Raw genomic sequence first — 144,179 nt, 5'->3', positions numbered from 1 at the left:
ACCCCGCCTGCTACCGAGCGACACCGAAACGCACCTACGGACCCTTCACATGCCAAGCCTGCAAATTCACCTGCCTCCGGACCTGCACCACACCCGCCAGACCAGGCACCAGCAACAACCACCTCAAGTGCATCCTGCTCCACACCCGCTCCGTCCACAGGCAGGCCGGCGAACTCTGGAACCTCCTCGACACAACAGCGCCGGATGTCGCCTTCCTCACAGAAATCTGGATGAACGCCTCCTCAGCCCCCGACATCGCCATAGCCATGCCGGATGGCTACAAGATCACCCGGAAGGACAGCACCAAACCGGAGGAGGCATCGCCATCGTCCACAGAAACACAATCCGCATCACGACCAACTCCGACGACAGCCTCACCGCCGCTGAGCACCTTCACTTCCAGATACACACCGACCCCAAGACCACCCTCAGAGACACCCTCATCTACAGACCCCCGGGACCATGCACACAATTCAGCGAAGCCATCGCAGACTACATCAGCCCGCTCGCACTCACCTCATCAGACTACATTCTACTAGGGGACCTCAACTTCCACTTAGAAAACAACAATGACGGCAACACCACCACCCTGCTTGACAACCTCGCCAACCTCGGACTCAAGCAACTGGTGAACACCCCCTCCCACTATGCCGGCCAAACGCTTGACCCAGTCTCCTCCTCCAGCGACCACATCTCCTTCAGCCACTCCACCGAGCTACACTGGACAGATCACAGCTGCGTCCACTTCAACTTCAGGAAAACCACGACTCACCACCATGCGCAACAAAGTCAACGAAGATGCTGGAACAAGATCACCACCGACCAGCTCACCACCTCGCTGAGCCAGAACCCTCCCACTAACACTACGGACCCCAACGAAGCAGCCCGCAACCTCACACAGTGGCTCACCAACTGTGCAGATACCCTCGCACCACTGAAGAATCCTCCCAACAGACCCGGCAGCAAGCAAGCCTCGTGGTACACCAACGACCTCAAAAACTCCAAGATATCCTGCCGTACCCTCGAGAAAGCCTGGCGCCACGACCAGTCAACAGAAAACATGACAGCCCTCAAGAACGCTATCCGCAAACACCACCAGCTGATCTGCACCACCAAAAGGACAGCATTCAGAGAACGACTGGACAGCAACACCCACAACAGCAAGGAACTCTTCAGCATCGTCAAAGAGCTCTCCAACCCCAGCGCCAGCAACAACGACATCACGCCCTCGCAAGACCTCTGCGACTCACTCGCCTCGTTCTTCCACCACAAGATCGTCGACATACACAACAGCTTCGGCGCCCAGACCACGCACCCAACCACACACCCAACAACAGAATCAACGCCCCCCACCACCACCCTCTGCACCTGGACCTCCGTCAGCACCAAAGACACCACCATCGTGATGAACACAATCCACTCCAGCTCCCAAGCCGACCCCTGTTCAAACCACATTTTCAACAAAGCTGACTCCATCATCGCACCCCAACTCCGAAACATCATTAACAACTCCTTAGCATCTGCCACCTTTACAGAGACCTGGAAGCACGCGGAGATCAGCGCCCTCCTGAAGAAACCCACCGCGGACCCCACGGACCTCAAGAACTTCCGCCCCATCTCGCTCTTCCCTTTTCCCGCTAAAGTCATCGAGAAAACCGTCAACAAACAACTGACTGCCTTCCACGAGACAAACGGCTCCCTCCACCCATCTAAGTCCGGCTTCCGAGCAAACCACAGCACCGAGAATGCCCTCATCGCAGCCACCGACGACATCAGGTCCCTGCTCGACAACAGGGAAACTGCCGCCCTCATCCTCCTCGACCTATTGGCAGCATTCAACACAGTCTGCCACCGCACCCTGACAGCCCGCCTCCACCACGACGGGATCCAAGGAAAAGCTCTGGAATGGATCACCTCCTTCCTCTCAGACAGAACTCAGAGATCCCGCCTCCCTCCCTTCCGCTCTGCGGCCACCAAGATCATCTGCGGCGTTCCTCAAGGCTCCTCGCTCAGCCCCACCCTCTTCAACATCTACATGAGCCCCCTCGCAGCCATCGCATGCCAACACAACCTAAACATCATCTCCTATGCTGACGACACCCAGCTGATCATCTCCCTCACCAACGACCCCGCCACCGCCAGAGCCAGTCTCCCTGAAGGAATGAAAGACGTCGCGGAATGGATGAAGCACAGCCATCTGAAGCTGAACTCGGACAAGACAGAAGTCCTCATCCTCGGAACATCCCCCTCCGCCTGGGACGACTCCTGGTGGCCCCCTGCACTGGGCAACGCCCCCATTCCCAAGGACCACGCACGCAACCTAGGCTTCATCCTGGGCTCCTCCCTCACAATGACCAAGCAAGTCAATGCCGTCTCGCCATCATGCTTCAATATCCTACGCATGCTCCGAAAGATCTTCCGGTGGATCCCCATCGAAACCAGAAAGACGGTCAACCAGGCCCTTGTCACCAGCCGACTGGACTACAGGAACGCCTTCTACGCGGGAACCACAGCCAAACTACAGAAAAGACTTCAACGCATACAGAACGCTTCTGCACGACTCATCCTGGACATGCCCCGCCACAGCCATATCTCTGCCCACCTGAGAGACCTGCACTGCCTCCCCGTAAGCAAGAGAATCATGTTCAGGCTCCTCACCCAGGCACACAAGGCTCTCCACGACATGGGCCCCAAATACCTCAACAACCGCCTCACGTTCTACACACCCTCCTGCCAGCTCCGATCCGCCAGCCTCGCCCTCGCCACCGTCCCACGGATTCGCAGAACCACCACCGGGGGAAGATCTTTCTCCTATCTGGCAGCCAAGACATGGAACTACCTCCCCACCCACCTACGGCTCACCCAGGACCCTCTCTCCTTCAGGAAGCAACTCAAGACATGGCTCAGTAGCAGCCCCCATCCCCCATCCCCCCAGCGCCTTCAGACCCTTACAGGTGAGTAGCGCGCTTTACAAATGTGATTGATTGATTGATTGATTGATTGATTGCTGACTCCTTGGCCCCCTCAAACACAGCAGTACAAGAAGATCTAGACCCAGAACAGTTGGTACATGGAAGAATTCAGACTGATGAAACACCACTGCAAAGAACTGGAGAGCAATGGAAAATGAGCCAGGGCAATAAAGACAGGAGCACTTTCACATCCGTCCTGAGAAGCTACCACCAAAATATTCAAACACCAAACGTGGTGCCTGAGAGAACCACATCTATGCTAGTACCAACATAAGAAAATAAACCTTCACCATTGTGAAGAATTTCACTTCAATAGTGGGCACCTCCAACTTGATCACCCCTCGCAGGACCTCTGCAACAATTTCTTTCAAATATTCAGCAACAAAAACACTGACCTTTACAGCAATTTCAATAAGCAACCAGCCCTGACAGACAACACCAAACATCTACTGGTCTTATCTGAGTAACCAAGGTTAACCACATAGCTGGCCATCACCCCAGAGAAACTGCTGCCACCATTAAGTTCATCCACACCACGCCTGCTCCAGAGGACTACAACCTATCAGTGTCATGCTCACACCTGTTCTGAATGCCACCACTTCTTCAGCAACCTTCCCAGATGCTTGGAAACACACACCCCCACATTTGCTACAGAATCACTTGACAGACCCTTAACATTCACCAACTACAGGCTGATAACCCTGCTACCATTATCTGCCAAGGTTTTAGAGAAAATCATCAATAGATGCCTCACCAAATATCTCAATGAATCCCAACTTCTCAACACTAGTTTCAGACCTAACCAAAGTATGGAAACTGTCTTCATCACCACCATGAATGATATTGGCATGACTTGATAGAGGAGGCACGACAGCCCTCATCCTCCTGGACCTCTCCGTAGCATTTGACACAGTCTCCCACCCCATTGTCATAAAATGCCTAAATTACTTTGGAATCTAAGAACACACACTCTGATGGATCTGCTCCTTCCTGATTGGAAGTACCCAGTCAGTCAGCATGACACTATAAACCTTAGACGGCCATGACCTCATCTGAGGAATTCTGCAAGGATCCTTCCTATGCCCAAATCTCTTCAACGCATACATGATCCCTCTAGCCAGCATCATCTGCTCTCATAACACCAACATCCTTTTCTAAGGCAATGACATGCAACTCGTTCTCACCTAAAAGGACAACATTTCCAGTACCCGAATCAAGTTCAATTCCAGCATGATTGAAATCCCTCATTGGATGAAGACCAAGGGGCAGATTTACAAGCCCCTTACGCCACGTTTTCGCCACTTTTCCCATGTTAAAAGTGATACAAAAGTGGTGCAAGGGGCTTGTAAATCTGCTCCCAAATGTCTAAAGCCGAACACTGACAAGAGCGAAATCATTTCCTTTGGGAAGAGCACTTTATTGTGTGATTCCACCTGGTGACCAACAGAGCTCGGAACAACACCTACCCTCGCCAACCACGCCAAGGACTTTGGGATCACCATCAACAGTAAACTTGATATAACTGTCAAAGTCAACACCGTTACTGCCTCCTGCGTCGTTAATCTGAAGATACTGAGGAAGATTTTCAAATGGCTCTCAATTAGCACCCAGATATCCATAATGCACACCGGTATCTCATACAAGCAGGACTACAGGAACACCATCTACTGGGATCAACAAAAAACTCACCAAAAGGCTGCAGACCATTCAGAACTCGGCAGCCAGAATGCCTCTCAACCTCCTGCACTGCACTCACATCACAACACACCTGAAGGATCTCCACTCACTTCCCATACACAAATGAGTAGCATTCAAACTCCTCATCCACACTTTTAAGGCATTACATAACACTGGCCCAGCATACCGTAACAATTGCATATGCTTTCACAATTTTTCCAGACACCTTGACCAAGCTCCTACTTGCACATAAACCATGCACACAATAGACCAGATCTGGCTGTCAAGCATTCTCCTACATCGCTCCTAAAGTGTGGAATGACCTGCCACTACACATAAGAGACTCCTCCTTATTTCTTGAATTCCATAAGAAGTCCGTGCTTCTTACTAGGCCCTAAGTTTGGCTGGGCTCACACCTCCTCAGCGCCAGGAGACCCTCATGGGTAATATTGCACTCAACAAATCTGCATTGAGTAACATAACATAATGACGGAGACTAAACCTTAAAGAACCCACATCCTGGGAAGCAATTAGAAAAGAAATACAACATGATTTTTTTTTAATAGCGACACTGTCCTGGATGCTATAACTGAGTGGGAGTCATTTAAGGTGGTAATCCAAAGTCACTGCATTAAGAACTGTTTGAAGCCGGCGTTCCCACGCGCGCCCTTGATGTCAAGTGCGCGACCCGGACCACTCCGCTCCCACGTTAGGCCAAGAAAAGAGACTGTCCGAGATAGCCCTGCTCAACCCCTTAGTAGCTTGACACGAGCAGCCAGGCTTATCTCCAAGGTACAAATGTTCAGTATGTGCAACCACGCCCACAGCAATCCCAATGATGTCACCATAAATGGACTCCACACAAGTTTGTATAAAACGAGTATACTTTATATAGAAAGATATACGAAATGACCACAAAATAAAACTTCCACACATATACAATGGGTAATATTGCTTTCGGTGGGTTGAAAATTCAAGGAAACATTTTGAGAAAACGATCATTTTGAGGACAAATCCAAAATTACATAAAACGTGGGTTGAGTTCAGGGGTAGTGAAGGTTTTTTGAGTACAGGAACAGATGATGTTTATCTTATCTTCTTAAGTGTTTTTGTATAGTGCACGGCTACCCGTTCAGGCCTCCAATCACTGAAACAGGCACACCTGCTGGATACTAGTTAATTTACAGTGAGTGAACATGACACAGGTTAGAAGTGGTGAGTCTTTAAGGATTTTCTAAAGGTGGATTCTGGGAGTTCCATTTTAATGTTGGTAGGGAGATAATTCCATAACTTGGAGATCAGGTGTGAAAAGGACCTTCTACCACATCTCGTCTTTCTGACCTTGGGTACCTTCAACAGCTTTAAGTTCCCATATCATAATGGCCTCCTAGGTGTATAAGGGCTTAGAAGGTGCTGAAAGAGGGGAGGACAATTCCTGGGCATTCCACGATGGGCCAAGTGTAGCACTTTGAAATAGATCTTTTTGTGCACCAGAAGCCAGTGCAAGGCAGCCAAGGCTATGGCAGCCAAGTGACGGTTTAGTAGTCTATGTAGGTTTCATGTAGCCACGTTCTGGATATCCTCTATTGGTCTTATAACATACTTGGAACTTCCCAGGAAGAGAGATTTGCCATAGTCGAGATGAGGGTTAATCAATCCCTGTATGACCACTCTCCTCAATGTTGGAGGGAACCATTGAATGACTATCCGTACAGTTCTCAAGAGTTCGAAACATGTTGCTGACAACATTTTAACTTGGGTTTCCATTGATAATTTGTTGTCAAGCCAGAAACCTAAACTTTTCACTGCCTGAGAGGGTTCTGGATGCTCTCCAAGGCATTCAGGCCACACTAGTTCACTCCATCTTGAGAGTTTATCACCAACGCCTCAGTTTTCCCACTATTAAGCTTGAGGCTGCTGCCTGACACCCAGTTCGTATATCCAGCTTTAGGCATGAGTTTAATTGATTGGATGTGTGCTCTGTTTCTGGAGTAAGAGGTATAATAAGTTGTATTGCATCAACATAAGACACCAGGCGAGGCCGTGTACCTGCACGGTCTCAGTCAGGAGGAGCACATTAAAATTAAAAAGTGTGGATGGGCTTAGGAAAGATCCCTGTGAGATGCTGCAGCCAATGGAGTGAGTGGCAGAAAAGAAGACTTCTTCCAAGACCTGTTCTAGAAAGACTGCAAACCAATTATGGGCTCCACCTGTGATACCGGCTTGACTCATCTGCTGAATGAGAATAGAACGTGAGACAGTGATGCACTGGGATTTAGCATAAGCATGGCTGCTGAGCCACCCAGTTCAGAATTGGCCTAGAGTTCCTCTGTGGTAATTAGCATAGCAGTTTCAATGCTACTTTCTGGTCTGAATCCCATTTGGGTGGGATGTAGGAGTGAGTGCTTTTCCAAAAAGCTAGAAAAGTGCCTATTGACATATTTCTCCAAAACTTTAATAACTATATGGAGTGGAGAGATCGGTCTATAGTTTTCTGTCATAAGCGGATCAGCAGAGGGCTTCTTAAGTAATGGTTAGACTATGGCGAGTTTCCAAGGAGGCATAATATTGCCGCTAACCAGAGACATGTTGACGATGTCAATTAACATTGGTAAGATATTGTTTCCCACTTTTAACAGAATGTTTGGTGGAGCTGGGTTTAGAGGTAACCCTGACTTTAAAGAGGCTAAGATCTCTTCAATGTTTTCATTGTTTAGGGGTGGAAATGGGTCTAATTTGGCTCCGGGTCCTAAGTCTCTAGCAGCGGTGGACCTTGGTGCTGTGAGTTTTGTCAGGGAGTTTAGGCTATGGCTTACTTTATTATTAAAAGCAATTGCAAACGTATCACAAAGGTCTGTAGAATATCTAAGGCCTGTCGTACAGGTAGATATCTTCATAAGGCTAATTACTACCCTGTATAATTCCTTAGAGGAGTTGATGTCATTTTCGATTTTTGTACTAAAATGGGAGATTCCGGCCAGTCTTATAGCCTGTTGGTACCTTTTTGTAGCTTTTTTGTAGATTTATTTGTCCGGGTTGTCCCATAATTTTCTCCAGATTCTTTCCTGTTTTTTTAGCCTCTTGGGGTATCCCAGGGGGCCCGTCAGCTAGTCCGCTTAGTCTTTTGTGGTTTGTGTGAAGTTAGTGGATTCAAAGACTCCGTTAGCCAGCTTTCAATGTTTGGATACATTTCTGTGGTGTCACTTGCCATGACAGAAACAGATTCACTGAAGATGTGCGTCCATTTGCTCACATCAACTTTGGATCATGGCAGTCTGAATTTCGGGGGGGGGGGGGTCTGTTTATGACAAGGCCAAGGGATGTTTATCCATAAGGGAACTATGGAATGATCTGACCATAAAATGTGTGTTGCATCTTCAGTAGCTAGGCTTATAATATTAGTAAAAACCTGGTCAAGAAGATGACCTTGGCAGTATGTAAGACTTTTGATGATTTGCTTTAACTGAAGTGCTGCAAGATCTAGTAGATCTTACATTGCCTTTGATCCTCAAAGTGTAGGTTGAGGTCTCCTAGCAAAGGTTTAGAGGTGATGAGGGCTTTTTAGCGGTCAGGAATGAATGGAGTTCAAGTGTACAAAGGGGTTTTTAGAGTTCATGGATGGAAGGACTTTAGAGGTAGTGAAAGTTTGTTAGGATTCAGGAATGAGTGGAATTTAGGGGTGGTAAGGGGATTTTAGTGTTCATGGGTGACTGGAGTTTAGAGGTGGTGAGGGGGTTTTAGGGTTCAAGAATGGGTGGAATGCAGGGGTTTTGATGTTTTATTATGGTTTATGGATGGATGGAGTTTAGGGCTGGCGAGTATTTTTAAGGTTAAGTAATTGGTACAGTTTAGTGGTGGAGAAGGGTTTTAGGGTTCAGAAATGGGTGGAGTTTAGTGGTGGTCGTAGAGTTTTGGTGTCAGGGATGGTTGTGTGATGGAACCACATATGCGTTTACAATACATGCTGATTCCACTCATTCTCAACAATTCAAGTCTTATCCACGAATATGCCTTTACCACACATGCTTTGAAACAAATTATGAGTTGTTAAGGCATTTATGGTAAAGACATATCCATGGTTAAGACTTGACAGATAAGCCTTAATGCCCCGACCCATGCCCCCTTCCTGACTCCTAAGTGTACCCCCACCCTCCAGAAAACTAACCCCCTTCCCCTGAGCCCTAAAATGCACCTGCCCCAGTCCTAAAAACTGCCCCGCCCTCCACCTAAGCCCTGTAAATGTAAATGTAAAATGTATTTGAGCTTGTATAGCGCACAGCTACCCGCAGTGGGTTTCCCGGCACTTGCTTAGGGAACCCGTCCTGGTATTCCCCTGTGAGATAACCCCGGCAGGGTATCCACAAGGTGAAAGCCAGGCATCCCGCCGCGAGGGGCCGTTGTGGAGATTAAGCAAGCTATTGCCCAGAGTCGCAGAGTGTGAACCCGTGAGTCGAGTGGGCACCGGAGCGAGAATTATCGAGTCCGTGGAATTTCTTTAGCCCAAGACCCGCTGAGGCGGGGAATTGAACCCTGGTCCAGGGCCGATCTCAGGTTCCGGGTCTGCCGCCTCTAACCCCTGAGCCACACTTCTCCACCCTAAAACCTACCCAACCCCCCGAGCCCTAAAAACTACATCTCCATCCCCTAAGCCCTAAAAACTACCCTGACCCCCCCCCCCCCCAGCTCTAAAAACTACCCTGTCCCCTAAAGCCCTAAAAAGTATTATGATTCCTGCCCTGAAACGGCCTTCCAAGCCCCCACCCTGGCATCTAAAACTAACCCCTCCTAAAAAACAAATCCCTCCCAAGCCCTGTAAACTACCCCCCAACAACCCGAACCCACCCAGGCCTGAAAACTATGCAGATCCCCCCAGACCTGAAAACTACCCCAAACCCACCGGCCCTGAACTCTCCCGACCCTCCAGCTATGAAAACTACCCGACCCGATCCACCCCACCCCAAAACCATGCAAACTAACCCCCTACGAAACCTGGCCCCAGCCCAACTTACCTCACTGCGTCGCATCCTCTCCTGATCCTTCCTGCTTCCGCCAGCCAGCAACTAGACCGTGCACTGCCTTAACCGCGCATATGGTTAAGGAATATGCGTGGTTTTGTGCAGTTGGAACACGCATGGCTCTGTCGCCTTTCCGAATGTTTCCAGTCATGGATGGGTGGTGTTTATGGGCAGAAAGTATTTGAGGGTTCAGGAATGAGTGAAGTTTAGGGTCGTGAGGGGTTTTAAGGGTCCAGGGATGGTTGGAGTTTAGATGTAGAAATCATTTTTAGGATTCAGGGATGGGTGGTGTTTAGGGCTGTAGAAGGCTGTTAGGGATCAGGGATGAAGGGCGTATAGGGCTGGGGAGAGTTTTTAAGGGTTCAGGGATCAATGAGGTTTAGACATAGAAAGGGTTTTTGGGGGGTTCAGGAAATGGTGCATTTTAGGAGTAGTGACAAGTTTTAGGGTTCAGGGATGGATGAAGTTTAGGTGTGGAAAGGACATTTAAAGGATGGGTGGAGATAAGGAGTCAGGGATGGTAGAGTTTATATGTAGTGAGAGGTTTTAGGTTTCAGGGATGGTGGATGGTTTTTCGGGTTCAAGGACAGATGCAGGTTAGGGGTCAGGGATGGTTGTACTTTAGGCAAAGAGAGGGGTTTTTAGGGGGCAGGGATGAATGTTGTTTAGTGGTAGTGAGGGATGGAAGGTACTTAGTAAATGTAATTGATACTTGTATAGCGCACTACTCACCCGCAAGGGTCTCAAGGCGCTTGTACGAATACCGCTGTGGAACCCAGCCTGGCTTTCCCTTGTGAGGCGTCCACTCCTGGGCACCCCCAAGGTGGAGGCCAGGCATCCTTAGCGTTGTGGGGGCCGTTGTGGAGATTAAGCAAGCTATTGCCCAGAGTTGCAGAGTGGGACTCCATGATTGGAATAGGCACCGAGGCGAGAATTATCAGGTCCGAGGAATTTTAAGCCCAAGACCCGCTGAGGCGTGGAATTGAACCCTGGTCCCAGGCTAAACCTCTGCATCAGGGTCTGCCGCTCTAATCATTGAGCCACACTTCTCCCTACTTAGGGATGATGAGGGGTCAGAGAATTAGGAACATCCAAAGTAATTGTTTGACAATGTTAAATATATTAAGCTAAAATAATGTCCGCTGAAGGGAAGCACTGAAATAAATACCTCAGACAAACAGGTTTCGGAAAATAAGACCTGCAATCATTTTATAAAGTAGGCATGCTAAAGCCAATTACTGTAAAAAAAAAAAAACATTCTATGAATGATTTTCTTAGAAATTGTAAATGTCATTCATCCTGCAAATTTTCATTGGACAATTTAGGTGAAATGGTTTCTTCCAGTAATTGCCTCCATTAAATCATTCTTCTATGAAATCACATATCACCGCCTCGATCAGATATGCACAAATGTATTTTGTCTTTTATAAGGTTAACATCTTCTGCTGGCTTGGTATAACATGCTGGAGTGGCACCTGCAGGCAAGGAATCACTCCCATCTGTCACAGCCTGGGACTATATGTCAGTACTGCAAATGTGAAGTAGAGAACAATGGATTAAGGAGAGAGAACCTATGGGTCTTCAAGTGGGACTAACCTTTTGTGGAGGGGCTTATTTTGGGAGTGCAAAATATGATGATGCTATCTGGCCCAAAGTGAACCACCACAGCGGATGGAGGCTATGAAAATGAAAGGCACAATGAGGCAATGGTTTTAGTATGGTGCATATTAGCTATAAGCTAGCTGGTGGGAGTTGTGGATGTTTTGGCTATGGAGGTGTACTGGCCTCTGCTGCTTCAGTCTCCTGGTGATAGCTGGAAGACCATGCAGAGTGTGTTTTTCTGTGGCTGATGTCCCTGATGCAGGAAAGAGGTTTTTTTATAGGGGCAGACAGTAGACGTTGGTGTCTTGTGTATGGAAGTTGCAAAATGCTGCTAGGAACTTTCAATCTGAAAGTTTTATGAGATCTCCTTTGTATGACTGCTGAGCGAATGTGCACTGAAAAAACATCAGAGGCAGATTGATGAGATGCGAATAGACATAATAGAAGAATACACTCAGAGGAATAATAAGTGCAAGCGACTGTAAGCCATGTTATCCTAAAACGCAGGGGCTTTTTGTATGCTGTGGAAAATTGTTTTGAATGGAGTGAAGTGGTTTGTTCCTCTTTGATTTGTTGTCCAATTATGTTTACAGATGTTCTTCTAAAGTGGCAGTAAGTGTGTGCATAGAAATATATAATATCATGCTTGTTCAATTCCTTTAATAGTAAAGGAGGAGTAGTTAACAGTTTTCTCCCTGCCTCCATTTATCCAACCCCCCATCACCACGTTTTCCAGAACAAAACATGTGAATCATACAGAATAGTAGATGAAAGAACAGAATATTTTAAATCATTGCATATATTTTTTTAGCTGAAGACACCTCAGTTGCCATGCTGTTTGCCTTACTGAGGCTTGTCTTCCCAGGATTAAATTTCTGGAGAAGTGATATTTTAAGAAATGGATGTTTTGAGACCCTCAATGCCAATAATTTAGCTAATGATTACCGGTGTATGACCAGGGACAGTGGCATAACTAGAATATTATGCCCCCCCCCTACATATGGAAGACCCCCAAGTCTTCCATATTTCACAGATAATTATGGGCTTTGGACAATGGGAGCTCCTTGAAAGGGTTCAGGGTCCCCTAGAGGGTTGGGGCAACCCTACGCTGCAGTAGGTGCAGGTGCATGCATTTTGCCCCGGCAGAGAGAGTTAGAAATGGGAATAGGGGCTCAATGTGCATACCAATTTTGTGGTTGTAAACTCTGTGAGTTGCAAAATCACATGATTTGCCACTGCAAAAGTACCTTTTACATGTGGAACCCCCTTTTAAGAATCTTGAAAAACTTCGGGCTGATTACGATCTCGCCAGGAAGGCATCCAGATTGGTTGCGCAACAGGCAAATCCGATTCGGACCCTATGGTTCCAGCCGAATCTTCCCCCGTTCCGAACAACCAAATATGAGGCGAAGATCTCGCCGTGTCAACCGAATTATTTCCGAACCCGATCCTGTCAGTCTGACTCTTTCGCAACTGAATTGTGCTGCTCAATGGTGGTGGCTTCCTAACAAGCGAGTACGATGCACGATACGGACAGCCGTATCGACTTGGTCACAGCGAGACAAAACTGCTGTGGGAATCAGACTTTGGGGGGCTGTAGCAGGCCCCCCTTCACCCTTCAAATCTGATTCGGACCCTATGGTTCCGACCGAATCTTCCCCCGTTCCGAACAACCAAATATAAGGCGAAGATCTTGTCCGTGTCAACTGAATTATTTCCGAACCCGATCCTGTCAGTCTGACTCTTTCGCAGCTGAATTGTGCTGCTCAATGATGGTGGGTTCCGAACAAGCGAGTACGATGCACGATTCGGACAACCGTATCGACTTGGTCACAGCGAGACGAAACTGCTGTGGGAATAAGACTTTGGGGGGCTTTAGTAGCCCCTTCACCCGGGGCCCTCCGAATCGCTCCCGTGGGGGCAGTGGCGTAGGAAGGGAGGTGTGGTGAGTGCGTGCTGCCCCAGGTGTTATCACTGGCCGGAGTGACAAAATGTCAAAAATATGTTTTTTAAACATATTTTTGCCATTTTGTCAAGCCGGTGGTGACAAGTGTCATCACTGAGGGGGTGACAAAATGGCAAAAATATGTGTTTTAAACACATATTTTTGCCATTTTGTCAAGCCTGGGGCAACAACAAATTTTCCGCACTGGTTACCACCTGACCTTGCTACCCACGGCGTGGGGGTATCTATTGCTCCTCTCTTTCCATCCATGCACAGTGTGATGGGCACCATGTGAATGCATAAACCTATGTATGCATTTGGCATACAGGCTCCCATAGACTTCAATGGGAATCCGTGCGAAACAAGTCCGTCACCATATGGGTGCATCTGAGTCGGTCGCTCGCAGGGTGCAGTTCGCTAGGAAAGCCTTCCGGATCCGAGTCGTACGGATGGCTTTCCTAGCAAGATCGCCCCTTAGTCTAGGTCAAGGAAGTATCAAATGGGCCTCCTCAAATATAAATCTAGGAAATTCACTGTTTCCTAAGGTTTGCAAATTTGTATAGGAATTGCATAAATAATTTATCCGAATATATTTTTCGCACCACAAGATAACTACAGAAAAGAGTCACCTATCAATGGCATACAACAACCAATCAGTCTTTTGACCTTTTGAATAAAGCATTAATTTCTGCTGGAAATGTATACCATCATAATCATTACATCCATTCATAGTGGAGACAGTTGCATATGATGGTATTTAGGCAGTATATCGAACATATAATATCGTTGTACATAAATATTGTGTTTTAAATATTGTTTTTTTTTAAAATATTGCTGTATGTAATACTGAGGTCAAGGATATCGAATTTATGTGTTGTCTTAAATATCGATGTTAAAAATATCGATGTAGAAAATGTCTTTGTTAAAAATATCGTTTTTTAATTTTATATACTTTATTTAGTTTTACTTTTTTGTATAGTTATTTCTTTTTTCTTTTTTAAATATTTTTATATTTTTTCTTGTTCAAATTTTAGGAGCAGGATGTTGGGTTTGCAGGGGATAAGGGTGGGGAGTATTTTAATATATGTATGTAAACATGTGAAAAGTGTAAAAAATATTTTTTTAAAATTACATTCATTTTAGGAGTGGGATAATGGGTTTATAGGGAATAAGCATAGGGAGAGTTTTAAAATATGTATATAAAAATTTCAAACATTTTTGTTAATTTTTTATTAAGGGGTGCTGTGTTTATAGGGGATAAGGGTGGGATTTTTGTAGAAAATGTTAGGATAAAACTGAGAAAATATTATTTAATAAACAATATTTATTTTTACTTAATTGTGGTTTTTAGGGTATAATGTTTGTGATATTTAAATTATTAAAGTTATGGGGTGTGTGTGCTATTTATAAATAAATCATAAAATGTGAAATTAAAATGTATAAACATGTTTTTTGAAAAATGTATTTGTTTTTCATATTTTTTTACTTGAAATGTTTTTTAAAAAAAGCTTCATAATTCATTTTTTTAAATTAATTTGTTGTTAGGTTGTGTTCTTGATTTTGTTTTAATAAGATTTTGGGAATATTTAAAAACAACATTTTGTAGAAAATAGTCTTATATTTTTTATTTTAGAATACTTTGTAATTTTGGTTTTGTTAAATTTCTTTTTAATAAAAACATTAATTTGTTTTTTGATTAAATAAATATGTAAAAATGTATTTCTGTTTATATTTTAATTATACATATATATGGGTTAACAATTGTTTTATATGCTGTAATTTAAAATAGCTAATTATATATGTTTAATGTCCAGCGCCTTCCTGGAGTTAATGTGGTTTGGAATGGGAATATTAAATTATATATGTTTAGTGTACAGCACTATACCTGGGTTAATGTAGTTTGGAGCGGGAATGGTAAATTATATGGGGCAGATTTACAAGCCCCTAGGGCTGCCAGTATGTCATTTTTGTGACGCACTGGCAGTGCAATACACTGTGCCTTTTCTCTCCGTTGCCCTCAAACACGTTACACGCCCCAATGACACACCCCTAAGGTATTGAAAACCAATGAAATCGCCGGTCAACATGAAAAATATACCTGACAGGCTGTCCTCATGTATACACGCCCACTTAGCTGAGTATAAAACCAACCCCTTCCCTGACCATCATCCTTGGCACAACTACAGCAGTGAACGGCCATACACCACTGCTGAAAGGTAAGGCAAATCATCATACAACACACCATCACAACCACCCACACAACAACTTCCAACACACACTACACACATTACCACCACCTTTCTACCTGCACTTGTCACTTATTTTCACATCACACACCTGGTCACAGAAAAAATGCCTACGTTCACAGACAATGAGTTGTCAGCGATGGTAGATGAGATAATTAGAGTAGAACCACATTTGTTTGGAAGCATGTCCAACAGACCCCACTAGTCAGAAAAATCAAATGTGTGAAAGGATAGTCAACCAAGTCAATGCAGTAGGGAGCACCCTGCACACACTGCGTGACATGAAGAAGAGGTGGCATGACCTAAAGACCAGGGTGAAATACCGTGTCAACAGGAACCATGAGGTGGCTCAAAGGAATAGCTGGGGGAGTGGAGACTGGCAAGTACCAACAAATGTATCCCATCACACTGCCATGTACTGTCTTACACAACTATAAAGCTACACTTTCTATACCTAAATGCACTCATGTACAGCACACTCTTCCCAACTCATGTCTCATATATCTACCACTCACTTCCTCTGAATTACCTCAAAGGTATCTTCCAATATGTCCATAGGGGTGTGTGCACAGGTAGCCAGCACTACAACTCCCACCAGGCACCCTTGCCACACAGCTGAGCAAGAAGGAACACTCCCCCCACCCAAGAGCCATGTGTAACCTATTATCTTCCTCTGTTCCATTTCACAGGGAGGTAGCCTTATCAACAGGGAGGGGGTGTGGACAGGAAGCCATCACTACACTTTCCACTCGGCCCACTTGCCTCACAGCTGAGCAGGATGGAAAACTCCCCCTACCCAGAACCATGTAGCAGCCATTTCATTGCTATACTTCAGCGTACAGGTAGGTAGTCTTCTCAACAGGGAGCAGTGTGTGTATACAGGCAGCCAGTACTATAACTCCCACCAGGTCCCCTTGCCTCACAACTAAGCAGGATGGAATACTCACCAACCCAGAAACATGTAGCAGCCATTTCATTGCTATGCTTCAGCTTACAGGTAGGTAGCCTTCTCAACAGGGAGGGGTGTGTGTATACAGGCAGGCAGCACTGCAACTCCCACCAGGCACCCTTGCCCCACAGCTGAGCAGGAAGGCAAACACTGCCCCCACCCAGAACCATGTGGCAGCCATCTCTCTCCAGAGTGCCACCTAACAGGTAGGTGGTCAGTACATGCAACCTGTCATCCTTCTCAAAGTGCATGGAGCCATATGACCACGACATACCTTGCTTGTTAGCCAACTCTGTACAGTTCCATATGTCACATCCAGTGTGCACACAGCTAAGCCCATGTAAATGTCACATAAATCACACTTTTAATCATTAAGCCCCATGCAAATAAATTCAGGGCCCAGTCATATTCATATTTGAATACCCTTTATGTACAGCAGCTATTTCTATTTACATGATGACTTCAGGGGAGGACAGGGTCCATCATAATTGTGAGTTCTATGTTGATGTGTAAACACCAGTGTAGATGTGTAATCATCTTGGGTAGGTATGGCTTCATAGTCACATGGGTACATTAGAATGTGTGCACTTGATTACTCATACAGTGTGATTGTCTTGTTATTAGCTAAAGTACTGATGTGTATGTACGGTTGAGTATGACCCTTTCACACATGTATGATCCAGTTGATGAGTGCCTGTTTGTTTACATGATCAGACACCTGCTGGAGGTTTTGGGCACATGTAGGAGTTGTTTACAGAGAAATGTGCAGTACGTCGGTGAGACCCTGCAGTCCTAGGGTACACCTACTTGTTGTCCACATCATTTGTGAGTATGCAGAGTGTTTCACTGCAATGTCTGTGTTGTGAGTTTTGGGATCAACCATGCCTCTTGCTTAAATTTGTTCTCACTGTGCTGACTGGCTCTGGCAAACAAACATTATATGTGACTTTTCACATACATTGATGGCCCTTTACACTTTATTTACTCCACTACGGGTCAGATGTAGGTAACATCAAATTTGCCAATCCTTAATAGCAAATTTGACTGATTTGCTATTAAGGACTCCCAAAATTGAATGTAGGTAGGAATCGCTAAAATATTAGCGAATCCTTAACATTCCTTAATAGCAAATCACAAATTGAGATTCGCTAATAAGGAATACCTGCCCATTCATTCCTAATGCTAGGAGGCCCATAGGTATGAATGGGAAGATATTCACTATTTGCAATTCGCTATTAGAGAATCGCAAATAGCGGGTGCTATTTCAAGGGTGCCAGGGTGTCTAAAGGGCATCCTGTTGTACCCCTGAAATGTGCATGTGTGCACATGTGGCGCACATACATGCCCTAAGAGCATGAAAGTGTGCCACATGGCACTTTAAAAAAAGAAAAAAGAGTTTTTTTTAAGGAAATCGCTAATTACCACCAACTTGAAGTTGGTGGTAATTAGCGATTCCTTAAGGCTAAAGTGCACTTTCTTTTGTGCTACTTACATTGAAGTTAAGGAATCGCAATTTGTGATTCCTTAAATGCAAGAGCAAAATAAGGAATTGCAATATGTGATTCCTTAAATTCAAGAGCAAAATAAGGACTCACAATTTTGCTATTCCTTTTTTGCTAGTAGGTTTAAACTCACCTACATTGCTCGCAGCCAAATAGCTTTCACAAACGCTGAAATTCTGTGAATTTCAGCGTTTGCGCTCGCTTTTTCATCACCTACATCTGGCCCTATGTACTTTTCAGAATCATACCAGCCCTAAGAAGACTATTTGATGCCTGCACATTGTGAGTTACTCATTTATGTGTTTTTGCTCTGTACACTCCAGCCAGTGTTTGACCTTCCCCACCACTCCATAGTGTGACACTATACTGTGGGAGGATGATCTGTGTCCAGAACCATTGTGCCCCTCAGCACTGTTTCACAATTTGTTAGGTGCTATTTTATTGTACTTGATTGCAGTCATGGTTGCTCAGGTACAGTACAGATGGGTTTCCAGAACAGTCTTCTAGTCAGGTTCTGTTGGGATCTATGCTTATGTGTGGGATCTATGGCTTGTTGGAATTGTGGGGATGTTGCTAGGAGGTTAGAATGTTATGATGTGAATAGCAGACAGTACTGAGAAAGCTGTGGAAGGAGCTGGAGGTCTCTTTACTTCTGACCAATAAAGATTACTTCATCTACCAACCCTGGATTGAGGATATTTTCTTTACATTGGCGACGAGTGGACCCTTTTACTCTGGCAGGGGCAGAGACTACAATTGACCTCCACCCCTGGATGGTGCCATTAATGAACTTGACTGTGGCATACAACTTACTCCTCCAATTTTTGTTTCCTACTCTTCTTCTTCAGAAAGCAACGATTTCGTGGTATGTACATTTTACTTCTCCACTGCTCTCTATCCTTCCCTAATAGATAGATTGAGCCTTATCTAAATTGGCAAATTGCTTAACAAAATCTTCGTTAAAGCACTCCTCCTTCGTGTGAATGCAGGGGCATGTACTTTGATTATACATGGAGCGGTTATACATGGAGCGTTTTTCATTCTTCCTTTCCTAAACGCTGACTTCTTCGAAAGGTTTTGCTGTGTTGCCTTATATATCCTAAGGATTTCGTGTATTGCCTTTTACATCTTCGTGTATTGCCTTTTACATCTGCGCTTTCACTGCTCCCTGCCAAGTTTCGAAGGATTTACTGTATTGCCTTAAATATCCTAAGGATTGCCTTTTACATCTGCGCTTTGCAAAGACTGCATTTTTCAACGTGTTTACTACTCACCCTCGAGACCTTGAAACTGCCGCTCCGGCGCTGGAATCTTCATCCGTCGTTGTGTTGCTTACGTGACCTTGATGACGTCAGTGGCGTGATCCAGCGTAGCGGCCATTTTCGTTTGGGACCGAGGTTGATTCAGCGCAGAGAACGTGGCGGCCATTTTCCTTTGGGAACGTCAGCGTTTTGATTCAAAATCGTCGCGGCCATCTTTGTTTGGGACGTCGTCGATTCAACGCGGCGACCATTTTTAATTGTCTCCGAAGCTTCGCCTGGGCTGTCATATGTTCACAGCCACCGTCTAGCATCGGAAACTCCTATATTCTACTGTGACATCGTTTTCAAAACTACCACTTCGAAATTGTGATATTTGGAACCCCAAACTGGCAATTTAACTTCAAACTTCAGACTTCAGAACTGCTACTTTTGTTCTCATATTGCCGAATAAGTACTACTTTTACATTAAGTATTTTTATTTTTATTCTATCTTTACTGCACTGTTAATTACCTCTTCATAATGAGTGATCAAGCCTTCTCTACCCCCCCTTCTTTCCTCCCTACTCCTGGTGAACCCATAATACCTTGGAAAGATTGGAAGAAACTGTTCCTCACTTACATTTTAGCATCTGGTGCGGACAAGTATGGTCCTGTCCGCAAACAAGCTATTCTTCTTCATAATTTGGGAGTGGAAGGCAGAAGGTTGTATGAAGACTTGCCCGAAATATCTTTAGGTGTGGGGGATGGTCATGCTGCTAATGTATATGATATGAGTATGTTGATGTTAGAAAAAAGGTTTGTCACAAAAATTAATACTCTTTTGGAAAGGCATAAATTCTTTTGTAGAGTTCAAAAAGCAGATGAAGATGTTGCAAGTTATGTAGCAGCCTTGCGGGGGTTATCACTTAATTGCCAATTTAAGGATTTAACAGATTCTTTGATCCGTGACCAAATCGTCAGATGCACCAATAATAAGAGAGTGCGAGAAAAGTTGCTTAGTAGAGATTGTAATTTAGAAGAAGCAATCGAAATTGTTAAAGCCATAGAAAACACTAATTTATGGATAAAAGAAATGGATAATTGTTCTAGCTCTGTATCTAAAGATAGTGTGGCGAAGGAATCAGAATCTTCTGTGAAACCTCAAACACAAGCGTTTGTTGATGAAACTAAAGTTGTTAAGAATGTAGGGAAGTTAGATTTTAGAAACAATAAGTCATCTAACTATCATCCTCCAAACTATCGTCCCCCTAGTTATGCACAACTAGGAAATTCGCGTCCTGTGAAATGTTATAGATGCGGATCACCAGGACATATTGCATCTAGTCCTCGTTGCTCAGCTAGGAACGCTATTTGCAGAGGATGTGGAAAGAGGGGTCATGTGGTTAAAGCTTGCAATGCTAAAACTCAGCATGTTAATGAAATTGATGACTCTTGTGAAATTGTTGATAATTTAATGCTGTGTGTAGACGGACTGGTTTTAGAAAATTGTCCTCACATGCAAGAGCCTATTTGTGTCGTTGATGTACCTACTGAGAGTACTGACAAACTTGAAAAGCCACACTGTTTGATTAATTTTGATTCTAGAGATCCCATGTGTGCTCAAACCAGAAATGTTAATATGCTGGTAGATTCTGGAAGCCTTTATACGCTGTTGTCCAAAGATATGTATGTTGAAGTTTGGGATGATGATGTGAACTTAAACTCTTGGACCTCTCCGGATATAAGAGCTGTGGGATATAGTGGGAAGACCATTGATATCTTAGGTCTTAAATGGATGGTAATCACATTCCAAGACAAAAAAGTATTCGGGAGAGTGTACCTCACTAAGCAAGGGTCTAACCTGCTTGGTTGGCGTCACCAGAAAGATCTAGGAATTGTACTGAATCCCAATGCTCCTGAACCAGTTTCTTCATTCTCTGTTCTTAGTATAGATACCTTTGAAATAGATGTGATGAAGAAGTTTCCCAATGTTTTCACTGAGAGATTGGGAAAGTTGAAGGGATTTTCTCACAAAATTATTCTTAAGAAAAATGCAGTGGCTGTAGTTCATAAGGTAAGAAACTTGCCACACTTAATGAGAGAACCCCTCAAAATAGAATTGGACAAATTGTTAGACCTAAAAATCATAGAGCCTATTGAGGCATCAGAATGGCTCGCCCCCATTGTAGTCGCGCCCAAAGATGGTGGAACCAAGATTCGTCTCTGTGTAGACTTACGCGACTTAAATAAGAATATATGGGTTGATAGGCAACCACTGCCTAATATTTCTGAAATGTTAAGTGCCATGGGTGGTGGTGTGATATTCAGTGTGATTGACATGTCTGCAGCCTATCACCAGATTGACTTAGACGAAGAATCAAGGCACCTTACCTCCTTTGTAACACCACTGGGGGCATTTCGATATTGCAGGATGCCATTTGGGTTGGCTTCAGCATCAGCAGTGTTTCAAAGAATAATGGAGAGAGTTTTAAAGGGAGTTGAGAATGTGTTATGTTTCCAAGATGACGTGTTGGTAGTTGGAAAAGATTGTCAACACCATGATAAGATTTTAACAAAAGTTTTGGAGCGTATGGAAATTAATGGTCTGACCATAAAAAAGGAAAAGTGTCAACTTAAGAGGGATTGTGTAACGTATCTGGGTCATGAAATTTCAGGTTTAGGTATTAAACCAAAAAAAAGTATAATTTCTGCAATTAATGATGCTCCCACACCAACGACTAAAGATCAGCTAAGGTCCTTTTTGGGGCTAGCTGAGTATTGTTCAAAATTCATTAGAAATTTTTCAGATGTTGTGGAGCCTTTAAGACGCTTGATGAAAAATGGTGTGGTTTTTGAATGGGATCAAGTGTGTGAGGATGCTTTTAAGCGTGTGAAGGCAGGAATTATTCATGCACCTACCTTAGGGCATTTTGATGTTAAAGCCAAGACTTTCGTTACCACTGATGCTAGTGCTGTGGGTCTTGGGGCCGTGCTCTCTCAGATATCTGGGGGTGTGGAAAGGATTATAGGTTTCGCATCTAGAAGATTACAGGGTGCAGAAGTATCTTACTCAGTTATTGAGAGGGAAGCCCTCGCTTGCACGTGGGGGATTAAACACTTTAGATATTTTCTTTGGGGTTTGCCCTTCAGGATGCGCACTGACCATAAGCCTCTCGTGCATTTATTTAAAGGAGGTAGAGGTTTGGAGGGTAATGTCACCCCTAGAATATCGAAATGGATCTTGTCAGTGCTTGAGTACAATTTTCAGATGGAATATGTGAAAGGAGAGAAAAATGTCATTGCGGACTGCTTATCTAGAATGCCTATAGATTTAGTAGACCTGATTGATGTGGACGATTCTATAATTAGTTGTGATGAGATTCTTGCTTTTGATAAAAGTGATTGGGAATCTGGCATGGCTGATGATCAAATAATTCCTTTGGTTATGAAACATGTTTCTGAAGGATGGTCTAGGGAATCTCTCAATGACACTCGCTTGAAGAGCTTTTCCAATGTAGAAGCTGAATTGAGTATATCTGAGGGTAAGTTGTGGAGGAGAAACCGATTGGTGCCACCGTGCAATCTTAGATTAAAGATTATGAATATAGCACATGAAGGTCATTTGGGAAGGAACATGACCAAAAGGAGAATTCGGGAATCTTACTGGTGGCCAGGAATGGATGGAGAGATTGATGAGCTGGTGAGGCATTGTCATGCGTGTGCTGCTAGTGATAAAACAAAAGTTGTTAGGCAGCCTTCCCTTTCTTGTGTTGATTTTCCGGTACGGCCCTGGGAGAAATTAGCGATTGATTTCTTAGGACCCATTTCCAAGTTGGGCACTCGGAATAGGTTTATAATGGTTCTTGTGGACTATCATTCTAAGTGGTTCGTAATAGAATCCACTGAAAGCATTGACACAAAGAGAGTGATACATTTTTTGGAGAGAACGTTTTTAAATGAGGGTATTCCAAAAACATTGGTTTCAGATAATGGTGTACAACTTGTATCAAGACAAATGAAGGAATTTTTAGATGGCATGGGAGTGTGTCACGAGAAGGTTGCGTTGTTTAGGCCACAGGCCAATGGCCTTGTAGAAAGGATCAATAGACTGTTGATGGAGAACATACAGTTGTCATTGGCGAATGGTTTGATGTGGTCTGAGGAGCTTAAGAAAATGATCTGGTCCTACAGGATTACTCCTCATTCAGTCACCGGTATTTCTCCATTTGTCTCTCTAAAGGGACGTGAGCCTGGTTTGAAGGAGGTTCCGGGTTGGCTCAAAAACAAGGAATGTGTGTGGGTTGATCGATCAAGCGTGAAAGATTGTGTTGTCAACAGGCAGCGTGATTCTACACATTCATACAATCTCAGGATGAGGGTGAAAGATCCTTGTATATGTGTTGGTGATTGGGTTGTCACAAAGAAATGTGGCTTTGTAGCTAAAGGAGAGAGTAAATATTCTCAACCCAAACGAGTAAAGGTTGTGAAGAAAAATGTTCTAATTTTAGATGATGGTTCCGCTTGGAGCTGTGGGAATGTTGCAAAGTGTAATGCTCCTTAAATTTCTGTCAGGTTCCATGCGTATGTGTTTGCCGGAGTTGTGCAGCAGTAGGTGATAGTTAAAGTGTGTAGGTGTTTCCGGAGGTACAGCTACCCATCCTGAGTGTGAAGTGATCTGTGTGCTATGATGATTTGTGATGTTAAAGTTCATGGTGGTGAAATCAGATATGTGTGATCCTGGTTTTAGTGGTGTTCACACACTGCTTACTGTGCATGCACTGCTGTCAGTGGATGTTACATTATCCTTGCCAGGGGTGAGTCCCCCTGATATCCAGCTGAGATTGCTATGTCATGTGTTTGGATGGGCATATGGTATGAATTTGTTGTTGTGGGATGCAGTCTTAGTCCTGTGTTAGCTCTTTCTACTGACAGGTCCATGTGTGTGTAATGATTTTTAGCATGATGTTGTATATGAGTAGTTTATGTATTTGAATGCATTCAGATGTGTGTTGAATTTGTGCTGTGCATTTATTGTGTGCATGTCACATGCAGCAATGTAGAGTTTTGTTTATTAGCTTGTTGTGCGTGCACAATTGTGCTATGGCCCCTTATATTTGAACTGTCACTTGTCACGATTGTGCATGTGAATGCTTGTGCAACACACTGACCATGCTGAAATGTAACCGGTGCAGTTTCTATTGATATCTTGACAGATGTGTCTGGTTGTACACAGTGTGTGGTTATATTTGTCATTTGTTTATGTATTTTTTTATTAGTTTGGATTATGCTATCTGTGCAGTTGGTGAGAGGAGAAATGTTATCTGTTCCAGGGTGGTCTGGGAGCTAATTGTCTATCCACTCTTTTGCTGCACATGGCAATGCTTGTTGGACTTCTTTTGGTGTGGCTTGTGATACATGTATTTGGCAATTGTTTTGAGGTCAGCATTGGATCAGACATCTGTGGCTGGACCACAGACATTTTTAGATACACACTACGGTGTAGCATTGGGTAGCATGGAACCCATAGGACCTTATTTTCACCTTTATCAGAGCTTGTCCCAGGTGTAGGGCAGTGACGGTGGAAGATGGGTAGATGAGGGGTATGTGTGAAGGTCATAGTTAAGTTTGACAGTCAGGGAATGTCACAGTGAGCCATGAGTGTTGTGCTGGTGGCATAAACATGTCATATTAGTTGATACAGATGAGGGGCTGATCACTGTAGGGCTTATGACAGTTTATCTCATTCTAGTCCAGCGCATCACTAGCATTGCTGTATCACAGGTATACTGCTTAGATGTTACTTTTATACAATTTTAATCTCTGTGCCACCCACGTATTATTTGCTGTCCTAAGTGTAGTGTCATATGTGGTACCTCTTAAGTTCCATGTAAATATGGTACCAGTTATTTCTTCATGCATTTCCTGCACTGTGTCCTCCACTTCAGAATAGGTTACTTGTTATCTTACAGTGCTGCTGACTTATGGTTTGTGTATGAGTCAGGGTAAGAGTGTGTGAGCTGTATCAAGGACATAACATGCAGACTGACCATTTCCAATGTTGTTAATCTGCACAGTGACTCTTCATTTCTTCAATTACTCACATTTATTCATATGAGTGGAAGGCAGGTGTGAGGAAGTGGAGGGTTGTCATGAGTCTCAGGTCAAAGTTTACTGCTGTCGATGATGGACTCTTTCGGACAATTTGGCATTCATTCAATACTTTATAATTTATGCTACATTTGTTGAGGTGGAGGTGTTCTCTGAAGTGGTAGTGTAGGTGGTAGTGTAGTCAATGTAGTTGATGTACGGGACATACTCACATGGTGTAATTTAGTGCAGCAGTACACAATACAAGCAAATGCAGACTGGTGCTTACTTTAAGTTTTGTGTTTGAGTCAGAAAATGTGTACTGTGTTGCATGGTATGGGCTGCCATTATGTGGTTTGGTCTGCCATTGTATGTGATGAGCCTACCAAAGTCTGCTTGTGGTGTGTGCTGAACTGTGACTATGTGGCAGTGGTGTATCAAATCATATGTAATCTACCTTTACTCCCTGACTCATCCAACACCTTGTTGAACTACTGCGATATACACATGTACAACCTGGTTGCGCTGCCCTCCTCTGCTCCACATTGTATGTGGACGGAGCCTTATTTGGCTGCAATGATGACTATTGTCCTTTTGAAGGGATTCTTGCCTCATCCCTCATTACTGTTGCTATACAATTGCTGATGGTCCTAATGAGATGTCACTATAGACAGTGCGCCTGCACATGAATTCTTACAGCAGATACGTTGTGCTGAGTTGTGCCTCTTTTTGAAAATATGTGGGGAGGAGGTTATAATGAGGACCTTGCTTGCCTGGGACAATGTGTTGGACTCCTACAACATTGTGGGCAAGTGTTACGGTCGCTTCACCGCTGTGGTGACCTGTCCACCCCGACTAGGCTAGATGCCATAATTTCTATGGAGATGGGTGTCACGATGCAGAGGTGACAATTTACCTACATGCAAGACATGGTACATTAATTATGGTATATGTTCCTGTCTCCACCAGGGTGTCTGATGTAGACAGCACACATATTTCAGTGAAACATTTGTGTGTTGTTGTTGTACAGGGGTTGTATGCCGGGATATGTTGTGAACTTACCCGTGGTGTTGACCGTGAAGTCGTCTCATCTGCTGGTAGATGATCAGGTACAGCAGCGGCAGGGCTAGTAGAGCAGGATCCATGACAGTCAGGAACTTGTAGAGGTGTCTCAGACTCAAGTTTTTATCTCCGCAGTTGTGCGTCTGCCATCTCCGATGAGCTAGTTTTTCCGCCGTGTTCTGATGGAAGTTTTACGCATTGTGATCTGATCAATGGTCGGAACGTCATTCTGCACAGCAGGCTCTCTCTATTGGCTACCTCCAACACCGTTGCGGAACGATATTTCTGGTGGATCCCGAAACAACGTGACGGACTGAAAAAGAGCTATCTTTGCCCATTGTAATATGACGGTCTTGAGGACCGCCGCAGGAGTAATGCCTGCACCATGGAGGTTCCTATGATCGCCATCGTAATCAGCCCCTTAGATCACATTTTTCAATTTATCTTTATTGAAAAAAGAAGGAAATACATTTAGTACACTTTATTTTATGCGAAATATTTTGAATGCATTTTTTATAAAACAATACAATAATACACTTTTAATTTTTGTAATGTAACGTATTATGCCATTATTGTAACATAAATAATAACATTTTAAAACATATTTATCATTTGCCAATTTTATTGTATATAATGAAAAAGTTTGGAAACATACATTTTTATCAAATATGGCAATGTTAATTGTTTTTTTTGCATACATATAGTCATTTAACTATTATTTTGGAACAGTTATACATTTTTTCATATTTAAAAAATATATATATATATATAAATAAGTATATACAATGTATATTATTATTTAATATAATTTGTTAACATTTTTGTGTTATATTTTCTTTTTACTAATATGTTTGATATTAAATAATATAGGTGTTTCAATATTGTTTAATGTATGAGAAAAATAAACATTGTATAGTCAGGAAAACATTGTGTAAAAGTACATGTTTTCCAAGAAATTATACATTTTTATATGTTTGTAAACAGTAAATAAAAAATTGTTCTAACAAAAAAAACGTTAAATGGTTCCTAATGTATAGTGAAAATATTATGCATGTTTAATATTTATTACTATATATTGTACAATTTTAACATATAATAAAAAATATTTTCAAAATTTGGTACACTGTTATTCAATTTTTTTATTTTCCATTGAGCTCTATTGGGAATAGTCTTTTTTTATTTCAATTAGGCAGCCTTTTTTATTTTCAGTAACTCTTATTTTTTAGTCTATCGGTGTTTTTGGGTCATTTCTGAAGGGAAAAAGTCACGTTGGAAGCTGCGTAGCATCGGTTACGGTAAGTTTATTTTAATTACTTTTTAAGATCATTTAAGAGTGGGGTGAAGGTAGTTAGGTACTGTTTAGGGTTTGCACATTGTGTTTTTGTTGTTTTGTAGTGAACCAGATAGATTGTTTTATTTGAGGTACGGTTAGTGCACCAAATGTTTAGTGTTATGGTTTGTTTTAGAGTGTTCCTTATGTGCAGGGTAGCATGTGTTAGATAGTTGAAAGTATGTTTTTGTTTGTTTTATCTATTATTATTGTATGTTGAGCAGGAGGAATTTGTGTTATTTTTTTTTCCAGGCACTGTTTGTTTCAGATTTAGGGGTCCTTTCGGATGTCGAGCGGTGGCACCACCGCGGGCGGAAAACATTTTTTTTCAGCCCGCGAGCAGTGGAACTCGCGTCCGCCATATTAGTATGGCCAAACATGGGCCAATTCCCGTCCGCCGCGGAGCGACGCACACAGCCATCAAAGTGCGCCCACCACTGCGGCGGTGGGAACCAATGGAGATTCTGCGCCATGCGTAATGACGTCCGCCCTGCTCCACAAATTAGGATGCCCCAAACAAGCAGACGCACCGCAGCGGAGACACCGCCCAATCAGAGACGGTGGAAGCTCGTCAGCGGAGCGAGAAACCAAACTCCTGGTACACACCACCTGGTCATGACCGCCATGGACCCTGCCCTACATGTTTTTCCGGTGCTGTACCTGCTACATCACCAGCAACTCATGGACCGCCGTGGACGCCGCCGGAGGTATGCAACTACACAAATACAGCACGCAACACACAGGCTGACACAGGGTCCGAATCCATGTCAGACACCCTGCTGGGAACAGGAACACATCCACAAGGGCACCCACACATGACCCACCTGCTACCAAGTCACCCCTCTGCATCCTGGACACACATCTTCCGCGGTCATGCAACAATGTCCTGGTCAAATCACTGTAGCAGAGAACACAAGGGAATACATGCGCACAAGAAAGGAGGCAGGGCCAGTTCAAGTCATGGGCAGGGCACAAAGACAATAATGTTCAAAGATAGGAGGCGCACAGCTGGCTGTAAAAGCGTTTCAAATTCGTAGTGTTCACGAATGTTATAATCAGTTGGGTGCTCCCAACAGGTAACGTGTCCGTCCTAGGCACGTCTTTATAAACAATAAATCATGTGTCACCATGAAGCTATGATGTCATCCCTGAATGTCGGGCACTCCATTGGTTCTCATGGAAGTGAGACTCCAAATATTGTTCAAAAGAGAATTTTAATCATTCATCTTAGTTTTCATAGGTATTTTGTTTGAATCAGTTCAAATTTTCACAAAGTAAATACATCCAAGTAAATATATCCAAATGCTCCAATGCATTTCGGGCAGACAAAGCCCTTCATCGGGGAGCCTCTGCAATTTAAACGAGACATAGCAATAAGAATGGAGTTCCATAATATGACCTAAATAAACTAAACAAGATGTAATAAAAAACAGGTGACATGCTGGTGCACATGGTTCTTTAAAGTTTAGTGTTTGTGAATCGATCAAGGTGAAATGAGCAAGGAAATAGTGAAATTAATCCGAGTGAGGGGTTCATAAAACGGTCATGTGAAATTAGTGGCTGTGTGCGAGTTTGCTACAAACAAAGATCGCTCGATAACAAGAGGCGCGGGTAGAAACGCTCGGTGAGCCTGGAGTCAAAGTGAATGTGAATGGCATGTGGGTCCACGCAAGTGGCGTTTGACTATAGATTCGACGGTGGTATGAATAATAAGTTGCTCAAGTGCTCAGTTAACTGCAAGCATGCCGGAATATCGGATTTAATCTATAGGACGCTTACTTACTCGTGGTAGTGTGGTCGCTTGCTTCAAACGTCGATATCGGTGTAAACAGGAAGTGCTGTGTGTTTAGTAGGCATAGTGGAAACTAAGGACGGACTAACGGGGGAGTCCAAGGACGGTGGCCATCTTGGAAAGGTTACCCAAATGGTGAAAATAGAGAAAATAGTGACAAAAGCCAAAGAAAATTAAGATATTAAAACAAATGTAAAAGTAATCAATCGCATGTTAAGAAACAATGTCAGTCTGTTAAACAAAACATGAAAACTCTGTTAAACAAAACATGAAAATTCTAAACGATCGTTTAGAATTTTCATGTTTTGTTTAACAGACTGACATTGTTTCTTAACATGCGATTGATTACTTTTACATTTGTTTTAATATCTTAATTTTCTTTGGCTTTTGTCACTATTTTCTCTATTTTCACCATTTGGGTAACCTTTCCAAGATGGCCACCGTCCTTGGACTCCCCCGTTAGTCCGTCCTTAGTTTCCACTATCCCTACTAAACACACAGTACTTCCTGTTTACACCGATATCGACGTTTGAAGCAAGCGACCACACTACCACGAGTAAGTAAGCGTCCTATAGATTAAATCCGATATTCCGGCATGCTTGCAGTTAACTGAGCACTTGAGCAACTTAATATTCATACCACCGTCGAATCTATAGTCAAACGCCACTTGCGTGGACCCGCATGCCATTCACATTCACTTTGACTCCAGGCTCACCGAGCGTTTCTACCCGTGCCTCTTGTTATCGAGCGATCTTTGTTTGTAGCAAACTCGTACACAGCCACTAATTTCACTTGACCGTTTTATGAACCCCTCACTCGGCTCATTTCACCTTGATCGATTCACAAACACTAAACTTTAAAGAACCATGTGCACTAGCATGGCACCCGTTTTTTATTACATCTTGTTTAGTTTATTTAGGTCATATTATGGAACTCCATTTTTATTGCTATGTCTCGTTTAAATCGCAGAGGCTCCCCGATGAAGGGCTTTGTCTGCCCGAAATGCATTGGAGCATTTGGATATATTTACTTGGATGTATTTACTTTGTGAAAATTTGAACTGATTCAAACAAAATACCTATGAAAACTAAGATGAATGATTAAAATTCTCTTTTGAACTATATTTGGAGTCTCACTTCCATGAGAACCAATGGAGTGCCCGACATTCAGGGATGACATCATGGCTTCATGGTGACACAGGGCACAAAGACCCCAGAGCCACACCTCCCCCCACCACACATGAGCACACCCCATGTAGGAACATGCCATGTGCCCATCCTGTGCACACCCATGCACAACAACAAGCCTGGTCAAACCACACCCTGCACCATACAAAAAAAAAACAGGGAGACAGCCGCAGCAGGAGTGGCTGCAAAGGAACGCACAACACACAGCACAGTAGCACAGGGCCAGGGAAACACACACACCACAACACCACCACACACATGGAAACAAACATGAGTACAAGCACCAAATGAACACATACAAGGAACAAATGGACACACAGCCTGCATAGTCACACATATATACCACAGAATGACACACACACACAAACACCAAAAGCCAACAACAATGGAGCACAACAAATAGGAAAGCCAAAGTGGGATGTACAGAAATGGAAGGCCATGGAGACACACAACAAGGATGTGCAAATCACATGCAAGACATGGAACACAGAACACCCCCCCCCTCAGACCATCAAACCACACATGGCTGGTAGTCAGTGGAGTCAAACCACATGTACCACAGTGCAACTAGACAGGGAGACAGCAAGGCACACCAGGGAAAGGCGCAAGGAGCAAAGGAAGGCCTGGAAGTCAAACAGGGAACAGCCACACGTGCATACAACCACCTCACAGGGGTACAACAGCAGCACAACATACAGGGCCCATTGACATACTCCATGATTGCCAAACACCAGGAGGAATGTACACACATACCCCCCTAACACTAGCAGCACACAACACCAGTGACAAACACATTGAAGACTGCCAATACTTGCCAGTCCATACAGACACAAACACACACCCTGGGTGCAGCAACAATCTTCACTCACACACAGGGATGCCAGAACAGATGTCTGCATAAAAACAACACACAAACACAAAACACAACTGAAACACACAGAACCCCAACTGAAATAGTAATACCCTGACTGCCAAACTATGGAAAGGCAATGGAAGCACAGACGCAACAGGAGTGCACATCCTCATCACACATGAACAGAACACACACAATATACTACAAATCACACAAGAAGTGCACCACCACAGACCAACACAGCCACATCAAAGAAACTACAGATGCACAGGCAAAAAACAGAACGAACACTTCAGGACATCAGGGGATCCACATTAGGATATATCCCTTCCTATTGTTTCACCATGTATTTGGTCAGATCATTTTCTGATAAAATTTAGTATTCTTATTTCTGAACCCAAAACCAATGCGGTCACTGAACAGGAACTCATCAGAAAATGGGGTACTCTGGACACCCCAGCTTTTCTGGAAAGCTTAAACAACTCTCAACCGGTCCCTAACACTGATCTTAACTTAGCTGAGTCTGATGTCTTCGCCTGGCTCAATGCGGCCAGCGACATCCATGCCCCTTTGAAAAAATGTAAAACTATTCGTCATTCTAATGCCCACAAATGGTTTTCATCTGACTTGAGAGAAAAGAAGCTTACTGTCCGGCAGAAGGAACGAGCTTGGAGGAGAACCTATAACACTCTTGAGAGGACCAATTATCTGGCTGCACGTGCTGATTATATGAAAGCTATTTTGTCAGCCAAATCCAAGTTCTTTTGCAACCTAAATGAGCAGTCAAATAATAATCCCAAGGAGATCTTCTCTATTGTTAAAAAAACTTTTGAATCCCAGTAGAACTGAGTCCAAGCCTGCTGACAATCAAGATTTCTGTGACACCTTGAATCAATACTTTCTGGATAAAATTGCCACAATTAAATCCAGTATTCCTGTCACTACCCCTGCCCCCGTTCATATCGCCAACACCCTATCTCTGGCCTGTTTCCCCCCTCTGGACGTCCCAATTTTTACATCTTTTTTGAATAGAGTAAAATCAGGCCCTCCTCGTGACTGCTGCCCCCCTTACATACTAAAGACTGTATTTGCAGCTTTCCCTACTACGGTGTTAAGATTTCTTAACACCTGTCTGCTCCAAGGGATAGTGCTTAAATCCTTTAAGGATGTTGTCTTGCTGCCCCTTTTTAAAAAAACGGGAGCGGATCCCACTACCCTCTCGAATTACAGGCCTATATCCCTGCTCCCGTGCCGGGCCAAAATACTGAAAGCACATGTCACCTCCCACCTCTCTAATTTTGTTGAACAGTCTGATGTTTTACATCCTTCCCAGGCAGGTTTCCGTCCAGCCCATTCTACCGAGTCAGTTATTGTAGCGGTCCTTGACTCTCTGCGTCTTAATGCAGATCTGGGCATCCCTCAGGCGCTAGTCCTGCTTGACTTATCGGCCGCGTTTGACACGGTCGACCACAATATTCTTCTCGACCGTGTCAGATCTGCTGGCATCTGCGGCCTGGCCCATGATTGGATCAGATCCTTCTTATGTGACCGCACGTAGGCGGTCGATCTACCCCTTTTCTCCTCTCACAAACTTCAGACCACCTGCGGAGTCCCCCAGGGCTCATCACTGTCACCTTTGCTATTCACATTTACATGCTTCCGTTGCTTCAATCCCTCCAATCCTTTAAAGTCACCACTTTCAACAATGCAGATGACCTAAAACTCATCTTTACTATTGATAAATCCCCTGACTCGATCCATCAATTTCAAAACACCTTGTTCCATATCTGTCAGTGGATGGACGAGAACCAACTTAAGCTAAATCCGGGAAAGACGGAACTGGTTCTGTTTGGCAATAGTCAACTATTTTGGGGCCCTCACTACTGGCCATCTAAACTGGGCCCCTCACCTGTACCATCGAAATCAGTTAAAAGCTTAGGGGTACACATTGATGGTGAGCTCTCCTTAAAACCACAGGTCAACTCAGTTGTGTCCACCTGCTTTCTCCAATTGAGGAAAATAAAAAAGATCAGCCAGATGCTCACGCACTCAGCTCTGACCCAGGTTGTAAGAGCATTGTTGTTGTCTCATTTAGACTACGCCAATGCCATCTATCTAGGCCTTCCCGTCACACGTCTAGGCCTTCCCATCACACTCAGTAGATGTCTGCAGATGGCACAAAATCAGGCGGCTCGACTTATATACCGCCTTCCACGATGGCAGTCAGCGAGACCTCTCTTGAGGCAACTCCACTGGCTTCCGACTCAACACTGTGTCACCTTCAAATTGGCCTGTATAATTTTCAAATCCCTACACACTCGTACTCCCCAGTTTATTCAGAAACTCTTGCTCAGATACACCCCCTCTCACAACCTTCGGTCTGCTTCCCAATCTCTCCTGACTGTTCCTCGCTATAAGCTATCACGCAAGGGAGGCCGCAGGTTCGCCACCCTTGCTCCCATGCTGTGGAACTCACTTCCCTTGGAGATTCGCTTCTGCACTGATCTCCTTCCTTTCAGGAAGCTTATAAAGACATGGCTGTTTACCCAGACTACGGCCTAAGGCATGATGGTCTCCTTAGTAGAGTTAGTGTTCTGTTGGTTAGCGCCATGAAACCCTTGGGTGTGCGAGCGCTTTATAAAACTTTGATAACATAACATAACATAACATTAGGCAATGACAAGGCCACATACACACAGCACTGTACGCACAACACGCAGTGTTTGCACACCAAGCATAACAGTCACACACAGACATGAGTGACACAACATCAACTCACACAACACTAATCAGCACAGCACAAACACAACAGCCCACCCAGGAATTGAAGCAATACCACAGCCAACACAAATACATCCAACATAACAACAACAGATGCACAAATCTGGGATACAAAGGCAGAATGTTCTGGACCAGAGCACTGGGCACACACACAGCTGATGTGCACATGAGCAACCATGACTGATAAACAGCACAAGAACATCACATATAACCCATGTGCCTGAGTGGCACATTTCTCCTGGCCAAAGAACTGCACCACAAAGCACAGTGTTACAAATTAAGTGATGGGGAGGCACACACACATGTAAACCAAGGGGACAGGGACGGTGGCCATCTTGGAAAGGTTACCCAAATGGTGAAAATAGAGAAAATAGTGACAAAAGCCAAAGAAAATTAAGATATTAAAACAAATGTAAAAGTAATCAATCGCATGTTAAGAAACAATGTCAGTCTGTTAAACAAAACATGAAAACTCTGTTAAACAAAACATGAAAATTCTAAACGATCGTTTAGAATTTTCATGTTTTGTTTAACAGACTGACATTGTTTCTTAACATGCGATTGATTACTTTTACATTTGTTTTAATATCTTAATTTTCTTTGGCTTTTGTCACTATTTTCTCTATTTTCACCATTTGGGTAACCTTTCCAAGATGGCCACCGTCCTTGGACTCCCCCGTTAGTCCGTCCTTAGTTTCCACTATCCCTACTAAACACACAGTACTTCCTGTTTACACCGATATCGACGTTTGAAGCAAGCGACCACACTACCACGAGTAAGTAAGCGTCCTATAGATTAAATCCGATATTCCGGCATGCTTGCAGTTAACTGAGCACTTGAGCAACTTAATATTCATACCACCGTCGAATCTATAGTCAAACGCCACTTGCGTGGACCCGCATGCCATTCACATTCACTTTGACTCCAGGCTCACCGAGCGTTTCTACCCGTGCCTCTTGTTATCGAGCGATCTTTGTTTGTAGCAAACTCGTACACAGCCACTAATTTCACTTGACCGTTTTATGAACCCCTCACTCGGCTCATTTCACCTTGATCGATTCACAAACACTAAACTTTAAAGAACCATGTGCACTAGCATGGCACCCGTTTTTTATTACATCTTGTTTAGTTTATTTAGGTCATATTATGGAACTCCATTTTTATTGCTATGTCTCGTTTAAATCGCAGAGGCTCCCCGATGAAGGGCTTTGTCTGCCCGAAATGCATTGGAGCATTTGGATATATTTACTTGGATGTATTTACTTTGTGAAAATTTGAACTGATTCAAACAAAATACCTATGAAAACTAAGATGAATGATTAAAATTCTCTTTTGAACTATATTTGGAGTCTCACTTCCATGAGAACCAATGGAGTGCCCGACATTCAGGGATGACATCATGGCTTCATGGTGACACAGGGCACAAAGACCCCAGAGCCACACCTCCCCCCACCACACATGAGCACACCCCATGTAGGAACATGCCATGTGCCCATCCTGTGCACACCCATGCACAACAACAAGCCTGGTCAAACCACACCCTGCACCATACAAAAAAAAAACAGGGAGACAGCCGCAGCAGGAGTGGCTGCAAAGGAACGCACAACACACAGCACAGTAGCACAGGGCCAGGGAAACACACACACCACAACACCACCACACACATGGAAACAAACATGAGTACAAGCACCAAATGAACACATACAAGGAACAAATGGACACACAGCCTGCATAGTCACACATATATACCACAGAATGACACACACACACAAACACCAAAAGCCAACAACAATGGAGCACAACAAATAGGAAAGCCAAAGTGGGATGTACAGAAATGGAAGGCCATGGAGACACACAACAAGGATGTGCAAATCACATGCAAGACATGGAACACAGAACACCCCCCCCCCTCAGACCATCAAACCACACATGGCTGGTAGTCAGTGGAGTCAAACCACATGTACCACAGTGCAACTAGACAGGGAGACAGCAAGGCACACCAGGGAAAGGCGCAAGGAGCAAAGGAAGGCCTGGAAGTCAAACAGGGAACAGCCACACGTGCATACAACCACCTCACAGGGGTACAACAGCAGCACAACATACAGGGCCCATTGACATACTCCATGATTGCCAAACACCAGGAGGAATGTACACACATACCCCCCTAACACTAGCAGCACACAACACCAGTGACAAACACATTGAAGACTGCCAATACTTGCCAGTCCATACAGACACAAACACACACCCTGGGTGCAGCAACAATCTTCACTCACACACAGGGATGCCAGAACAGATGTCTGCATAAAAACAACACACAAACACAAAACACAACTGAAACACACAGAACCCCAACTGAAATAGTAATACCCTGACTGCCAAACTATGGAAAGGCAATGGAAGCACAGACGCAACAGGAGTGCACATCCTCATCACACATGAACAGAACACACACAATATACTACAAATCACACAAGAAGTGCACCACCACAGACCAACACAGCCACATCAAAGAAACTACAGATGCACAGGCAAAAAACAGAACGAACACTTCAGGACATCAGGGGATCCACATTAGGATATATCCCTTCCTATTGTTTCACCATGTATTTGGTCAGATCATTTTCTGATAAAATTTAGTATTCTTATTTCTGAACCCAAAACCAATGCGGTCACTGAACAGGAACTCATCAGAAAATGGGGTACTCTGGACACCCCAGCTTTTCTGGAAAGCTTAAACAACTCTCAACCGGTCCCTAACACTGATCTTAACTTAGCTGAGTCTGATGTCTTCGCCTGGCTCAATGCGGCCAGCGACATCCATGCCCCTTTGAAAAAATGTAAAACTATTCGTCATTCTAATGCCCACAAATGGTTTTCATCTGACTTGAGAGAAAAGAAGCTTACTGTCCGGCAGAAGGAACGTGCTTGGAGGAGAACCTATAACACTCTTGAGAGGACCAATTATCTGGCTGCACGTGCTGATTATATGAAAGCTATTTTGTCAGCCAAATCCAAGTTCTTTTGCAACCTAAATGAGCAGTCAAATAATAATCCCAAGGAGATCTTCTCTATTGTTAAAAAAACTTTTGAATCCCAGTAGAACTGAGTCCAAGCCTGCTGACAATCAAGATTTCTGTGACACCTTGAATCAATACTTTCTGGATAAAATTGCCACAATTAAATCCAGTATTCCTGTCACTACCCCTGCCCCCGTTCATATCGCCAACACCCTATCTCTGGCCTGTTTCCCCCCTCTGGACGTCCCAATTTTTACATCTTTTTTGAATAGAGTAAAATCAGGCCCTCCTCGTGACTGCTGCCCCCCTTACATACTAAAGACTGTATTTGCAGCTTTCCCTACTACGGTGTTAAGATTTCTTAACACCTGTCTGCTCCAAGGGATAGTGCTTAAATCCTTTAAGGATGTTGTCTTGCTGCCCCTTTTTAAAAAAACGGGAGCGGATCCCACTACCCTCTCGAATTACAGGCCTATATCCCTGCTCCCGTGCCGGGCCAAAATACTGAAAGCACATGTCACCTCCCACCTCTCTAATTTTGTTGAACAGTCTGATGTTTTACATCCTTCCCAGGCAGGTTTCCGTCCAGCCCATTCTACCGAGTCAGTTATTGTAGCGGTCCTTGACTCTCTGCGTCTTAATGCAGATCTGGGCATCCCTCAGGCGCTAGTCCTGCTTGACTTATCGGCCGCGTTTGACACGGTCGACCACAATATTCTTCTCGACCGTGTCAGATCTGCTGGCATCTGCGGCCTGGCCCATGATTGGATCAGATCCTTCTTATGTGACCGCACGTAGGCGGTCGATCTACCCCTTTTCTCCTCTCACAAACTTCAGACCACCTGCGGAGTCCCCCAGGGCTCATCACTGTCACCTTTGCTATTCACATTTACATGCTTCCGTTGCTTCAATCCCTCCAATCCTTTAAAGTCACCACTTTCAACAATGCAGATGACCTAAAACTCACCTTTACTATTGATAAATCCCCTGACTCGATCCATCAATTTCAAAACACCTTGTTCCATATCTGTCAGTGGATGGACGAGAACCAACTTAAGCTAAATCCGGGAAAGACGGAACTGGTTCTGTTTGGCAATAGTCAACTATTTTGGGGCCCTCACTACTGGCCATCTAAACTGGGCCCCTCACCTGTACCATCGAAATCAGTTAAAAGCTTAGGGGTACACATTGATGGTGAGCTCTCCTTAAAACCACAGGTCAACTCAGTTGTGTCCACCTGCTTTCTCCAATTGAGGAAAATAAAAAAGATCAGCCAGATGCTCACGCACTCAGCTCTGACCCAGGTTGTAAGAGCATTGTTGTTGTCTCATTTAGACTACGCCAATGCCATCTATCTAGGCCTTCCCGTCACACGTCTAGGCCTTCCCATCACACTCAGTAGATGTCTGCAGATGGCACAAAATCAGGCGGCTCGACTTATATACCGCCTTCCACGATGGCAGTCAGCGAGACCTCTCTTGAGGCAACTCCACTGGCTTCCGACTCAACACTGTGTCACCTTCAAATTGGCCTGTATAATTTTCAAATCCCTACACACTCGTACTCCCCAGTTTATTCAGAAACTCTTGCTCAGATACACCCCCTCTCACAACCTTCGGTCTGCTTCCCAATCTCTCCTGACTGTTCCTCGCTATAAGCTATCACGCAAGGGAGGCCGCAGGTTCGCCACCCTTGCTCCCATGCTGTGGAACTCACTTCCCTTGGAGATTCGCTTCTGCACTGATCTCCTTCCTTTCAGGAAGCTTATAAAGACATGGCTGTTTACCCAGACTACGGCCTAAGGCATGATGGTCTCCTTAGTAGAGTTAGTGTTCTGTTGGTTAGCGCCATGAAACCCTTGGGTGTGCGAGCGCTTTATAAAACTTTGATAACATAACATAACATAACATTAGGCAATGACAAAGCCACATACACACAGCACTGTACGCACAACACGCAGTGTTTGCACACCAAGCATAACAGTCACACACAGACATGAGTGACACAACATCAACTCACACAACACTAATCAGCACAGCACAAACACAACAGCCCACCCAGGAATTGAAGCAATACCACAGCCAACACAAATACATCCAACATAACAACAACAGATGCACAAATCTGGGATACAAAGGCAGAATGTTCTGGACCAGAGCACTGGGCACACACACAGCTGATGTGCACATGAGCAACCATGACTGATAAACAGCACAAGAACATCACATATAACCCATGTGCCTGAGTGGCACATTTCTCCTGGCCAAAGAACTGCACCACAAAGCACAGTGTTACAAATTAAGTGATGGGGAGGCACACACACATGTAAACCAAGGGGACAGTTGACATCAAAGTGAAGTGTCTTGCATGTGAGTAGTTGACATGTAAGGAGAAGTACGCATAGAGAATGGCATTACACCACACACACCATGCCACGCAGGAGGATAAAATGTACCATGGGTCTGCAAGGCATGAGAAACACAACCCCAATGGCAGTGTGGAGCAGCCTACACAAACAGACTCAAGGCACATGGATGATTAAACAAACACAACACTGATGTGCTAGTCACACACTCTGCATGCTCACAAGTGACTACAGCGACAAGTAGGAGTCAGACAGAACAGCATGGACACACCAACACACTGCACAGTGGACAGCAGACATCTCACACATGTGCATACAACCACATCCACAGGGCAGAACAATCAAAACAACAGGCACACAACACCTGGGTGACACATGTGTGTGTTTGATAATCCAGGGGCACACTCATCAACACCCCCTACAAAGTCACACCCTTCACATTGCACACCTCTTGACTACCCAACAGCACACATCGCATGTAGGCCATTGGACCAGGATTACGGGCCATCACAAGATGACCATACACATACACAGAGCTGGGAACACATAAAGGAATAATACACATACATGATGACATTGCCCAGCCTGCATGCAAAGCTGTACATAGAATCACACCCTGTGCTGGCAGTGTCCCCCAACCTGACATGTGAGCAATGTAGTCAACAATAGAAAACCATGAAAATTTGAACTGCTGTAGTGCTAGTCCCACTCCCACTGGTGTCTGGCTCCTGTCCCTCTATGACCACTGGTGAATCTGCATGAGAGATATATGCAGGGTCAGGTTAGTGGCAGCAACAGGACAAAGCAATGTAATCAATGCAGAACAAAAGAGGTCCAAATCTACCTGTTGTACACCACACTCTGCAATCACATTGCGGCAACTCACCACATAGACCCCAACAGTGCATGTAACCCTGTTTATCTGTCATGACTGAGCCATGTTAAGACCACACAGCACAACACCCTGCCCATGGCTGAAGTCTACCAGATGGGGTAATCAATGGAGAGAGCAAGGGTTTTGAGGGGCGAGTCCTGTCCCCAGCTATGTAATCAAGAAAACAATGTGGACTGGCCCACTAAGTGGAAGTAGTGGAATATTAGTTGATATTCCAGGTCACTTGTGAGTATAGCTTATCAGCTGGGCACAAATAGTTTTGTTTGTAAACCCCTCACACACCAACCTGGTTGGTGTCATGCTTCATCATCGGGGTCCAACCAGGCAGCCGAATGCCGCCTGGTTGTGCTTTAACGCCTGACTACAGCCTGACTACAGCGGAGCAGGTGTAGTGCAATGGTGTGGTGTAGATGAAGGTGAATAGTAAAATGCAGCTCATGGGGTCCTTGCCCAATATTTTATTCGTGGTGGCCCAGGGTGTAGGATAAAAGTATGTGATGCAACTATGAGTAGAAAAATTATGACTACTTAGTTGGCTAGGTGTTGGCAGTCTACATGTTTCAGTACCTGAAAAAAAGGTAGGCAGGACTTTCGTCAGGACCAGGTAGTGGTGAGTGGCAAAAAGTAGTGCCACGTGTCAAAAGGATGTCCGACACACGCGCTAAAGTGTGTGGAAAGGGTAAAAGGTGCAGATGTTTTACTTACATGCACCTCAACAGTGTCAATGAAAGAATCCAATTCACGAACCATTTAAACCGCTCCAACATAGCTTTCCTGGACGTTAACATTACCATCAAAGACAACAAACTTGAAACATCCATATACACCAAACCCACAGACCGGAACAATTACCTTCACTACTCCAGCTTTCACCAACCCAGTCTCAAGAAGCATCTACCTTATTCACAATTGCTAAGAGCCAAAAGAATAGCTTCCACTGAACATTCATTTACACAGGACAGTACCATCATCATAAACAAATTTTCCAAAAGGGGTTACCCGCAACAAATTATTTCATAAGCCTACACAAGAGCGAGCTCAATCGACCGGTCTTCATTACTGACATCCAAACTCAAAACAAGTTCCAACACACAACCCAATGTATTTGTCAGCAAATTTTCAACCAAAAGCAATTTAATCAAAAAAAGCATCAAAACCCACTGGCAAATACTGCAATTGGAACCTGATTTTAATATTTTGTTCAATGAAGTACCCATTTTTTCATTCCAACGCTCCAAGAACTTACGGTCACTAATAAAACCACGCACCATTGAACCTGCCGTGTATAAAGGACCTATTCCCTGTCACAATTGTCAAAACTGTCATAACATCATTCCAGGAAATAGCATAAACCATCCTAGTTCTGGCAAACAAATCTCACTCAAAACCAACGCGACTTGTGACAGCACGAATGTGGTGTATCTCTTGAAGTGTCCCTGCGGATTACCCTACGTAGGGAAAACGGAACTGAAAATTAAGACCAGACTCAATGAGCACAGGAGTAACATTAGAAACAAAAATCTAAAATCCTGCGTGTCTGCTCATTTCACCCAGCTAAACCACAATAACAGCCAAATCCATTTCCTCGTCCTTGAGGTTGTCCGGAAACCTGAGGGAATTGATCCCAAAAACACCTGCTCCAACGAGAACTATTCTGGATTTTCAAACTCGGTACCACCGTACCGAAAGGACTCAACGAACGTCTGGAATTTAGCAGCTTCCTTTGACTTGCTTTATACAATTCATATAATCGATTGACCAGTATTTGTTGGTTTTTCAGTATTTTGAGCATGCATACTTACTGTACCCCATTTTTGTATTGCATATTGTATTACACTTTTTCACACATCTTCTACTTCACCTATCTTTCTGGTCACTGTATTTTTCCATCTCTTCTATGTGCTGTTTCACTCACTATGAACCGCACTCTATTTTTTCATATTCCCACTTTCCTTTTCTTCGATATATTCTTTACCTTCCTTGGTACACTCGTCCCTATTTTCCCAACTATTCCACAGTCTCATTCGTTTTACAGGCACTTCCCTATGACCTTTCTATCAGCCGACCCGTTTTATGTTTCTTTTCTTTTCCCTATTACGCTCTCACGGAATTCAGTCCGTCTTCTTTTCAAACTCGCCTGCTACATTTAGACGCATGCGCAGTGTCACCTGCTACTTCCGCGTCCTTCGGATGGCGTCTTTCAACCGCGATTTGTCCAACTAACCCTTATACACTTGATAAGCGACCTCATTCTTTGGCCACTAAATCAATTTCACTGTTCGCAGCAACACACAGCCTAATTCATGAAGCTGAATTCGGCTCGCAAAGTGCCAGATTCTGAGAATCTGGCCCTTTGCGAGTAAGATTTTTGCATTTGGGATTCATCATCCCAAATGCAAAAATCGGTAATTGCGTTTTCGCAAATTTGCGATGGATTACATTTAAGGAATCTCTATTTGAGATTCGTTAAATGCAATTCATCATCCATTTTAAAATTGCGAAATCGCAATTTCGGGCAGCTATTTACCGCGAGGTCAAACCTCGTGGTAAATAGCGATAACTCAGAAAAATGCTTTTAAAAGCATTTTTCTGAGTTGCATTTTGCACACACACATGTCCTTTGGACATGTGTGTGCGCAACCCCTGTTCATATTAGCATTTAAGGGGTGCTACAGGGTGTCCTTTGGACACCCCTGGCACCCTTTCAATCACTATCTTATTTGCGATTAGCTAATTGCTAATCGCAAATAAGGAATACTCCCCATTCATTCCTATGGGCCTTTTGGCCCATAGGAATGAATGGGGAGTTATTCCTTATTTGCGATTAGCAATTTGCTAATCGCAAATAAGGAATTAGTAGGAATCGCATTTTTTTTGCATATTCCTACATGAATCCCGTTTTGCGAGTCCTTAATAACGATTCGCTATGAATCGCTATTAGGGGCTCGCAAAACGGGAGTATGATGAATCAGGCTGACAGTTTCTTTATGTGTTCGCTACCTATTTCTCGCGGTGATTTTATATTCTTTCGTATGACACCACACTACCTCCTCCACGCTTTCGGGTGTATTCCTTGACGTTCACTATCCACGTACTTCGACTCACGATTACTTTACACTTTCACCAGTCTTTTCACACCATTAAGTTTTATTATTTAACAACACACGGGTGATTAATTTGGTTCTACACCTCTGATGCCATTAACCACTTGCATACTTTGGACTTAATATCGCATTTCGACAGTCAGCATGGGTTCTAACTCCGGACATTTCTATCTCTTTTACTTATAAAAACACTCGGCTCCTGACTTACGTACCTCTTTTTTCCACTTGTTTACAGTACAAATCTAACCCCCTGACGAAGAGCATCCTGCTCGAAATGCATTGGGGACTTGAACCATGTACATGACGCAACTTTTGGAACTTTTGGATATTATCATCTTATGAAAACGTTTTTGTTTCCTCCACACGAAGATTACTTGAACTATAAATTTGCAATTACTAATCAAGATAAATGATCGATACAAAGTGAATAAAACTTTGAACTAGCTTACCACATTGGATACCGTTTTGCTTTACTAGCACACAGGAGTGCTCAGGCTATCCACCTTGTACCTACAAGGTTTCGCATTTGTTATTTATTTTCCGCCCTTCTTGGACAGTAGGGGCAGTACCCTGATCACCCTAAGAGACTTGACTTTCCTGGCACACCCAGTCAAACACCTTGTTTTACCTTCGGAGTGCAGCGGACTTCTACTCTTTCCTAATCATTACCTTGTGTCCATCCGCTTTCGCACCCACCTATCAAAAACCATGTCTTACACAGACATAGCCAACTTAACGTCTAACAAAGCTGATACTTTTGAATTTTCTACTGAGGACACCGAACGTTTCTACACCCTTATTCAGGAACCCGAGTGTGTCACTTCCAGTACAGGATCAGTACAGTCTAACATAAGACAACTTTTGTATGCAGCCAAAAGAGAGATCAACCAACGCCTACATGCGAGCACATTGATCCGCTATCACAAAGTGTCGAGAATTCCGAGAGGACTACGCCTACCATTAAAATCCACCTTATGCAAGAATAACATTAAATTCACTGAAAGATGGTACGGAATACTCAATAAGTGTTCACTTGACCTAATTTTACTCATTGTTGAGGAACTATCGAAAATGCTTGAAGATCTCACCACAGAAGTTGCCCAGCTCAAAGAGGAACTCAGCTCCAAACTCACCACAGACGAATTGTGTCAAACTTTAGAAGATGTAAACGTACAATTAGAAAAGTATACAAAAGAGATTAATGAGCGCAAACTGTGCAAGTTTAAAAGGGACACCGTAGACTACAAACTTGGGGAGGTATATAACTGGGCCGAAATCTACGCGGCCAGAAGACAACAGAGATCACAATACAACAAATCAACTGAAGGCGACACATCTTCCTCAGATGGTTCCACATGTACTCGCCAACCCAGACAAGATTCTAGACAACCCTCACGTTCAGCCCCACCACAACAAGGAGGAATCCCCTCCAGTCTACCTTCACAAAGTGAAGCATCGACCAGACAATCTACAATCCAAAGCACTGGACCGGTGCCTTTTTTAGGGGTAGGCACAGATGCAACCGGAGATCCCAGCGAACGCAATTCAACAGAGCAACAGTGTCCTATCGCACAATCGACGAGGAGCCACAGAACTTAATTATCAATATCTCAAGTACAAACATTTCCACCACACAAAACAAGGTCTTGCAAAAGGGGACCTCGTTCGTCCCCACCTACAATACCAATGATCTCCAATCCCAAGTAAGCGTCTACAAGTTCATGCGAACTCTACGATTGCGACACTTTTTTTCCAACGTTTGCACAACTCCAGCAATTACTGAAGAAAATACCATCATGGATCTACGCCCCAAAAGCACATTCATGGCCCCTGTGAGCCACAAAACTTTGGACATTTTCCAAGCCTTAGTACAGAAAGTTCTTGATAAAATTCGTCAAACCACAGTACGACACAAACAAAATCTAACAAGACATGAAAAAATTGCTTTGAACCAATTAGCTACCAACAGTAACATCATGATCTACCCTGCTGATAAGGGTGGCTCCTTGGTAATCATGGACACTCTTGATAGTGTGAATAATCATTTGACAGAGGCCAACACCTACGTGGAAATATACTCCGATCCTACCAAAGAATATGCTGCCATCGTCCAGACTCTCGTTGACAAAGCAGTATCCTCAGGAACCATCACCACCAAAGATCGCAGTTATCTCATCAAATCTCATCCCAGTATCCCACACCTATACATGATTCAGAAAATCCACAAACATCTGACTAAACCTCCATTCAGACCCATCGTCAGTACATGCAATTCCATTCACGAACCTATTGGCACCTACATTGACCGTCACCTGCAAACTTCCATTAAACAAATGGTCAGCTATCTCCAAGACACCACAGATTTCCTATCCAAACTCATCTCCATCACCATTGATCCACAAATACCAGTTTTGCTCTGCACGATACACGTGAACTCACTGTACACTTCCATCCCCCACAACCTTGGCATTCAGGCTGCAGAGGCGGCATTACTCAAAACCAACAAACCCCACGATCTTCAAGTTTTTCTCATGGAATTGATTGAATTCACTCTGATGCACAGCTATTTCAGATACCAAACCAAATTCTTCAGTCAACTCTCAGGAGTAGCCATGGGCAATTGTGCTGCCCCATCATACGCCAATCTTTTCATGCAGGACTTTGAAACAGAACACCTTCTGACTGTACCACATTGGAAAAACCATCTTCAAATCTACTATCGTTACATTGACGACATTTTTCTAATATGGACTGGCACGGAACAACAACTGACAATTGCCATCAGTCATCTCAACAGTGTCAATGAAAGAATCCAATTCACGCACCATTTCAACCGCTCCAACATAGCTTTCCTGGACGTTAACATTACCATCAAAGACAACAAACTTGAAACATCCATATACACCAAACCCACAGACCGGAACAATCACCTTCACTACTCCAGCTTTCACCAACCCAGTCTCAAGAAGCATCTACCTTATTCACAATTGCTAAGAGCCAAAAGAATAGCTTCCACTGAACATTCATTTACACAGGACAGTACCATCATCATGAACAAATTTTCCAAAAGGGGTTACCCGCAACAAATTATTTCATCAGCCTACACAAGAGCGAGCTCAATCGACCGGTCTTCATTACTGACATCCAAACTCAAAACAAGTTCCAACACACAACCCAATGTATTTGTCAGCAAATTTTCAACCAAAAGCAATTTAATCGAAAAAAGCATCAAAACCCACTGACAAATACTGCAATTGGAACCTGATTTTCATAATTTGTTCAATGAAGTACCCATTTTTTCATACCAACGCTCCAAGAACTCACGGTCACTAATAAAACCACGCACCATTGAATCTGCTGTGTATAAAGGAACTATTCCCTGTCACAATTGTCAAAACTGTCATAACATCATTCCAGGTAATAGCATAAACCATCCTAGTTCTGGCAAACAAATCTCACTCAAAACCAACGCGACTTGTGACAGCACGAATGTAGTGTATCTCTTGAAGTGTCCCTGCGGATTACCCTACGTAGGGAAAACTGAACGGAAAACTAAGACCAGACTCAATGAGCACAGGAGTAACATTAGAAACAAAAACCTAAAATCCTGCGTGTCTGCTCATTTCACCCAGCTAAACCACAATAACAGCCAAATCCGTTTCCTCGTCCTTGAGGTTGTCCGGAAACCTGAGGGAATTGATCCCAAAAAACACCTGCTCCAGCGAGAACTATTCTGGATTTTCAAACTCGGTACCACCGTACCGAAAGGACTCAACGAACGTCTGGAATTTAGCAGCTTCCTTTGACTTGCTTTATACAATTCATATAATCGATTGACCAGTATTTGTTGGTTTTTCAGTATTTTGAGCATGCATACTTACTGTACCCCATTTTTGTATTGCATATTGTATTACACTTTTTCACACATCTTCTACTTCACCCATCTTTCTGGTCACTGTATTTTTCCATCTCTTCTATGTGCTGTTTCACTCACTATAAACCTCACTCTATTTTTTCATATTCCCACTTTCCTTTTCTTCGATATATTATTTACCTTCCTTGGTACACTCGCCCCTATTTTCCCAACTATTCCACAGTCTCATTCGTTTTACGGGCATTTCCCTATGACCTTTCTATCAGCCGACCCGTTTTCTGTTTCTTTTCATTTCCCTATTACGCTCTCACGGAATTCAGTCCGTCTTCTTTTCAAACTCGCCTGCTACCTTTAGACGCATGCGCAGTGTCACCTGCTACTTCCACGTCCTTCGGATGGCGTCTTTCACCCGCAATTTCTCCAACTAACCCTTATACACTTGGTAAGCGACCTCATTCTTCGGCCACTAAATCAATTTCGCTGTTCGCAGCAACACAGTTCCTTTATGTGTTCGCTACCTATTTCTCGCAGTGATTTTATATTCTTTGTATGACACCACACTACCTCCTCCACGCTTTCGGGTGTATTCCTTGATGTTCACTATCCACGTACTTCGACTAACGATTACTTTACACTTTCACCAGAGTCTTTTCACACCATTAAGTTTTATTATTTAACAACACACAGGTGATTAATTTGGTTCTACACCTCTGATGCCATTAACCACTTGCATACTTTGGACTTAATATCGCATTTCGACATTCAGCATAGGTTCTAACTCCGGACATTTCTATCTCTTTTACTTCTAAAAACACTCGGCTCCTGACTTACGTACCTCTTTTTTCCACTTGTTTACAGTACAAATTTAATCCCCTGACGAAGAGCATCCTGCTCGAAATGCATTGGGGACTTGAACCATGTACATGACTTAACTTTTGGAACTTTTGGAACTTTTGGATATTATCATGTTATGAAAACGTTTTTGTTTCCTCCACACAGAGATTACTTGAACTATAAATTTGCAATTACTAATCAAGATAAATGATCGATACAAAGTGAATAAAACTTTGAACTAGCTTACCACATTGGATACCGTTTTGCTTTACTAGCACACAGGAGTGCTCAGGTTATCCACCTTGTACCTACAAGGTTTCGCATTTGTTATTTATTTTCTGCCATTCTTGGACAGTAGGGGCAGTACCCTGATCACCCTAAGAGACTTGACTTTCCTGGTATACCCAGTCAAACACCTTGTTTTACCTTCGGAGTGCAGCGGACTTCTACTCTTTCCTTACTTACATGCACTGCAGGTAAGCGAGAAAATCTTCGCTAAGAGTTCTAGTCCAGAGGATCGGGGCGAGGGGAGAGGCTCTCCCGTACATGATTTGGTAGTTAGGAGTCCTCTGCGGCAAACCTAGTCTGGTGCCCATGGCGTCTACCAGACACATAACTTGCTCTACCCACACCTACGGACATGATGGGGCACACCAATTGTTGCCACTGACAGACCTGGATGGAACAGGAGGGGACAACCCATACACAGATTACAACATGACAGTCAACAATGGCAAAGAGCCCATGCCAACCACCATGTTGCACTCTGGGGCCCAAAGACCAGTGCACATTTTTGTCAGATGTCTAGGCCTCAACATTCATGGTGCATGTAATGGATGCATTGATGAGCTAACACTCAGATTGGGAACCCTGATGTTGACTCCCAATTTGATTCCCCCGAATTCCCCAATGCTGAAGAAAGTTGAAGAGCACAACTCAGACTGCAATGGGAATGCACAGCATGGAGGCTTACTTTCGTAAAAACAGTTTGGGCAAATGAATGACACTGGCATCCAGCACAGCAGCCACTTACACAACACTACACCACTCCACAAAAACTCATAGGCCAGCACTGGCACAGGCTCTGTCCACATGCAGCTGCTCCCAGCCAAAGTCACCCTCACCAAATACCCCTGCTTTGCTGCTGATGATCCTTCAGACGTGCTTCCAGCTCAGGATGAGTCACCACCAAGATGCGGCCCATCAGTGGTGTCATGCTGCGCCGTGCCAACCACCCTGTGCGAGGAAGCAGCCCCAAGGTCATCTCTGCCACGTTCTTTGCCAGCCGGCTGATGTCATCCCACCTCTTGTGGCAGTGGGTGCGCCGTCGCTTAGATACCTCCAGAGCTCGCACCTTTGCTCCAATGGCCCTCCAGACGGCCTTACGCTGGTGTACCTTGAGCTGCAGGCATGGGAGACAAGAGGGGGAAATGATCAGTGGCACAGTGTCATGTACCAACATCTATCAGTACAGTAGCAAGACACAAACTCATTACGAAATCCACTATATGTCCATCCCACACTGGGGTACATCTCACATGGGCACTCTGCATGGGCTAAGCTAATGTGATTGCATGCAGTTGTGAGTGGGTACACAGTCCCTGCACATCTCACACACATGCAGGGTGCCAACACTGAACCCCTTATGTGGCTTGCACACATCTCCAGTCCTTTGCATGTCTGGGCACCACATACATCACATATCAACCTGTGTCTGGGGATGGACTCACTGTGTGCAAGACTGTGCAGAACTCAATGTTCATGTCCTGTGAATATCTCAGTCTGTCATGTTTGTGGCATTGATGGACATGGACTCACAAACAAAATATTGATCCACACAAGTCTGGTTATCTGTAATCTACAGGGCTGGGATGGTGCATAGCTAGATTTGACTGTCAAAAACACAATAGTGAGGACACAGTAAGTGGAGTGATGTGACCTTGTCTTGGTGTGCGGGCACTGTGCTAAGCATCTGGGCTCACACTGGGATGGACAACAGGGGGACCCACAGCATTCATCCAAGCAGTCACTGTCCTGGAACCTGCATGACCACCATACTGAGTCACTGTATGGCTGACAATGGAACACGCTTCACTCATACCTACAACTGCAGGCAGGGAGAAATGTAACATTGGGACACGCACTCCTTTCCCCTGGAGACAGCATGTTTGTCAGTGCATGACACAACCCCACAACCTCAGGCATGTTCTGCATCAGTCCACCTACATGTGTGTCCCCCCTGCCCTACACCTTCGCTTTTGATGACTTACTATGACATTTGGGGCACCATACAGCTTTGGGTACTGTGTGAGCACCTCGTCCACCAAAACCTCTAGCTTCTCGCTTGTGAATGGACTGGCTCAGATCTTCTCTGTCCTTGCCATCCCTGTGGACATGGAACACCTGTGGTGGAATTGGGTGGTAAGGGGTCTCAGGCAGCAGTCCCTGGAGGCATCAGCAGGTCAGGGGTCTCAGGCAGCAGTCCCTGGAGGCAGCAGCAGGTCAGGGGTCTCAGGCAGCAGGCTCCGGAGGCAGCAGTCGATGAGGAGTCTCAAGCAGCAGTCCCAGGAGGCAGCAGCAGGTCAGGGGTCTCAGGCAGCAGGCTCCGGAGGCAGCAGCAGATGAGGGGTCTCAGGCAGCAGTCCCAGGAGGCAGCAGCAGGTCAGGGGTCTCAGGCAGCAGGCTGTGGAGGCAGCAGCAGATGAGGGGTCTCAGGCAGCATTCCGTGGAGGCAGCAGCAGCAGGTCAGAAGTCTCTGGCAGCAGGCTCTGTGAGCAATGGAAATGTGTGGCTCCCTCCCACACATATATAGCTACCTGGGGTTGTTTCAAAGGTGCCAAGCTGCAGCAATGGTAGTCCAGGTCTGCCTCACTCAAAACCATTCAATGACGGCCTCTGCGGTGGCAGAGCACGCCTACCGCTATTTTCAAAATTGCATCATGCCACTGAAATCATTGTTCCCATTGGATACAGGGCATGCTCCATGGCGGTGATACACCACAGGGGTCCGGTGTGCAATATCGCGATGGTGCATTTTTCAAAAGCATCCAATGACCGCCTCTACAGTGGCAGAGCACGCCAACCGCAATTTTCAAAATTAAATCATGCCACCGCCATCCACGTTCCCATTGGCTCCAGGGCATGCTCCATGGCAATGACACACCGCCGGGGACAGGCAGTAGCTACTGCGATTTGGGTGCCATACAATCACACGAGGCACCGCAATTTGGGTCACTGAGCATGCCCATCGCCATTTGAGCATGTCTCCATGCCATTGAGTCCCGCACCAGTGTGATTGGGGGTACTGGTGACACACCGAAGGCGGACAAGCGGTAGCTTCCACGATTTGGGGGGCATGCATTGGCAAGGGACATTGTGCACACTTCAACAGTGCACTGTGGCCACATGGTGAAGGGCACATCATCGTGCTCACAATGTCAATGTTCCATTGACTCCCCTGGTGCCTACACAGGCAATGGTTGTGTATGTGTGACATAGATTGGTCTGTAGTCCTTCACATGTCATGAATAAATCAGATGGTCGATGAGGCAGGACAGTGTAGTAGTGGACTCTATAATGTGTACACATATCAATGTGTTGAGGTGCAGTGATTACCTTGGCAATGCTTGTCTCGCTATATGATGTAGTTACTTACATGTGCTCTTCTGTCTGCTCAAACCCACAATTGTCAGTTTACCGCCAACTGTGGTCATTGTGTTGTGGTTGTGTGCCAAGTTTGATAGATGCATTTAGGTGTGACAGGTACAGCAGCTAAGTATGAGACAATGGTGTTGTTTTGTTACAAATTGACTGGATGCCACACTCCCAGGTGTGTACATGTGAAATGTGGCCATATCACTATGTGCATTCACATTAACCTATGTGTTGTTTGAGGAACTTGTGTATTGTAAATAGAGAGGTGTGCACTTTGTGTAGCTCAAACATCCACCCTTGTAACCTGGTGTATCACTCAACTATCAAGTCAGTCTTTGGATTTGCTGTGTCATCCAGGATGTGAGATGCTGTGGCCATCTCATGATGTATTTCATTGACATGTGTCCACTTTCATCTCAACTAGGTGACCAAATCTGCTTAGTCACTTGACAGTGCTGGAGGACATGGAGGATTTGGCGATAATTTGCAAATTCCATCTTGATAAAGCCACCCTGAAAACCCTTTGGGATATGTTGGATCCCCACCTAAAGCCTCGCCGGACATATCCAACAGCTTTCACCCCAACTTAAAAAGTGATGGCAGTACTCTATTTTTTTGCCAATGGATCATTCCAGGAGACAGTGGCCAGCGCTGGTGGGATGTCTCAACCGAAGTTCATCATGGTGTTGAGTGATGTTCTGGATGCCATGATGATATACAAGGACAGATATATCCACTTTCCCACTGGTTCTGAATTGCCAGCTGTGAAGGGGTACTTCTATCCTCTTGGGCAAATCCCCCATGTTGTTGGAGCCATTGATTGCACACATTTCGCTCTTGTGACACCACAGGCAAGTGAGCACATGTTCCGCAATCGCAAAACATTACCACTTTATCACTCCATTAATGTGCAAGTGGTGTGCCTGGCAAATATGATCATCTCTCATGTGTGTGCAAGATTCCCCGGCTCAGCCCATGACTCATACATCCTGCGTAACAGCATTGTGCCCCGGCTGATGGCTAATCTGCTTCCAGAGCGTGCATGGATTGTGGGTGAGTATGCCTAGTTGTATGGCGTGCTGGTTGTTTGACATGCTGCCCTCTGCCTGTGCAACATTGCAATATCTATTTGTCATACCTAGGTTACTCTGCATATCCCAACCGTCCATGGCTGCTGAGCCCCCTGCGGAATCCCAGGACCCCGGCTGATATCAGAACAATGAGGCCATGGGAGGACACGTCGTGTGGTGGAGCGTACTTTTGGTCTGCTAAAGTCACGTTTCCGCAGCCTGGACAAAACAGGAGGTGCACTTGCATACTCGCCCAGGAAGGTGTGTCAGATCGTAGTGGCATGCTGCATGCTCCACAACCTGGCCATTCGCAAGGAGATCCCCCCTGCTCCTGGATGATGACAACCTGAGTCCAGTGAGGAGGACAGTGGATAGGAAGAAGGTGGTGACATGCGTTAACAGCTCATCACCCACTACTTGAAGGTGTGTGACAATGTGCAACATAACCATTGTTTGCTGATCTTGCTGTTGTTGTGAAGGCTTATGTTTGAATAGTGAAAACTGCCAGTTGTCAACTCAGCTGTGGGTAGCTATATTACTGTGACATGTCATCTGAGAATGTTTATGGGACGTGTATGTTCACACTTGTTGCCCATTGTGTTGTCTGCATGTTGGCTTATGTGAATGGTCGGTGTTGTGTAATGTCTGTGATGTCACACTCACACCAGTGAATGTGTCTGTTGTGTTTTCCTAGGTGCCGTGAACTTATCCTTGTCTACATACAGTACATACTCGTGATACATTATGGACATGTTGAAGGCTGTACATCCTGCACTAAAGACAAAGCTGATACAATAAAAGTGTGTAAGGTATTTTATTTACAAAGTTAACATGTGAGGGGGGTGTTAAATTTTACAGAGAGGTGGTGGTGGAACTGTGAGTTGACAGTTACGGTAAATGAGATGAAAGAGTAGATCCCACATTCATGTGGTGACCCAGTCCAACAGACAGATGCCATTCCCAAAGCAGTGTGGGGAAGGACAGTCCAAACAATAAATGCAGTGGGGAAGAGGATTGCCATCAGGGCTGGCTCCGTGACTGGCGTTTGGCAGGTGCCTTGTCTCCAGAGACTCCCAGGCTCTTCTTGGGGTGGCCCCTTGGTCGTTTGGCTGGGGGGGGACCCTGCAGCAGGGCCAGTGGCATCTGAGGTCTCACCCCTCTCTGTGGGCACAGGGGAGGATGGTGAACTGTCATCCTGCAGCCAAACAGAGGGAGGTGGAGGTTTTGTTTGTGGCTCAGGCCTGTCCCTTAGTAACACCACTTGCTGGCCCATGAGTTCCACCAGTTGTCCAATGTGGGTGTTGATGGACCTCATCAGCAGGATGAACTCGCGTAAAAAGTCATCTGACCGGCCACTTTGTCCCCGGGCCTGTTGGTGTGCCCCAAGGACTCTGGTGATGTGGTCCAGGGATTCAGTCCAGGCCTCCTGGTGTCTTGGGGTGACCCTCGCCCTCCCACCTACCCTGCTGCCACGGACCTGTCGCCTTGCCACTGTGGGTCCCCGCACAGTCTCCCTGCCGTCCTCAGTTGGTGGTCTGGAGTGGTCATCCTCTGCGACTGGAAGGGTGTTGCAGGTGGCACTTGTGGTGGTGGTGGTGGTGGACGCACAAGCAGTAACAGCAGGGGTCTGCTGTGCAGTTGGTGTTGCAGCAGATGTGGTGGTGGTGAGGATGGGGTCCTGGGACCTGTTGCTCTCTGGCACACCAAATGGACCGGACTCAATCTCATCGTCCTGAAAATCCTGGGAGTCTACAGCCAAGAGTCCATGTACCAGAGGGGACACTGGCTCTGTAGGTCATTGGTGCTGTCCTCTGCAGTAAGTTCTTGGTCACCTGTGGATTAGATGGGAAATGGTCTTTGTAGTGCACTCTGAAAGCATTGTGTTAGCTGTGTGTCATTCACTGTCTGTACACTACACAATTGACTGATCTTCACATTGTTTACTATGCGCACTACTGTGCCTCCTAACATGATGCAGTGGTACATACATTACTTCTACATGGTGTGAGGAATCAGTGCATGCCATGCAACTCGTGCAGGAATCATTTTCACAGAGACCTGTTGCCATGTAGGGCCCAGCCCACTCTTTTTTCATTGTTGACTTCCTATTGATTTGTCTGCCCTGGCAGACATCACATTTGACCATGGAGTGGGCATTGTATTGTTCTGCATGCCTTTGTCCTGTCATGTACATATCTTGATGTGTAACCCCACACATGCTTTCTGTTTTTTAAAATGGTCATTCTCGTTTGGGCTCCATGGTAATGCACTCATCAGTGTGTGCTGTGCATAATTGTGCCCAGACTTCCTTGTGCATCTGCATTGGTGTGTGACTAGTTGGTAGCTGTGACAGTTCTCTTTGCTTACCTGTATGCACACTGTGCGTGGCAAGTGGGTTCAGTGAGCAAATTTGTGCTAGGGCTGGTGTTGGCATATGGCGCCATTTCTTTAGTGACAAATATGTGGGTGCACGTACTGGCTACTTACCTGTGACGTCCTCACATTTGGGTTTGTGGCGTGGCACATCTGTGTGTGCATGGGGGAGGATTACATTCTGCTCAGTGGTGCCATGGGACCGGAGAATATGTCTAGCTACCTAGTGATTTGGTTGAGGTGGTCCATTAGATGACACATGCATCTTGTGGTATGATATGCTCCATCTTGCTGTACTGGGGAACAAGGGAGAATGGTAGGAGTATAATTGCAGGCCTCCCGCCCCCAAACAGCCCTCCCAGGGAAGTTAGCTACCTACCTGCTAGGTGAAGCTGGACAATGCAATGGGGTCCAAGTGCTTCTGTGTGGGCTGAGGGGGATCCATCATGATGATGTGTGGTACAGGCCTCCCACCCTCAAACAGCCCTCCCAGGGAATATTGATACCTACCTGTTAGGTGAAGCTGAACAATGCAATGGCTTCCAAGTGCTTCTGGGTGGGGTGGGGGAGTGCTCCATCTTGCTGTGGTGTGGGCCAGAGGGCATGGTGGGAGTAGCAGTGCAGGTGTCCCACCCCCAAACAACCCTCCCAAGGAAGATGGTTACCTACCTGTTATGTCGTTTGGTGTACTGCAATGGCTGCCAAGTGCTTCTGGGTTGGGTGGGGGAGGGATCCATCTTGATGATGCTGTGGGACAGGGTGCATGATGGGAGTATTGGTACAGGACTCCCTCCCCCAAACAGCCCTCCCATTGAAGATTGTTACCTACCTGTTATGTCGTTTGGTGCACTGCAATGGCTGCCAAGTGCTTTTGGGTGGGGTGAGGGAGTGCTCCATCCTGCTGTGGTATGGGCCAGGGGGCATGGTGGGAGTAGTGGTGCCGGCCTCCCACCCCCAAACAGCCCTTTCAGGGAAGATGGCTACCTATCTGTTATGTCATTTGGTGTACTGCAATGGCTGACAAGTGCTTCTGGGTGGGGTGGGGGAGGATGTGATGATGCTGTGGGTCAGGGGGCATGGTGGGAGTAGTGGCACGTTCTTGCTGGGAGGACGTCCGGGCCGCTCCACTGGACATCCTCTGCTGCTGACAGGGCCTGCGGGTGCAGGGCAGCACTCTGCTTTCAGCTGGGCTGGTGGGTGGTGGAGAGGAACGGACGGGAGCTCTGGCGGTGGCCCCTGTTTGCTGTTTGCCGGCGGAGCCGCTTGTTGGGCGCGGCACTGTGCCGGGGGGGCTTCGGTATGCGCATGATTGCTGGTGAGCTGCGGTGGCTGGGGTCCGGGTTGCAGAACCTGCGGAGGTCGGGAGCATTGTGATAGCTCCTCTCCCCCATATCAGTATGGATGGCAGGGCTGCAAGTGTAACTGGCGTTCTAAACCTGATCAAAGTTGGGGCCGCCATTATTCTGCAGCGCAGTGCCCCTCCCCTGAAGTGCTTCACTACACCAACTTTGAGGGCGCCTGTGCTTTTGCGGTGGCGGCTTGGAAGCTGCATGGATTCTGGCTCTGAAGTCCTGGTGGATCGTGTTGTGGCTTGAATGGACGTGCTCTGATCAGCCTGCCCCTATTTTGTTTCAAGTGCAGAGGGGCTTTGTGCAGCAGCCATTTTGGGTAGACACTTGTTTCCCACATCAACCACGGCACGGAGCAGGTTCACTGGTGCTTGTCAGGAGCCACATTGCCAGTTCTTTTAGGTGGACGCTTTACTTTTGGCTGGAACTGCAAGTCCCAGGGGGCGTGTGGAGTGAGCCCGCACCTGAGCCTGCTTGCCCTGATTCACCTGACGCCTACTTAGCGACTCGCCTCTCCCGCTTCGAGGAACACGCGCGGTGCGCTGGGCAAAGCCGGGCCAAGGGTGGGCCGTCTGAGCCCATCAGAGACCAGACGAGGCCGGGCCACCCCTTCTCTAACCTCCTCACACTCCAAGGTTAGTTTTGCCAAACCTATTATCCCCTTCATTGTATATTGCAAACCCTTGTTGATTACTGGGCTAAACACTGACACCAACATTAATGATGAGAAATGGAAAGAGGCTAGACGCACCCAATGGTGGCATCATAGCGGGGACATTAGATCAGTTCATAATAAGGGCAACTTCCATGCATATCCTAGGAGATATCGCTAACTGAGCGCTGTTTGTCCTTGGATCCGCAATTAATGAAAAGATCTTCTTTAGGTTTAATTGCCTCAGCACTCTCTCTGGCCTATTCTGTCGCAAATTCAAGCACGGCTATGATTACCAATGAACACAGCGGTCCTGTGTCTACACCAATAGGCTCTTCGGAGAGCACAGTAAAATCTCCAGTAGCCGCGATAAATACTGCTACTAGTGTTCCTTTAAGATCATCAGCTAGATCTTTGCAAAAAAACTACAAAATCACTAATAAATCTATTCCTGACCCTGCAGCCAAAAGTAAGAGAGGTGGTGGTCCCCAGAGGCCAACAACTGCGAAAGCGCCTATGATTAACAAAAATGGAGGACGCTCTCAAGTACATGAGCAAATCACCATAGGCTATCAAGCTCTGATGTCCCCGGATTGTGACCTTGTGGCTATGGGTGGCCACTGTTCGAATTCCAACGAGGAAATGTGGAGAAGGCTGGAAAGTCTTCTGTCAACCTTATTATCCCCCATTACCTATAGATTAACCCGGATCGAAGACCGACCTGCTAATGTCGAATCCCAGGCAAAATCAAGTCTTTTAGCTATTGAGGGTCTTTCAGTTCACCTCAAGTCTACATCTGTGACCATACCTAACCAACAAGCGAATTTAGTATCAGCCCTGGTCACAGCTAAACCTAAGCCACCAAGCCGACAAGTAACTAAACCATCTGCTTGTGGCCCGATATAGGTTTAGCAGCAGTAGCTCGGAAAAACTCCATCCTTATGGATAATTGCGACGCAGAACCAGGGAATCCAACCAAGGACCCCAGCTGTTGTACCTGCCTCCCTGTACCTGCCTCCCTGCCAGCCAACCAAGCCTTTCTACCCATACACAATGACCTGGAGGTCCGGGATCAAATGATGTGCAACCTAATTCTATGAATCTTCATCTTCCCCTGGCAGCAGCCCCCCTAGTGGTTATTCTAGCAAATGTTCCACCGCTACGGGCAATGCAGACCAAAACGACTGATCAACTTATGTTAAAAGCTCTGCATTGGCTCACCTACCGTCTAAAGGATAATGGGATCTGCGAGGACGGTGTGGGTAAGCACATGATCATGGCCAGACAAACCCCGTGGATTGGCTTTTCGAGGAAAGAAGGAAATGGTGACTGTGTAATTATTAATTTCAATAACGTGCTCATAACTAGATTTTTATTGGATAATTTGGGAGGGATTGAAGGCAGATACATAGATAAGGTGTTTATTCTACCGTTAGGATTTTTCTATAGATCTGGGCCCTATCCACCAAATGTGCTGAATTCCCACGGTGGGAGTAGGCAATATCGGGCTCCACAGAGCCAAGCAAATAGACCAATAGAGGTCTCCCTTACTAATAGCTACTTCCTATTATCTGATCTAGAGCAGTACGATTGACTCCTTCTCACCATTTCTGTTAGGGATGTACACTATACTATGACAGTCCACCTACTCCCCCACTGAATATAAGGAAGACACCCCAACAAACACCAGCCGAGAGTTCGGTTGGCTTGGCATCCGCACTTTGTGCTGCAGAACCCATGGGTACCACTTCCCCCCAACTCTCTCTTCTGTCTTGGAATATTGCTGGTCTTTTGCCAAAGACCTTGTCATCTGATTGGTCATGTTTCATCGAGGGGTATGATCTAATTGCCCTTCAAGAGACATGGTCAGTAGATACAATCCATCGCCCAGGCTATCTGGGTTTTGGCAAGGCAGCAATTGCTAATAGAAGGGGGAGACCTTGTGGGGGATTGATTATTTGGCCCAAGCAACAGACATTCTTCCAAGTGGAGGAACTGCCAATAGACAGCCCAGATATTCTTGCTATCAAAGTACTTGTCGAGGAAGAGATTGACTTTATATTTTTCAACATATATGCGAGAGGGATTGTGGGAGGGAAAGCGTCACCAACCATCACCCACCTGGATACGATTGTTAACGATTTAGATGGCCCAAATTCCCTGTTGATCGCAGGTGATCTCAATTGTACATTCAAGCCTCTATGTCTTGATGACTACAGACTCACCATGGAGGATGATCAGAGTTAGGGGATACCATCCCTATCGCTGCCGCCGATTAATAAATGTATTGAGGCGGCATTACAACTGATGGAGCGAGGGTGAAAACAAAAATGTTGTATATACCACTCATGAAATTTCTTCCCCATAACAGTAATATGTATTAATAATCATGTGGTTTTGAAATTAACCAACATAGAATAGAATGCAGACACACAAATAAGCTTAGAATACTAATGTGCTTGTGTTGCGAATTCTAATCTACTAATAAAGTGAAATTGTTGTATTAATCTGGTACGCAAATGTCATAATCTAACGAAAATCTATGTGTATATGCTTTTTGTATGTCTTTTTGTGGCAGAAATGATGGAAAATGGTAAATAAACCATGCTTATTTGTGGCTAAAAACACTAGGTAATAACTAACAGGGTTACCTTAGAATTGAAGGAGGTAAACAGAAGGGCTATACTTCGAAATCTAACATTTAATTGTGTTTGTTTCTTTAATAGTTCCCATAAAGGCCATAAGGCCTAAAGTAAAATGGAAGTTTGCGAGACTCAGAGACTGTGATGATCCCGCATGCGCGACTGTGCTTTAGAGAAGTGCAAGCAGCTTGTGCCTGTACAGCGTTGGTCAAGTTCAGCGTGGCTTGAATATTTAACCAAGTGCCAAAAATGTGTATGTCCACATCGTGAGCATGGGAAACCAGTCTGACATAACAATTTAAAGGGCACAAGTGAAAAAACTGTTAAAGAACAATCAAGACCTTCTTTTTTTTTTACTGTAATGATGACCTGGCGGAAATATGGACAATGAGGAGAGGAGGTTATGCTCATCCACCCCTTACTTTAACCAATGAGGATAAACGAGGACCCTAAAAGTTTTAAATCTTAAATAGATAAGTTAGGGTAAAAGAGTATAAAAGAGGACGTTTGGAAGTAAGAAAAAAGCTTGCTTTTGGTTTTATTTTCACACCCTGACATGCTGTCGGACTGACAAACTTTTTCAATGGTGCAAAGACTTTGACATTTTCTTGACTTTAACATTTGATGGAGACAGAATAGAGAGGTGGTTTTTGAGAACTATGCTGTCCTTGCTCTGATGTCCGTGTCCTGAAATCTTTGTAATATTACTTTGACTTATTTTCTTGAACTATTATGTTAATAAAAATAAATGTATGAACCTAACTTCTCTTTCTCTCTAGGTTATTGAAATTGTAATTGATTATTGAAATAGAGAAAATAAAGTAAGGTCATGCTAGGAGATTTAATCTCTAAATAAAAATTAAATAAATGGAGAATTAAGCTGGTCTTGTTGTCCATTAGTTAACTTTTACTAGCAGATCCATTAACAAAATGGTGGGGTGTTTTAATGTTTTAAAAAAAATAAAACTATGGTAATATTGACAAACTGCAGATGTATATAGTGTATAAAGTTTAGAATAAAATAAGACACTCCGCTAGAATCCAACAGCTCTTCTCTGGTCTTCACTAACCCTGGGAGCAGGGTGAATGTGTGTGTAAATGACTCGCGGTGTTATGGGCCCCACTGACGAGTAATGTGTGAATAGCTCCTAGGAAGTATAGTGATGGTTTGCGCGGTTTGTTGGGAGCCGTCCTGGATCAGTATTTCTTGGTAGCAGAGCATTGGTTGCTATAGGTTAACTAGGATAAGTAATGTATAGAATAAGTAGGGCAATGTATATAGAGTTTTGATGTACAGAATTTACAACTATCACTATATGTTGAATCTGTATTGCGTTATATGTAGGAATTTGAGGCTTCTGGGAAGTAGGAAGCTGGTTACTCTACCTAGGAAGAGGAACGTGTGGCATGTAAGTCGCACATGTGTGGCATGTAAGTCACATATCACATAGTCTGTTTCAAAGTGGTGACATTGTCGTAAGTTACAAGTTTAGTGACCCTTACGTGTAACGAGTTTTTTATTATGGAGAGGAGAAAGAAAAACCTACATGGTTTAAGAAATTGAAGACTGTGTTTAAAAAGGATAAGGAAATAGTGACAAGCGTGGGAACATTGCTTCCTCCGCCTAAAACGCCTGCATCATACATGATGACAAAATACGGCTATCATACATGTATATGGTTTGAAAATTGGGCTAGATATACTAAGAAATTAATGATGGTGCATAGCATTCCCAGAGTAGGTTCTTTTAGCCTTGCTCTACTGCGAAATCTGAGAGAAAAGATGACAAAGCTTGAACCAAGACCGAGACCAACTCAATTTGAAGCATTAGTTGAGTGGGAAGATGAGATGCATGAATTGGAGCGAGAAAGGTTTGAAGAGTTTAGAGGACCTAGAGGCAGATTGCGAGGATTATGGAGAACGACTCATGAGAGTAGAATGCGGAGATGGAGAAACACTGATATGTGTGATGGAATGTATCCGGTGAGGACAGTTAACAAAATGGTACGGAGAAAAGAAATAATGTGGAGTCAGAAAGGAAAGGTTATGAGGATTGTGACACAGAGGATGTAGTACTGGAGGAGATATTAAATAGAAGATCCCCTCTATACCAACCAAGTTCTGTAACCGTGACTCCAATAAATGGAGTACCAATTTACTGGTACCCCGAGACGATTTTCTAATTTTAGAGACCTTCCGGAAAGAGAAGAAATTAACAACACCTCACCGTGGAACGACTGATGGTGGCCTGTGGAGCTCGGCAACCCCCTCCCCGACCCAACGGACCACACATGCAAACCCAGCATCATCATAAATAACAAGCTATCCATGCTGAAACAAGTCAATGCAGTCTCCTCCGCCTGCTTCTACAACCTCTGCATGCTCCGCAAGATCCTCAAGTGTCTCCCAGTCAATACTAGAAGAACCATCACTCAGACTCTCATCACCAGCAAACTGGACTACAGAAACACACTCAACATCGGAATCATGGCATGCCTCCTGAAGAGACTCCAAACAATACAGAACTCAGTGGCAAGGCTCATACTTGTCCTCCCTCGAAGAACGCTCATCGCATCACAAGAGATGCCATTTCAAGATGCTGACCCATGCCTCAAGGCACTGCACACTGAAGGACCTGCAAACTTCAATAAACACCTAAACTCCTACCAACACCCAGACACCTCCGTTCAGCCTACCTCTCCATCACGTGTTTCCGGTCCAGGGAAGACATGGCTTGACAGTTTGGTCTGGACTGTTCCCATGAGGCACAGGGTCATACTGATTTGCATATGGCCTTGTCTGAACTGGGGTGGCGGAGTGAGCTAAAGAATTATGATGGATTAAACTCAGATCAGTTGTCTGGGGTGAGTGCTTGCAATGTTCAACACTCCATCCATCATCCTCTTGGTTTTGCTTTATTCCCCCAAAGTTGGCAGGGTGTGCCCAGACATGGGTTCCTTGCTCACTTTGCCACTGGATTCAAGCTAGCCTGGCTGATGGCGGCTGATTAGCCAGAAACTGGTCCCAGGATACTTGTTTCCGGTCCAGGGAAGACATGGCTTGGCAGTTCGGGATGGAGTTGTCACGTCTAAGGCAGGATGACTAACCTGGACATTCAGAAGCAGCAGGAGCGATGACGTTGCCTACTTCCTTCTTCCCTAGGAACAGTCCCCCCGATGAGTCTACACATATACAAACTCAGTCAGGGACAGCCCCACCCCAGGGAAGGGGAAAAAATGGAGAAAGTAAAATAAACAGGCTGGCAGCCAAAAACCATCTACAGCTGGCGAAGACGTGTGAAGGGTCTGTCTGTGCTCGCTTGTAAATAGTCTGCAGAAATACACAAAAAGACACGTGTAAATACACACCCCCTCCCCAATGAACAAACAGTAGAATGAGAGGTAAAGAGACACCAATAATACTCACTACTCTAGACTGCCACAATCATCCAAGAAGAATGTGATGAAAGAAAAAAGAAAAGAATAAACAATAGATTTCCGACTGTATGTTGCTCCAATGAGAAAGCTGAAATCTTAGTCTCAATTTCGTGTCTTTGCAGCTAATACGCTTTCTCACTGAAGTCTCAAGTTCTAATAGCCTGTCCGTGATCTCCGGGATAACCACATCTGTAAGAAGTTCTTGCAAATCACTTCACCAAAAATAAACGTTCTGATTTGCTTCCACGCTTCCCACAAAACAAGTAGTGATAATCACGTCAATGTCCAACAGTCTTAAATAACTCACGGAAGCGGCCGCTTCCGTAATAGTACCAGTGAACGCTCAGAGGCAACAGCGTACAATATTTCTTTATAGCGTTAGGACGCTTTCTCTGCGCTCACATACCCTGGTTCCATGAAACGCCGACTCGGCTTTCTCGGCCACGGCTTCAAATCTCCAGCGCGGCTCCAGGTCAAAGGCTAAACACGCCGTGCAGCGGAACAGCCAGCAACACGGCGTCACTCGCTCATAAATCCTTAATAGTTCATTAATCCCCAGGGTAAGTCAAAGGATCTCGAAAGACTTCAGGAATTCCTCGTAGTTCCAAGTAGGCAGGCAACAAAAGTGACAAGCACCGGAAAACGGAAAACAGAAAACAAATATAGAATTTCACTCAACACAAACAACAGACTAATCTCCAGGCACTCTGGGAGATGTAGTTTTCGAATCAGGGCTTGAACGTGACAGAACCCCCTCACTAAGACCGACGTCTCGGCGGTCCACCAGGCTTTAAAGGGTGCTGAGCGTGGAAACGTCTCAGGAGGCCAGGACAGTGGAGGTTGGAACGAGGTTCCCAGGAGCGTTCCTCATGCCCATACCCTTTCCAATCAATCAAGTACTGAAGCACACCTCTCACTTTCCTTGAATCAAGCACCTCTCTCACCTCATACTCCACCTCCCCATCGATCTCTACAGGTTGTGGCCTCTTCATTTCACGAGTGCCTACCACATACGGCTTCAAAAGGGATACATGGAACACTGGGTGTATGTGCCAAGTTGAGGGGAGACGTAATTTCATAGCCACTGGATTGATTACAGCAAGAATGGAATAGGGGCCAACATATTTAGGCTGCAATCTTGTATTTCCTTTCAGTTTCAGGTATCTCGTACTCAACCATACCTTGTCCCCTATCGTGTACTCAGGCGCAGGAGTTCTTTTTCTATCTGCCTGCTTTTTATCATGGTCCCTGGCTGCTGCCAACTGTTCTCCAGTCTCCTGTGCTATAGCTGTAAGGTGAGCATGGTGCTCCTGGATAGAAGGAAGGGAGGATAGGCCAGGGTGTTCAAAAGGCAGAAAATTGGGATGAAAACCATTAATACAAAAGAAAGGCGAACATCCCAATGAAGAATGGGTAGCGCTATTGTAGGCAAATTCTGCCATCCACAACAACGTTCTCCATTCCTCTCCGCGCTGCAGAGTAAAACACCTCAGATACTGTTCGAGAGTTTGATTTAATCTCTCTGTTTTCCCATCTGTCTGAGGGTGATAACTTGTTGACACACGGGCATCTATATCTAAGATGTCACACAGCGCCTTCCAAAACTTAAAGCTGAACTGAGAGCCCCTGTCAGTAATAAGAACAGAAGGCACCCCATGTAACCGCACCACGTTTTGCAGGAAAACTAAGGCCAACTCAGCAGAGGTAGGTAATTTAGTTAACGCTATAAAATGACCCATTTTGGTTAAATGGTCTATGACCACTAAGATGGTATTGTTGCCGTGACTGAGAGGCATCTCCACAATAAAATCCATAGAGACTGTATGCCATGGGGCTGGAGGGATCGGTATAGGGCGTAACAGACCACTACTTCGTTGATGGAGAGCTTTCGCCTGGATGCAAACTGGACACTGAGCTACATATTCAGTAATGTCTTTTTTCATAGTTTCCCACCAGAAATACCGAAGGACGGTTTGCAGGGTTTTCTGAACCCCCAGGTGTCCTCCTAGAGTCGAATCATGAGTCCATTTCAAAACTTGGTTTTCTAAGTCTGGTGAAAACACGTACAACAGCTTATCCCTAAAGAGGAGTCCGTTTCAATTTATTCTTTGCTGTGGTTCAACATCAATCCACGTTTGCACATCCATTCCTTTGACTTCTTCTTCCACTTGCTTCAGGAAATCCTCAGAACTTGTGATTGCTGAAACCGAGGGGGGAAAGAAAACTTCTTGAAGAATCGCAGGGGGTTCCTCAACAGGAGGAAGTTGATCTCTCACTGCAGATTCAGGTCTTGACAGTGCATCGGCTTTCCCGTTTTGCGGACCTGGACGGTATTTGATCACAAAATCAAAGTCCGAGAAGAATAATGACCATCTTAATTGGCGTGGGGTTAATGCTCGTGCACTCTTCAAGAAAAGGAGATTCCGATGATCAGTGAATATCTCCACAGTATGCCTAGCCCCCATGAGATGGTGTTTCCATTCCTCACAAGCTCTTTTTATGGCTAGCAACTCTTTGTCCGTAATGCTATAGTTTATCTCACAAGGGGATAGCTTACGGGAATAATAAGCCACCGGATGCAGTTGCCCAGTATCTGGATGTCTCTGTGACAAAATACCTCCGATAGCATAATAAGAGGCATCCGTCTCCAGTACAAAAGGTTGCCTAGTATCTGGATGTCGGAGAATAGGAGCAGTAATAAAGCAGTTCTTCAAAGTTTCAAAGGCGTCTTCCGCTAACTCAGACCACTTGAAGTTAGCTCCTTTTTTCAACAAATGGGTCAATGGTTGGATAACCCTGGAGAAGTCTTTGATAAACCTTCTATAAAAGTTCGCAAATCCTAGGAAACTCTGCAAAACTTTTACATTCGAAGGGGATTCCCACTGGATAATGGCTTGCGTTTTCTTTGTATCCATCTGTATACCATTCGGGCCGATGACATAACCCAGGAACTCCACTTCTCCTGTATGAAAGAAACATTTTTCCAACTTGGCATACAATTCATGTTGTCGTAGGCGTTCCAGTACTTCCATCACATGCTGGACATGATCTTCTTCCGTGGATGAGTATATCAATATGTCATCTATATATACAATACATGACACATCCAATAAACCTCGCAAAACGTCATCCATAAAGTACTGGAATGCCGCAGGAGCATTGCAGAGGCCAAACGGCATCACTTGATATTCATAGAGCCCATATCTAGTCCGGAAGGCAGTCTTCCACTCATCTCCACTTCGCACTCGCACCAGGTGATAGGCCCCCCTCAAATCCAGCTTGGTGAAGATTCTGGCGTCTTTTAGCTGGTCCAACAAGACGGGGATCAAGGGCAATGGGTATCTATTCTTCCTGGTCACCCTATTTATAGCTCTATAGTCTATGCAAGTTCTTAAGCCTCCTTCCTTCTTAGGGATAAAGAAGAGAGGCGACGACGCAGGAGACGTAGATGGACGAATGAATCCAGATTCTAACAATGTCTTCAAGTATTGCTGAAGATATATGTTTTCTGCGTCCGTGAGAGCATAGACCCTGCTACACGGTATATTAGCGCCAGGTTCTAGCTCGATGACACAATCATAATCCCGATGAGGGGGTAATTTGCTGGCTTCTCTTTCGCTGAAGACTTCATGGTATTTTTGATACACCGGAGGGAGCGTAGTGATGGCATTCACTCTCTTCTCTCTTCCTCCCGAAGCCAACGTGCTAGCAGGTGTTTCGAGAGTAATTTCTTCGTGAAAATGCCTTGCCATGCAATGTTCTGCACAATACACAGAATTCATGGTGATGGAACGAGCGGCCCACTTCACCAGTGGGTCATGTTGGGTTAACCATGGCATACCTAAGATCAGCCGAAACTGAGGAGCATCAATGAGATCAAAGGCTATGCGTTCATAATGTTCATGTCCTACTTGCATCAGCAATAGACAGGTATGGTAACACACTGGTCCTGATGTCAAATCTGATCCATCAACAGCCTTCACCGCTTCAGGTACTTCTTTTTCAATGCAAGGAACACCCAGCCTCCTAGCATATTGAACATCAATAAAGTTGCCCGTTGCTCCGGAATCAAGCATAGCGTGAATCATGACTGGTATATTCCCATTCCATGTAAGGGTAACACACAAATTCATATGGGGCACAGCAGGTTGCATGGTATTGGCGATTGCATGAGAGACCTCTTTAACTCTGTCAAAGCTCAAATCAAAGGCCTCTGATTTGTTTGAGCTTTCTCGTTTCCCGACTCTGAAGTGGGATAATCAACCGCAGGTATATTCCTACTACTCTTTGTTTTGGCCTTGCAGTCCCTGATGAAATGACCAGGCTTTCCGCAATACATACACAGTTTTTGATTTCTTCGACGTGTTCTTTCTTCGGTACTCAACGGGCCTCTGATTCCCCCTATTTGCATGGGTTCCGTGGTATCCGTGGAGGAGGCTCCCTCCGATGCCGCTCTAGGTTTGGAGATTGGAAACCGCCATTCATAGCGCTGTTTATCGCCTTTCCTTTCTTGTAGACGATGATCTAACTGTATAGTCAAGTCGATCAATTCTTCACAACAAGTGGGCATGTTCACCACCTGAGCCAGAACATCCTTCAGTTCCCCTCTCAATCCTTGATAAAACAAGGAAACTCGTTTGGCAGTAGGCCAATCAGTCTCGACAACAAGACGATTAAAATGGGTAATGTACGTTAACAAATCTAGTGACCTTGCTTTAGCGTTATAAGTTCTCTATCCAAGGACAACATATGCGCCTTGCGATCAAACAACTTACGCATTTCCTCACAGAAATCATCAAATCTAGTTAATACAGGGTCATTTTTCTCTATAAGAGGGAAGGACCAGCTTGCAGCGTTGCCACCTAGATAGGACAACATGAAAGCAGTCTTAGAATGGTCATCCGGAAATACTGTGGGTTTGCACATAAAATGCAATTTACACTGCCCGAGGAAGGTGCTGAATTTCTTAGGATCCCCTAAGAATCTCTCGGGCGGGGCCAAAGGTAGCTGAACAGGTTGTATAACCTGAATGGTAGAAGGACCCTGCCCTCCAGGAGCTAAGTGAGAAACTGAATGAACAGGGGGGGGGTAATGTAGCTTCTCTGATATACTGCTTTCCCCCCGATCTGGCCTGAGCCAGTCCTTCGACATCACGTCTGAGAGCCCCCATCTCAGTACGCATATCATGGTTCTCCCCTCTCACTGCATCTACTTCTACCCGTAAAGCTGTCAGGGACTCTAGCAAGGTTTGTAAGACAGTATTAGTATCCATCGCTCGGGCCGCAAGAAAACGTGGGCTTGTCACTCTGTCACGTCTAAGGCAGGATGACTAACCTGGACATTCAGAAGCAGCAGGAGCGATGACGTTGCCTACTTCCTTCTTCCCTAGGAACAGTCCCCCCGATGAGTCTACACATATACAAACTCAGTCAGGGACACCCCCCCCCCAGGGAAGGGGAAAAAATGGAGAAAGTAAAATAAACAGGCTGGCAGCCAAAAACCATCTACAGCTGGCGAAGACGTGTGAAGGGTCTGTCTGTGCTCGCTTGTAAATAGTCTGCAGAAATACACAAAAAGACACGTGTAAATACACACCCCCTCCCCAATGAACAAACAGTAGAATGAGAGGTAAAGAGACACCAATAATACTCACTACTCTAGACTGCCACAATCATCCAAGAAGAATGTGATGAAAGAAAAAACAAAAGAATAAACAATAGATTTCCGACTGTATGTTGCTCCAATGAGAAAGCTGAAATCTTAGTCTCAATTTCGTGTCTTTGCAGCTAATACGCTTTCTCACTGAAGTCTCAAGTTCTAATAGCCTGTCCGTGATCTCCGGGATAACCACATCTGTAAGAAGTTCTTGCAAATCACTTCACCAAAAATAAACGTTCTGATTTGCTTCCACACTTCCCACAAAACAAGTAGTGATAATCACGTCAATGTCCAACAGTCTTAAATAACTCACGGAAGCGGCCGCTTCCGTAATAGTACCAGTGAACGCTCAGAGGCAACAGCGTACAATATTTCTTTATAGCGTTAGGACGCTTTCTCTGCGCTCACATACCCTGGTTCCATGAAACGCCGACTCGGCTTTCTCGGCCACGGCTTCAAATCTCCAGCGCGGCTCCAGGTCAAAGGCTAAACACGCCGTGCAGCAGAACAGCCAGCAACACGGCGTCACTCGCTCATAAATCCTTAATAGTTCATTAATCCCCAGGGTAAGTCAAAGGATCTCGAAAGACTTCAGGAATTCCTCGGAGTTCCAAGTAGGCAGGCAACAAAAGTGACAAGCACCGGAAAACAGAAAACAAATATAGAATTTCACTCAACACAAACAACAGACTAATCTCCAGGCACTCTGGGAGATGTAGTTTTCGAATCAGGGCTTGAACGTGACAGGAGTGTTTCCATGAAGCACAGGGCCAGACTGATTTGCATATGGCCATGTCTGAACTGAGGTGGTGGAGTGAGCTAAATAATAATGATGGATTAAAACCAGAACAGTTGACTGTGGGTGAGTGCTTGCAATTTTCAATACTTCGTCCATCATCCCCTTTAGTTTTGCTTTGTTCCCCATAAGTTGACAGGGTATGCCGAGACGTGGGTCCCTTGCTCACTTTGCCACTGGATTCAAGCTAGCCTGGCTGATGACGGCTGATTAGCCAGAAAGTGGTCTCAGGATGCTGTTTCCGGTCCAGGGAAGATATGGCTTAGCAGTTCAGGCTGGACTGTCCCCATGAGGCACAGGGTCAGACTGATTTGCATATGTCCATGTCTGAACTGGGGTGGCAGAGTGAGCTAAAGAATGATGATGGATTAAACCCAGATCAGTTGCAGAGGGTGAGTGCTTGCAATGTTCAATCATCTCCTAAGATTATGCTTACCTCTCCATCGCAGACACCTCACGGATCCATTGAGTGAACAGCTGATGACGCTCCTTCTGACACCTGGCAGCAAAGGCTTGGAACAACCTCCCCATGCACATCAGGACCGCACTGTCACTACAAAAAGGGTAATAACCTCCATGCAGCAACAAACAAGCTCCAGTGCCTCGAGACCCTCATTGGCGATTTGCTGCACACTATAAATGTTTGATTGATTGAATAAACAAATACAATTAAGGCCCATGCTATTAACCTTTCACTGCTGATCTTCCTACATGTCACCTGCCACCTCTCTGTTTCCTGCATCACTGGGGCTCCGAACACTGTGAGCAACTCTGAATGAGTTCTGTGTTGGAGAGCCCTATCAGTAGGTGATGTACCTGCAATATTCTCACTAGAACTGTAGCTATAAGATCACTCTAAAGCCAATGTATAAAGAATATTTTTACCCATATCAATTCTACTGATCTCATTTACTGAATCGAAATTCAGCCAAGATGCCTCAGCTCCCTTAGTAGCAGTCACCTCTTAATTGTCACCTACTGTACTTGCACTGAGCTTTATTGAATGGTATCAACAGTCCTATGAATATCGGTCTATCAGTATAGGGTCTTTACTTTAGGTTGTATGGAAGGTAATGGTTCATGGGCATTATATGTGGTGGATGCTATTGATTTTGACTGGCACCCAAAGGCCCCTGACTCACTTGCACTCCAAATATATTCTCTTTGAACACAAGTCCTGAAGGACAGTAAAGTTGAGCAGTAAAGATTTCAGTGCTTCAGCCAGATAAACAAAAGCAACTTTGACAAAATCTCTAGACATGGCAACCTGTGGTGGAAACATAAATGGTGCTTCTGACATTCCAGCAATTTGGCGGTCCACCAGTAAACCTTAAACTCAATTCTCTACCTAAGAGTGTGTAAAGCAGGGCAGGTAAAATGTGATCAACAAAGGAAACCCAATTATTATGATACAATATGGAGCAGAAATAAGATCCTAAACAGTTGTAGCATTTACACAGGTAAGAAAATCCAAGCTAAGGTGCCTGTGTCCAATGGATAATTGTGTTTCATAAGGAGCAAATTGAGAGTCAGTGTCTAAGTCCAGACTCATTTGGGCATTAGTTATGTCACAATTGCAGTGTTACTCTTTGGACAATTGAGCCTGATAGAATGCAACATCCTTCTCATGTGAAATGCCTACCCTTTGTCACGGTTTCTCGTAGGCTTGTATGGATCATGCTGTGGATTTGAAACTAGATTAATGCAAATTTGCAAAAAGTATCCAAAGCAAGATATTGTGTTTAAACACCAGAGCAACTCCCGCCCTTTAGAAAAATATATTTTAATTGTTTATTTTGTAAAGAGTAAAACAGAAATCCTCTTATATATTTATCAGCAGTAAGGTATATTAACTCAATTTGAGGTGATATAACTCAACTCTGATAGTGGAGAGTGATGACAAGTGAGGGTTAGTACCGGGTGTATGAATGAACAAATAGCATTTGCTAAAGGCCCATTCATGGTGAGGAGGTGTGCTTAGCTATTATCTCAGGTCTATGGAGGGAGCATAGACTAAAGGCGAACACGTGTTAAGGGAATTAAACTGGTCTGGTTTCAGATACTAGCCAACAGCAAGTCTGGCTGTGGCGAAAGAGGTAGGGACTGCCAGATTATCATGATTTTCTTCTTTAGGTGAGATTACCCAAAAACTATAGCTTTGTAGCTGAGCAAACCCTGTTTCTCCCCCTCCCCCTCCATATAACTCATACTCTTTCGCACTAGGATACATTTGATTCCCACTTATCTCATTCCCTCAAACACCCTCTGCCATACACAACCTCCAGCGCTCCCTCCATTTGTTACTCAATCAATCAGGATTTATTAAGCGTGGCTAATCACCCAATAGGGTATACAGGTGTTCGCAGGTCCCAAAAGCTTATTCGAACTGCCAGGTCTTGAGGGCCAGGTGGAATTTCGGATGTAGATGATGGTCAGGATGAGCATGGGGAGGCTGTTTCAGGTCTTTGCTGCAATGTGGGAGAAGGAGAGTCCTCCACTTCTGCTTCGGTAGATGCGGGGAGTATGGGCAAATGAAAGGGAGGCAGAGTGTAGTCTTCTCAATGGTTGGTGGAAGATCAGACGGTGGTTAATGTCGGCGGGCCCTTGGTTGTGTAGAGCCTTGCATACATGGCCTCTGTTCTGTATGGGGAGCCAGTGGAGTTCCCTGATGTGGGATGTGATGTGAGTTAATCATGGAAGGCCGAGGATGAGTCTGTCTGCGGCATTCTGTATGGTGTGAAGTCTCCTTAGGAGGTTATGGCAAGTCCTATGTAGAGGGCGTTGCCGTAGTCCAGTTGGTGGGGATGAGGGCCTGTGTCATGGTGCTTCTCGTGTGTAGGGGTAGCTAATGAAGATCTTACTTAGAATGTGCAGAGTAAGGAAGCAGACAGAGAAGAGTGCGTTGATCTGTCATTTATATGATGAGCTTGATGTCGATGATTCGTTGGTTACTGGAGTGGTCGGAGGAAGTGGGTGGAGGTCCTAGGTCTGATGGCCACCAGGAGTCGTTCCATGTTGTGTTGCTGCTGTTATCTTGTCTGTGTTCAGCTGCAGGCAGTTGTTCTTCATATAGTCTGGGACGTTTGTCATCCATCTGTGGAAGTTGATTCTGGTGGTGTGGGGATCATCGGTGAGTGAGAGGACGGGTTGGGTGTCGTCTGCACAGGAAATTATGTGGAGAAAGTGGGATCTTGCATTGTTGGCCAGTGGGTCATATATACATTGAAGAGTTAGAGGTTAAGGGATGGGCCCTGGAGGACACCTCAGGTGATATCCTTGGGTTCAGGGGGGAAAGGTGGAAGGTGAGTCCCCTTGGATGCCGATGTGGTGGAGTATTTTGATCATCATGTGATGAGATGCAGTGTAGAATGCTGCTAAAAGGTTGAGGAGAATCAAAGCTGCTGATTTTCCTCGGTTGAGGAGGGACGGATGTTGTTGGTGGCTGAGATCAGGGTGGTTTTGGTGTGATGATTGCTGCGGAAGCCAGATTGGGAGGTGTTGAGTAGCTGGTTCTGATTCAGGTGTGTCATGAGTTGATTGTTGATGATCTTTTCTAGTACCTTTGGTAGGAATGGGAGCAGGGGGATTGGCCAGTAGTTTTTTTAGCTTGCAGGGGTCGGCTGAGGGTTTTTTGAGTAGTGGTCCGACTTCAACATGTTTCCAGGTGTCTGGAAATGTTGCAGTGGTGATAGCGGTGTTGAATAGGGTGGTGAATTTTGGCAAATTCATTGGTTTCCGAGGTTGAATATCTGGTGTGGGCATGGGTCAGTAGGAGCTCCAGAGTCTATGTATTTCATGGTGGAGGTAGTGTCCCGAGTGGAGAGGATGTTGCAGGTGGTCAGTGTGTGGTTCATGTCTGTTATGGTGGTGGAATAAGTCCGTAGGTGTGGGTTGTGGTTTGACATTTCTGTATATGGTTACGATCCTGTCATAGAAGAAGTGGGCAGGTTGTCCCACAGCTCCTGTGAAGGTGTGATGTTGTTTTTGCTGGAAGCTGGGTTGTAGTATTCCTTAACAATGTTGAAAAGTTCCTTGGTGTTCTTGGCGCTGGTTTCCATGTGCACAGCAAGGGCTGTCTTCTTTTTTGCCCTCAGCAGGCAGTGGCAAAGGTTGAGTTAAGTCTTGAAGGCTGCCCTGTCGGAGGTGTCCTTGCTAGCGCACCATCTCCCCTCCAACTGTTTGCTGTCTTGTTTCGCTGTTCTGAGTTCTTGGGTGTATCAACAGGTCTTTTTGGAGGATTTTCTCTGGATGTTGCTCTTGATGGGTATGATGCTGTCTGCGCAATTGGTTATCCAGGCATTGACTTTTTTACTCCCTATTCGAGGTTGGTAGCAGTAGCAGGGTTGGAGATGTTGAGGGCATTCGCCCAGCTGGTCTCTAAGTTTGTTCCACCTCCGGTGGGGGTGTTGATCCGGTGGTGGTCAGTGGGCTGGAGATGCTGAAGTAGACAATTAAATGATCTGTATGGCGAGTTTGATTCATGTTAGTTCTGTGACATGGCTGTATTTGAAATGGTTGCTGAAGGTGAAAATTGGGTCCAGTGTGCTTCCTGCATTATGTGTAGGGTCATGGATGATCTGGGTCAATCCAAGGCTGCTCACACTGTCGAGGAGGTGTGCTGTATTTTTGTTGTTGGGATCGTCGATATATAAATCTAAGTCCCAGAGGAAGATGTAATCCTTGGAGTCTAAGGCTTGGGGCTCAATTAAATCTGCAATGGTGTTGAAGAAGCTGGAGTGCCGGCCTGTGGGTCAGTATGCAAGGGTGCCTCTGATGACTGTTTTGTCGGTGTGCAGCTTGAAGTTGAAGTGTTCCACCGGGTGATGGAGTTGTCGGTGGTGGTGGTACATTGTATGCTCTCTTTGTGGATTATGGCAGGTCCTCCTGCCGGCATGTTGGTGCGGTCCTGCTGAGTAATTTTATATCTGTTGAGGATCACTGTGGCAATGTATGGCGCGGATGTTGGGTTTGCCAGGTCTCAGTGAGGAAGACAATGATGGGTGCGAGGGTAGTGATGAAGTCCTATAATTCAATGAAATACTTGCATAGGAACGGTGTGCTGAGAAGGGCACATGCAAATTGGTGTTTTTTCCAGGTGGTGTCTGGGGTGTGGTCCGGGTGGGGCTGGTTGGTGGGCTGGGGTGTGTGCAGTGGCAGTTGAAGTGGCAGTGGGTGCAAGTAAAAGGTCCTACCAAGGAGCATAGGCCAGTGCGGTGGCAGTGTTTGTTGCAGCATCCAGGGTTGAGGGTGTAGAGCTCAGTGATGGCGTATCTTTGGGTGGGAAAGGGCCAGGGGTCATGGCACTGGGCACGGTCCAGGCATAGATGGGCGCAAACAGGCTTGCCTTCAGCGCACCTGCAGCATGCTCACTGTGTGGTCGCTCTGCTGGCTGCATTAAGTAGGTTCTGGAGTGGGTGAGATTTCTGTTGGTAGGAAGAACGATGAGTGGGTAAGCCCAGTCTGGAAAACCCCTAGTGGGAAATCCCAGGCAGCTGCGGTGTCACTGGATCAGTCTGGAGCAAGCAGGAACTTGACGCCACAGGCGAGTGGCAAGTTAGGTGTCTACTCCTATCTTCCTTTGTTCCTTCCATTCTTTTGTCCTTGGATTCTTCCTCTACCAAATGTTCTTCCTTCCCTTCTAGTTCTCTTCTTTCAGTCATCATTCATCCCTCCTTCTTCCATACCAGCTGCCACCCTCGCTCCCTCTTATCCTCCCTTCTTCTTCCTTCCATCTTTCTCTACTGCACACTTCCTTCCTTGATTTCTACATTCCTCCCGTTCCTTCTCCCTCTTCTTTCTTTCTTTTTCCCTCCATCCATCCATCTTTCTGTCTTTCTTTTTGCTCCTCGTCTACTACTGAGGCCCACCGCAGTAGCTGGAGGGCGCTCAAGTTGAGTCACTTAATCAAAACATGCCCATTAGGACTCATTTGTATTTAATTTCAGAGACAGAGGTTAGGAGATTTTCAGACAGTTATCCAGCCAGAGTGTGCCTGCGGGATTCCCCTGGCTTCATCACAGCCCCTGCAACGCTTGCAGCCTCTTGAGGAGACTCTGGGCCCGGATAAGAAGCCCCTTCAGCGCGCACTCAGGATCCATTCCATTAAAACAGGAGCACGTCTCTACTGGAGAGGGTCCTTCAGGCACACGGAGGACGCTTGGAAGACTTTTCATTTCTAATGCTTCTTGTTGAAAGAAAACACTTCACTGGAGAAGAGCAAGTTGAACAAAAGTTGGAAGATTGAGTGGCGGCAGGATAATCATGAACCCCAGCATCCTTCGGAAACTGAGAAATGTTCAGATTTCTACTTGGACCCATCACCCCTGTTCCTTTCAGTAGCGTCAATTCCCTAATATCATAGAAGTGTCATAAGTGACAGCAAGAGGCTTGAAGAAATCATAGGAAGTGACATCACACAACCTTTGACCTAATAACATGATGTTGTTACTTTTTTAAAACACTCCTTATGGGAATCGCCAGGCTTTTTCATATTAAACAGTGATTGATAAGAAGCATGAACAACCTGCCAATAATACTAGCAAAAAACGAAAGGTATGCCCACTTAAAAGTCAAATCAGATAATCCCATGTAACTTGGTAAATTATACTTGCTAAAGAATGTGGTGGCTCCAGCCAGAGAAAGATGGGGTGCATGTTACCGTTCTGCAACACAAAAGCAAGTGCTGGGTGGGTAGCCTTAAAGAGCGATTCTAGCGATTCAATGTTGCCATTTCATGGGCTGCGGGAGCAGATTCCAATACAGGTCTACTATTTTCAGCAGGTCGCATCCATTGTACATTGGGCAGGAAAGGCAATTCAAAGTGGTGGAAGTCTCAGATCACTCCAAGACACCATATAAAATCATATGTCCCTGCATGGTCCCTTGTATCAATAGCCCACACCCAGAGGCCGCTCCTCCACTATGGTGGAGGAGCATCACCCCCCTGCCAGCAGCCCAAAAAAATAAAAATAAAACGATAATAAACCTGTGTTCATTATCCTTTTATGTTTCATCGTAGTGTCGTGTCTACGCTGGGGCGGCCCATGGGAATGGCAGGCAGAGGGGGAGTGGTAGGTGTACTGCTGTCAGTGTGCTTGACAGTTTGGGTGGTATTCTCAGGACAGCTAACCCGACATGCGCACTGAAGCTGTCTCCAACCCGAGCTGCGTTGCCTGCTTGAAGACAGCAGAAACAGGCTCCCAGTCTACCTGGGAGAGCAAATTCAGAGCACTCCAGCCCATCCTTACGCTGCCCTCAGCATGAAAGCAGCATCAGGATTGGCCACAGAGGATTCTGAGAGCCTGTGCCTGCAGTGCACAGAGCCAGAGAGGAGCGTCAAAGGGGCAGGTAATTTCTATTTTATTTTTTGTTTGGTTGTCCGTCATCCCCGGTCTCCCTCTTCCCCTGCCCACCACTTTGCAAGGGTATCACTACTGCCCACACGTATGCAGCAGCTGGCGGACCACATTTGATCCTAGCTCTGCCTTGGTGGTCTGGTTATGGCAGTCCTGTTGTTAGTGAAGAGGAGGATGACAAGCACCACCAGCACTCTCCTTTACCTCCCGACTAAGCATCACTTACACCACTGCACATATGTGTGCATCCATGCAACAGACGTTGCATAGCACATACCTAGCTTGGAGGCAATGGAATGATTACAGCAGCCAGGGTCCTGCATAAAGGCATGCAAGAGGTAACTTCTATTGTGTCGGAGTAATGGTCCAAAGAGATCAACTATACTCAGGTGGACAGAATCGCATCAAAAGCCAGGACAGTGCCATCCTGAAATATAAGAAAATCAGAAGGAGAGCAATCTCAAAATATGCTCCTAGGATATGCAACAACATCAACATCAGAAATGCCTCAACCCCTCTGAAATTCAGCAATGAGCTGAATACCCACTACCCAATACACACTACGTTTCAACACATTAGAATTTAGCACACAAATACATATTGCTTTATTGTAGGTGATCCTGAGTCGTAACTCACATCTTGTACCTTTATTCTGAGCTCCTGTGCTCTCTAGCTCGGTTTACGTTCGAATACATAGACATGCATACACATAGATGTGTCTTTTGGTTCTCTCTGAATGTAGGGTCTTGGCACTCCTGATATCAATGAAAACCTGGTTCCTGCTCTTGGGTGCGTGGATGTCAAAGGCGTGTTCTCTCTTTCTTTTTCCTTTTTGCACCTCTTCCCCTCCAGTCAGGTGATTTTCAGACTTCTACTACAGTGCTGTCCACCAAAGCTTCCTGGTCATATTTGTCAGTGTGCCATTTCTGCTAGCCTTGTAGCTGATGCAGCTGGTGTTAAAGAAGACACAGGGTTGGAGGGGAGACAGAATAGGTCCTTCAGCTTTGAGGTGATGTGGTGGTATTGCATCAATCACTTCATCGATGCAAGCTGCAGTGAGTAGAATATCTTTCAGTGGTGCCAAAGGGATGTATGGGAGGTCATGAGCATAGCACTGTTTTCAAAAAAGTGAGAGAATGAGCTAGAGCTTTCACTGCTGCTTTGAAATCGACTTCTGGAACGAAGGGGTTCACCTTTTCAAAATGAAGACCTGAAACAACGTTGCCTTGGAGTTTATGAGGAATTGTTGTTAGAATGACACGTCTGTGCTTTGAGTGTATCTAAGGGAGTTTGCATTGTTATACAACTGGTGAGGGGAAGCCATGTAAGGTCACCCTGGATAGCAAGGCTTAAATCACAGGTTGTTTGGAGCTGTTGGTAAGCAAGAGGAATTCAGTCTTAATCTTTTCCATTTTTTATAGGTCCTTGACATACATTTCGGGATTTCAGACAGGATTTGAGCCACTGAATGTTGTTGGTTGGGAAAATCCTAAGTTAGAGATGAGTGCTACGAGTGTTTTGATGGCTCTTGATGCTGATGTGAGTAGGTATGGATCAGATGATGTGAGAGAGGACATGTTAGAACTGGGGGACTCTAGTTGGCAGTGGTAGGTACCACTGTACAAATAGTGACCCTCGCTTCTAGTCAGGGTAAAGAGGAAACCCTCTGAGATAACCCCTGCTCACCCCCTTGGTAGCTTGGCACGAGCAGCCTAGGCGTACCAAAGGCAATGTGTAAAGTATTTGTACCAAAACTCCCAGTAACTTCTCCCCAGTGGAGAAGTGTGGCTCACTGGTTAGAGCAGGCAGACCCTGAAGCAGAGGTCAGACCCGGGACCAGGGTTCAAATTCCCGACGCGGCAGGGTCTTGAGCTCAAATGTCCATGGACTCGATAATTCTCGCTTCGGTGCCTGACCTAGTCATGGGTTCACACTCTGCAACTCTGGGCATTAAGCTTGCTTAATCTCCACAACGGCCCCCCGCGGCGGGTGCCTGGCTTTCACCTTGGGGATGCCCTGTAGGGGCTATCTCACAGGGAAAAGCCACGACGGGTTCCCAAGGCAAGCGCGGAGATACCCCTTCGGGGGTCGATTCTGGCGCTATATAAGAAACATAATAATAATAATAATAACACAGTGAAAACACCACAAACTGACTCCACAACAGTTTAGAAAAATAAAGGTATTTAATCTAAACTACACAAGACAAAACAACAAAATCCAACATACACAGTTCAAGAATATGGTTGCAAAAGAGTTCTTCAGGTTCTTAAGGATAGCGATAAATGTATCCACAGTTGCGTCACGTTTTAGCCACAGTACCTTTGTTAGCGATAGAAAGTTCCAAGCACAGAAGCTGTAGCGGTGAAAAACAAGCGTTGCGTTGCTCCTGAGACCCTGGGGAGGAGTTAGCGACAGCCCTGCTGCAGCAGCAGGCATGTTGAGACGAATCCTGTCTGTATGGGGAGGAAGGACACTTGTATGGATTCCGGTGCGTAGGTTCTGTAGGAAGTTTTGTCCCGCAAAGGCACGATGCGATGATTCTTGGGTGTTACGACGATCTCCAGGACGACGATGCGTGGACCAGCGGCGATCTTTCTCTCGCAGCTCCTCGATGGCTCTGCGATGATTCTCGCAGCTACGTGATGACAAGCTCTGCGACGATGTTCGCAGCAGCGGAAATCTTCTGGCTAAAAAGGGTGCAACGTCTTCAGGCAGCGGCCACAGGCACTGCAACAATCTTGTTCTTCGTAGCGGCGGGAATTTTCTTGCTCGGCCTGGATTGTGATAAATTTTCTGTGGCAAAGCCTTCAAAAGCTTGATTTCCATCTCCCCAACACAGGTACAACTTCCAGAGGCACCACACATGGGCCAAGCACTCCAGGAAGGACAGAGCTTTCTCAGCAGAGCTCAGGGAAACTGGGGGTGAAGTCCTTTTGTTCCTGGGACCTCAAAACAGGGAGCCAGCTCTTCTCAGGCCCTTGGAGATTCCTTCAAGCAAGGGGACAAAGCACAAAGCAAAGTCCTTCCCCTCTTCTTGGCAGCAAAGCAACATCAGGGGAATCCAGCATCACACAGCAGGACAGTCTTCCTTCTTCAGTTTCAGCTCTCTCCTTGGCAGAGGTTCCTTCTTGATTCCAGGATGATCTAATTTTCTGTAGTCAGGGGTCCTGTACTTATACCCCTAAAAGTCTTTGTTCTCTTTGTGCACGTGGGCTCTGAGCCTGGTCTGAACCAGTTCTGGGTGTTCCTTGAACACTTTATTTTCAGAGTGAGGGGCAGGGTCATCAACCGCCCAGCAGGAGGTGGAGCCAGCATTGTGGAAGGCAGGCACAGCCCTATTCAGGTCCAGGCGCTATCTCCTCCCACCACTCAAGGTCCAAATGCAGTCATTCAGCCCAGGGCTGACCCCGCCAGCCTCCTGGGGGCTTCCCAACCCCTGTCACTCTCAAACCAGACAGTCAATTCACAAACAGGCTAAGGCACACAGAAAGGTCAGACAAGAGAACAGCTACTTTCTAAAAGTTCTGTTCTCAAACACAGGATTTAAAAATAACCTTTCCTAAAAGATGTGTTATTAAATTCTGAGTTCAGGGATACCAGACTTTTATGTCCTATCTTGTTCCCATTAAGCATGGGCGCAAAATCCGTTCCGCTCGTGGATTTTGCAGATTTTCGGCAAATTTGCGATCCGCGAATTCCCGCGAATTTGCCGAAAATTTGCAAATCCGCAAGTGGAACGGATCCGGGGGGCAAAAGTTCAAGCTTCAAGCTTGTAACTATTTTAGAATGGCGCTGGCAAGCTGCCAGCGCCATTCTAAAATAGTTACCAAGTTAGCTTCAACAGGAAGCACTAATAGATAAAATTAAGCAGGTGCTCGAGTTTAACTGAATTCGAGCTTCAACTCGAGCACCTGCATTATTTTATCTATTAGTGCTTCCAGATGAAGCTAACTTAGTAACTATTTTAGAATGGCACTGGCAGCTTGCCGGCGCCATTCTAAAATAAAACAGGAGTGGGGCAGAGGGCAGAAGGGCACAACAACGAGTGTGGCAGAGGGCAGAAGGGCACAACAATGAGTGGGGCAGAAGGGCACAACAACGAGTGGGGCAGAGGGCAGAATGGCACAACAACGAGTGGGGCAGAGGGCCGAAGGGCACAACAATGAGTGGGGCAGAGGGCAGAATGGCACAAAAACGAGTGGGGCAGAGGGCAGAAAGGCACAACAACGAGTGGGGCAGAGGGCAGAAGGGCACAACGAGTGGGGCAGAGGGCAGAATGGCACAAAAACGAGTGGGGCAGACGGCAGAAGGGCACAACAACGAGTGGGACAGAGGGCGGAATGGCACAAAAATGAGTGGGGCGAGGGGCAGAAGAGCACAACAATGAGTGGGGCAGAGGGCAGAATAGCACAAAAACAAGTGGGGCAGAGGGCAGAAGGGCACAAAAAAGAGTGGGACAGAGGGCAGAAGGGCACAACAACGAGTGGGACAGAGGGCAGAAGGGCACAACAACGAGTGGGGCATAGGGCAGAATGGCACAAAAACGAGTGGGGCAGAGGGCAGGGCACAAAAACGAGTGGGGCAGAGGGAAAAAGGGCACAAAAACGAGTGGGGCAGAGAGTAGAAGGGCACAAAAAAGAGTGGGGCAGAGGGCAGAATGGCACAAAAATGAGTGGGGCAGAGGGCATAAAGGGCACAACAAACGAGTGGGGCAGAGGGCAGAATGGCACAACAACGAGTGGGGCAGAGGGCAGAAGGGCACAACAACGAGTGGGGCAGAGGGCAGAAGGGCACAACAACGAGTGGGACAGAGGGCAGAATGGCACAAAAATGAGTGGGGCAGAGGGCAGAAAGGACACAACAACGAGTGGGACAGAGGGCAGAAGGGAACAAAAACGAGTTGGGCAGAAAGGCACAAAAAAGTGGGGCAGAGGGCAGAAGGGCACAAAAAGTGAGTGTGGCAGAGGGCAGAAGGGCACAAAAATGAGTAGGACAGAGAGCAGAAGAGCACAAAAAAACGAGTTGGACAGAGGGCAGAAACGAGTGGGGCAGAGGGCAGAAGACCACAAAAACGAGTTGGGCAGAGGGCAGAAGAGCACAAAAACGAGTGGGGCAGAGGGCAAAAGGGCACAAACAAGAGTGGGGCAGAGGGCAGAAAGGCACAACAAGCACTGGCGTTGCCAATAGGTCTTGCAGTAGGAAAGTTGGAGCTATTACAATTGCAAATAACAATGCCTTTTATTTTTGTTTTCATTTTAAAAACATAAAGGGCTTTGTCATTTACAAAACCAATAGCTCCAACTTTCCTACTGCGAGACCTATTGTGCACTGCACAGTGTGGGTGAAAGTGGCACTGCATGTGTGTGAGTGGCTTTGAGTGAGTTGCGTTGCGTGGGTGAGTGGCGTTGCGTGGGTGAGTGGCGTTGCGTGAGTGAATGGCGTTGCGTGTGTGAGTTGCGTTGCATGTGTGAGTGGCATTGCATGGGTGAGTGTGGCGTTGCGTGTGTGAGAGTGGGCTTGCATGGGTGTGAGTGGCATTGTGTGTCTGAAAGTGGTGCTGTGTGGGTAAAAGTGGCACTGCGTGGGTGTGAGTGGATTTGCGTGAGTGAGTGGCGTTGCGTGGGTGAGTGGCGTTGCGTGGGTGAGTGGCGTTGCGTGGGTGAGTGGCGTTGCGTGGGTGAGTGGCGTTGCATGTGTGAGTGGCGTTGCATTTGCGAGTGGCGTTGCATGTGCGAGTGGCGTTGCATGTGCGAGTGGCGTTGCATGTGCGAGTGGCGTTGCATGTGCGAGTTGCGTTGCATGTGTGAGTGGCATTGCGTGGATGAGTGGCGTTGCGTGGATGAGTGGCGTTGCGTGGATGAGTGGCGTTGCGTGGATGAGTGGGGTTGCGTGGGTGAGTTGTGTTGCGTGTGTGAGTGGTGTTGCTTGGGTGAGTGGCGTTGCTTGTGTGAGTGTGGCATTGCGTGGGTGATAGTGGGCTTGCGTGGGTGTGAGTGGCGTTGCGTGTCTGAAAGTGGTGCTGTGTGGGTGAAAGTGGCACTGCGTGGGTGTGAGTGGCTTTGCGTGAGTGAGTGAGTGGCGTTGCGTGGGTGAGTGGCGTTGCATGTGTGAGTGGTGTTGCGTGGGTGAGTGGCGTTGCATGTGTGAGTGGCGTTGCGTGGATGAGTGGCATTGCGTGGATGAGTGGCATTGCGTGGATGAGTGGGGTTGCGTGGATGAGTGGGGTTGCGTGGATGAGTGGGGTTGCGTGGATGAGTGGGGTTGCATGGATGAGTGTTGTTGCTTGGGTGAGTGGCGTAGCGTGGGTGAGTATGGTGTTGCGTGGATGATAGTGGGCTTGCGTGGGTGTGAGTGGCGTTGCGTGTCTGTAAGTGTTGCTGTGTGGGTGAAAGTGGCACAGAGCCTTTGATGTGGCCTGGCGCAGGAGAAATGCTGCTGCTGCTAATTAAATATAAAAAGTGTTTAGGGACTCACGGCTGCCGAGAGTAACAAGGCAGTGCTGGGAGGGGGGCTGCGCACCAACTGAAGTGCTCTGGTTGCACGGCCTGCGGCCGGTCGTGTGAAGTGATAAGCCTTTGAAGTACACAGGCATGCTGTGACGGAGGTGTGAGAGGTCTGGCAGGGAACGGATGGCCTGGCTGTGAAGCAGGGGGCGGGGCAGCGCTGGGGAAGCCTGTGGGAGGGTGATTGATGCCTTTGATGTGGGGAGGGAGGAGAGCCTTTTGCGAGCCTGCAGGAGAAATGCTGCCGATGCGCGTGCATGTTTAATCACGTGATTCACGTGAACTTAAAGAAAACCGCGGCTGAAAGCCCGTGGTTTGAAGAGGATTTTGGCCACTTGAATTCTCGTTCCCTCAATGCGCTTGCGCGCATTGTAGGTCACGAGACCTAAAAACGAGTGGTACAGAGGGCAGATGGGCACAAAAAACGGGAGGGTGGCAGTGATGAACCAGAGGATGCATCTCACAAAAAAAAAACAGCGAACACGCAAAACGCCCCGCGAACATGCAAATCGCCCTGCGAACACGCAAAGCGCCTCGCGAACACGCAAAAATAAAAAAATCCGCAAATTCGCACAAATTCACTAATTTTACGGATCGCGAATTCGCAAATCCGCAAATTCGCAGATAGCGAATTCGCAAATTTCGCCCATGCTTAGTTCCTATGGGAAGATATGCTGAAATATATAAACCTATTCTGTGTAAAGGGTCTAAGGGAAGTTTATAGACCAGCCTAGGTTACAATCCCCAATAATTACTATATACTACAAGAAAACCTAGACACAAGTGCTGATAGCACACAGGAAGAATGCAGAGAGAGTGCGCAGGAGAGAACCTTGCCTACCTGTCCGTCGTTGCCACTTCAACACCTCTTTTTAGTTTATTGCACTGCACCTGTTCCCATCATATATCAATGTCTACATGGTCTCGGAGTGATTGTGGGTCAGAACCCAACTTCGACCGTAGTAATGGTAGAAACGTCTCAATGATCTAGAGACACACCATCCACGAGGGATAACCAGATGATAGTATTGATCACAACAAGACTTTGATGGGAATCCAATATGTATTTATTGGTTTCACCCACAATCACTGTTGGTCTGTGTTCTTTGTTTGAATGCTTAACTTTATAGCAAGTGTGCTTGGTACTCGATAGACTGGATAGATATCGTTACCCCCAAATAAGAGGTCCATCTCTTCCTCATAGCCAAGACCCCTAGGTTTTCTTGTAGTATATAAGATATGCTGATAGCCACTGTAGCCAACATCCCCCATGATAGCCTATGGAGCAAGATAGCCTTGCAGCAGTGAAAAACGAAAATGGCTGTAATTCACTACCAGAGCATGTCACCTGCACAAGTACATGCTCTACCTTTCACATACACTGCACCCTGACCAGGGGGGTCACCTTGGGCCTTCCATAGGGGTGACCAATGTGCACAGAAAGGGAAGGGTTAGGTCTGGTCAGTGGGGACACTGACCAGGAGGACATGGCAGTTCACAGACTGCACACAGGCTCTGCGGTGGCAGGCCTGAGAAACCATTTTAGGGCTACTCGTGTGGGTGGCACAATCAGTGCTGGAGGCCCACTTGTAGCATTTGACATCACCAGTCCTCGCACACTCAGTACACTTTACTAGGGACTTCTTGGTGATACAAATATGCAAATCAGGTATATCCAATCACAATCACAATTTATACAGAGAGCATATGCACTTTAGCACTGATCAGCAGTGGTAAAGCGCGCAGAGTCCTATTGCCAACCACCACAGGTCAGGAAAACAAGGGAAGAAGAAGCAAAAAGTTTGGGGATAACCCTGCAAAAAGGGCCAGTTCCAACAGGACACAATCCTGTGGTACTCCGCAGACTACAGGAACGTTTGAAATCTTGCAGTTTAGAAGGGGATAGGTGCAATTGTTGATATCTATTGTTTTGTAAATGTGGTATCTGATTTTGTTGATCAACTCATACAAGAAGTGATTGATGCTGTACATTTATTGACTATTAACTGATAGACAAATCGAAGGTTCTGATTGGTATGATGTAGTGCCCCACAGCTTTCAAGAGTGCTATCCTTCTGTTATTTGCTTTGTTGAAAGTGATCCTGTAGAAAGTTTTACTTCTGAGTGTTCTGTTTACAGAGTGGGGTGATTGAGTTGAATGCAAGTGTTTGGGATATTAGTGTGTCTCCATTTCTTTTCTATTCTGTATATAGCTTGCCTTCAGATTGGGTGTATCAAGGTGCACCGTCGTGCTGAGGATTTTGATTTGTAGAACAGGGCTCTATTCACAAACTGCTCTTTGTAGCACGTTTTGTAGTACTACAGAACATACTACTTCCAATTTACAAACGACATGCACAGTTTTATGCCTCTGCATTACCTATACACATGTGTGTGGAGTTTTCTACCCAGTCTCGGCACCCTTAAATTTATCTTTTACAAGTAAATGTGGGTGGGACTGGAGAGAGTGGGTGGGAAAAAGGCAGACTTACTCCAAAAGGGGGATGGGAATCAGGAGTAGTGAGATGGGTTTCGGAAGGGTCAGGGAGGGGTTTAGGTAGGGATGTCACCCACCCACGCAAGAGTAAGTCAATAATACTACTCTGGCATGGAAGACATGTAACTTTCATTTTTGTAGAGTGTTTACACTTGGAGTATGTATATACTAAAAAGGTGTACACTTACTCAAAAGTGTAAAGTTACTCAAAAGTGCAAGTTACCTTTGTCAATCAAGCCATGTGTTTTCAGCAGATCACTAAGTTCTGTCGTGCAGTAACAGGTGTGGCTCACTTTGAAATCCACACCTGTTTTAGAACACTCTGTTTGACAGTAAGAATTTGGTTGGCTCCAGCTCCTGTGTATGACCCAACATTTAAGCCACATAACCCACATCCGGTATGGACCTCTCTGCTTTCCTTTGAGATTTCTGAACGGTTAAATGTCAGAATATTGAGCCCAAAAATATCCTTCTAAAAAATATGCTAGCCAGAATACTGGCTGCTAAAATATATTGAAGGCACACATCCATAGGTAAGTATATGTTCTATTCTTAACTCCACATATACGTACCTTGAAGATGCTTGTTTTGTTAAGGTCCATATATGTGGTATCAAGCCTAGTACGCCTATAATTATATATACTAACCTTCACAATATTTTTGTAGTCGATATTCTACTGATGATATTTTTGTAACACGAGTTTTAAAACCCAATATTCTGGTAACACTAAACTTTGGATAAAACATCTATTCAGGTTTTTCCTCTTCAGACTCTAGGGACCATGGGCCAGATGCATCAAGCGAAATGCGCTCGCAAAAGGGCCAGATTCCCAGAATCTGGCCCTTTGCGAGTGCAATTTTTGCATTTGGGATGCATCATCCCAAATGCAAAAATCGCAAATAGAGAATTCGCTAAATTGCGATTGTTTGCATTTAAGGAATCTCAAATTGAGATTCCTTAAATGCAATGCATGAAAGTATCAAAAATAGCGAATTCGCTAATAGGGCACACAAATTACCACGAAGTACAACTTCATGGTAATTTGCAAAAACTTTGAAAAATGCACTTTTGTGCATTTTTCAAAGTTTCATGTTGCGCACACACATGCCCTATGGGCATGTGTGTGCGCAACATATGTGTACAGATCACATTCAGGGGTGTAACAGGGTGTCCTTTGGACACCCCTGCACCCTTGAACTCGCAATCTCAATTTGCGAATCGCTAATTGCGATTCGCAAATTGAGATTGTCTTCCCATTCATTCCTATGGGCCTCTAGGCCCATAGGAATTAATGGGGAGGTATTCATTAATTGCGACTCACAATTTGCGAGTCGCAATTAAGGAATTCTAAGGAATCGCTATTTTTATAGTGATTGCTTGATGCATTCCATTTTGCTATTCCTTATTAGCGATTCCTTATTTTTCGCTAATAAGGAATCGCAAAATTGATGCTTGATGCATCTGGCCCCATATGTATTAAGGCGAAATGCGATCGCAAACGTAGAAATTCACAGAATTTCAGCATTTGCGATCGCAATTTGGCCTAGTGCTATGTATGAAAGCGCAACTGTCTCGCAAATTAAGGAATCGCAAAATTTGCAATTCTTTATTTTGCAAATGCATTTAAGGAATCGCAAATTGCAATTCCTTAAATGGAATGAATGAAGCACCCAAGTTGTGCGAATATGGCATAAGGAATCACAAATTACCACCAACTCCAGGATGGTGGTAATTTGCGATTTCTTTAAAAAATGCACATTTTTGCATTTTTCAAAGTGGCATTGGCATTTTCAAAGTGGCATTTGGCACACACACATGCCCTAAGGGCATGTATGTGCGCCACATGTGCACGGATGCTCATTTCAGGGGTGCAACAGGGTGTCCTTTTGATACCCTGGCACACTTGTAATTGCATTCTCAATTTGCGATTCTCTAATTGGGAATCGCAAATTGAGAATGTCTTCCCATTCATTCCTATGGGCCTTAAGGGCCATAGGAATGAAGGGGGAGGTATTCCTTAATTGCGAATAGCAATTTGCGATTCGCAATTAAGGAATATGTAGGATTCGCAAAATGTATTGCAAATCCTACATGCATAGCATTTTGCGATTCTCAAATAGCGATTCTCAAAAATTAGCTATTTGAGAATCGCAAAATCGAACATTGATACACATGGCCCTAGGTCATCTGATCCAAGCACTTCAGCCACAATTCTTTATCGCTTGATCATTCACTAGGATTCATCAACTCAAAGCTTCTAGGTCCAGGATCTGTTCCATAGATCTTTCTTCAGTATCTGCTGGAAGATCAATATCCAAATAAGTTTAGTTAGTCAGGGTGCAGGCTGTGTGTGCATTTTACATTTTCATATCTGAAAACTGCGTTTGTGACTACTGCCTCAAATGAAGACCTTGAACTAGTTTTACGGCATTATGAACCTGACCTGCAGGACCAAGATTCTAGGTTTATGCCAAGTAGTGCTTTATAACTCCAGCAGTCTCAGTTTTTATCTTAATGCATGGCGTTGTGCACAAAAGAAAAGGGAATTTCAGAAACTTCCCCTATGAATATGGTCTAGTGTAGATGACTGATTATGTATCAAGTTTTGTTAATATAACAGATTCAACTTAACCTTTACTGTGTTCATAGACAACTAATACTATGCTTCATGCTTTAAAGAGGGTAAGGCAAGCCTCTTTAACAATTATCTTACTAGATAGGGAATTTGAAATGTGATTGTCTGAATGTAGACTGAGCTCTAGTGGAGTAATGAGGAGCCTTCTCCCCACTTCTTGAACTCCACATGAGGCTGGAGACCTGAATTTTCAAGTAGTCCCAATAGGCCGTAGGTGTGCCTAGACTCACACATGCTCAGCACTGGTTGATAGTACACGTTTACAAATCTGCATAAAGTAACATAACAACCGGGTGCACTTTCCACTGAAACAGTCTTACACTCACTACATCACAGCCAGCAAAAGAAGAATGACAAGACTGTGGACAGATAGCAACACAACAGGCATGGAACAAGCGCCACAAGAGGTGTGTCCTCTCTGTCTTCTCCATTTTGCTAAGTGTTGCTCCTTCTGGTACTTTGTGATGGTAGTTGCAAGCGAGTGATGGAATAGAGGATCCATGTTTCTTCTGCAGGACTAACAACAGCACCATACAAATTATTGAATGTCATTCCCTGATAATTTCTACATTGTGTTTAGGATGTCAAGGAGTAAGATGACATTTGATGCGAGCTTGGCTCGAGGGATTTTGGCAAGGTTAGCAGGCTGATGAGATCTCCCTTGAGGGTGCCCTTATTTAAGAATTTGAAGGAGCGGAACAAACCTTTTTCCTTTTTTTTGGTTGACCTCGATAGGGTGTGAAGAATAGGGATGTTGATGCTAGAGTGAACTGTTTGGTCCAGGGATATCAGAACCTTGCAGTGGGGATGCTGACAAGATGACGTTGAGCATGTTTATAGGAGTGGGTTGGTTTGATAACGTGATGCTTCATTCATGGGGGAATGATTGAGGATTGTGTATGTGTGTATGTGGATTCCTTGAGTATCTTTGGATTGGTGACACTGGATGAATCAACATATCCTTGGAATATAGAATGATTGTTTTAATGTAGGCAGAGGTGATGAAATCTGAACTTTCTTCCTAAAAATTATTTTTGGGTTAAGGTGATCAGCAGATCAGATTAATGGAGGATATCTGAGATGCAAAGATAGAGAAGTGACAGGTGAAGAGGTAGAATGACTAAGTGTGCAGGGCCAGCAATAAATGTGGATGGATAGATGTCTTCACCAGTTTTGTGCATGTGGTCTATGTATTGGATGCAGAAGCTTCCAGAAATGAAGACATCAAGGATGTGTTTGGGGGTGAACCATTTTTCTGCGATGAAGATTGTGTATAAATTGTGTCATGTGATGATGTCCTCTATGTTAAGAGCATGGATGACTGAAGAGTCTGCATTGATAAAGATGAGTTAGAGTGTTTGAGTAGTAGTTGATGTATGTGTTCTAGTGAGTAGTATGTAGGTAACTGTGTTGCTATTAGATTGCAAGAAGGATGTTTTCTAACCTGATTATGCCTAAAATGGAGATAATCACGTCTTTGTTAACTCTTTGGTCTGAGAATGCTGTAGCAATGTCCTGATAATGATACAGGAGTTTTGTGATTGGCTTCCAGGTGGGTGGAAAACTGGGCAGGCTTGGCTGTACATGCATCTACTGGTGAGCTTCAGATATTAAGTTCTGTTAGGCACAGTGATTCAGTAATCTCACATTTACTTTAATTTCTCCATAATGTTTCACACATTATCCTCTTGCTTTCTCACAAACTCTTAGTTCTTCTTTATTCTTGTCCCTCCTTCTTTGATCTTTGTTTTCTGCTGAGAGGTGTAGTGAGAACTTTGGATTCTTGCCACCGGAGGGGCTGCATGAAGCGCCGTGAGCCGGGGAGAAGGCGGAAAGGAGACTTGTTGTGTCCCGCGGGATACCGGGTCTGGGAGGACCAGCATTCCATTTTCATCCACTGCTGGTGCCTCTTCCCGGTATCAACCCCCCCCCACCTGCCTGCAGCCTTAATACGCCTCGTGGCCCCCGCTCCGCGGGTGCCGCTCTCTGAGAGGTGTAGTGCGAACTTTGGATTCTTGCCACCGGAGGTGCTGCGTGAAGCACCGTGAGCCGGGGAGAAGGAGTAAAGGAGACTTGTTGTGTCCTGCGGGATACCGGGACTGCGAGGACCAGATTCCATTTTCATCCACAGCTGGTGCCTCTTCCTGGTATCAACCCACCCACCTGCTTCAACATCCTGCGCATGCTACGCAAGATCTTCCGGTGGATCCCCACCGAGACCAGGAAGACGGTCACCCAGGCCCTCATCACCAGCCGTCTGGACTACGGCAACTCCCTCTATGCCGGAACCACCGCCAAACTCCAGAAGAGACTCCAGCGGATCCAGAACGCCTCAGCACGACTCATCCTGGACATCACCCGTCGCAGCCACATCTCCGGACACCTGAGAGACCTGCACTGGCTCCCGGTCAACAAGAGAATCACCTTCCATTTCCTCACCCACGCACACAAAGCCCTACACAACCAAGACCCAGGATACCTCAACAGCCGCCTCAACTTCTACGCTCCCAAACGCCAGCTTCGATCGACCGGCCACGCCCTCGCCGCCGTACCCCGCATCCGAAGAGCCACCACAGGGGGACGGTCCTTCTCCTACCTCGCCGCCAAGACTTGGGACTCCCTCCCGACTCACCTCCGCGTGACCCAGGACCACCTCGCCTTCAGGAAGCAACTCAAGACCTGGCTGTTCAAGCAGTAGCGGACCCCCCCCCCCTGCGTGAAGTGCCGTGAGCCGGGGAGAAGGAGGAAAGGAGACTTGTTGTGCCCTGCGGGATACCGGGACTGCGAGAACCAGCATTCCATTTTCATCCACAGCTGGTGCCTCTTTCCGGTATTAACCCGCCCACCTGCCTTACATTAACAGGCCCCTCCCGCGTACCGCAGGCGTGCGCCGGGCTAAGCCGGGCAAAGGGCGGGCCGTTTGTGGCCGTCCTGGGCTGGAAGAGGCTGGACAGGGCCACCCCTTTTGGCTTTTTGGTTTTAGGATACAAAGTCTTCACTATTTGTTAACCTTGTATAGGAAATATTTCAGATTTTGTTAGATTTACCGAAGAGCTAGGGTGCCTTTGTAATAATGGCTTTACGTTCAGGGAAAAATAGATTGGTAGCTATAAAAACAAACGCTGGGTTAGTCACGGGTACTCTGGATGACTTTTTCAGAAGGACTACGAGAATCTTAGAGAAAGAAATAGCCCTTACAGAAAAGCGTTTATCATTAGATATTTTGACGGGTAAGCGATCTTCCTTAGGTGTAATTGGGGTTGCTGTAACTCCGGCTGAACGTAATGAGTTGGCCCCTCTGGTATTTACTAGCCCAATCCCATGCATATTAGAGGCAGGGTTAGAAGGTTCTCCTACTGGCAATGCACCAAGTCTAATTGCACTTAGTCCACCTTTTAGTGAACTAAGCTGTAGAACTTCTACACCTAACTTACCTATTACTCCCACTCACGCTCCCCAACCACAGCAAGTATTAGATCAGGGATCGGATGATGGGAATGTAGTGAGTTTAGTAACTCCTAAACCGGCGAAAAAGAAGAGAGGGGGAGGACAAAGAAAGAGTGGGGATGTTAGGAAAAAGAGGACAAAGAGGCAACCTAAAATGCAAAATCCTCGGGTTCCTCTAGAGCCGGTAGTTGAGATTGTAAGCCAAAACGGTGTTTTGGATGACAAAATCTTCTCCCAGACTCAAGAGACTTCTAGTGATGACCTTCTTGCCAAAATGGAAATATTAGTAAGGTCATTAATATTGCCTCTGATTAATCCAACAAATGTAATTATAGAAAAGCTGGATAGGCTAGAGATAATTGCTAAAGGGAACATTTCAAAAATGAACTTAGCGATTGAAAGCAGGAATAAGAAGGAGGTTAGAGATGATTCTGTTACACAATTAGCAAATGCTACTCAATTAGTAACTTCTGTAATTACTGCTGAACAGAATGCTTCATCGGCCTTAGAGGCTAATGGTGTGGCACAGTGGAAAACTTCAGCACCCAACGTAACCAGGATGGCACCCTTGAAAAAGGCTTCCATCCCAAAGCAAGGGCCAACCCAGTCTTTCAGCGCCGCACCACAGGGCAGACAACTGATTAAAAAGAGGCCCCTATGTGTAAATCTCCCCCCAGAATCAATCCCTTTTACAGTTATTTTAACAGGGGTACCAGAACTTAGTCCAGACTCCAAGGAATCTGATAGGGAATTAAAAACCAAAGTAATTTTCTGGCTTAGTAGGAACAGAAGATTACCTGCGGGTTCCAATGCAGAGATCTTGGGCGTAAGGAGGGTGTCTTGGTTGGGCCATAGCACTAAGGATCTCGAGGGTGACTGCGTAATTGTTAACCTCAGAGATCTTTGGGCTGTTGAATATATTTGCTGGAAGCCACGGTTTGGTCGTTTAGGCGATATACAATCAATTGGTCTACATTATTTTTACCCCCATTCAAATATTGATCTCCCATCTATGCCAAAGAACCCCACTTGGGGTAGACCATTCGGGATAAATAGACCTGGTGGGGATCCTCAATTTTCACATTTTTTACATTTTCCAAATTGTTTGCCCGTAAGAAATAGGTTTGAACCCCTTATGGGTCTGGAGGGAGTGGACTGACTCCTAAAGGATTGCATTTTTAATAGAGGGACGGCTGAATATGCGGAAAATGTTACTCTATCTAGTTTGACCAAGAAAAGACAGGATGAAGTAGCGGGTCCTTGGGTAGAGATAGAAAAATAGAGATGGTTAGCAATATAACCCGAACTCTTGATGGGCTAAATGTTAAACCGGTAGCCCACAGTGGAGAGGAGGATGATGTTGCCCAATTGAATATGGGACCTGCAGGTAAAGAAAATGTCAACTCTGTTTTAAATCAGCAGAGTAGAGAAAACTCCAATAATATTAGAAGTATAAACTCCCCTTATGTTGATGTAGCAAGTAATGTTATAGAAACAATAGTGGGAGAGAGTGATATAATCCAGCTTAATGGAAAAGCACCAGGGGGTAAAGATGGCAACTGGGCTGAGGACAGCTACTTTCGTTAGATTTCCTGGAATATAGCTGGCCTTTGGCGGAGGCTAGAGGATCCGGCGTGGTTAAAATTCATCAAATCTTTTGCCATTATCTGCCTCCAGGAGACATGGAGTATAGTGGATCATAGCCTGGATGGTTACCAAATGTTTAATGTTCCTGCTGAGCCTTCACAAGCAGGGAGAGCTAAAGGTGGGCTTGTGATAGCTATCTCTGTAAAGTATAATCTAACACATGTGGTTCGACTGGTGGAATCTCCTTGGTACCAATTACTTATGATCAAGAACTTATTTCCAGTACCCCTTCTTCTAATAAATTGGTATTATAATATATTTGATTCCTATGCAACCTCAGTTATTGAAAAATTACAGTATGAAATTGTTAAAGTTACAAACAGGGTTTTCCTGCTTTTTACTATATGGTTAGGTGATTTTAATTGTGTGTTGTGTAAATTCAGTGGGTCTAGTGTGTTTGGACTGGTGGACTCAAGTGACCAGCCTCTGGCTCATTTTACTCATTCGAAACAGGGGGATGCTTTGAATAGTATTGTTATGAATGATGATTTATGTGTCCTGGATATGCCTTGCTTTTCCAGCCCACTGGGTATTCCCACCTTCCAGGGTACAGGAGGTCGAGTGAGTACAATTGATTTTGTTATCGTATCCATGGGTTTTGCCCATCTTGTAAAGGATTTTAAGATTGAGGCGAATCCCGCTAGTGACCATAACCCCCTAATCGTGAGCTTTAATCCTGTCCTTGAGAAAACCCAGACTGCGGAACAGCCGATAAAATGTAGTCAAAATCAGGGGGTCACCTTAAGGTGGGACATGGTAGACGTGAGGCAACTGGAGGCGGATATCTTCAAGAAAATATGGCAGGGATAGAAATCTGTTTGACGCCTACTTTTTAACCAGACTCTATAATCAAGAATTTTGAATCCCTGCTAGGAAATGTAGCATCACACCTTGTAAAAACAGTGGGGGGGAGACAAGATAAGGGACCTAAATGGTTCGACGCAGAATGTTCTGCTGCGCAAACAAGTCTAACAAAGGCTTTACGCCAAGTACCACGCAATGGAGGTTTGGTTAGATTGGCTAGGAAAAGGTATAGAGATGCAATTAGTAGACGGAAAACTGAGTTAAAGACCAAGGCCTGGGAAGATCTGGAGAAAGCGGCTGAACTGAGGGATACTAGGCTTTTTTGGGAGGTAATAAACCGACCATTTTTAAAATGTGAAGATAAGGGCACCATGCAAGTGCCCCTTCCTAGAGGATTCCTGGGTTGCTCATTATAGTAAAATCCTTAATCCAAATGAGGTATTGCTAACTACTACTGTGGGAGTTGGTGACTTCAATATGGAGTCAGCCAATCTATTTAGTGCCTCATTAACCCTTTCAGAGGTAAAGATTGCCTTGAGTAAGGGCACTGCATTAAAGGCCCGTGGGCCAAATGCAGTGCCTTTGGATCTTTTTAAATATAACTTGGAGGTTTGGTCACCACTCCTATTAAATGTATTTAAGGCAATAGTGGTGGGGTTTATTCCAATTTCCTGGAAAGAGGCTGTAGTGGTACCTATTTTTAAAAGGGTGACAAGTCTGACCCGTGCTGCTACAGACCAATATCACTAATAGATGCGTCCTGCAAACTAATGGACAGAGTGATATTGGCACGCCTCGAAACATGGGCGGAGTCAGTAGGCATTATTGTGGATACCCAGTATGGGTTTAGAAGAGGTAAAGGAACCACCGAGCAGAGTCTCAATTTGGCACTAATTATGGGCAAGTACATGGGTGCCAAGCATAGTTCTATCCACTTGACATTCATGAACTTGTCCAGTGCCTTTGACACTGTATACAGGGGTAAGCTGTGGCAGATGATGAGTCCATGGGGTTTGAGGAACCACTGGTCACCTTGCTTCGTAGACTCCATGCTGCCACAACAGTGAGAATTAGGTATGGCCCTGGTGGGGAGAAGACTAGACCTATACCATCCACTGAGGGTGTCCGCCAGGGATGTATCTTAGATCCCTTTTTATTTTTGGTTTAAACCAATGGATTAAAAAGTTTTTTGTTGGATTGTGGTGCTGACTTTCCTCAGGCTAATGGTAAAAGAATACCAATGTTGTCATACGCAGACAACATGGTTTTAATGACCCTCACTGCCAATAGTATGCAGATTTGTTTGAATGCTTTTGATACATTTATGGAAAGCTTAGATCTTAGGGTCAATTTCACAAAATCTTTTGCCGTGACCTGCGGTCCGAAAGGTGTAAAAACCCTCAGGTATATGGTGAAGGACTCATTTATTGTGAAAGTTGACAACTTTAACTACCTGGGTAACCTATTTAACAAGAAACTGAACTGGGACCCTCTGATATCAGCTCGGGTCCAAAAGGTTACACAAACAATTGAAGCTCTTTTTCGTTTTGCCAGTAAACTGGGTCAAAGGCCAATAGCAGAATTAATATCCCTATATAAAGCCAAGTGTGCCTCCGTTGCAACTTTCGGGCTGGAGTCTGGGGGTCACAAAATAGTGAAAAGTTACAAGTTATGGAGAACAAATTTATAAAGCCTCTCCTATCTGTTCCATCCGGTACCTCAAACAGTTTCTGTCATGGGGAGGTGCGTATGGAGTTTGTAAGTGACATTATACATGTGTCTCCTTTATTGCTATGGTCTAAAGTTTGGCAATCTGAAGAACTGAAATTGACAAAGGAAATTTTACAAGACTGCCTTAAACCTGACCATTGCATGGAGATCCCATGGCTGCTATATGTTAGGGATACCTTCTACAAGATTTGGTTAGGTAATATATTTGAAAACCCTGACATGATTGGCAAGGATTCTAAGTTAACTATTAAAAATGCCTATTGCTTTAATTTGGGTACCTTGAGGAATAGTGAGCATGCACTGTATTGAGGGGTAAACTGCAGCAGACTTTTTATTTATCTTATATCATCCATACGCAATGGCGTTTTTATCTGACAAGGTTTCGCTATAGTACATTGCACTTCCTTGTTGCTTTCCCAAAGCAAGGGGGGTGGTGTGAGAGGTTACCCCCTTGCCCCTGTAAAGATAGGGTTTCGCAAAGCAATCTGCACTTTATCCTTTTCTGTGATTTGTATAAGGTCCCAAGAAATACATTCATTAGACCTGTTTTATTATCCCTTGGATCACGCTACTATAAAGAGTGCTATGAACATTTATTGTCCTTGTCAACTCCAAGGATATGTAATGCTGTACTTAGTTTTATTAGATCGGCCCTTGCTATTCGAAATCGATACTAAAATAAATTATTGATGGAAATTTTTATAAATGTTTCTCCTGTTGGCCTGTTAATGAAATGTATTTAGCACCTTATGCTCGGTCCATATATATGACAGGGTTATTCTTTTTAATGCATTGCAAAGACTAATATGTAAATATGTATTGTGGACTTTTTTAACACATTATGTATGTTTTATGTATACTTTTATGACTCCTTTTTGGAATCGAAATAAAGTTATTTGAATGAATGAGTAGTAGTTGATGTATGTGTTCTAGTGAGTAGTACGTAGTTAACGGTGTTGCTATTAGATTGCAAGAAGGATGTTTTCTAACCTGAATATGCCTAAAATGGAGATAATCACGTCTTTGTTAACTCTTTGGTCTGAGAATGCTGTAGCAATGGGACTCCCTGGTGGATTTCCTGATAATTATACAGGAGTTTTGTGATTGGCTTCCAGGTGGGTGGAAAACCGGGCAGGCTTGGCTGTACATGCATCTACTGGTGAGCTTCAGATATTAAGTTCTGTTAGGCACAGTGATTCAGTAATCTCACATTTACTTTAATTTCTCACACATTATCCTCTTGCTTTCTCACAAACTCCTAGTTCTTCTTTATTCTTGTCCCTCCTTCTTTGATCTTTGTTTTCTAGTAATGAAGGTGAACAGATCAGCAGCCCTTTGTTGAAGTAGCAGAGCTATGTACTATGGGTTTTGACGTTGATGGTGAGATTGACAGCCATCATGATCAGTCTCTATTTCAGTATGTTTCCAGTATCATCTGCATTAAAGTATGCACTTTTAAACTGCAGCTTCTACTTATGTGAGTTCAGCTTAAGTGATTGCTTCTACTGTGCCTGATGGACACCTCTTAGACAATTAAACCCACTCTCACAAGTCAAGAACTGCAAAGAGGATGAAGAAGAATCAGTGTTTTGGATAGTGGACTCCTAGATCAGAGGAGATTATGTCAGTATAGCTTTTGATCTAGAACTGCACTCAACTCTACGTGGACCGCATCACACACAGGGTTAGTCTGGCATAGGTTGTGAAAGAGGGTAGTTTCACTTATTAAAAAATGTATGATGTGATATCAAATACGCAGTGAACTGCCTTCATTGCCAGTTTAGTCTGATGAAGTTTCTTTGATGGCATGGCGATAACAAAACTGATAGATAGGTTGTTCATGTAAATTATAATAATACCATTTTTCACTGTTCCACAGAGAGGGCTAATCATTTTTCTAAGGTTTTCAACTTTAAACATGGAAACAAAATTAATTGTGTTTATTTTGTTTAGATAAGCATTTTAGTGTCAAATGTGTCTATGAGCAGAGCGCTGACGGTGCAATGCATCCTTCTAGGCTTTTTAATTGCAAATGAGAGGGAACAAAGCGTTTTTCTGTTTGTGCTGTACGTTTATAATTTGCAAGTTATTTTCATGCTCTAAAGGAGAACAAATCGCAGATTCAGGAAGAATTCGTGGAAATGTGTGATTTATTCCAATGTTTTCCCCGAATTAAATGGGTACCATTAGCTGTAAATGCAGTTCAGCTGTTCTGGTAGCTTGCCTAGACTGCTGTTTTACAGGGAGCTGCTTGACTGTCTTATCTTGCCCCCCACCCCAGCCTTTGCGAGGACTCCAATTAATTTTCCTATTGTTAAGATAATGTTTTCTTACCCCCATAAGAACCCGAACGCCATCACGCCAAGAACAGCACATCATCTGCCTCCACTGCCCTTCTCCAGATCCGCCATCTCATTGCGTCTTTTCTAGACGGCTCTAATCCACTGTTGTCAACGTTCATTGAATGCACCATTCTCAGACTACATGCTCACCTCAGCTGCAATCTCATTGTTGAACAACAATTTGACTGTTTCCTCATGAATGAGACTTTGCTATCATCGAACCCTACCCACGTGCTAACTCACATTGTTGACCAGGAATGTTCCACATTACACACTGACATACGTCAACACTAAATCACATCCACAGCCTTATACCTTGAAGCAGAGACTCACTTTTCCTGTTCTGAAAATAAATGTGATAGCCCTCAATACTCCTCAAAGTCAACATTCTGGTCCACTACTCCCTAGTGTTAAGTAGTTCCTACAAATCTATGTAGGGTCTGCGCGTTTAGACAACACAAACTAAGGGATTGGTATCCAGACTGATTCCAGACACCCCCAAAGGATATGTTAGTCTGTAGACCAGCTAGCTCACAGTGCCACTCTAAGCCCCACAACCTTACCAAGGAGCGAATAGTTTCTGGCAACTATCGAACTTGACAACTCTGACCCTTCAGGGATCATGGAAACAGTGTACTACTTTTTGCTCAGTCACTCGTGTTCATTCGTTCTCAGAGAGATATACAGAATAAACGGTGGAGACGTTTTCAATAAGCATTTATTGAATCAGAGCCATTCTAGAATAAAATATGTGTGCTGCAACAACCATTAGACAGAAACAGATGTATACAGGGGTGTGGCTTGGCGCCCGAGCCGAATGGAGGCACCTGGGTGAAGTTCCGTGGTTCGCCAGAAAGACTCGGTGCTCTGAAGCGGATTCACGTCTGAACGAGGATGAGTCGAGGCACATGAAGTTGTGAGGCACACTTTGGGGCCCTCGCAAATTCCCCATAAAGGAGTAATATCAGTTCATTTCGCCGCAGTAAGTATTTCGCAGTGCGATTTCATGACGGACGCCATTTTGAATTGTTAGCGCGAGTGCGCATTGCTTCATAAAGACGTCGATAAGATGCCCTCTCATATGGTGCCACCTTTTAGATTACATATTTGCCAGGATTGATTTTTCAGTGCTTTTACTGAGGGAATTGTGGACTTCAGAGAGGCACATTAAGAAATAAGCTCTATTTCAACTTATGCAAAGCAACCTATTCAGCGGCCATTTTGTGTTCATAATATGTTCCTCACAGCGCTTCTCTGCATTGAAATATTCCCTCCTCTTGTGACAACTGTTTCCTCCTATTCTTAATATATTCCAGTTTGGAGAGTTATTCAGTTACAAATTGAGATTCTTTCACCTGGAACTGCATTTTACGTACTCGTTTCTTGATCCCCAATAGCAATACTAGTTGCAGTTCAATCACTTTTTGTTGAATCATTATTGTCTCTCTAGAACTTGTTTCTCTTTTTCTCTCGTATTTCTGTTTGTAAGAGAGTATGAAGGCTGGTTGATGTCTACTACCCTAACCAAGAAAGGCTTTCTTATTGGATTTTAACGGTCTTTCAACATATGACAGTATTGAATTCTCTCTTCATGTTTTTTACCTATTTTGAGCCATTTTCTATCGTACTTGACCCTCAATACGCACAAACGGGAAGAATTAACTGTGTTTTATGGGCAAAATAAAACCAACGCATTCTCCATCGCTCAAACCTAAGAACACTTTTGTAAAGAACTCTAAGATTTTTTCTGAGTTCTCTAGATTAGAAGATTCTCTGGCTTCATCTTTTCACAGCTTGGAATCAACAATGGAATCCTCTCCTATAATTCCAGGGAAATCCAATACCAAACAACTCAAAAAAAGACCCTCCATCTCCACCAAAATTAACATCACCAGCGTCAATGGAATTATTACTAGAGGAAATAAGGGCTCTTAGACCCTTCATGGAAGAGACTAACACTAAATTACAGATTTTAATCGATAACTGGTCTCAACTTGAAACAAGGGTCTCGTCAGTGGAACAAAATGTTTCTTCTTTAACAGAGACCTGTGCCAACGTTTCTCAACTCCATTCTCAAGTTTCTTCACTTCAGAAACAGATTGCGGACTTAGAAAATCGAAACAGGCGAAATAATCTGCGTATTTATGGACTGGAGGAGGGCCTTGAAGGGAATGACTCTCTTGCATTTTTCAAATCTTTTCTCCCTAAATTACTCCATTTGCCAGAGGGAACGGTACTTAACATTCAACGTGCACATCGACTAGGTCGTGCTCCATCAAGTGCTTCATCTCCACAAAAGCAAGAGGAGTTATTCTTTTTTTCCTAGAATACACGGATTTGCTGAAGGTCTTCTCAGCGGTCAGAGCTTCTCCAAAATTTACATGGTCTGGTACATCTTTGTTTTTCACACAAGACTATGCTAAAGCCACTGTTAACCATCGCAAGGCGTTTCTAAATATGAGAGCTGATCTCCATTCAATAGGGGCAAGATATGGCCTTTTTCATCCTTGCCTCTTTAAAGTCACCTACAATAACAGAACAACCACGTATGAGGATCCTCTGCGTTTGCAAAGTTTCATTAATTCCTGCAAATCATCTGCTATGGGCTTATCTCGTTCTACTGTTTCTTTTAATGATTGTATACTGATTATGCAGTTTGGGTCCCGTTCTCCTCATTATAACATGTGGTAATTTATAATGTGTTCCTCTTAATCCTCGTCCCATTTATTGTTGTTCTTATTATTGTTCACATCTCGCAAATTTATTTAATGGTAATCTAGGTACCTATTGCCTTTGTCCTTTTCACAACATTATTTTAATGTTTGTTATGTTTCGTCTCCACAGATTCGAAACCCTTATCTCATGATGTCTTCCTGGCTTTCCGTTTCGCTGACCCTGGATGTGTCGTCCATTCCATGTGGTTCCCCCCACCCCCCACCCCACCCCCACCCTTGTGTCTATTTGGTCTTTCCTTATGTAGGTATGTGCTTTTCCTACATCTTTATCTTCACTTTTTTCCTTTTCTTTTTCCTTTTATCTTTTTTAAATACTTTCCTTTCCCCTTTTTTGAGTGTCGTTATTTTTCCTACTCTTAATGTACTGTACTTTATCACCTTCCTTGTTTCATTTATTCTTATTACAGAGTTTGCTAATTTCCAGCTTTTAGTGTTCTTCACTTTTCTCATTTTACTATTGCTTTTTTTACACTATCAACTTGGCTTATTGCTTTAGATATATGCCTTAACGCACTCCTGTTCCTTTTCACCAACTCTATCTTATTCTTCTTCCATCTCTTATTCACCTTTTACTTTTTATATTGGTCATGATTACAATGTTTATGATATTTATCTTCTCTCCTATTTCTCCTGAGACCTTTATTGAATTGTATTACCATGGTTCATTATATTCATTTATCCTAATTTTTCAACCAACATGCCATTGAAATTAGTATCATGGAATGTTAGGGGGTTGAAATACCCTATAAAACGTCAAAGAGTCTTAACCCATTTGGCTAAATTAAATTCAGATATAGTGTTCTTTTAAGAGACTCATCTTACGGAGAATGAGTCGTCAAAACTTAAAAAAAGTTGGGTGGGGAAATATTTATTCCAATGGCGATGGTAAGCAAAATAGCTCATGATGCTTTGCGTAAATTGCTTAACTTCAAATTTATATCACAAGTATCAAATACTGATGGTCGATGGCTTAACGTTAAGATGACACTGAAGGATGTTCCAGTCTCTTTTTTTAATGTCTATGCCCCTACTGGTGGTGATTGTTTATTTTGGAACGCATTAGCCAAGCAGATTACTCTTTGCTTGGAAGACAATTTTATATTATCAGGAGATTGTAATCAGATTTTCGATCCTTTTATCGATCGAAAATCCAAAGTTTCATTTATTTCTTATAAACCCCACAAATCTTTTATTCATACCATTACGCAGAACAAACTCTTAGATGCATGGAGACTGTGCAACCCAGTTACTAGAGAAAACACCTTTTAGTCTCTGGTCTATCAGTCCCAATCACGGCTAGATTACTTTTTTATATCTCATAATCTATTGCAAACACTTACGAATGCAGAAATAGGCCCGATATTATTGTCGGATCATGCCCCTATTTCAATCGACTTAGATATTTTGCCCCTAAAAAATGGAGATTCAATAATTCTCTTCTTCTAGAGCCAGCTTTTTCTTCATCATTTATTACTTTTTTGTAGAATATTCCTCCATTAATTACACTGCATCTTTACCATTCTCAACTATTTGGGACGCCTTTAAGGCTGCGGCAAGAGACTTTATTATAAGTTACGTAGCCAGAAAACGTAACATTGTTCGCCAACGGACAAAATATTTACTTCAAGACATTAAGAGACTGGAGCATTCTTTTTATACTTCTAATTCAAAAGATGTTCTCAATGCCCTTATAAAAGCAAAATTATAGTTTAACAAATATTCAACTGACAATGCTTCACTATATCTACTGAAATCTAGTACAAAGTTTTATGGGCGGAAAAATAAGGCTGGTAAAATCTTAGCCAATTATTTGAAAACCAAACAAAACAAACGAAATATCGATTCTATGTATGACCACCATTCTGTTTTAAAATTCAAAGACACAGAAATCTTGAATGAATTTGCATTGTTTTACAAATTTCTATACTCTTCTGAAATGAGTCCTTCAAATCACATGCTCTCACAATTCTTTTCAACTTTACATAACACTCATCAGAACCTTCGAATTTTATCTCCACTTTTCTAAATTATTAATCCGTAAATTACACTTTTTAATTGACTTCTTTTTCTCTGTAGGAAAATCCAAGGGTTCCTTCTCAGATGCCCATATATGCCTAATACCCAAAGAAGGTAAAGATTTGAAATACTGTAAAAATTATAGACCCATATAACTTGTCAATATAGATTACAAGATTTTTTCTAAAGCAGTAGCCTTACGCTTAGATCCTATTTTACCGAGTATCTTAGGCAAGGAACAATCCGGTTTTGTGAAAGGACGAGTAATCACTGATAACACGAGACTTTTTAAAAATATTTTATCTAACACCCCACATTTAAAACACGCTCTTGCAGCAATAGCACTAGACACAGAAAAGGCATTTGATAGAGTTGAATGGCAATATTTATTTTGGACTCTCAAATGTATTGGATTTGGCCCTAAGTTTACGTCCCTTATCTCACTTTAAATTCTAATCCACGTGCTGTTGTCTGTGCTAATGGTTTAATATCATAATATTTTGATCTTGGCAGTGGTGTGCATCAAGGATGTCCTCTATTGCCTTTCCTATTTAATTTAGCCCTTGAGCTCTTCCTTTCCAAAATTCAGCAAAACATATAAATACACGGTTTTGAGACTCCCACTTCCAGTGTCAAACTTGCAGCTTATGCTGATGATTTTCTGCTTTTTACTTCAAACCCCAGTGAATCAATTCTGGTCCTTCTAGGAGAGGTCCACTCCTTTTCATTGATCTTAGGTTATAAATTAAATAGCGACACATGTGAAGTCCTACCTCTCACTAAATTTACCTTTAAAGCTGATTTCGATTCAGCAAACTTTACTTGGAAATCCTCTCATATTAAATATCTAGGTTTAAATGTCAAGCCTACAATCAAAGGCACAGTAACCTTGTGCATGAATAATTGTATTAAGAAAATGTAGGAGCTCACTGCCAAATGGCATCCCCTATACCTATCCTGATGGGGCCATTTGGATACTATAAAAAGGATGCTTTCTCAGATAATTTTATATACCATTTCCAATATTCCAGTTCCCATTTCCACGAAACTATTTAAATCTTCCAGAGTATCCCCTGCAGAGGTGTCTGTAACTTCCTGCTCCCCTGCTCTGGTTCCAGTCTGTCTTTGTGTGTGAGGTGAGCTAATGCCTTTGAAGTCAGGTGTTGTAGGTGACAGCTCCACCGCCAGAGAGATATCAGAGAGGCCTATCCTGCCAACACTCTGGTACTCTATTGTGATGATGCCCGGGATGGATACACAAAGCCCAACTGCCATCTACACCTATTCATGTAACCCAGGGACAGGCTGAAGGCACCGCATGGTGAGAACAAGAAACTTCAGATTCACCATTTAAGAGGATTTTAAATTACAATTCCTCAGACACAAGAATGGACTTTCCTACCTACTCCGAATCCAACTTTAGCATTTATTAAATGTGATATGGCGACCAAATGTTATCCTATTGGAGAGGTAGGCCTCACAGTAGTAAAAAATTAATTTAAGAGTTTAAGTACATGTCAAACTTTTTACTTACAATGTACCCTGCCCTATGGGCTATTTTGTGTATACCTTAACAGGTGCCATAACTATTAAAAAGGAAGTTTTAGGCCTTGGAAAAGGTTATTTTGCCAATTTAGATTGGCAATTTAATGCTACTGGCAGGCTACAAGGTACGGCTCAGAAATGTTTTACAGGGCTACTTAAATGGTCAGCACTAAAAGTGCTCTAGGGCCTCTGATATCATTTAATTTACAGGCCCTGTGTATATGGTATACTGCTTTGCTAGAGAATTTTAATTAAATGTAATAGGCCAATTAGGTGTAAGCAAATGTTACCATATTTTAGGGAGTGAGCACAACAGTTTTAGCACTTGTTAGCAGTGGTAAAGTGCACAGAGTCCTGAGGCAAACACAAACGAATTCAGAAAAGTAGGAGGGGTGAGGGCAAAACATTTGGGTGTGGAAGAGGTGTGGCGCAGCGACCAGGGTGACTGACGCCGGACGATGGGGATCATGGTTCTTTCCCCGGCACTGGCGGTAGGGGTCTGCCCAGCACCATGTGACTCTGGGCAATAGCTTGCTTAATCTTCCCGACGGCCCCCAGCGCCGGGAAACCTACAGGTAGCTGTGCGCTTTACAAATACAGGATTATTATTATTATTATTTGGGTGTGAACTTTCGGGGGAGAAATTACAAAACTCCTCTTCTAACATTCCTTCCAAGTCACAAGTCACCCAGTTTGGATTCCCCAGGTGTCCAGTTTTCAAAACAGTGCAGGTTTTCTAGATTTCCCTAGGTCCATTTTGCATTTTGGGATGATTCCTGTCGTGGACACTTGGCCTACCCACACAAGTGAGGTACCATATTTATCAGGAGACTTGAGGAATTACTGGATCAAAGGATGTTTTTGACTCCCCAAAGATTCCAGAATTGTTCATCACAGAACAATGATGAATATTTGATTTTTGAGTTAAAGTTTGCAGGGGATTCTGGATGAAGAAGACTTGTGAGACCCACACAACTCCTCCCACCCTGTATTCCCACCCTGTATTCCCACATGTGTCTAGTTGTCAAAAAAGTGCAAATTTGCTAGGTTTCCTTATGTGCCAGTTGAGCTAGGGCCCAAAATCCTAAGCTCCCCACTAGGAAATAAGGGTACGTTTTCCGTGGAAAAATGCAATGCGTCCTTACTGTGTTTTGGCCCGTTTCTAGTAAATGCACTAGGCATACTCAAACAATTGAGGTACCATTTTTATTGGAATACATGTGGTAGGAGCGTAGAATAGTAGAAAATTTGTTATTATCAATTAGGTTTCATTGCATTTATGCCTTCCAAGTGTAAGCCAGTCTGTAAGAAAGACAGTATTTTGAAAAATATCCTCTAAACCATATGCTAGTATGGGCACACACAAATTTAAAGATGTGCAAATAACCACTGCTCCTAAACTCTTTCTTGTGCCCATTTCCAAAATACATAGGTTTCCTTGAGATCCATTTTTCACTTTACATATTTCACCATATCAGTGGACCTATACTTGATACACAATTGCGCTTGATAAAACATTGCGCACCGCAGTTGTAGGCTTTGGGTACCTTGGTTTCTTGTAGAAGCTACAAACCCTATGTATCCCTGCAACCAGAGGATCTAACGGACTTAATGGTATATTGATTTTATAAACTGGCCCTTTTGACACAAAATTACCAATGTCAGCGTTGTCACAAATGGCCATTTGGTCGTACTCATTTTCAATATTTTATTATTTCAACAGTTTCTATCGGAATCTCTTGAAGGATCTACAAATATGACCCCTTTGCTGAATTTAAAATTCTGTCAAATTTTCAGAAATCTAGAGTTTTCCTGGTTCACCCATCGGTTTTACACTAGTTTCCACCACAAGCTGGAGGTAGGTTGACAGCACAAAAAATAGGAAAATGTGCTACCTATTTGAAAATGCCAAACGGTGGGGGAAAAAATGAGTTTTTTTTAATTAAGCTCTGCATGCTCGTTAAAGCTGAAAAGGGAGCGATTTTAACACAGCAAACCATTAATTTATGACTTTTGTATGGGAAAAAACAGACTCTTTTATCCGCAGCAACTTTCTCCTTTCCCCCAAAACTCAAATATGAGCTATCTTTTGCCAATTTGCTCAGTCCCCTCCAGGGGAATGCACAAACCCTGGGTGCCTCTAGATTCCCTAAGATGTTTGAAAAATGGATGCAAATTTGGCATAGTTACCTTATGTAAAAAAAAAGTTATGGAACCCTAAGCAGGAACTGCCCCAAATAGTCAAAAAAGCTCTCAGCATGGGGGAAGAAGAGGTCCAGCAGTTAGGGGATAAGTTCAAAAAATTTGCAAATACACACAATTATGCATTTTGTAAGAATTTTACCCCTTCTTATTTTCCTGTTTCTGTTCAGTCTTTAGACCTACAGCACCTTGCCTTACTGCTTCTCATTTGCATCAATCATGAATCCTGCGGAAGAAAGGAACACCAAATAAATAAGCAAGGTTTTCTTTTCTTCTTTTTTCTTTCTATATATTTATTTCCCTCTCTCTTTTTCTCTCTCTTCTTCCTTCCACCCTTACCACCTTCTAGTTTTGCTTTTAATATGAAGTTTCTTGAGTTCAACTTTTTTGCATACATTGACATTTTTTATCCAGTTTTCTCAATCTGCCTATTAAACTGTTCAATCTCCCTCTTGAACTCCAAGTTATTTTTTCTTCTCCTCATCTATGGAACAGCTAATCCACTATGAATAAGTGGCAGAGAAACCAAAAGCAAGGAGGGAAATACACACCAAGGTGCATATTAGCAAGTTATTGCGATAATTATCGCTCAGCGCTTTTAGTGCAAGGATAATTATTGCAGGCTAATGCTGGATTCTATTGCGGAAATAGCGTGCTATCAGCAAGGCTTATCTCCCAAGCAATAGGAATCCATGCGTTAGCTGGAAAACAGTGTGATTATCGCTGGAAATCCAGCGATAATCACACTGCTACCAACAAAACCTTGCTAATAGGGCAGGGTGATCTTAGCCATGTAATCAACCTCTCATTGGATTACATGGCTAAATCAGGTCACAAGCAGGCAATAGGATAGTTGTTTAACTGTGGTTAGTGCTACTTTTCTTAATGCTCTGCTTGTTAGCGTGCAGCTTGATAATTGGAGAAATGTCGGTTAGCGACATTTCTCCAGTTATTTTGGCACGGAACGCCCACTTTGCATCTCATTAGAGATGCACAGCTGGGCGTTGTTGAAAGGGGCGCTAAATCAGCAAAACACGCAACAGCGGGTCTTTGCTGATAAGGCGATGAAATTATTGCCGCTTTTTGGCCGTAAACAGCCGCAGAAGCGGCAATAATTTCATATCGCCGCCTTTGTAATATGCCCCCCAGTTCTTCCTCAAGGTCTGCCTCACCTCTCCAACCAAACAATCAGCTCACAATTTTTATATTCTTCTACCACTGATGACTATAGGTTGCGGCCCTCCTCCAATTTCATCTGATTTCCCACACCTTCATACCACCACCATGGTATATTTGCACTTTCCACTTATTTCTAACAATATTGTCAAGGCATCCCTCCCATTTGCTCAGACACCCATACTTCTCCACCTCATGCCTTTAGTCACTCACCTGACAAGGCTGTGATCCTCCTAGCATTTGTTGGTCTCCTCCAGGTTGTGTCTCTCTCCACTGGATCTCCAGACTGTCCTCTTGTCCGAGTCCGTAAGCATGCCCTTATTCCACTTCCTCCATGCCTCACCTGGATCTGATTGTCTTCGCCAGATGTCTCCACGGAATATCCCCATTGCAATAGGGGAGGTTTTCTCCTGACTGCGTCCTTCAAGTCGTAATAAGGCAGTAAAGAGAAAACCTGCTTACTTTTTCTTTATACTCCCTCTCTTTTCTCCATTCCGCTTGCACTTCTTAACTTTTTGTATACCCTCCCACCTGGATTTTATGTCCCTTCCTCTCTCCCCCCCTTCTAATGGAGCGTTGTTTTCTTTTTTAGGTTTCCCAAACGGAGGTGAGAACTGTTCTCCCAGACAGTAGAGATGTATTGTTCACAGTTCTGTAGCTGGTGGGAGAAGAAGTAGACACTGAAGTTAGAGGAGAGGAAACAGAATTCCTTTAGATGTTTTTAGAAATAGGGTTTCTGGTTGACAGCGGTATGCACCTTGTCCAAGCAGGAGCCACAATGCAAGTCAGGGTAGGTCAGATACACACCGTAAATTAACATGTGCTCGCCCTCTGGTAGCTTGGCATAAAGCAGGCAGGCTTAACTTAAGAGGCAATGTGTAAAGTATTTGTGGACACTTCAAACAGTAACAGTAACAGTGAAAAAAACACAAAAAAGACTCCATACCAGTTTAGAAAATTAGGTTATTTGCACAATTCACAAATTAATATACAAGAACTGATTGGGTTTTGTATTTTAATTTGTGAATTGTGCAAATAACAAACTTAAGTTGAATTGCATCCGTGTCATTCACTTGATTGTGTACATTGATATACTTTTGGGATGAACACTGTTTAAATGATGTTAAAATTGATTACCATACAGACATTTTCTCCGTAGTGCACATGGGTAATCAAGTGAGAGTTCTCTTGATTTTCTTACAACTGGGTTTGAATGCCAAGTCCACATGGCAGTGTAAACTGCACACCTGGGCTCAGCAGTGGCAGGCCTGAGACAGGTTTAAAGTGCTACTTGAGTGGGTGGCACAAGCAGTGTTGCAGTCCCAGTAGTAGCATTTAATTTACAGGCCTTGGACACATGTAGTGCACTGTACTAGGGTCTTATAAGTAAATTAAATGTGCCAATTGGGTATGAGCCAATGGTACCATATTCAAACGAGTGAGCACATGCAATTTAGCACTGGTTAGCAGTGATAAAGTGCTCAGAGTACTAACGCCAATAAATACGAGATCAGAAGAAGTGGAGGAGGAAGGCAAATGTTTGGGGTGACACTTCAGAGAGGGCCATTTTCCAACACGAGCCCCCTCCAGCTCAAAGTCAGGGTAGGCTACTCAACCACTTGATGGACTTTCCTGCCTAGGGTTCCCCAGGGCTCCTCCCTTAGTTCAACACTTTTTAATCTTTATGTTACATGCCGGCCAGTCTAGTGAGATGTTTTGCTTTCACTCTTGTGTCATATGCAGATGACACACAGGTCATCGTCTCAGTGAGCAGCTCGGCTAGCCAGACGGCCATTAGGTTTACAAACTGTATGAGCCACATCGCCAGATGGATGTCAGACAACTGTCTGAAATTGAAGTCATTTAAAACCGAAGTCCTGTTGCTGGGGAATAATACTTCCTTTTGGACCAACAGTTGGTGGCCTTACCAACTGGGTCTGCTGCCCGGGCCGGTACTTGAAGCCAAAATCTTGGCATTCTCTTTGACACAAAGCTTACCTTTGAAAATCAAATCAATGCCACCACCTCTGCATGTTTCTTCATTCAGAAGATTTTGAGGAAAGTCCTCCCGGTAATACCGATGGACTTAAGGAAGATGGTGGCTTGAGTATTGATTGATTATTGCAATTCCCTCTTCTCCAGTGCTCCACAATGTAGCATGAACAAACTTCAAGCGGCTAGATTACTGTTGGGCATTCCAAAGTTCGTCTCAGTTTCCTTGGCTCTGATTAGACACCACTGGCTTCCAGTGGCTAAGAGGATACAGTTTAAATCATTATGTATTGCTTTCAAATGTCTTAATAACATGGGGCCAGTACAACTGACAACATTTTTCAAACCTTATTCCCCTGCCAGGGCCCTAAGATCGGCCTCATTGAGAACCCTAACTGTACCCAGAATCAAAAAGGTAAGATGGGGTGGCAAGAGTTTTACAGCCACAATGGCAAGTTTGTGGAATTCCTTGCCCATCACACTGAAAAAATAAAACTGTCTCTTTAAATTCAGGAAAGGCTTCAAAACTTGGCTGTTCTCGGTTTAATTGACTTATCACCTCGGTACTGAATGCACTGCAGGTAGCGCCTAGACACCCCAGGTTATTAGTTGCGCTTTATAAATTTCTCATCATCATCAGGGGGTGGGGGGGCTAGACCCAGGTGTCTTGCACCCTTTTTCTACCCCACCTCTCACCAGTTCACAAGTGGCATCCCAAAACTGGTCTCTCAACCATGGGTCTGTATTCTTAGGCTAAACAAGAGTCAGGGGTGAGTCCTACATCCCCCTGCCCCTCCATCTGCGCTTCTATGCTTTCCGTTGGGAGTGGTACCCTAGAAAACAGAACTATCAGGATGCCCGGCCGCCCCTCTCAGTTCTCCTGATACTAAGGGCAACTCATTCCCCAAAACACAGGCAAGGGGCATCTGGTGACTAGGTATGACCCTCCTCTGGGTCACCTCCCCAACTAACTCTACAAACACAAGAGCTGAAAAAGTCCTAACCCTGGGCCTGAGTCACCCTACACGCCTGGTCAGCATACTTCTATGGGGAGACTAACCTTTCCATAACTATGGGCTAGCTGACCTCGGTATCCCTCAGAGCATTAACTGGAACCCACATTAACCTGGTGGAAGTGGCAACTGCCACTCTTTGGATCACCAAATTACCCTCTGAGTCTATCTCTTAGCTGAGGGATCAGGGCATGGTCTGTGACTTTCCCTTGGGGACTATTTATCCCTGAGGTCATGTTAAGCACACCAGTAGAGTTCCCTACAGTGGCGGTTTCTTTGGACAGACAAAGTCCCCCCATTTGTATCCTAACTGGGAACAATCCAAGCAGCAGTGTTGGAAATGGGCCGCCCTGGGCCATCGGCCACCAGAACCACCCTCCTTCTTCTCAGAAGGGACATGGGAATTCTTTCCTTCTCCCTTAACCTGAGACTTGTCTGGCTCTCCACTCGATTTGGGGGACCTGGAACCACCCTTCTTTGGGTCACTCCCAGGTACCATTTTGGACACTCTAGTTCTGACCAAGGGGTTTGCCTCTTCAGCAAGCTTCCTAAGGTCCGTCAGCTTTTTATCCATTAGGTGTTGGCGCAGCTCTGGAAAACAAATGTCTAGCAAGTGCTCCTACAAAATTAAGATGTACAGCCCACAATTGTCATCAATCTTGCTGCTCCTCATCCAGCTCTTTAGTGCCTTGCTTGTATAGTTAAGAAAGTGCACACATGTTTGTGCCAATATTTTGTGGCTCCCTCTGAACTTCTACCTAGACTTCTCAGGGGCAGGCCAACTTACTAATCGAAATGGGCTTCAAGGGAGTGTACTGGATCTGAACCTTCACATCCATTATAAGGAGTGTATTCCTCCCTACCCTAGGCATGTACCTCCAAAGAATAGGCCCCAGTACTCCTCAGGAACTTTGCACACCCATAGAGCCATCTCATAGGTGGAGAACCACTTGTCTATATAATTCCCCACAACAAAACTGGTTACCAAATCCTTTGGGATTGGAACTTTTACTTCTGCAGTAGACATTGTAAGTACGCTGCCACTACTACTGCTGGACTCAACTTGCATGGCTCTGATGTTGAGTTCTCTCAGGCTCAGCTCATTGGCCAACCTCCTCTCCTCTATGGCCAGACTTTTCTCCCCTAAAGCTCCCCTTCAATTTTGGCAGGCTCTAGTTTTAACTTCCTCTCCTCCTCCTGTACTCCAGCAACTCAGTGACAGGTTTCTTGAAGGTACATTGCTGCCTGTTCTTGGATGGACTTCCAGTCCTGGGAAGATGTTACCCACCTCCTCAACATGTCACATGGCAAGATCCTCAGATAACTCCAGTTCATATTCCTCCTTAGACTCTGACCTTACTTCCTCATCATCTGATTGGTCTGGTGGGCTTCTGCCCATGCTCCTAAGGCGTTTTGGAGCTCTGCCTTTTTGGTACTCCCCTTAGTGAGCAACAACTTCTCTTGGCAGAGTCCTTTGAGCTGGGCCACTATGTATCTCTCCAGATTGAGAAGCTTAAGTTCCACCTTATCAGGTAAGATCAAAGATGCACTAGAAAAAATGAGAATTGGGGAAAAGCTTTGTAAAAATCCAAAATGTTAATTGGGAGAATTGGTTTGAATTGGTCTAAATATGGAGTAGTGGTGTACACTAAGTCACTGCACAAACACAAATCCTATCCCACCTCTGCCACCAATATTAGAAAATGGGTTTCTGGTTAGCAGTGGTATTAACCCTGCCCAAGCAGGAATCACAATCCTTTCAAGGTAAGTCAAATACACACTATACATTAACCTGTGCTTACTCTCTGGTAGTTTAGAACAGAGCAGGCAGGCTTAACTTTAGAGGCAATATGTAAAGTATTTGTGCAACACTTCAAACAGTAAACAGTGAAAACACCACAAAAAGACTACACATCAGTTTAGCAAAATAAATTATGATTGTATTATTAAAACATGAGCAAATGACAAAATTCAAAAATTAGAAGTCAAGCTATATATTTTTAAAGATTAAACGTAAAAATAGTGCCTAGAAACATTAAACAGCTATGGATGTAGCTGGTCTTGCTAGACTGAGGCAAAGTCAAAAGTTCAGGCTGACCACAATGGGGCGCAGGATGGATACAGGAGCCACACAAGGCCCACTGAACAAAGTGCCTTGATCCTGGTCGCAACAGCTACATTGGGGGCACAGCCGAAGAGTGCATCATGTCAATCCCTGCAGTCGAGTTGATGAGTCAATTTTCTCCACACAACAATGGTGATGTGCTGTTTCCAAATACAAAGTGCTGAAGCCAATATCTGTTGGTTTTGAGGTCGATGCACCACATTTCACCATGCATTCGAGGGGGATACTTAGATCTCACACTGCAGCATCAATGAAAAGGAGGTTCCGATGCATTGGTTCTTGAGGCGATGGGCTGGTTCTGAGTGAGAAGGGCTGAGTCTGTCCTGCAACAGCAGCAATACATCAATTCTGCTTCAGGCAGCAGAGGATGTGTGTATTCCACAGGAGCAATCACGTGGATCCACTTCCAATGGACCAGGCTCCGGAGAAACAAAAAGACTTTAATATCTCAGAGTCTCAAAACACGAGGAAAACCAGCAGGCCCTTGGAAATCACTCTGGGTTTCAAGCAAGACTCCAGTTCTTTCTCAGCAGGGCAGAGGGCAGCAGATAGCAGGACAACACAGCAGAAAAGCAGTTCTTCCAGAGGAGCAGTCTAGCAGAGTGGAAGTCCTTGTAGCAGCATGCTAGTCCTCCCTGGCAGAGTTTCTTCACAGGTCCTAAAGTGTTTGATTTGGTGGGGTCAAATACACAGTAGTTATACCCAGTTGTGCCTTTTAAGTGGAGGGAACTTCGCAGGAAGACTTTGAATTGCACAGAGGTCCTCAGTTTCCAGCCCTGGCTCCAGACTCACTACAGGGGGTATGCAGACCATTGTGTGGAGATAGGACACTGCCTGTTCAGGTATAAGTGTCAGCTCCTCCCTCCCAGGGTACCCAGGTTGCCCATCAGGATGCAGATGGCCACTCAGTCACACCTAACCTTATTTATTTATTTATTTATTTATTTATTTATTTTCTTTCCTTTGTGTATGGCTGTCCAGAGGGAATGCACAGAGTTCAGCTGCCATCCACCCCAGACGTGTATTGGAGATAGGCACACAGAGAGTTAACAGCAGAGAAATGCCATCTTTCTAAAGGTAGTTTCTAAAGGGTTGATCCTATTTATTGTCTGCAAGGTTAGGCCACTTCAAATTTAAACATGCATACAAATACCTTAGGGGTATTGTAAATACCCAATTGATGAGTTAAGGGTGGTTAGGGCTGCTAAGCAAAGTGAAATTGATAATTACAACCAGCTACAGGTCTTGCAAATGCCTTTATTGGTGCATCCCTGCCCAGGATTTAAAACAGAGCACTGCATGGAGTGACTAATCCTGCTTTGAGTGTCAAACAGAGGTCTTTACTATACTATTCTAAAAACATCCCTGATGTCCTCCCTCTCAGAGAGAGTTTTTTAGCCCGTACTGTGACTAGACTTCATGGTATGAGGAGGTTCCCAATGATGAAGCATGCCTCCTATGGTTGGTGAGGGAAACCGTCCTTTAAAAAGGATACTCCACTACGGCTGAGTCTCCAGCTATGATAGCAGAATCTCTACACCAAAGGATTTCTTTTTGTGGTTCAAGTATTGAGTAGGGGAGTCAATCCTTGCAGGTCTTTAAATCGCCTCCGGCCCTCCTGTGTGATATAGTTAAGTAAAAATACACCACTGAGCAGAAAAGGCTCTCTGTGGGTAGGTGGTTGAGCTAGATCGGAACAAATACACATGTTCAGGCTGGCCAGGATGGAGTGTGGGCCAAATATAATGTTTATTCCTGGGCCCAGCTTTGAAGTGGAAGAAACTTCCAGAGTTTTCCCCACACAGTTGACTCTAGAATTTCCTTGCTACCTGCCCAGGTCCCAAGATGTCTGTGTTGACAAAAACCTGGTGTCAAGTTCTTTGTGTAGCAGCTCCTTTGAATGTAAGTGGGACATGGAACAGCTCCTCCCATCCCATCCTGGCAGGATAGGCTGCTCCCAGTTACATCCAGGTCTGATTTTTCACCGCCTGGGCCCAATTCACATTTCTGATGGAGGAGCAATTAACAGGCAAATGCAGCTGGAAACTCCTAGGGCATGTGTGTGCACAACATGAAACATGAAACTTTGAAAAATGCACAAATGTGCATTTTTCAAAGTTTTCGCAAATTACCATTAGGTTCAACCTCATGGTAATTTTCTCCCCCTAATTGCGAAATCGCAATTTTTTAAAGTTTCATGCATTGCATTTAAGGAATCGCAAAATGCGATTCCTTAAATGCAATCACAATTTGAGAATTCGCAAATATTTGCGAATTCTCAAATTGCGAGGGCCTTCACCCTTCATGCATTCCAAAAGCAGATTTTGCGATCGCAAACGCCCGATTTTTGCGATTCGCACTGTTTGCGATCGCAAAATTCTTTGATGCATGTGCCTGTAAATGTAATGAATACAGGAATTCCTGATTTAAAACAGTTCTTATCTGTCACAAAGATTTAGAAATGATTTTATTAATTCTTTTAGTCTTTTAGTCTGATCTTAAGTTTTCACAACATTGAGTTCAGCCAAACTGAGTCATTTATTTTTTTGATATGCCCCAATTTATTTCTTAATAAAGGTATTTGCATATATACATATATATGCATATATATACAAACTGCACATAATTTTGTTAATTAGAAACACCTTTTAGATATAAGTTTTGAGCAATAAATAAATAACCTCAGGTGAAATGGCCATAACCAAACATCTAGAAGAAGTGAAAGTGAAGTGACTTGGAAAAATACATTAGATTTGTAAAGTTATTGGTATGTTAAAGGATGTTTAATGCTTGTTAAGGCAATAAAGAACGAGCTACCAGAGCATTTTAAGTGCTTTTGCCAAAAGATGGTCCTTTCCTTGGTGTAGACGTCGTTTCGACCAGATCTGGAATATGAGGGTCTTATCAGGACTGTGATGACCTGGGCTATTAGGGATTTTACCCAGGAGAAGTTAAATTATCCGAAGTTGGAAGTATAAAGAGGATTCCCTCCTTCCTGGCAATAAATAACAACCAACTCCTTTTTCAGTGGTCTGTATACTTTGATGAAGAGGCAGCATGTACCTCCGATCTTTCGTGGCTCCGAAGATAAGTATCCTATTCCCTCAAAGGGGGTATTTTGTGTCCTCCACCTCTGGGAAGGTCATAATAGGATTCTCAATTGGCGTCCCACCTGAAAGCCATCAAAAACAATCCCGATTGTGGATTCTGTCTTGTGTATTAAAAACAAGGTTTAGTCCTGGCAGGGCCACTCGTAGCATTTAATTTACAGGCCATGGGTACAAGTAATACCAATGAATTAGGTATCGTGCCTAACTATGCCAATTGGTTGGAAGCCAATTATACCATGTTTTCAGGAGTGAGCAGAAGTTCCTCAGCACCAGTTAACAGTGGCAAAGTGCCCAGAGTCCTAAAAGCCAACAAAACTGATCCGGAATACAGGCAGGGTGAAGCAAAATGTATGTGGATGACCCTGCCGAGATGGCCAATTCAACACTTATAGAATAGCCTCCCAACAAAAGAACTGGAGACAAAAAGTAATCAAACTAAAAATGCTAATACACAAAAAAACTGTACATTTGCAGCACAAGCAATGGAAAAACTGGAGCCTATTGGAATCTGCTTTAAGCCTCAAATGTTATGATTCTGTTTGTGGCTGTGTTTTGTTACCATGCTGAACATATTTATCTTGCCTAATCCTAAATTCTTGTAATTTTTAGATCTCACCTACCAGATGATTGAGAACAATACAGCGGATTACAGCTGCCCAATGCTCACCAGTGTTTGGTATTACTGTCACTTTCATTTGCTTGCTTCTTATTCAATGACTTTCCTTTCCCAATCATGCACATTTTGTATTTTTCCTTCCACTGGAGCATGACCTTCTTTCATTCGCTTTCATTAGCTCACTTGCATTCTTCCATGGCAAACTTGTAGGTTAAGCACTCCATGAAAGTGTAGGTATTTTCATGCTAGCTTTGGTGTGTGCTTGCTCTTCTCAAGGAGCTGGGGAGGGGAAGCTGCTGGTCCAACGAAGGTTCTTTGGCTCTGTCGATGAAACAGGTCTTGAGGTCCTTCCTGAATTGAGGCAGTTACGGTGATTGCCTGAGGTGGAGAAGCAGGGTGTTCCATGTCTACGCTGCAAGGTAGGAGAAGGATCTTCTGGCTTTGCGGCTACATGGGACTGTAGCCAGGGACAGTTGGGTGGAGCGGAGGTCTCTGGTGGGTATGTGGAAAGCAAGGCGGTGGTTGAGGTATGCAGTTTTGTGTGGGCATTTGTAGGCGTGTGTGAGGAGCACCCACCCTCATTTGCCTCTCACACATGTTTCCTTCTCCCCTATACTCTGATGTTGGTCTAACCCTCGTGTGCTGCTTGTTCTCTTGTGTGCTTCTCTCCCCACCCATGGGGTCTGCATTATTTTCTCCATTGTGTGCTTTCCCTCCATCCCCTCTCCCTTACGTGCTGCTTACCCCTAGTATTCCCACTACCTCCTATGTTGCCCACTAAAGCCTCCAGTCCTTTTCGTTCTGCACTAAAAAATTCTTTTTTTTTTGTTTACCAATCCACGTGGCATTTACAATTCTTGAATTCGTAAATGAAAAAGCAAAGCAAATGGCCCCCATATAATTATGCTTTTGAATGCATACATTTTGGCACATGTACAAGCATCCCTTATTATGAATGAGTATGCCAACAAAATTATGCGATCACCAGCAGCAGCCATGTCATTGCATCTTTTTTATTTGTTTTTGTCAGTGTTGCACAGATTTGGAAAAATATTATTGTCTTCTCCCTGGTGCTGTACATTAGTCAAGAGGAGTATTGGTTTTGCCAATGCTTGTTTAGGATATGGCCACAAAAGGGATTAGCGATATATTGATTTAGCCAGAGTCAAATACTTTGGTGAAGAGAAGTGAGCATTAACATGATGCCTCGTGGCTTCAGAGATGACAACAAGTTGATGGTAGACGTGACTAACATATGTATATATTTTTCTTGTGTGACAGCTAACTGAAGCTGTGTTGGCAAGTAGCCTTGGCGAATTGTTCATTCATCTGTTTATTGATGCGTTTTAAGCGAATTATTCTTGCTCTAGGCGCTTTGCTGATCGAACAGATAAAAGTTCTAGGCTGTGGTTCATAGCCTTCTCTGCTTTCCATCAGGGAGAGTCCAGGCCTGAATTGTTATTTGTGTGATATCCTCAACCTCAGCACACAACCTCGCCCACCTTTGTTCAAGTGGGAATAGGTCTGCCGGCTCTACTAGGAGTGCTTAATTTTTGCAGGTCGGTGCAGTGGTGGCACCAGCACTTATTTCAAGGGACCAGGACTTATTTTCATGATAAGATTTCGACCAAAAATGAGACACAATTGCAGGATCTTGAGATAAAATGAAGAAGAGTAAGATAGGAAACTGTGGAGCATATTCTGAAGAACGTGTGATAACCAATGGAAAAGTAACTTAACGCAACTTCCAACATCGTAGCCTATTGCGGGAAAATTAAGCCGTGCTAACAAAGCATTCTCAACATGGCGGTACCATGCGATAGTCTCCAGATAACGTGTCAAATGTCTGTGTTAAAATGAACGCCACGCCGCAAAATGCGCAATGCAAACGCAAAATCTTGCGATGAGGCCAATCACGGTACAAAGAGCAGCAAAAACCAGCGACAGGCCTTCAAATCCCACGCGCCTGGCAGGATAATGCAATATGAAAACTATAGAAACAACACACCAGAAACAATCCAAAGCGCGCAGCAACATGGATGCACCCTGACCGATTGCAGAGTCCAATGCGAACCCCACAACCCCCACAGAGCAGCAGCAAAGAACAACAGGTACGGGACGGCCGAGGAGAAGAGGGAGAGGAAAATGGGGTCAGTCTGCAGCAAAACCAGATCTGCGTCATGGAGGTGACAGAAAACTACCACCAACTGACCCACAAGTAGACCACCGGGAATGCAGTCGGAGTGTCGAGAAGGTCAAGAGGTGCTGGCATGATGTGATAATCCAAACCAGGCACAAACCCGCTGCCAACAAGAAGGCAGCAACGGAGACAGGAGGTTGGAGTCCTGCGCCACAGGAGGAGTTGGAGGAAACAGAGGCCACAGTCAACAGTGTGGAGACGGTGCAAGGAGTAGGGAGTACGGACACAGCTCGAGAGGACCTGACACAATATCAACAGGGTGAGTAATGACCAGGGACTGGGGGGACAGGGGGAGATAGGCACAATGGCACTCATGCACAACAAGGTGTCGCACACTGCACACCCACAACAGCCCTGGATCATATTCCTGATCCCTGTGGCACACACATAGCGAGAACAGCAAATCCACATTGTCGACAAGGCGTTATAATGGGCATACCCGACACTGCAGAACAGAGGACACAACTGGCTCCGCATACGCGCAGAAACAGGCCTACTACATCGGACAGTGCTGGAAACTGTGAAATGGAAATGTACACGTACAACCTCACATCCATCAGGTAGTACAAATATACACGGTCCGCATCCAAATCCTGCACCTCTGAAACATCACAATGTACATTGTCATACAGTCTGTATGTAAATAAGAACAATGTGCCAACATACATGTCAACACAATGTCAACAGGCATCTCCCCTTCACATTGCAGAGGGACATGCAACACCTCCAGCAGAGCACATCTGTGATGCAGGAGAGTACCACCACACCTTCGAAACCGATGCCCTACAACAGCCCATGGACATCCTATGCAACCCACCTCCAGGACCCGGGCAGCCAAGCTATTTAGAGAAGAACACAGACCCTGTAACGGCTGACTCACGACACTTCACCGACCCACACATGGCACCCCAATGTCAGGTGTCAGAACGCCAAACGGAGGTGGCCGAACAGGTGCGGGTGGGGTCTGAACCCATGGTGGGTGTCTATTAACCTTCAGGGACCACCTACATACCACAAGGGGGACCCACACTGCTATAGAGACACATGCAGATGCACATTCACTGTACATGGCCCAGGGGCACGCAAATAGCAGTCACAGACCCACGTTGGCTCTGCGTACGACGGCCCAGGCCCCTCCCCTTACAAATTGAGTGGGTGACGACAAAGCTACATGTCCAAGCTCCAGCCCGCTGCCTGCAGTGACATGTCTGCACCCCCAGTACACAGCACAATGTAATGTCATAGGGCCTAGGGCCCTCATGCATACAACAAGACCACAGGGACACACGCAGATATTATGTTAAACTGGCTATGGGCATGTGCGACCGCCCCCTTTATTGGCAGGTCACATGTCCTGTGGATGTGTGTGGGGTGAGTGTAAACCAGCCCGCACCGAGTACTTAGTGCTGGCAACAACTCGAACAGTGGACACCAGTGCAATGGAAACTGAAAACACCTGCATAACAGAGTCAACTGCTGAGCAACATAGAGGGAGCCGGAGCAAGTGCAGAGGTCACCCAACATGCAAACAGAAGTGTCCATGGGTTGTAGTGCACTGAATCAGTGGCACGTGGAGTGCTGAGCAGGGGATCAGGCAGATGATGGCATCCACAACAGGTGTGAGCAACTCTCTCAGTCTGCCAGTACCACTGTTTCGACTCTACCAGATGGCGGTTAGAGGTGGTCCTGGCGATGGTGGTTTGAGCCTCCAGCAAATTTTTATTTACATCAGCTGAAATCCTGAAGATGGCTTCATTTCTCAGAGAGTGAACACACAGATTGGTTTTGTTCATGTAACAGTTAGAATAGGTGACATTTTGCGAAAATGCAATAAGTTTGCTTTATTGTTTAGTATTGCACTGGCGCTGATAATTTTGTGTTGGGGTGTTAGACCTGGCCCTTTTTGCAGGGTCATCCCTGAGCTTTTTGCCTTCCTCCTTTATTTTTTCTAACCTGTTGTTGGCTATTTTATGACTCTGGGCACTTTAAAACTTCTGATCAGTGGTAAAGTGCATATGCTCTCCCTATTGTAAATTGATGTATTCATTGGTGATTCCCTGATTGACTATTTGGTTTACTTGTCAAACCCTAGCACAGTGCACTGAGTGTTCCCAGGTCGTGTAAATCCAAATGCTGCTAGTGGGCTTGCAGCACTGGTTGTGCCACCCAGAGAAGCGGCCTGGTAAAATGTGTCTAAGGTCTGACACTGCAGAGCCTGCGTGCAGTTTGGTACTGCCATGCTAACTGGGCAAGTGCACCCACTTGCCAGTCCCTGAACCTTCCCTTGTCTTCATATCAGACACCCCTATAGAAGGCCCAAGGGCAGGATGCATTGTAAGTATAAGGTAGGACAAGCCCTGATTTGTGTGGCATGTCCTAATAGTGAATTACAGCCATTTTCATGTTTCACTATTGCAAGGCTACCTGTTCTCAATAGGCCAGAAGGGGCTGTTAGATTATTACATGTTTATAATACTAGCAGACTCAGAGAACATGGTAGAAATTTGAATTTAGTATGCCTAGACTCAGAATAATTTTAATATTCTGTGTTTGTAAATACCGCTTTTAGAAATTAGGTATTTGCTTGCCTAACCATTTGAGCCTTCCTCTGCCAGGTTGTGTATTCCTTGTCTGGAGTTTGAGTGACAGGGCTGGGGGATTCCAGGAGACAGAATGAGTCAGCCCAGTGGTGAATAGAGAGATCTGCATCTAGAAGGGAGGGAGGAGTTGCACCTGGACATGAATAAGACTGTGCCCTCCCCCCATAGTGCTGGCTCCATCCCTGTGGTGCGTCTGATGTCTCTGCCCTGCACATGAAAGAAGAGAAGGAAGATTGTCAACAAAGTGCTCCAGGGCTGTACTTGCCATCCACAATGCTGGCTCCACCTCCTGTGGGGTGTCTGATGTTCCTGCCCTGCACTGTTAAAGGAAAGGAGAAGTCTGGTAAACAGAGTGCTTCTGAACTGGTTTGGACTGGGCACAGGCCCCTCTCCCCTCAGAGAACAAAGAATTTTGGGGTATAAATATTGGGACCCCGAACCCATTAAATTAGATCACTTCTGGACTTACAAGACGAAACCTCTGCTGAGGAGAAGGAACCTGAAGAAACTGAGGAGAGACTATTTCCAAGCTGAAGTGCTGCTTTGGGGATTGGCCTGCAGTGGTTGCCTGACTGCCAAAGAGAGGAGAAAGAACTTTGTAGACTTTTCTTTCAACTTGTGCAAAAGATCTCCAAGGGCTTGGAAGGGAGCTTGCCCCCTGACCGAAGTCTCAGGACCAGAGGACTTCACCAGCCTTTCTGAATTGCTGCTGGAAATGCTGTTTCAGTGGCTACAGAGGCAGGGAGCTGTGACAGACTCTCACAACTGGCCCGGTATCCTGTAGGCACCGCATCAAGCAACGTCCGCCTCGAACAACGCAAGCTCTGCACTCACCGACTCCGTCCAGATGCCGTCACCGAGCCATAGCCAGCACCGCTACTGGTGGACACCGCAACGTGCAACGCCTCACTACACCGACTCATACTGGTGTGACCGAAGAGGTCCCGGTTGCTGATTCCAAGTCCTGGGACCGTACCGGAGTTGGGCACCGCTGTCCGGATTGATCGACGCCAGCTCCCGAACTCCGGCTCTGTCGCCGCACCGCAAGCTGCAAGCACGGCATCGAAGCACCATCTCGCCCTGCAGCTCAAGCCTTGGATACACTGACTCTGTCAGTGTATCCTGCTCCTGCCTGCACCACATTGAGGGACAACGCGTCCTGCGACACTTCCTTTCTGCACCACGACAAACACCGGAACCGGCTCGCACATCCGTGCCGGCCGTCTCAAGAAAAGGTACTGTGACTGAGTCTGTCAATATTTGAGTGGGCCCAAACCGACGCGGTCCGCTGGATTTGCTAGACTCTGTTATTTTCAACAACGCTGTAGCCCTCCCGGGCTACCGACTTGCATAGAACCTTGATTTAAGCCTTTTTACAAAAACTCTTGAAATCTAATCGTACTGTTATGTTATGTTATGTTATGTTAAAAGGGGTGCTTCTATAGCGCATGGCTACTCCGAGGAGTGTCCCGGCGCTGTCGGAGCCTCACAGATCATGGGGAAGAGCAAAAAGAAACAGGCGGTACAGGCAGCATGATAAGAGGACAAGGTGGAAGAACTTATTGCTGAAACAGCCAGGTTTTCAAATCCTTCCTGAAAGTCAAAAGATTGGAGCAGGATCTGAGCGCGAGAGGAAGATCCTTCACAGCAGGGGCGCCAGATGTTTAAAGGTGCGTCCGCCGAGGCGAGCCCGATGTATCCTAGGGGTGACTGCCCTGGCTTGTGACGAAGAGCGAAGGGATCTCGAGGGAAGGTAGAAAGTGATCCACTTCTGAAGATAGCGGGCGCCTAAACCATGCAAGGCTTTAAAGGCGATGGTCAGGGCCTTGAAAGCGATCCGCTTCTTAATGGGCAGCCAATGAAGAGTTCTGAGGAGCTCCGTCGCTCTGGCCCTTCTGGTAAGGCCAAATATGGCCCGGGCTCCCGAGTTCTGTACTATCTGAAGGCGCGATATGAGATATTCCGGTAGGCCAAGGTACAGAATGTTAGCGTAGTCCAGGCGAGAGCCAATCAGGGCCTGCACCGTGGTCTTTCTGTGCTCGATGGATAGAAGGGACAGGAACTTCCTCAGCATCCTCAGGATCGCAAAGCATCTGCCAGCCAGGCCCGATACTTGACCCCTGAAAGAGAGGCAGTTGTCGACCTGGATACCTAGATTCTTCAACGATCCAGAGTCACTGTCAGGTGGGAACATAGCGGCCGGCCACCACTCCTTCCACCTAGGATCAGCAGGGCAGCCGAAGAAGAGTACTTCTGACTTTTCAGAATTGCACTTGAGGCAGTGCTGGCTGAACCAGTCAAACACCGCCCCAAGGCAGTCCCGTATAGAAGTCCCGTCAAAGTCGTGGCCCTTGTCTCAGGTGAACAGGAGTTGTGTGTCGTCAGCGTACGATACGATCCGGGCCCCAAAGCCCTCCGCGAGTGCCGCCAAAGGGGTCATGTAGATGTTAAAAAGTGAAGGGCTCAAGATTGAGCCCTGAGGAACTCCGACCTCCAGAGGAGGCATCGCGGCAGAAAAAGGTGGGGCCCAGATAGTTTGCTGTCGGTTAGAGAGGAAGGACCGGAACCAGTTGAACACCGTCCCCCTCAGACCCACCTCCCAGAGTCTTGCAAGGAGGCGGTTATGGGGGACGGTGTTGAAGGCCGCAGAGAGGTCGAGCATCACCAGCATGACTTTTCCTCCCTTGTCCAAGGTTGCCTTGATCACTACGGTGACCTCGAAGAGCGGTTTCAGTGCTCAAGTTAGAGCGAAAGCCCGACTGGGATCTATGAAGTATGTCATTTGTTTCTAGAAAGTGGGACAGAGAAGTGTGGACATGTTTCTCCACCACTTTTGCGAGGGCAGGTAAAAGGGAGATGGGTCGGTAAATGGCATGAGAGTCCGGGTTCAAATTGGGTTTCTTGAGTAATGGCTGGGCAAGGGTCCCGGGGAGAACCTGATTTAAGTTTAGTTAGGAGGTCCAGTGGCGCCTGAAGAGACATAACAGGGAAGTTACAAAGGGAGGGTTCTGACGCGGAAGATGAAAGATCCAGAGAGCAAGGATTGGAAGTATGGTTCTTATTGGGAGCACCAAAGGATAGCTGGATATTTTTAATTTTGTCAGCAAAGAAGACAGCCAGCTCGGAAATCCAGGACTCGGAGTGCGTGATTTTGGGATTGGTCCAGGAGGGGGAAATAAAATCCTTAACAATCCTGAAAATTTCTTTGCAGGAGTTTGTGGCCTCCTCAATGCGGCTAGCCAGATAGAACTTTTTATTGGCAATGATGTTGCGATGATAGTCTCTAATCAGAGACCTGTAAGATTCCTTGCAGCTGGCGTCGTAATGTTGACGCCACTTCCTTTCGGCTTTTTTGCACTGCCGACGTTTGTCTGCCAGGGCCGAAGAGAACCAGGGAGCAGAAGATTTCACCGAAGGTGTCTTGGCGGGTATGGGGGGGGCGAGGTCTGAGAAGCGTTGGGTCAGCCAGCCCTGTAGGAGGTCGAGGTCCGTATCCAAAAAGCCAGATAGCATGCAAGGATGGATCTCAAGTTCCTTCAATAGCATTGCTGGAGAGACTCGGTGAAAAGCTCTCGAAGGCAGCACTTTGTCCCTATGTCCACAATCAGGGCTCTTTGTCGAAAAAGGGATTTCGAATTCTGCCAGGAAATGGTCAGACCATAGGACCGGCGCAAGGGCAGTAACATCTACTGGAACAGTAGAAAACAGTTGGTCTAATATATGACCTTTACAATGGGTGGGGGACTGAAGGTGGGGGACCAAGCCTAAGGATGAGGTGATGTCATTGAGCTTAATACTATGAGGGTTGTCTAATTTATCCAAGTGAATGTTGAAATCGCCGAGGAGCAAGCAGTGGTTCGATCTCAGACATAGTGAGGAAATCATGGAATGGAGATCTTCAAAGAAAGTGCCTATAGGGCCGGGAGGCCTATAGACCAGCAGTCCTATGCAGGACTGCTGGGGAGATAGAGAAAGGGAGAAGGCAAGTGTTTCACTCCCGTGGATATTGTCTGAGGGAAGGATAGTACAGGCGACACGTTTGTTGATGATTAGAGCCACTCCACCCCCCCTTCCCGCTGACTCTATCTTTCCTATAAATCACATGGCTCGGGGGGATAGCGGAGGCGATATCCGGACCAGCGCCCTCTCCCAGCCAGGTCTCTGTCAGAAACAGACAGTCGGCTCTGGAATCTGTAAGGAGGTTGAAAATATCGAGCGCGTGCTTGGCTAGGCATCTACTATTCAACAGCAGGCAGCTAGTGCTTTTGGAAGGGGGGGTGAGGGAAGCAATACGACCTAGGCTCGGTAACCAGCCACAGCCCGGGCATCTAATGTTGGAGCGCGAAAGTTTAGGGAACACCTTGGTGCAGTTATTGGATGGGGTGCAGAGGGAAAGAAGGGCATCCTTGGAATAGGTTAACATCTTCAATAGCAAGACGCCTGGTCTGGCCCACGCCCGGCCGCCTCCGGGACGCTGACAGGCGCAGAAGGGCTTTCCTTCGACGCTCCTTAGGCGCCTCCGCAGCGCGCGTCCGCTGCGCGGAGGGGGGTGAACTTAGTTTTAAGGCGGAGCTGGCCGTCCGGCGCAGGACTGCGCCACTAGACTGCCGCCCGACTATCTGCCTACCCCCAATATGGCCGCCACCAAAACGCGCGTCTGCGGGTCCCAAAGAAACCCCTAGCAGCCAGCTGAGCCATCAGGAGGCTGGAGAGACTGCAGGCAGGGCAGCGCGGCGCCAACAGAGGAGGTGACAGAGGTAGGAGGAAACCGAACAATTTTAAAGTAACTCAGGTCACCCGGCTTTCCGCCTCAGGTGCCTGCCAGGAAAGTGATGTGCAAAGTGCAAAGAGATAGTGGAGGACACAAAAGCTATTAGTCAGCCAAGTGTAAACAGCATTTACAATACAGGTCACAACAAGATAAAAAGCATAAAAACAGGATTAAAAACGCTAGTGTTCAGCGCAGGATCAAAACGCTAGTGTTCACCGCAATTGTTTCACTCGCCTGCACCCGGCTTCCGCCTCAGGTGACTGGACTCGTGAGGATCTGTGGATTATTTTTGTCGTTTATTGGTCTTGTGGTAACTCTATATAAAATATACTTATTTTTTATATAAAACCTTGTGTGGTGTCCATATGTAGTGTTTTAACTGGGTTACTGTATGTGGTCACAAATGATTAACTTACAACGCCTCTGAGATAAAGCCTTGCTGCTCGTGCAAAGCTACCAAGGGGGTGAGCAGGGGTTATTTTAGGAGTGTAATCCCCTTATCCTAACTAGAGGAGAGGGTCCCTATTTGTCACAAGTCCCTACCTGTGCCAACTAGAGACCCCCAATTTTAACATGGGTAAAGTGCATTATGGGCGTTGTAGTATGGAGGCAGATTTGGGGAGTCTGGTGATTATTATTTGACACATGGGTGGGCGAAGTTTATGTGGTTTAAAAGCGGGTTTTAATGGTGGGTTGGTACCACGGAGATAACGATTGTATGAGGAGCGCATGAGCGGCAAGAGAGATCGTTTAGTGAGCAGGTACATTGGTAGCTGGTCGTTATGGTATAAGGGTATGTCCAAGTGTATAGGTTGGGAATAGTTAGTTAGTTAGTGTGTGTAAAGTGAGTGCAACAACAGTACGAATGTAGGAATATGTGAGATAGTTAGAGTCTGTGTGTGACCGGAGTTGAGAAATGGTTAGTTGGTTAGTGTTGTTAGCAGATGAGCGAGTGAAGTGAGTGCGGTGACTACACGAATGTAGGAAAATGTGAGAGAGTCAAAATCTGTGTGTGACCAGAGTTGAGGATGGTTGTTTTCTGAAATACGGTGAGAATGAGTGGCTTAGCAGAATGTTTGTTAGTCGGAATGGGTAGAATGGGGAGAATGCGACCTGGTAGATGCGGGAAGAGGTAGCCACAGTAAGTGTATAACGTGAGTGGTTCAACACTAGAGGGGAACGTGGGCTTACATTTTGTTATTTATCACAGTATTGTTCGGGGAGTGAAGGATAATGGATTGAAGGTAAAGGGAGGGAATTAGTTTGAATTTATAAATGCAACTGATTTATAAAATTGTTTTTGAGTAAACCAGTATAAGGGGATATACAGTCGCAAAATGAATTATGGATTCATGTGATGATTATTGTTAACGTTAGACAGAGGACAATTTAGTATTTATGCACTTTCTTGAATTGTTAGTTTACAGCTACCCCAGACGATGGGCTGGAAATAAGCCCGAAATGCATTGGGTCCCTAATAAAGAAATGCTGCTTTAAACGATTCTCTGCATTTTGATCGTATTTTTAACCACTCCCGTGCTGTTGACGTAACCGCTCCGTCATCAGCCGCGGTAGCGCTGTGCTGATGACAGAGTGGTTCAGTCATGGCCCGCTCGACGCGCCTGCGCGGCGCTGATTTTGCGCCTACGCGGCGCGTTCTATTGAGCGGGCGGGGCCAAGACGGAACTGCTCCGTAATGAGCACAGCTCAACCTAGGCTGGTGACGGAGCCGTTCCATCACCAGCTTGGGCACGCCGCGTGACCCCCCCGCCCCCTTAGCGCTGCGGCGGAATAGCCACCGCAGCGAAGGTGTTAAAGAGGTCCGGATGGGCACGCTTAAATATGATAAGCATACAAAATGCATGACCCCACACATGCGGAAAAGAAAAGAATAACAAAGAAACCTTTTGGCCAAATTGTGGATTACATTGGGACTAATTATGAACAAGGTCAAACGTTGAATTAATAGTAGGATCTAGTATCCACTTGGGCTGTGCGTCTGGGAGTGGAGCGTTTAAACGCGCTCCCCACAGTATTGTATTAAATATGGTGCATGAGGGCATGGCACAGCCCAGTTTTGCACGCATTAAAAGTAAAGTCTGAATTAAGTATTACACAGAGAGAAATAATGGTGTGCATACCACCCCTTACGATGTTTCAAAATAAATAGCCTCCTGCGGTGATGCCATGTCTGGGCTGGTTCGGACTTGATTGGATTTGTGAGCCCTGGTGGACCGCAGTTGACGCCGGAGGCAGCGGACAACGCAGGGTCACATTGCAAATAGTGATTTCGCTAATAGGGGTCGCAAATTACCATCAATTTGAACTTGATGGTAATTTTCAAAAACTTGGAAAAATGCACTAAAGTGAATTTTTCAAAGTTGTAGGTTACACAAACACATGCCCTTGGGGCATGTTTGTGCGCAACATGTGTGCACAGATCAATTTCAGGGGTGCAACAGGGTGTCCTTTTGACACCCTTGAAATTGCGCATGCAATTTCTCATTCATTCCTATAATGGGAAGACATTCCTTAATTGCGACTCACAATTTGCGAGTCGCAATTAAGGAATGTTTCGGAATCGCTAATTTTATAGCATTTCCTACATGCACAGGTTTTTGCAATTCCTTAATTGCGATTCCTCAATAATCGCAATTAAGCAATCGCAAAAGCCCACATTGATGCATGTGCCCCTTTGCCTCAAGAGGGGGTTCCAGGAGTGGTACATGGACATTTGTAGATAGGGCTTTGCACCTGCTTCAAGGAGGCATTTTTTTCGGATGCATAGCGCTGTCTACAATTGTACGTAGATGCTGCTTTGTGTCAAATAATATGTGTATTAGCATGGGAATGCCTATTTACCATCCATGTAACTCCCCCTTTATGCAAGGTAGTGCAAAGAGATATTGCCTTTCTTTCACATAACTGTCCAGCACAGAAAATGTTTTGAGCTGGAAAGCAAAAAGTTTTTCAAGACTTCATGGCAGTTTGTGGCACTTTTTGTGACTTTACACTGGCATAAATCTTTGATATATCTACCTCAAAGTGCATAATGCGATCTGTCGATCTTATGGGTGTTGGAATGCATGAGGAATTTGTTGCAATGCTATTGAGAAGCACTTTTCCAATGAAGTAATCCCGCACAGCATTGTGTTTTTTAGGATTGATATGACGTGTTCTGTTGCTTCTATGAGGGATAACTTTGTGGTGTTTTGCGTGTTGTCATTGTGATTGGATGGCATTGATGCATCATTGTTGTGGGTGAGTGATTGTCTGGGCCACTGAAATGATATGATTCGGTGACTGCTGTGCTTTCTACATAGTTATGGGGTTGCTGCACTTGCCACATAATGCATCTGCGGAATAATCCGCATATTTTAACAAGAAAATATTGGGGCATATTACCAAGCCTGGCGAAATGACATTATCGCTGCTTTAGCAGCTGTTTTCAGCCGCTAAGCGGCGATATTTACATCGCCCTATTAGCAAGCTGTCGCTAACTGATGTTAGCAACAGCTTTGAGGCGATAGCGAGCGATTTGGGGCCCACTTTGAATGTCAGCGATATTTATTGTTAATGACATGCAAAGTGGGCGTACCCAAACTGTTAGCGACTGACATCGCTATCACCTATTAGCAAGGCAGGCGTAGCGATGGAAATATTCGCGCTAAATCAAACAGATTATCACTAGTTCCCCCACCCCACTACCTCTGGCCGACACTTTTTACAACTCCTCTACGCTTTATGTATTTCCCCCCATCGACTCCAAAACACTATCTGAATTGATGGCATGTGTTAAGTCAGGCTCACCAGATGACATTTGTCCACCTTACATCATTAAGGAAATAGCACAGGCTATCCCCCAAAGCATTCTCCCGCTCTTAAATAAATCTCTTGAACAAGGCATGGTACCTGATAGTTTTAAGCAAGCACTGTTGATCCCTTTGATCAAGAAACCTGGCCTGGATCTTCATGATCCCTCAAGTTACAGGCCGATCTCCTTGTTGCCTTTTTTGTCGAAAATCCTAGAAGCACATGTTTCCAACTGTCTATCCAATTTTATCGAAAGCACAGAATATCTAGAACCCAATCAGGCAGGGTTTCGTCCCTGTCATTCTACAGAGACGGTGATTTTGGCAGTTCAGAACACCTTGCGTTGCAACGCAGACAGGGACGTCCACCAGGCACTGGTACTCCTGGATTTGTCGGCCGCGTTCGACACGGTTGACTATGCCATCTTGGTCAACCGTGTCGAACAGGCCGGCATCAGGTGGCCCGCCTTGTGCTGGCTGAAGTCCTTCATTTCCAACCGCACTCAAGCTGTGAGATTGGGAACATTCACAGCCCCCAAGAGAAAGTCCACCTGCGGAGTGCCTCAGGGATCGTCTCTGTCTCCACTTTTTATTTAATTTGTATCTGCGCCCCTTACTTTACTCTTTGAAAAATTATAAGGTCACTATTTTTAATTACGCAGACGACCTGCAACTGGTGTTTCCTCTGAATTCCCCTGATGCTGTGTCGGAATTTCAACAGGTCATGTGCCACATCCAGAGATGGATGAATCTAAACCACTTGAAACTTAACCCAGGCAAGACAGAGTTGGTCTTGCCTGGGAAAAGTGAAATTAGCTGGGGGCCTCACTTCTGGCCTCCTGACCTGGGTGCCCCTCCGACTAAATCCAACACTGTCAAGAGTCTAGGGGTTACTCTTAGCAACGATTTATCTCTTAAAGCCCAGATTGGAACAGTTGTATCTTCTAGTGTTTTCCAACTGCGTCAAGGTGGTAGCTCTTTTCAGTTCTTGGCCGCCTCTTTGTGGAACTCTCTGCCTTCCTCCTTGAGACAAAGCGATAGTCTCCTCAATTTTAGACACACCTTTAAGACCTGGCTTTTCAGACAGGCATATCCTTAGATTAGTTTTCTGACTCTCATGTTGTTGTGCTGTTGTGTTGCTGTTCCCAAAAGTTTCGATAACGCCATGAAGCCCATGGGCGTGCGTGCGCTGTATAAATTAAATTTAACATAACATAACATAACAAATACTAACGCCTGCTCAGACCAGTTCTTAGCCATTATATCCAATGGGAGGTGGATATAATGGCTAAGACCCTGTTAGGGATAATGCGTGAATATCGCTGTATTCTCAGCGATATTCACGGATTTTGCTGCTATCGCTGGGAATTTTATCGCTTTTGAGATAAACGTTGCTAATAGCACGTTATCTCAGCGATAAAATCCGCCGATGCTTGGCAATAGAAAAAATGTTGCTAAGCCTATTTAGCGATAAATATCGCTAGTTGTTGGTAATATGCCCCATTGTTTCTTGCTCACACTTATCGAAAGTTACGAAAATCAAAGTCACACTTGTTGCTGTGCAGTGTAATGCCCATTCGCAGAGGTTGACTGGTTATCTTTCTGTTGCGTATTGCTAAATTTAGGTGCCACACTGAAACTAATAAAGTGAAAACGTTTTTCAGATAGTGTTAAAATATGTAAAATTTTCAAAATAAAGTAGTAAAACTATCGCAAAATGTGTCATATTATCTGTATAATATGCTTTTTCATGCCACTTTAGCATACCGTGATGCACAATTTGGTCCTCGCCTATCGCATAATTCCAGTGGCCCTCGTTAACTTCACGTGATATACGACTGTAATTAACAGCGGCCATTTTACTTGCACGACAGTCTCATTACTGGGCGCATCTTTGTTTTTGTCTTGACGGAACATTGTTTCGTGGAATGCGATAAAATGTGCCCTAATCACAGGTTGATTGGTATTTCACTTGGAAGGCAGCTGTGCCTTTCGGGTTCGGAGACTGTCAGCGGCGCGGTAGGACGTGGGCTCTCCCTTCGCAAGATGAGAGGGTTTGCGCGCGCTAGGGGCGCGCTGTGATCTGTTACAAGCGGCGGCAGATAAGGCCCGCAGAGCGGGCTTTGCAAGATGAGAGGCGCTCTATTCCTGGAAGCAGCGCGCTCACTCGAAGCCCGCGCGACGGCTCGCTCGTGCGAGCAAGAACTGCCTGATTGCACCGTGCTGCGAAAAGCCAATTCAGCAAACGGATAATAGGCACAATGTTTCAAATGAAGCGCAGTGGTATCGCTGTTTCACACCGAGCTAGGAGTTAATGGTTTATATAACTTATGAAAGATATGGGTTTCCGCCGAAAATACATCACCCAAATCTTAAACAAGCTCTCCAGGAATCATTGCACTAATCACATGGCAGATTAAACAGGCTCTCCAGTGACACAGACATTGTGTGGCAAACCCTAGTAGTGCAGGAGAAAAATGGTCCCAGGGCAGCACTTTGAACTGTGAAACACAGCACTAATCAGTGTTCAGTGGCCCTCGGTGCCACTGCTCCTGCTACACCAATGGAAGCAGCACAAAAAGATGATGGACAGAATGCTGAACATTGTCAAACATTCACCCCCAGTCACAAATCGGGGTTTAATCTATTGTTATTTTGCTTGCCACCCATTCCAGTTCCCAGCCATATGCAAATCAGTCTTGACCCTGCTCCCCAGGGTAATAGTCCACCACCCAGAAGTGCCAGGTCCTCCCAGGACCGGAAAACAAGCATCCTTGGACTAGTTTAATCAGCCAGGCTAGCTTGAAACCAGTGGCTTTAGCATTCCGTCCATAGCATTCCATCGGGGTATCATCCCTCATCAGCCAGGCTAGCTTGAAAACTGTGGCGTAGCATTCCGTCCATAGCATTCCATTGCAGTATCATCTCTCATCAGCCAGGCTAGTTTGAAACCGGTGGCGTAGCATTCCGTCCATTGCATTCCACAAGGGTGTCATCCATCATCAGCTTGGCTAGTTTGAAACCGGTGGCGTAGCATTCGTCCATAGCATTCCGTCGGGGTATAATCTCTCATAAGTCAGGCTAGCTTGGAACCAATGGCGTAGCATTCTGTCCATTATTTGTTCACCAAATGACAGATGCAGACCCTGGCTCTCCACGAATACATGATTATGTGCAGGTGCCTGTAGTCAAAGAACAAGGGAGAGAGCGGGTCAGGGGAGCATACCAGAGAGACACACACACAGGAAGCTTTACAGAGGGGCTAAGAAAAGCAGTGCAGGTAAAAACTGTGTAGTACCTGCACTCAGGGCCAGACTGGCAGTTGCGGGCACCGGGTGTTTCCCCGGTGGGCTGCCAGGGTGGGGGCCTGTTCTGGACCCCTGGGGCCGTTTTTTTTACTGGAGCTGGCAATATTGGCCTCCTGTAACACAATTGCCAAAACAGCCTTTGCAAACAGCTTGGCCGCACCCCTGCCTCCCTTTGGTATCGCTTTGTTCGCCCTAACTTGGCAGGGTATGCCGAGACGTGGGTCCCTTGCTCACTTTGCCACTGGATTCAAGATAGCCTGGCTGATGAGGGTTATGAACCCGAAACCGGTCCCAGGATGCTTGTTTCCGGTCCAGGGAAGACATGGCTTGGCAGTTCAGGCTGGACTGTTCCCATGAGGCACAGGGTCAGACTGATTTGCATTTGGCCATGTCTGAACTGGGGTGGTGGAGTGAGCTAAATAATGATGATGGATTAAACGCAGATCAGTTGACTGGGGGTGAGTGTTTGATTTGCCCAAACGCTCTGTCCATCATCCCCTTTGGTATCGCTTTGTTCGCCCTAAATTGGCAGGGTATGCCCAGACGTGGGACCCTTGCTCACTTTGCCACTGGATCCAAGATAACCTGGCTGATGAGGGTTATGAACCCGAAACCGGTTTGCATTTGGCCATGTCTGAACTGGGGTGGTGGAGTGAGCTAAAGAATCATGATGGATTAAACCCAGATCAGTTGACTGGTGGTGAGTGTTTGATTTGCTCAAACGCTCCGTCCATCATTCCCTTTGGTATCGCTTTGTTCGCCGTAAGTTGGCAGGGTATGCCCAGACGTGGATCCCTTGATCACTTTGCCACTGGATTCAAGATAGCCTGGTTGATAAGGGGTATGAACCCGAAACCGGTCCCAGGATGCTTTTTTCGGTCCAGGGAAGACATGCGTTGGCAGTTCATGCTCGACTGTTCCCATGAGGCACAGGGTCAGACTGATTTGCATATGGTCATGTCTGAACTGGGGTGGTGGAGTGAGCTAAAGAATGATGATGGATTAAACCCAGATCAGTTGACTGGGGGTGTGTGTTTGATTTGCTCAAACGCTCCGTCCATCATCCCCTGTAGTATCCCCCTGGAGGGGGGGAGGCAGGCCGAGCAGTTTACCAGGGCCTGTTTCGGTTCCTAGTCCGGCCCTGCTTGCACTTCTTTAATTTGAAAATGGAGAGTACCTGCACTTCTCAGCACTTATACAATACCTTTAATGGGAAAGTGTCAGCACTTCTGAGAAGCAAACTGGTACTCTAATGAGCACCAGCACTTTCACATTTCATTTAAAGCACTGTCCTACTGTCTTTCACCTCTTCACAAAGAGTAGCTCAAAATAATAGCATGGGAAGCAAAGATGGAGACAGACCGACAACATCAAAATAATATTTTAGATTGCAGATAAATGCACCCAGGGCAATAAATCAGGTAGTCCATGCATTGATGGGCATTTTGCATTTGATTTTTAGAAAGAATAACGAAAATGTTGCATGTTGCGCAAAATTAGAAACCATCTTGAAAGGGTTTCTATTCTGCTGTAAGAATAAACTGTCCAAGATGACCCCCATGCAAGCACATGTATGTGCATGCAAAACTGATGATTTTATAAATTTCTTTCCGATAAACAATAGCAAAACTAAAAAAGTATGCACTGGCAAAACTAACAGGTCTGCACCCCAGTCTCACAGATGAGATTTATTGGATTTTTCCAATGCTTGTTTACAGGTACATCTGCACTTATAACATGCTAAACCTTCTTGCAAAGCACCAATACCTTAACAGACACCTGCTGCTCCCCTATATTGTTTCACTATGTTGAAAAATGAACACCAATGTTGTAAAAACAAAACACAGCAGACCTATCACTCTTACTGTTATCACATTTCACATTGTAGTCCTCTCTCAATTCAGCTGGCTTTAGGTTGCTGTGCAGTGTTGCATCAAAAGGTAAGAGAAAAATAGTGCCACATCTACTAAGATATAGCACTATTTTTCTCTTCCTCAGCGTTGGCCGAAATTTAGGCTACCATGCTCCACTGCACACACATTTTCACCTTACTGGAAGGAGTGTGTGCGTTATGTTAAGCATAGTTTTTGTACTGAACGGCGACCCTGCCAGTACAGAAACTGCGCTTGATCACTTTCCCCACTTTGTATGAGTGCTGTGCAGTGCAGCACAAATGTAAAGTTGAAAAAATGAGATTTCTAATAGTTGCTCCACTGTTACACTTGTCCCGAAGATGAATCATTTGCGTGCTGATCCTTGTCTACCAATGTTAAAAGATGGAGATTTATGCCAAAACCCCTGGGTGATTCCAGGGGAGCACTCATTTACCACCCACGGTGAGACCCATTGAGGCAATGTAGCGCACTGTGGGGCATATTATCAAGGCAGGCGATAAAATTATTGCTGTTTTACCGGCTGAAAACTGCCGCTAAAACGGCAATAATGGGCTTGATAATATGCTCTATGGAGTTCCAATTGAAGCCCGTTTTAGATGTCCTTCACATCTAACATGGGCTTCAATTGGAATTCCATAGATCATATTATCAAGCCCATTATCACCTTTTTAGGGCAGTTTTCTGCCGCTAAAACAGTGATAATTTGATCGCCTGTTTTGATAATATGCCCCTAGGTGCCGTACGTAAATCAACTTTTCAATCTCAATCATGATTTTCATTGAAAAATAAATCTCACCGCAATGCTTTATGCTGAGGTTGCATCATAATGCAAACCGGGCGCAACGTGTTGGTAAATCTTATCATCTTTCTTCTATTTCTTGGCATTTCTTTTTCACTTTAAATTGTTGTCTCTGTTCACCTTCTAATGTTGTCCCTCTTCCTCTCTAACACACCGTCCTTTTTCATTTTTCTTTACAGCTCTAAGATCTCATCCATACTGCTCTTCCTCAGAATTTGTCATCCTCCTCTCTTTTAAAATCCATTGCTTCGAAGTCAACTTCAGTGACTGTATTTTCTTAAAATTCCAGAAAAAACCGCTTCCTCTCACAATGCAAAAACCCGCTGCAATGACCTAGCAGACTTCTTTTTCAAAAATTTTTAAACATATATACCTCTTTCTCCCCCACTCACATTGACCCCCCAACCACCCCCTCATGCAATTCAGGCTCTCATCCCGCGACCACCCTTGAAGTCGTTCCTCCCCCTGACGCCGAGATGCTAGACTCCATCATGCATCAGGTAAAATCGGGCTCCCCCAACGACCCAGAGCCCCCACGCACTCTGCTGTCAGTCACCTGCAATATCCTCCCTATCATTCTAGACCTACTAAATGCCTCTCTCTTCACAGGCATAGTCCCGCCTCCCTGGAAGCGGGCCATGGTCAAAGCTCTCCTTAAAAAGCCGGACTAGGACCAGGATAACCCTAGTAACTATCGACCGATTTCCCTGCTACCCTGGCTGGGCAAAATCTTAGAGAAACACGTCAACATGGTGTTGACGGAGTTCCTCGAAACTAACCATTTACTTAATCCCTCCCAGACAGGTTTCCGACCCATGCATGGGACCAAAACCGCCCTGGTTGCAGTGACGGAAGAGGCCAGGAAGATCCTGGATCAAGGAGGATCAGCAGCAATCATCATCCTCGACCTTAGTGCCGCTTTCGACACTTTAAACCACAACATTCTTTTACATCGACTCACCAGTTCAGGAGTCTCGAAGATAGCAATTGCCTGGTTCGAATCCTTCCTCACCGACCACTCGTTCCAGGTTTTTGAGGGTGACACCACTTTCCCCAGCAAGCCTCTTGACTGTGTGGTGCTGCAGGGCTCTTCCCCGAGCCCTACGTTATTTAATATATACATGAGCCCACTAGCTGAGGTAGTCCGTCCGTTCGGGATAAAAATCATCACCTATGCCGACGACACTCAGCTAGTAGTGGCTCTCAACCAGTCAGACCCACTCACAGCTCACAATAACTTGAGAGACTGCCTAGAAGAAGTCACCAAATGGATGACTTCCTCATGCCTTAATTAAACAGAGACAAAACGGAGCTAATGCTCCTAGGCAACTTCCCCCCCCCCACTATTAACTCCTTCTGGCCCTCTTGCCTTGGTTCTCCCCCCACACCAAAAGACACCATAAAGAACCTTGGCTTCTGGTTGGACAAATCTTTGAACTTTAACCAGCAAGCAGCGACCTCCTTCGGACTACTCAGACTTCTTCGGAAGATTCTACCCCTCCTGCCTTTCCGGGCAAGACAGATCATGGGTCAAGGTCTAATTCTGTCCCACCTTGACTTTGGAAACCCCCTCTACCTAGGAGCCCCACAGACCACACTACGTAATCTTCAGATTACACAAAACTGTGCTGCCCGCACACTGCTCCAGATCCACCGTCGCATACCAGCCACACCCGGCCTTAAAAACCTATACTGGCTTCCAGTTAGGAAAATTATACATTTCAAAACCCTCTGCATCACTCACCGAGCGTTTTGGAAAACGGTGACAGCTATTAATCACTCCCTGATCACCCCATACCACCCGAATAAACAACTCCGTTCAGCCACCTCTTTCTTGGCTACAGTCCCCAGGATCAAGAAATCCAGAAGTGGAGGCCGTTTATGCTCTTATAACTTGACCAAACTCTGGAACTCCCTCCCCCTCCATCTGCGCTCCGAACCTAACCTACTTCTGTTCCGAAAACATTAAAAAACTTTCCTCTTCAATAAAACCGAATAAATCCTCACTGGTTTCTCACTGTCAAGTGTTGTCCATAGCGCTGAGACGCCTGAGGGCAGCTATCGCGCTTTACAAATGAGCTTTTCATTTCATTTCATTTTGTTTCTTTTCTTTTCTGAATCAAAACTATCTCATTGTATTTCAGAAGCTAATACTGTTTCTTTTGTCAAAACTGTTTTTATTGATCCAACTCGAAAATAGGATAGAAGACAGTGGAGAAAACAGTATACATCCAGACATCACATTATAGACCTTCAAAAAACAGGGCTAGAGTCAAGCAGAGGCCAAGTATGGTCCTATACATGAGTACAATACAAACTCATGGGGGCATATTGTCAAGAACAGGCAATAAAATTATCGCCGTTTTATCGGCAGGAAACTGCAGCTAAAGCGGCGATAATGGGCTTGATAATAGGCCCTTGTGAATTCCCATAGCAGCCCAGGTTAACACCAGAACCTGGGCTGCTATGGGAATTCACAAAGACATATCATCAAGCCCATTATCGCCGCTTTAGCGTCAGTTTCCTGCCGATAAAGCGGCGATAATTTTATCGCCTGTTCTTGATAATATGGCCCATAATCTCCACTTTCTGCCTTCTCACAGATTATATGTCACCCTAAAAAACAAAAAACAATACTCCCCCTCCCTTCTCCCCATTGGGGAAGCGTTTCACTATGGGGCATATTATAAAGGGCAATATCGCTGCTTTTGCTGCACCTTTTGCCGAAATAGTGGCGATATTTTTATCGCCCTATTAGCAAGCTTGCGCTAACATGCGCTAACCCAAGCTTTCAGGCACTTTTTCCATTGCCTTGCATGTCAGCGATATTTATTGCTAATGACATGCAAGGTAGGCGTTCCTTACTTAAACTTCATTACAATAGTTGCAAACTAAACATCGCCCTATTATCAATGCACCCCCTGACCCCCAAAGCGATAATAAAACTTGCGCTAACCGCGGTTATCTCAGAAATGTAACTCCTGTTGAAAACCTGACTTAACGCATCAATCCACCTCCCATTGGAAAGATGATTAAGTCTACACTTGCGTATTAGCAAGCTTTTTCATATCACTATATTTTTTTTGCAGGATTTCTCCCGCTATCGCAGGTTATCACCCCTATCGCTAGATTTTACATTGCCTATTGGTGGCGTGTTGATAACACCACTAACAGGGCGATGTAATCCAGCAATAATAAAAAACTTCGCTAAACGAGGATTGCGATAATTATCGCATTTTATTGCTAATATGCCCCTATGTGCGGTAAAGTGAACGAGGATCAGGGGGGTTGTTAAAATTAAAACAGAAATGAGGTAAAACTAACTGGAAAATTGAGCAGTGAATGGTTTCCTACGGGCAGCATTGGTAAATATGGAGTTATTTCGGATGGAGGATTATGGAAGGGTCCGCCATCGGGGTCTAATGCTTTCCTTGGGAGGGAGGGACACTGACCTATTCAGAACTAAAATAGATGGAGGGCTCTCGTTCTAGTGGAGCAAGTCGTCAGGGGAAGGCCCATAGAAAGACATGCCACCAGTTGAACCCATGTAAATTCAAAAGCTTTAATATAATCTCTCAAGGTATCCGCCAGTCTTTCCATGGTAAGGGCCTGCCATAGCTGCGCATGCCTCTGAGTGAGCGCTGGAGCTTCCTGTTTCTTCCACGCAGCGGCTAACGTCCGCTTCGCTGCTCCTTGACATCACCATTAAACGCTTTATCTCCTTTAGTTTGATATTTCAGACTATCATTGCGGAGACCTAGTAAGGCAAAGCTCGGGGTCTCAGGGATCGGGTATTTCAGAATGCTTTTAAGTTGCACGATAATTGAATTCTAGAATAGTTGTATGATCAGGCAGTCCCCACATATGTGACAAACGTCTCCTAGCAGACCGCACCCCCTCCAACGAAAGTCTGACGTATGTGGGAATATTCTTTTTAGCTTGGTGGGGTACAAATACCAGTCACACATGACCTTGTAATAGGCTTCCTTCATGTCCACTGAGTAGTTACGCTACGCAATGTCTCCTTATAGGTGTATCCATTTTTTCTCTGGTAGCACTTGCTCACACAGTGTTCTATGTCGTGACCGTGGAGTGTATAGGGTTGTCTTTTAACCCCTTCCAAGCTGATGACGAGCTGGGCTCGTCATGGTGTAGCCTCCTCGTACACTGATGACGAGCCCAGCTCGTCATAAAATAAAGAAAAATAGCAATTCCCAGCACAGGAGGGGAATTGCCTTAGCAGCCATGGAGTTAAGAGACAATATAGAAATGAAATGGTCCATTTAGTGGTCCTAGGTCCCAAATTGTTCTATGGGGTAAAATACATAGTGGCCGCTACTCTATACTGGGGTTGTATTGTCCAATGTTTCAACTTATTGTAGTGGTTTTGTTCCGAGTCTGATAGGTGGAAGTCGCATTTGCAATTCTCAAATGTTACAATATCTCAGTTATGAAAGAGATCTGTTAATTTTAGGCAGTCACCCTCATTACATGCGTCAAAGAGGCCTGGTATCAATGCTTGGGCAAATGCAGGGTTGTAATGTATGGGTGTATATGGGGAAGGAAAGGTTGTCCACTCCACCTGGCTATTCACCTCATCTCATATTTTCTGATTTGTCCTTGTGGGTATGCTTAGGTAGGCATTCGGAGGCCATTCTGTCTTGGGTTTCCACAGAAAATCCCATCACCCCACAATAGCCCTGTCCATATGTAGTCAGTGCTTGTCTGATGATCCCAGAGACCATTCAGCTATCACTTGTAATTGAGCCGTTTTATATTAAAGATAGAAGTTTGATAGGGCTAACCCACCAGCTCCCCTTGGTGGTCTAAGGAGCGTGTACTGTAGGGGAGGTCTGCAGTTTTGCCAAATACATTGAATAATAAGTAAGCAGAGGGTCAGCAGAAAGTCACATTGCAGAGTTATGGGTAGACTTTAAAAAGATAAAGAACCCTAGAATAAGCTAGTCATCTTACCCGCATTAATGCGAGCCATGACGTAAAAAGCAGAGTCCACTGTCTGAGGTCTGCTTTCAATTGATGAAGGAGTGGAGGAAAATTGGCCTTACATATTCTTGTTATTTTGGGGGTAATTCTAATGCTTTGATATCTAATGTCTTTCTTCGTCCATTGATCACTAATGACTCCATATCTCCATTGGGCAGAGTTAAGTTAAGGAGTAAGGTTTTAGTTGTGTTGACCCTAAAGCCTGCTATGGTTTTTAATTTACTCAGCTCTGCTAGACGGGTCTCTACAGAAGAGGCAGGGGTAGTGAGAGCTAAGATGATATCATCTGCAAATAATGATATTTTATGCTTTGTCCCCCTAAAGGAAATACCCTCAATTAATGGGTTAAACCGTATCTTAGCAGCTAGGGGTTCAATGTTTAGAGCAAATAACAGAGGGGACAAGGTAAGAAAATGACCTGCCGCCCATCCAGGCTAATTTAAATTTGAGGACAACTAACCTTCCCTGGGTGGCAGAGCAGAGATTTCGGGAAGGGAAGTAAGGATTGGCCAGGGACTGAAGGTAGCGAGGGGCACTGCAAGATTTGATTTTGTGCACATAACTAAGTGCCTTGAACTTTATTCGGTTTTCGATTTTGAGCCAGTGTAGTTTGCGACTATAGGTCGAGATAGAAGTGGCCATAGGGACTCCACACAGAAGTCTGACAGCAGCGTTTTGTAACATCTGTAGTCTATGGATTACAGATTTATTAGACCCCAGATAGAGTATGTTACCATAGTGAAGCCTAGCGTAATTAGGGCATTGACTACAGTTTTTCTGGTAGATTCCGGAAGCATCCAGCAGATTTTGTTTAACCATTTGAGAATGGTAAAACAAGTCGCTGCGACTTTGACTGATTGGGGATGCATGCTGAGTGAATCATTGATTGTGATGCCTAGATTTCGAACTTGGGGGGAAGGGAATAGATGGAAGGTCACCCATTTCACATGACCAGTGTTGGTGGCTCCAGAGATCTTTTTTTTTCCTAACACCAATATCTCCTTTTTATCTCCATTTAGCTTAAGAAAATTTAGCTGCATCAAAACGCTATTTTAGTTAAGCCAATTTTGAGAGAAGAGGGGGCATTTGTATTGTGTGAGGAAAGGGAGAAGATGATTTGGGAATCATCAGCGTAAGAGAAAAGGGATAAGCCTGATGTCTCAGCCACCTCAGCCAGTGGTCTTACATAATGATTGAATACCAGGGGGCTGAGGATGGAACCCTGTGGCACCCCATGGGCAAAAGAGTGGACTTCAGAGCAGGCAGTTTGGGAGAAGACTTGGAAAGTACGCTTTTAAAGGGAAGCAGTGAGCAAGTTTAATGCAGGCCCGCTAATACCCGGTGACTTAAGTGTGTTTATTAGCACAGTATGAGACACCGTATCAAAGGCTGTGCTCAAATCAAGTAAAATGAGCGAAACGGTGTCCCCATTGTCCAGATGGTGACGTATGCTTTCAGTGACCCCAAGTAAGGTGGTTTCGGTGGAAAAATCCGCTCTGAAATCAGACTGAGAGGGATGGAGGAGTTTAGGTGTTGGCACAAATTGGGTTAAGTGTGAGTGGATATGTCTTTCCAGAATTTTTGAAAAGATTGGGAGTAGGGATATAGAACGGTAGTTACTGGACACCTTAGGGTCAGCATTCGCTTTTTTAAGGAGGGGATGGATCATCGCATGTTTCTATGTAGATGGAATAACGGAGTCCACCAGTGAAGCCTTTAGGAGGTCCGTTATCACCGTTATCATCTGTTTTAATACTGAAACGGGTAGTGGATCATTAGGAGATCCGGATTTAATGTTGTTTAAAAGTTCTGTTAAGCTTTCAGTACCAAGTAGAGGCCACATCACAAGAGAATGGCCGGGGAGTGCAGATTTTTCTGCTTGATTTAGGGAGGAATCAGCTATACAGAGGGGAAGTTGCAGTGGAGAAGCAGCGGAGGGATGTCTTGTCTGTTCTAGTACAATATCTTGGTATATGTTATCCACTTTTTGAACAAAAAAAGAGGCCAAGGCCTCACAGTTAGGTCTAGTCAGTGCAGGAGACAGTGCTTGAATTTTGGAACCTGCAAGTTCTTTGACCGTATTAAAAAGAGTCTTGGAACAGTTTGCAGCTTTCACAATGGTGGTGGAAACAAAATTTGCTCGTGCTAATTTGCAAAGTTTGTGGTAGTGTTTTAAGGAATTTTTGTAACTAGATTTGGATGCAGAAGTGTAATTCTTTCTCCACTTCCTCTCCAAGATTTTACAGTTAGCTTTTTCAATTTTCAAAGACTCATTGAACCATGAAGCAGGGGTTCAATGGTTCTCAGTTTTTTTGTTTGCAAGTGTTTAT

Source organism: Lissotriton vulgaris, chromosome 1_2 (assembly GCF_964263255.1).
Source record: "Lissotriton vulgaris chromosome 1_2, aLisVul1.2, whole genome shotgun sequence".
NCBI lineage: Eukaryota > Metazoa > Chordata > Amphibia > Caudata > Salamandridae > Lissotriton > Lissotriton vulgaris.
The sequence above is the reverse complement of the archived record's forward strand: the minus strand, read 5'-3'. Positions refer to the sequence as shown.